At 41.3% G+C, this 144179-nt stretch overlaps 1 protein-coding gene across 6 annotated transcripts; it reads left to right on the top strand.

Annotated features, from left to right (window-relative positions):
- The first annotated feature begins 22660 nt into the window (after nt 1-22660).
- On the top strand, nt 22661-132080 carry LOC311249074 (RALY RNA binding protein like). 6 transcript variants are annotated; one of them, XM_084339800.1, is made up of 10 exons: nt 22663-22936; nt 23670-23772; nt 69601-69874; nt 114221-114296; nt 115396-115443; nt 117334-117515; nt 123217-123333; nt 124823-124992; nt 126282-126320; nt 128146-132080. In XM_084339800.1, the coding sequence occupies exons 3-9, from the start codon at nt 69619-69621 to the stop codon at nt 126312-126314; spliced, it is 882 nt and encodes a 293-aa protein (XP_084195926.1). In that variant the 5' UTR covers nt 22663-22936; nt 23670-23772; nt 69601-69618; the 3' UTR covers nt 126315-126320; nt 128146-132080. The 6 variants fall into 6 exon arrangements, with proteins under 6 accessions (XP_084195928.1, XP_084195926.1, XP_084195925.1 ...); XM_084339799.1 differs by having other exon boundaries at nt 22663-23558; XM_084339802.1 differs by having other exon boundaries at nt 22661-23772; nt 123220-123333.
- Nucleotides 132081-144179: the final 12099 nt, after the last annotated feature.

Raw genomic sequence — 144179 nt, 5'->3', positions numbered from 1 at the left:
GCTAGCACCATCCCGTCCCTGTCCAAAGCTCCTGTGCTAGTGGGTGTAAACACTCACACTCGCCTGAGCTCCCAGTTCGAACTGCTAGCTGCATGGCTAACTGAGCTTACAAGCTAAGGTTAGCAGTTAGCAGCAGTTAGCAGTTACTTTGGTGTTATGATGCCCCCTGTTTTGTTTTGGGTATGAATTGGACAGGTGGCCAATTCTTACATATTTAACTTACACGCTTTACCGATCGTTTTTGTGAATTGACATGTTTTTACTTGGACTCTTTTAGTTTTTAGTGATGTTGGGTTGATGATAAAAATATTAGCTTCTGTCATGACTAATTGGTAAACCAAGTAATGAACACTGTATTTTCCCTTCCCCTCATAATGTGAAGATTATCAAGTGTTTTAGGTATTTTTGGGGTAGGATTGACTTTACAGGCATAAAATAAGTAGCTGCTTCTCTTTGTTCAGGTGATGCTATCAGGAAAAGTCTGCAAAGGTCAGATTCTAGGATGCTTTTAAATTTTCATCACAGTTCGTCACTTGCACATCATCATTTTCTTTGTGGAAAAACAACTGCCACTGCTTGTAATAACCGGCTGTGAAGAGGAGAAGCGTGACAAAACATTCAAACATTCAAAAATGAAGTTTCATTTCTCACTGATAGACGTAGTGAATCCACTATCCTAACAGAGACCGACTAATGAGCACTTGAAGTTTCCCAAAACCTAGAATTTTTTTTTTAAAAAGGAGAAAAAAAGTCAATGGAAACGGCAGCGGGTGTACACTGAGTTCAGCATGTGCCTTTCATCGTTGCATGACAAACAACTGAGGCACAGCAGGAGGTAAAGCAAATAGTAATGTGTGTGCCAGGAGGACGTGCAGAGAGGAATACAAACTAGGATGAGAGTGAAGAGTTGTGAAAGGGAAAAAGGTCGAAAGGAAATCTGTTTCAATTATGATGAGAAAGGTCAGCTGGTGTGATGACAGATTATTAAACATGCAATGAGAGAGCACAATATTAATAATCCATACATAGATATAATGAGCAGGCATGAATACTAATTGTTGAAATAAAACACACTTTACATGGCTTCACTGAGAACACATCCCCTCATCCTTTCATGTTTTCTGGATGTTATTCCCTTGATCATTTCTGTACTATGATACTGTAAAGCCCTGTGACTCTGTCACAAGCAGATAAAGCAATTATTTTGACTCGAGTTGACATGTAGGTCACACATCCAGCCTCAAAAAAGTACTGAATGTGCTGCTGTGGAGTCATGTTGAAAGAAGGGAGTAATGGATGGCTACGTTTTGGAAATATTAGATGTGATCGCTGTATTCTAGGTTTGCCTGCGTACAGTATACATACACAGTATACATTTTTTCTAGTTAAGTTAAACGTGATGGCATCGTTTGGTTTATTTTTCAAACTTAGCTCGAAAGCACTTTAAGATATAGAGGTGACCGTGTTCCCCTTCAAATCAAATCGAATCAGTGTTATGTATATAGCCCAAAATCACAATCACATTGCCTCAATGGCCTTGTGAACGGCATCCTCTGTCCTTAGACCCTCGATTCAAGTGAGGAAAAACTTGCCATATTGAGAAAAAAAACCTTTTAACAGGGAAAAAAATAAAAATACAAATAACATTTCTGCTCTAAATGTTAAGCCATGCTGAAAAAACTGGTAAAAATCTGTCGAATACAAACAAACCCAGTGGTAGTAAGTATCACTATTAGCCTCACATTTACAGATTTCTCGAGGCAGTGGGTTGAGTTTCATGATGACGGGAAACATCATCTTCTTCTAAATTCAATTTATTAATTTCTTTTGAATCATGCTGATTTTCTTCTTGCCCACTCAACCGACTGCTTTGAATGAGAGCAAAACAAAAAAGAAAATGCCCCAAAACAAAACTAATTAACAAAAGCGGTCCCACAGCGCAGCGGTAAGATGACATACACGCCTAATTATCAGCTTATTGGGATGTGATCTCGACTGTCTGCTTCTCACATTCATCAGATGCCTTTATCTCTTCTCTAGAAGCTGTAATTAAGCAAAGCTTTGTGTGTGTGTGTGTGTGTGTTGTCTCACCGTCATGTTGATGATGGAAATGAGCTGTGATGTACATTTTAGCGTACATCATGATTTTGCACTTCATGTAAATATCATGATGTTGTTTTTTACGCTGTTGTAAATGTAAATATACGATCATAGGAATCATGTGAAGCGTGTTGATGTTTGATGGGTATGGCACCGTGAGATATCTGAGCTGAGGGTAATTGGTCTGAATCTGCCTCTAAATCACCATATTGAAAGCTGATTTTTAGATTAGCTGAAGGATCAAATGTTGGTCCATGGGTTCAGAAATTGTATAGCTCCAGCTGAAGGCTCATAAACCTTTTTGATGGTGTAAAAAAACAACAACATTTTCTTGCTGTTTTCCTTTTCTCCTTCACTTTATATTACGGAGGTGCAAGGTTTTCATAACAGCGTGGTAAACACTCGTCAGGATAGAGAAGAAGTGATGTTTTTTTCATCAGTACATGGAAAATAAATAGCCTAGCTTGAAGGCTGCGGCTAAAACTCATCTGGTAAAATGATTGAAGACATTTCTGGACAAAGCATCTGAGAGATGAATAATTGGCAGAGGAAGCGTATCAGAGCTTCAAGCAAAGAAAATCTTTGCTGTTTGTTTTCTCCTTTATCATGCAGAATAAAAGGTAATAGAAGCAGTCAAGGTGAGAGAAGAAAGTCGCTTATTGTTGATTTTGTTTTCATCCAAACATTGCAGCGCTCTTTGTTTTTGGTCATCACACATCTCCACCCTGGTTAAAAAAGCACAGAAAAGGCTCTACTTCCTATGGAAATTTAGGAAAGCAAAATCCAGGAGCAACCTCGGTCAACTTTTACAGAGGAGCAATAGAAAGCTTACTCACTGGAAACAACACAAACTGGTGTGGTTCATGCACAGCCCAGGACAGGAAGGCTCAACAGCGGGTGATTAAAACAGCCCAGAACATCTCTGGTAGCATCTACAGAGCATCAGCGACATCGGTGAAGTGAGATGTCTGCACAGGGATAGTAAAAGACCCATTGCAGCCACAGTCTGTTCACCCTGCTGCCATCTGGCAAAAGATACAGAAGTATCCACGTCCATAGCGCCATGCTACGGAGCAGCTTCATTCAGGCCGTGAGACTCTTGAACTCAACACTCCAGATGCATGTAGCAGGACTCGAGGACTTTCAAACTAAATACTGTTTAAAAAATGACAAATAAATCTACTGTGTACCTTGTTTTTGCATGTCACTTTGCCAAATGTCTGACATATGAAGGTTTTCAGCCTGAAACTGATCCTACCTTTAGCTGAGTTACACTGGTGCCCCCATGTTCGAAAAAGACGGCATGCGAGGGCCTTCTTGGATCCTGGAAACTATAAACACATCACAACTTCACACTTGTGGTGCCCTCTTTATTATTTCGCCCCCGCCCCTCAAACATCCCGACTCCCCCACTGCTCGGTTAGATAAATCATCAGCACTTCACAGGAGCTGATTTTCCAACATGTATAGAAACAAGGCTTTAAATTTAGCTCCCCCACACTTTCCTTCCTTTATCTGCTTTCATGATCAGATTTGATGTTAAAACAAATGTGAAAAAAGTGCGACTCCATCCAAGTGGCTTGAGAATTAAGCTGAAAGCGATAATGAGATGCAGGCTAAGCCTCTTGTGTGAGGCATATAGTTTGAAAGCATAATTAATATTCATGTAGTTAGCTTATAAGCTACAAATCCCTGTTGAGTAAGTGCGGCGTTCACAACCCGGGCTGTTTATGCGGAGAAAGGAGAGGAGGGATAAAAAATATCAGCCACAGTCAGCATCTTCCTCTTCATTCCAGTGCTTACAACACCAAACTCAGATTATGAGCCGTTAGTTATTTGTAAACAGAGTGAGAGTGCGTTAGAAATGATATCTCAGATGGTTTAACGGCATTGTTTTCTGATGTTGCCGATCAGCACAAAGAAAAACAAAAGGGACATTAGCGTCCTCGCTTGAAATCTGCATCGTGTTTGGTTTACATTACTTGTATTTGTCCTGAAATAAGGCTTCTACAAATATTAGTGGAAGTTTGTTATTTTTCTTTTTGAACATTTCATGCTCTTAAAAGTCTTAGATGATGATTATAAATGCAGGTAATTGAAGTAATTAATCTCTAATTTGCCCGTGTAGATGAGTCACTAAACTGTTAAAAAATAAGCAGTTTTTTTTCTCCATTAGAGACTCGTCATTAATTAAAATCACACGCTCGAATGAAATTTGTTTAAAAATTTTGTTTTGCGATATTCTAACTTGTTTCTGTTTCCTAACTACATTAATGAAAGAGCCTGAGGTAACGTTGCTATAATAATTACATTTATGATGAATAATTGCATGAATAATTCATCGTTGGGGGCTTTTTTTTTAATTGCTTGAGAGGAACTGCTCTCACAAAGTGCAACAGAAAAAAACTTTGCCCTTGAAGAAGTTTTTTATCGTTATGTAACAGTGCTCAGGTCGGTGAGGCGAACATTTGATCTTATCTCTGCAAAAGTTTCACTACTAATCCATTTGATACCTTTTCCTCAGAACGACTCAGCATGTTTTTAGTGTGATTTTACATGTTTATCCTCAAATATTCAGCTTGTTTTTCTATGTAGTAACAATCCAAGTACTTAAGCACTGAGGGTCAACATTAGCATCTCCTTTCAGCAACTAACAACAGCTCTTTGACCCGTGTGCCTAAAGTTTACTTGCTTAAATTTGAGGCAGTGGATGCCAGATTTTTCCGTTCATATGTCATGACACACTGTAGGCACTGAAATACAAAACTGCACACTAACTGCTCTTAAAATGTGGTTCAACAATGTATAAGACCTTCAGTTTCCTACGCTGCTCTGAAATGAATTTGTCCAAGGCCAGAAATCTTTTTTCGAAGCGAGTTCACCAATGTTATTTATCCTGAAAAATGCAGGTTCATCTTTAGTTCGCTAGCATATTTAAAAGTCAATGAGACGGAATAATAGTAATAAAAATGTACAAACTATCATCTTACTTTCAAAATACAAGGAGAAAACGCAAATGACGAGGCTGCCAAATGGCCGACTGTCGTTCAAGTCTGCATTGCGGCATTTGTAAGCATGATACCACAGGGTATTTTTAAGGAAAGCTGGGGACCTTTCCAACCGTCTTTGCGCTGACCTAAACCAGATATTTTTGATGGGAAGTCTGGCCACCTCCAGCCATGTTTATGGTGATAGAAGCAGGTGTTTTGAAGGAGACCTTGAGGCATTTCCAGTTGTGTTTTTGGCAAGACAATCAGATATTTTTCAGGGGAAGTAGGGCCATCTACAGCAGTATTAGTGGCGACAAACTGGATGTCTTGAAGAAGACCTCGGGACATCTCCAGCCATGTTTGTGGCAACAAAGACAGGTATTTTTGGCCAAAACATTATGTTTTCTTCACCGTCACCAACCGTTTTTTGAACCTATTTGAAAATTGAACCTAACCAAACATTAAGTTGCAACATGAAGAAAAGTAAAGCTTGAGCTTATCTGTGCTTTGGCAGAAATGTAGTTAGTAAAACATTTATTCTGGTGACTAGATTGTACTTTGTATTGCTAACATTTCCAAAATGTTCTAACAATCTAAGTAGTTTTTTTCAACAGATTATATTTAAATGTCCTCCAAATTATTGGCTTTTTTAAAGATTGCAACAACACTCCCCCTCCTCTATAGCATCAAACCTACAAACCGAAACAAGCACAAGGTATTTTTAGTACTTTATTGTTTTGGCCCTGCACATGTTTTGTCACTATCCTTCCATTTTGTCACTTGAGCCTGTTATATTGCAGCAGAATATCTTGAGAGGTCTACAGGTTGTGAAATTTAAATCATGTCAGTACAACCTGATCCTGCAAAGTCCAAGCGGCCTTGCAGCAAAACAGCAGCACTACGGGCAGTGCATTTTAAAGCCAAGAGGCTCATGGCACACAGACGAGGCTGGAAGCTAGTCAGCTAGCTGCGAGACCCATGTGCCAAAGGCGGCAGAAAAAGCCATTCACTACCATAGCGAGGTTCAATGGGAGGGAACAATTGCAGGCAAGCGTCCTTAGACTCTCTCCTGCCCTCTGCTTTCAGCAGAATGTGTTTAAGAAAGACCTGCATGGTTGCCAAAGTACTGCTGGCCTCGTTTCACTATCAGCTCCTGCAGAATCTGATTAAGAAAGATGACCATGGCTTCTGCCACAACCGCTGGGACTGGGAGCCCTCCTTCCAGACGCACCTGTGCCTGCAAATGAAACTAAAAACCCTCCAGTTTGGCTGAAGCTAGAGAGCGCGTAGCCTTGCTTGGAGAAGAGCCTGGACACACAAACACATTAACCACATTCCCCTCTTTCACGCCTCTTGTATTGGTCCACCATTTAAATGCCATTTAAGATCTTTGGGTTGCAAGTCAGAGACAAAACAGTGCAGGCTTTTTCAGCATCAAAGCCCACCTTGTATAACTGGTTTGCATAATTGATTAACTTAACCTTACATTTCACCTTGACTCAGTGAGTCAAAAGAATGATCTCATTATCACTCTCTACCTCAGGGCTTGTCTAATAAATGTACAATAGAATGAAAATAAAGGCACAGCCAGTATAATATCTATGACACACTGTGTTATGTGCAATAATATGTAAGTATAAGTGAGTACAATGTGAACTGACACGCCAATCTTTTGAGCTGAACTGGTTCGAACATAAAGACAACATCAGGAATGAGTTGGGGCGCAAAAACAAACATTCAATAGTAACCGTGTCCAGTATTGTACAGCATATAGGCACTGAGCAGGAAAGATATATTTAAAATGGATTCTTCAACATAACTGGCTTCAGTGACGCTCCACTCAGCTGTGAAATTAAGAGCAATCAGTCTAATGAAGCAGGTTTTTTATTTTCAAAATTTAAATTATGACTACAGTATAAACCACAGTGTCCTGTCTGTCTTTAAAATGTAGCCTTCGCTCATCAACTTTAACTGTGGCCGAAGAAAACTGAGCTCAATTTACCCGAACAAATCTCAAGCTATTTAATTAGCTATCAGGCTGTTGTAAATATTTTACTAGCGCTGTTACAGCGCTGTTAGCATCAACTGCAATTGCTAACTTGTGTGCTAATATGACTGCAATGATTGGAGAAGTCTTTAGCTAACAAACTGATATAAGCCACATGTAAAATTTAACATAACATTTAAAAATATTAAGGAAGAATTAACAAAGATTTTAACTGTGTTTAACAAAAGTTTTTGCATGCTAGTAAATTACCCATCAGGCTCAGTATTTTACTAGCTACTGTAACAGTGCTGCTAGCATCAATTGCACATGCTAGCTGTGCTAACTGTGATGGAGAGTAGCTGTTACTTAACAAACTCACATTAGCCATAAATAAAGTTCAGGTAAATGTATTTCCCTGTCAGAAATAGTGAATAAATTAATAAATAAATAAAACTTTTTTTAAAATGAAATGTCCAGAAGTCACAGGAGGTTTTTTTTGTCAACTCTATAGAGATGTATTACACAACATTCACACTTATGACACTTGATGTCATTTCAGATTTGTAGCAAGTAGCCTTATAAAATATAATACACCATAACTTGTACAGTTGGATACATTTCTGAGAAGGGTCTGACAGGAGCCCTGTGGCTAAAACAGCCAGTTTAGTTTCACAGTGAAATGGTGGACAGGCATTTATTTTTGCCTTTGACTCCGACTGCCGGGGCACGATTCCTAACTCCTGTTTTCAGCCGAGTTAATTTTTCATTTTCAGCGACACACAGGCAGCGAATCAGAGGTGACAAAGACTCATGCAGAGGTCTTTAATGTATCAAAATCAAAGACATCCCAGGTGTTATTTTTTCCCACACTTGCAGGCAGACAGACGTGGAAAACACACAAGTCTTGAATACCAAATAATTCTCCCTGCATTTCATAAATGGCCTTGAATATCCTGAGGACAAATTGACAATTTCAGGTGATTTTTTTTTCTCCCCCTCCTCACATCCAGGGCTGACAAATAATGACACTAGCCATTACATAATCTCACTTTGTGCAGTGTGTTCAGTCGTACCTCAGCTCCTTTGCTATTACAGTATGGGCACTCAGGAAAGAGCCAAGATGGAGAAGAGGCAGCAATCATGTCCATCAATATATGTTATTCCACCAGGTTTTTCTCATCTTAAAGTGAAATCCAATCATATTCTATTATCCTCTATTCTGTTATCAATCTGTAAATAGTGCATACTGTATACTTAACAGAAAGTTACAAACTGTGTTTGTATCTAGGTACAGATATATTTTGAAATGTGGTTTAAAATCTTTGGTATTTCTGAAGAACATTAAATAATGAAAGTTAAAAGTCAGCGTATGGCTAGTTTCCAAACAGCTAGGCAAACACCTCTATATAAGTACACAGTCATGCCATACATCACTAGAAAGCATAGATTCTCATGATTATATTCATGCAAACCAACGCCGGAGATCCTGAAAATGGCAACTACTTGACTGACAGCTAATTTGAGCAGATATGAGCTCCTATGCCCGTCCTAGAGCCTACAACAGCCAATGAGTGACCGTGCAGACATGTGACCCACTCTTTTCTCTCTCCCCTGTGTGAGCCACTGACATGCCGGCCTTTGGATGATTGATGCATCATGCAGCCAATGAGTTTTAACATCCAGCAAAATATAGTTTATCACAGTTTTAAAAGCCATAAACTTAAAAATTATGCAAGTTTATGTAGTTTTTATGCATTTTGCTCTCTGAATAGGCTATTTTTCCACTTAAGTACTTGTTTTTGACAGTTTCATATGCACAAAGTTAGTTGAAATAAAGAAATAAATAACTGTAATGAATTTTTGCCCCTGTTACTCTCAGGCAGGGATATTTCGAGGTCATAATTTTTTTATTTTTTTTTGCCTGTCCTTAGAAAAACAAGTGTTATATGTCCATTTCCAATTATAATGTTGTTAAATTTGAACTTGGACCATGTAAGTCTATATTATGTGTACCCATTGCGTTTTCCAGCAAACAGGGGCAGTTACAGGTCACCTGCGGGCTTATTTTTCATCAGAAATTGAAGGCGAGAAAAATAATTCAGTGTGTTCAAACTCCCATAGATTAATGCCAGAAGCACTTACAGAGCTTCTGACAGTTTGGGGGGAAAAATCAGCTTATAACTTTTCAAAAGAGCCCAAAACCATGCCCACACTCCAAATGGTTCAACAACAGCTTCAAATTTACTTTGGGCTGGACTGGGAGAGGCATTTTAGGATGATTTTACATACATTTCCACAAATAAGAGCAGGTTAAAAAATCCTGAAATATCTCCTGTCAAATACCCAAAACTGGCGTAACCCTTGCAGAAAATGCTCACAATAAAACACTGATCTTTTTGTTGGTTTTCAGGGCCTTTAGGACTTGAAAAACACAACACTATTCTGGGGAAATTTGAGAAAAAAACATGCACAAATGGGCATATGCAGCACGTAAGGAGATTTTTAAATAACGCATTAAAAGCCAGTTAACTGATATAGTTTTAGCCACACACAATTTAGTCCCAACACTCACAGTTGGACCAATTTCATGCTCCTGTGATCGAACAAAGTACTTAAACGGTTTAGCATCTGCAAAAAAGTGCAATTAGATGTCCATTATTGAAATCCAAAGCAATCCCGTCCCTACCTATAACCTCAGCCGCACAAATGTGCGATGGAGAAAGGGCATGGCTTGCAGGAGAAACAGCAACGCTGCATGCAAACAAATTAACTGTCATGTACTTATGTTAATTAATTATCAAAAGGGCAGTCGCAGGACGCAGAGCAATCAGCATGTCTGAGTCCTGCAATGCTCCTGGACGTGTAGTGGCCACCAGAGTCCTGCTACTTTGTGGTGTAAAGGTCATCCTGCATCGGTCTCCTCGGGCGCCTGTGGCTGTGGCACCGAAATTGAAATATCCCTTTTTTTTTGTGATGTGACAATTAATCTGACTGCTGTTAACAAGGTAAGGACATCAGATGTGTGTGCATCTGTTCAGAGGGACCTTTCTTCTTCTCCTCCTTCCCTCTGCGTCCTCCTCCTTTTTTTTTTTTTTGTCCTTCAGTTGGGATTGCACTGTTTACCTCTCTTTTCAAAGCCAATTATTTTGTTCATCAGGATGTAACGATGTGAGCTATTTTTTTTCCCAGTTCCTTGTCACCGGGTGAGCGCAATTAATTCAATGCAGAGGACAACATTTTCCTCAAGACTCCTCATTCTTTGTACTTAATTGGAAGAGTAAATGCTTTGTAAGATGACACTGTGGCGGGCTGTCAGTAAATTGGTAACTCAAGTTTCATGTGTGCGCCGTCACGTCTCTCCGGCCGGCTATTTGACTGTCTGTGCGTGTGTCTGAACCTTTGACCTGTCAATTTGTACTTTTGTTTACCTCTCTTGACAAGACGTCAAAATGAGCATTACTTTGAGGGGAAGGAAAACAGTGCGGGTGGATGCAGAATGCCTTTAATTGGGTCTTATTTCACAGCCAGACAACGCAGAGGAGAGCGTCTCGGTTTGCATGAGAATCACAGCAACCGTTCACTGTTATTTTGATGAGAACGACTTTGACTATTCAACTCCAGTACATATAAAGCCAGCACACAAAACAGACAAACAACCAAATTCAGTCCGTGGGGGTGAAAAAGAAAAAGAAAACAAAAATCTGCTCCTCTCAAAAGGAATATTAATCTGTCTCTCTCGCCTCCTGTCATGTAAGTCCAGCAGCGAAGAAGTGACGGTTCAACATGGTCCTGTCCTCATAACCGTGGTCTGCTGACTAAAAGGTAATTTTGCACTTCGACATATATAGCTGGATAGCTCAGTGGATAAGACAGCTGTGCTTAGGGACAGGAGATCGAGGGTTGAAATCCCGTTCATGGCTGTCCAGGTCCTACTTGGAGACATTCATGGACTAGCACAGACAATAGGGAACTACTGTAGTGCTACTTCACGAGTAACCCCAGTGAGAGGGTTACATGCAGAGGTTCTGGGAACTATGGATACCTGAAGTGTTTTTAAACCTTTCGTTTTACCTCTGCACTATTTGCTATTAAGTTTAGCTCGTGGTCAGTCGTGGAGAATGAACAGTATGCCCGCGCTACGCCCATGAACACGACTACGTTGCTGGCTGAAACAAGAAATCAATTTTAAATTACATTTCCTTTTTATGTATTTTCATTCATAATTTATGATAATATTTGTTTGCAAATTCACTTATTTTTGTATGTACTTTTTTCATTTTCACAATGATTCCTCTGTGGAAGAAAGTGGTGCAGCTCGTCAAGTTTGATAGGTTTAGACTTGATTGAATTAAAGTGGACTGTTGGCCCTTGGCGGAGGTATGCTCTCTACTGAGTGCCATTCTAACTGCCTGAGAAATTAACGAAGTCCATCATCAATTTAGCATTGCACTCGAACATTATCAGACAAAAGAGTAAAATGGATGCAGCAGAACCGGAGATAGCATCTTTTCTATCCTTCACATTCGTCTTCCTGGTGTCTTCATCGCTCACAAGGCAGCTCGACCGCTGACGGCTTGGTCTTGGATCCATGTGCGCTATGCTACTCGCTGCTGAGGTAGCCTCGAGCCACTCGCCTCGAGCAGAGATGAGGAGCGAGCTCCAGAGGTCTGGTGAGCTCACTCATCTTCAAACTTGTAGACTTCAGACCCAACTGACACTGAATCAAATGGCATTAGTTGTGACAAATATGAAAAAGATTAAAGGCAGAATTCAATTTCACAGAAATCAGAGTAACCAAAGTATCCTTAAGTGTGTGTATGTCAGGTAAATTCATATAGACACTGCAAGTATATTAAATATATTAAGTGTGACCTTCTGAATGTCACGTTCAATGTAGCATAAAACTTATCTTACACCTTCATAGCATAATACGAATCTTAAACCGAGAACACACGTCCCCTGAGATTCTTACTAATCAGTGGGATACAATATTACCGCTGACAAGTTCCACATAAAAGGCTTTACTCTGTTTACCTGACTCGAGGAAAAGATTATGGATCATGAGCTGGGAGCTTATGCTTCGTATCTCCAAAAGCTGATACATCTATCTCAATTTGTGACTTTGATGACACTGTTTCCCAAAGTAGCCATGAAAGTCAGAAAGACAGTTTATCTCCTTTTGAAACCTCTTCTTGTCCTGACATCTGTGTTTGTTACGATGCAGATCCCAATTCGATCGATAGATAAAGCTATAAATGTGCGGACACATCCTGTGGAGCTGCAGCACGAAATAAATAAATAAACATAGAAATAAAACCACAGTATCTTATAATAAGAATATCCTCTTGTTATAATGAGATGCCTTTTTCACAAGACTATAAGCAGTGGCTCTTACACAAGCTCCAGCTGAAGGTTAGACGGAGGAACAAAGATACTGGAACACGCTGTCCCGTAAAGAAAAGTGCAGCTCTCAAATTTCACTTCGCGTCTCTCGCTGATCGAAGTCCTTTGTAGCATCCGTACACTGATGACAATCCCATTTAATGTTATACCGCCTGGCAGGAGCACCATCCCATTGTGTCTCAGCTCTGACGGAGAGAACGAGTTGAATAGTTCATCAGAGGCCTCTTTTCTGTTTTGTGCCGTGTTGCGTATAAACTTGATGGCTGACACTGTAAAATGCAGCTCGAGGTGTCGTGGATGCTGCCGATCATCTCGCTGTTTGTCGTGATCGTTATAGCTTTCTGTGATTTTATGAGGATGTTGTAACTTTAAACGTAAAAGCTTTAAAGTAACAACCCTTAAGATTTCAGTGCAGATGGATTTGATGAAAGTTGTGTGTCACCAGTGGGGTTTGAAACACTCCTCGAGCAGCTTCCATGGTGTAATATAGAATAAAACATGGAGGTAGCCTTTGTAACGTCACACTATAGGTTTCTCGAGAGCCACTGTGAAGCTCAGACCCAATTTCAATCCAATCCACCCTCCCACGGAGTCATTCTCGTAACGGCTGCGGAGGTCCCTTAATTAAGGTGGAGGTTATGATTACACCGAAGCCTCTGAGTTTCTATTCCTCTATTATTCTTTCCATATAATTATATAGCCTATCATAAAGCACATATATATTTTTTTATTTTTCTAATCATTTCTCTATGCTGCTACTTTTCTTATGACAAAACACCTGTGACCCTGTTTCTCCCCTGGGGTCAATAAAGTGGCCTTCTTCTGATTTGAATGTCTGTTTGAGATATTAATTATCCTCAAGAAATGACCACACAGACTTCAGCCTGTGGCGTTCCCTCCATCCTGGACACAAAGAGGTGCTGCGCTCGAGGAGAGTGGATTGTGAACCTGCGTCGATGCAGACTGAGTGTTGGAGGGTTTCATAACCCGCTCCCTCTTACAGTGAACTGCACTGAAAGAAAAAGTCTTTTGGATTTATTTAACATTTCTTGTCAAACCAGAACATTACCTTCATATCATGTTGATTGAACACATTATTACTGTAACTCCAACTTGATTTCTTAATGCTAATATTACTCATTGGTATTATGTAAAGCAATTTCATTATGTCCCTGGTACCTGAGTTACATCTGTAAATCTAACTTGATTTCTTAAAGTTAACTCTATCCAAAGGTGTTGTAGACATCGGTTCCACGTTTAAGTGGTCTTTGTAAACCTTACGAGTACATTTTAATACTGTACTGTACACATTTCTTGCACAAAAAGTATTTGTATTTGGTCAAAGAATACATTAAATCCACCCAGAGCCTGAGTGCAAAACATTACAATAACAGTACAGTTCAATATAACCTAAAATCATTTTGGCGATTCCTGCTCCATCCAAAAATTGGTAAAGGCTTTGAGCATGGTGGAGCTGAGTCGGGCCGAATGCAGCCTTGTTGCCGACAGCTAGCTGGTCGGCTAGCGGTTAGCTGTCACTCAAAACAGCCATGTCTGTAATAATGCATAACTTTAAGTATTTTAAGTAATTTGTATAAAAATTCAACCCCCTTGTAGCTGAACGTGGAAATAAGCCACAGAGACCAAAACTGTGTTTTGTACCAGGCTGTAACATTTCCGAGCGCTGGAGGTTGTCGCTTGGTTGCTACTTTTTCGGAAATACAACAGCCGACACACTTGCAAATATGTTTACAGAGATGCCAGACGAGCTCCCATTGCTGTAATAAACAAGTCAGTCAATAATGCCGTGAGCAACCATGATTTGTTTTCATGCTGTGCACGCTTTGCAAGTGGATTTCCACACAACAGCGGGACACAGAGGGGTTTGTTGTAATGCTTCTTCTTCTTCTTGTTCCTTTACGCCCAGCAATATTTGAAAGATACATCGCCGAAAATTTGCTGAAATGCATTTCTGATGAACGTATACGCTCGGTTACAAATGCACTGCGTTTTCTGTGACTGCTTCACAATGAAAGCTGCCCCGTGTTTTGCCAGCTGCACGCATTAAGAAATGTGGTGGTTGTATAAGCAGTATTAGCAGTAATTTCCTCAAGTAAACCTCAGTTTCAGACAGAAGGTCTGAAAACTGGTTTCCAGAGGCGGATGGTTTTAGTCGACATATCTGTGAGACCTCTAAGAGTCGAACATGAGGACTCTCTGCAGGGTGACTGCTCTTCATGTCAGTAAGCCTGCCTCACGTCCCAACAGGCTGCTGTGGGTCAGTCAGCTCGGACACAGTGCATCCACTGACGGGGACCGAGGGAAGAATGAGAATGATGGTGCCACATAAAACGCTCAATTGAGTGTGATGCCTCGAATGGTTGGCTTGACATTTCTTTAACTGACCCAGCCCACACAAGCACATTACCAACCTTTAAAATATGCATAATGGTGATAAAAGCCTCCCCTGCAATGATTTCAATAAACCTGTATTCCTACGGTGATATTAGCAAACACAGGCCAAAAAAAAATTCTTTCAAGTATGTTTTCATTTTGAATTATGTGATATAATCCTTCCACCTCAAGCTCTAGATTTGTAAATGTAACCCATTTATTGTAATGAGCATTAAATCCCCTTACTGTTATGTGTGCACACTCCATTTATTTTTGATTAAAATATCCTGCACCATTTCTGCAGACTCCTTGACAAAATGGTAATTAAAGAATACAAATCCTCCTCCATTGGTTTAATAAAGGAAATTAATTCAGTCCATAGTGTTTTTGTGTTGCATTACCACCAGACATTAAAGTGGGCCTGAACTGTGTGGGGGGGATTAGCTTCCTTTGACTACACGTTATAGAAAGTCCGTCCAATTTAACACAAAATATCACAATATCAAGATGAATAAAGGGACATATTGTGATGTATACAGTCCAAAAGTCTTAAACCAGTAGTTAACATACTTCTATTTTGCATTTGCTCCAATGTAAAGCTGTTTTATTCTTCACAAATGACATTGTTAGCTAAGTACGTTTCTGCAAAAGCACTGTTTGCAACGTTGTGTTTGTTTAGGTTGAGTTTTCTATTTCTCTCTTGTCACAATGCTGCGTAACGGTCTGGTTAGGTTTACACACAACCCTAACCACACATAACATCGTGTTTTGGCTTAAAATACCTGTTTAAGTCGCCTTGATCACGGATAGAGATTTGGTCGACTGCCAGTGAAAAGTAGCCGCTTTTAGTCGCCACAAAAACAGCTGGAAATGCCCCCAGGACTCCTGAAAAAAAACACACAATTTTGACACCACAAAGACGACTGGATGTGTCCCTACGTCTCTTTAAAAACAACCATAAATCGTTTGGAAAAGTTTGCAGGTCTCCTTAAAAAAACACAATGAAAAATCATTATTTCCATCATTATTATGTTTTCCCCTCCATTTTCTATGTTGCTGCATGTTGCGCTTGATTCCAGCCAATAAATAATGAACTAGCACATATTGATTAATGCACCTCAAGAGGAAATACTCGTGGATGTGTGGAGAAGCCCAAAAAGCCCACACGTTTTGAGCTCTGCATCTGATTGGCTCTTTATGGCCAAAGGCAATGAGTGGTCCTTTCACCGTGCTATACTAATGGGGGTTTCATTCCAGAGTTATGAATTATGACTCTGTTTTGCTGCATGTGTTAATTAATTTGCCAAACAATCAGCGGTGAACAGATTCAGGTTAGCCCGCAAATGGAAAATGTGTGTTTTTACTGTGCATTCGCAGGGGCTGCTTACCCTGTCCAAAGAGCCCATGTCAAGAGGTTGATATGATTGATATTTCTTATTTCAGATATTCATAAAGGGCATTCCTTTAACCTTGCAAGTCTATTTCTGATGCACCAGCGTGTCTGATAAACAGCACGGACCTGAAACCAGAGTGTGTATCGCAGTAAACATGACAGCATCTCCCGAGTTTACGGTCACGTATGTATAAATCATGTCGAGCCAGATGATAAATTCTTTATTTAGCTGTAGATCTTGCACAGCATCCATTAAAAGTTACACAGCACTAAAGTGGGAGAAAGGTTGATTTTAAAGCAAATGACAGTTTGTCAATAACGACGTCATGCGTCAGTCGTAGGTATCGGATTATAAGAAATGATGCTGGCTGCCTTTTAATTGCATCATTTTCTTTGTCACCTCTGCTCTGCCCACGTGTTGGCGCCTATCTCTGTCTATTTACCACCCGAGTCTGAAGTTAGAGCTCGGCAGCTTTTCCTCATTGACAGTGAGTTAGGTCATCGACACCCCCAGGCATCGATAATTACAGCCTGACATGTCCTGCAAAGGCAAGACGCTGGCCGTCACGTTTAGTTTATAGCCACACAGACCAATGTGCTATGACACTGTTGACACAGAATACCAAATGAGACAGAAAGAAAAAAATAAAATCAGGGCAGTACAGTGTGTTGCCAAGACAGCTTAATAAGCTCTGATGGCTAAATGAAAGGAAGAGGTAAACACATTCAGTGATAACGTGCTGGATTCTGCTTCAAGGAAAGTTTGATCGCTGTTCTTGGACAACCGATGTATTCTTTCGAGACTGTAAAGTGTTTTACATTGTGCCTCCCAAAGGCTTGGATGTGATCTGGAAAGAAAATTAAATTAGACAGTGCTTAAGGTGGAAACAGTGCACCAACCGCGGCTGTGATGAATCAATGGTGACAGTTGTCTCCAGCGCCGCGTGTTACATGAACTTGTAGTGAATTTTGTCTGACAACTGCAGTCAGACGCTAATGCATCAATAACACATTATTACTTTCCTGTCTGGTGCAATCTGCAATAACCTACATTTCTCAGGTGTATTTATTTAGCAAATGAGAGGGAAAGAGAGCAGGTTCTTTACAGGAAGTCGTGTAGGTGTTATGAATTCAAAATGCCATTAAAACCTACCAGGAGAGCCACCTCGTTGGGTTCTGGGCCATACATGAATAAATTAATGCAACGTCTCTCTATGACATCTGAAAGCCTGACAGTTTTAGCAACGTGGACAGAGACGGACAACGTTCATGTTGTTTGTTTTAAGTTCCGGCAGCATTGACGGGGCTTAGGGACTCAAGAATTATACCGTTTGGCATTTGACCTACATTTACTACAATCCCTCCATTTGAGGGCTGGGTGACGATAAGATCATGATGCTAAGATTAGTTTGTTCTACATAATGCATGGTTCAGGCAGCATGGACAGGGATGAGTGGTATTAACAGCGAGCATGTCATGTCCATCAGTCAGTAGTTGCTGTATTGTTCATTTTATAGTGCGTTTGCCAGTTTGTAACATTGTGGAGGCTGGAACTGTCATCCATTAATCCCTGATCATGGACACATCGAAGGGTGTGTATGGTCACTTGTCAAAGACAAAAATGTTGTGTGATAAAAAATTCAAGTTTTTTTCACAAACAATAACTCACTTCATTCGCAACACCTGAGAGTTTGATTAATACCTGGAACAGTCATTACAATCCAATAAGGTTCTTATGCAATGAAGATATTGTTCACTACTTCAGTAAATAGGACGAACCTTAGATACGACTTAGCAACTGGGGATAAACTCGTCCGCTCAGCTCATTGAACTCTTCTGCTCAGCTGTTAGACAGAAAGCTAATGTTATGCTAGCGAGAGTCAATCAATAACATTGCATACAGTTGACAGTAAACTGCCAATAACAGAGGGCCTATTATTGATCCTTGCGGGACACCTGTCATTGGAGATGAAAAGTGTATATCTAATTTAATAACATGTTGGTTAGGGTTATAAAAATAAATATGGTTTGGCTTAAAATACCTGTTTAAGTGATGATGATCACGGATGGAGATGTGGAAATATCCCCAGGTGTCCTTGAAAAAACACCTGATGGCTGGAGATGAGACACCTTCCATCGCTTTGGAGATGAAAAGTGTAAATCTGATTTAATAGTACATGTAGCATCAAGATTTTCACAAAAGGGCCGTGTGTACCGTCAGCCGCAGCCTGACATGGTGCGTTGAACAGCGAACTGGATATAAGAGGGCTGCTTGTGTCACTTCTTGCAGCTTGTGTGTTACAGTCTCACTGATGGACAACACTCAGTATTAGTAAGATATTCATTCTTGTATTCATTCCATGTCTAACATAAGGTGTCTGCAGCCAGCTGAGGCAGACACCACTCATTTTAGCTACAGGCTGTAGCGCATTAATTTAGACAGTTTCACTGGAACCACTTGAGTTGCTCCATAGACGTCTGCATATCAGGAGTTTAATCGACTCTCTGCAGCCAATCAGAATTGAATATTTACCCAGACTACTGTATATAAAACTACAGTATATACCATATAGGGGGCTAAAAATAATCCATAACACAATGTCAGCAGTGCTACGAAGCAATTAGCATTATGCATTAAGCAGAGAGAAGAATATGCTAAATTGAATCAAATGCTGTCAGAAGCCAGTTTTTTTTACCATTTGACACATAATAACATCCTCGACACAAAAGCCTCCATGGAGTGAAGAGTGAATACATGAACAATTTCAGGCACAGTCGACTGCTGTGAGTTTATTCGTGTCAGATTCCCACATTTTTTTCAGTTGCATCGAACAGTGTAAAGAATGTGTCTGAAATCAGTCGCCATTAAATTCCACCTTCATAGTTAAGTCCACCATTTTGAAGTGGGAAGTACTGAGAGTTAATGAGTGCGACTCAGACATTTACATAATGCATGTTAAAAGCAGCTTCTCACTAACTGAGGAAACACTATGCATGCATTCAGATTATAATGTGCATTTAAATGACTGCCACATTAGATAAATTACCCCCGGAAGTTTCTGGACCTCTTTTTTCTTTTTTAAATCAGTCCGACACATTATGCAGTCCTCTACATGGGTCCCTTTGTGTTGTGAGTAACTAAATCAGTTGGCGCCGACCATAATGCCGCTGTTTGTTTGTTCCAAATTGTGCCAAACTCTCTGATTGAGGGTTTTTGAGAAGATTTTCTTTGTTGTTTCTAAACGTTTTTACTTAAATGCCCTGCACTTACTCTGTTTCAGCAGCATGGATAGAGCTGCATATTATGACAAGAAGAGCTGTGCCTCTACTCCACACTATATACTTAGTATATACAGTATGTGCTATACAAATTGTCTTATTATCATACATAGGGAGATATATATTTTGACAAAGTGTCAACCAAACTGGAACTTCACAATGTCACTGTCAGCTAAACTCCACTCAAAGAGACTTATTCGGTCATTTTCTTGTTTCTCAGTTGCTCACAACACCATTTCACCGTCATCTGCAATTCCTTTAAATGTTTTCCAGCTGAGAGCGTCTTCATTTCAGCATATCATTTTCCAGCTAAGCAGTTATATATGTGGTATTTATTCAGTTTGGGAAATCCCACGATCTCTAGAAAAACATAAACATCAGCTCAGGGCTGACTCAGCAGGGACCGGAAATCGTCTCTGTTGCTGGGTCGTTACTCGGGGTCGACCTACTCGCTGGAGTACAGCTAGGTTTACATGCACAAAGGAGTCTCCTGACGTCACCGATCGACTTCCAGTTATTACTCAGACCCCATGGACAGTATTTCCATGGAGACAGCACCGGCAAAAAGTGTTTCTTTCTCTTTGTTTTTTTATTGCCCCACAAAATGAATACATTTTGATTTCATCTGTTACTGTGTTTGGTAACAGTTGTATAATCGCAATATTACACTCGAGGGTGAGCTTTACCCTCAGTAGCGGCATGGCAGTGATGCTGTCGACACTAAAGCGCGTATGTGTAATATAAAATGCATTTGGACACGGCAAAGGATACTATTGTTTACGCTAATGTAGTGTACCTACACCTGGACTGAGTATGATACTGTTGCTTGCGGTTGCGCTGACATTATATTAGAGGTATGATCCTGTTGTTTGTCCTGACTGAGCTCCCCTGTTTCAGCACCATGGACAGAGCTGTGTATTATTAGAGGTACAGCTGCGCCTCTTTTATACACTACATACTAACTTCAGACAGTGTGTACTATACAAAATTGTCTTACTTAACTGTTTTATTGCGACAATAAACAATACTGTGAATTCCAACAATCAAACCAGGTTATTTTCTCGCTTCTGAGTTGCTCACAAAACTGTTTCACCGTCGTCTGCAGCTGCGAGCGTCTCGTCCATTTTCCTGCATCAAAAGAAGATTACAAAAGCAGCAATTATTAGCAGGCGTCCTGACTATTTTGTGTATACTTCAAATCTCCGAGCCCGCTCAGAATTAGTAAGTAGTATGCAACTGGGACACAGCAAAAGACACTATTGTTTGTTCTAATTTTAGCTGCACTTTCAGCACCATGGACGGAGCTGCGTATTATTAGAAGTACAGCTGTGCCTCTATTCAATACTTTGTGCTAATTGCATACAGTATGTACTACTGTATATAAGGTGTGACTTCAGTATGTCACTGCCAGTTTTTGTCATGTTCTCTAAATATCAGCACCAAGGACAGCGCTGGCATGATATTAGACTGTCCTGACCGAGCTACAGATCTCCAGCTTCAGCACCGTGGACAGAGTGTGTGTTATTAGTAGTATACATGCAGCTGTGTCTCTCTTCCATACAACGTAACATGTTTTATTCAGTGCTTTCTACACAACTTGTCTTATTTAACTGTTTTATAGCAACAAGAAATGACATATTCTGACAATTAAACTCCACTAATAGATATAGAAGCGTTCTGGGTTGTTTACAAAGCTGTTTTATCATCATCCAGTTCGTTTAAATGTTTTCCAGCTGTGAGCATCAGTGTTGTAGTCAAGACCTTCAGAACAGAGACCATGTCATGACCGAGACCAAGAGTCAACACTGAGACCAGTGCCAGTCCCGCAGTGCATTATACACGATGAGATGTGGGTGTTCAGTTACTCCTTCAACTGATCTGATATCAACTCAACCATCTTTATTCAAAACTCCTTTTCCATATTTTACCATCATGAAGTACATATACATCACACTGATTTTCAATATGGCGATGTCGCTGGAGGACATTAATTCCAGATTCCTCTTTGTCTGAGACCGAGACAACACCGAGAAAGAGTTGCGATCGATTCTGAGACGAGACGGAGTGTTTTGAAAAGTGGCCTTGAGACCAAGACAGATCTTTATACCAGAACACTTGTGAGCATCTCTTCCATTTTCTTGCAGCAAAACAAAATTTTTTTAGTATGCATCCTGACTGTTTTGCACATACTTCTAATCTCCGAGGCTTCTTAGGAAGAAGTGTGCAACTGGGACACAGGAGAGGATGCTATTGTTTGTTCTGATGGACCGAACTGGGTGATGTTAACAGTATCATACTTTTGTTTGCTTGTCTTCACTGCACTGTATTCTGTTTCAGCTAGGGACGCACGATATATATCGGACAGGTAGATTTCTGGCCCAATAATGGAAAATTTACATTATTGGTTATCGGCAGATAAAGAAATTATAGACGATAAATCGAGCTGATAAGGACTGGCTTAACAAGTGCAGCATCTACACACAGTAGAAGATGGTATGCACCTTATTTACAGTTGTTTTTTGAGCAGCCGACCAGCTGTCGCGCTCATAGCGCCGAACTGCTGCACCTGTGCAGAGCCACGCATGTCGTCAGTGGTGTCTTTAGTCTTTAAGTTTAACCATGAAATCTTATCACAGATGTGGAATATTGAATAAACCATATTTAAACTACATCTTACATTTTTTAAAGCTTTTTTTGTGCACAAAGTCGGTTATTTTATCGGTATCAGCCACGAGAGTCTGGGTAATTATCGGTCATCGTATCGGCTGACATAAAAAATCCATATCGTGCATCCCTTAGGTTCAGCACCACGGACAGCTCCGGCATGATACCGGAGCTGTGCTCCTGCTGTTGGTCCTGACTGACGGTCACAGCTGCGCGCTGTTCGGAGTGTGATGCAGTTATGTGTCTCTTAAATGTGCCACACGCACATACGACCACCGCCACCACCGCCACCCCCACCTCAGGAGCACGGTGCATGTGTGTGTATGTGAACTGCGAGCTCCTCCTGGATGAAATGAAGTGAAATGAAAGCATGTCCGGACGCGGCGCTGACACCGAGTGAGCTCTGCATCTTTAAAACCGAAAGGAAAAAAAAAAAAAAAGAGAGAGAAGCAGAAGGAGGCAAAACACACAAGCAGCTCAGTCATAACTGTGGGATGATAAGGACTACCTCTTTTTTACTTTTGGAGAGAGCCAAGCCGTTAGGAGAGCATTCAGCATCAGCTGTTCAACACTGGTCTCTCATTGCTGGAAGTCGGGGCTGAATGAGTCACATGACAGAGCTGGAGGCAGAGATCTAGAGAAAAAGGCACAGCATTTCGGCTTGCACCGCCATACTGTATTTTGAGCCATATCACATTTTTATTGCAACATTTTACTCCCCGCTCGGTGAGTACCTTTCCAATGGCTTTTTTGTAAGCATTTTTTGTCTTTTCAATTTGCCCCCCCTTTTTTTTTGGTTTTTCCTCCTTTTGCTGGTGTTTGAAATTTGAGCATTGACATGGTGGTTTGGGAGCGTTTTTCACATGCAGGCTTCAAGTTTTTAGCATGCAGTTGATACTGATGGAGAGTGCCAGCAGGGTGTGCGATATCGGTCTTTGAGAGAGAAAAGGAGAAGGAGAAAAAAAAAAAAAAGCAGCCGTGACTTGCTTGCAGTTTTGTTTTCGAGGGTCGAAGCAGCCAAGCAGCTTTTGTTGAGATTTGAGATTTTTTGCAAAACATTTATTGGTGGGTTTTGAAAACATTTTTTTTTAATTTTTAATTTTTTTTTGGTTTTGTGTCGACTTTTGCTGTTGCTGTGCTTTGGTTTGCATTTTGCAGTGTTGTTTGTTGCCTCTCGAGTTTTGTGATTTTGATGTGTCGGTGATCATCGCCGATCCGAGCCGACCCCCCCACACTCTCTCATTTGCTTTGACTTTGTTTCCCCCCCTCTTTTCTTTATGAGAAGGAGTCCTTTTTAAAAGCCCGGTGGCGTTTTAACGTGATACTTTTCTTGCAGCTGTGCTCACAGGTTTGTTTGTTTTTTGTGTTTCTACCCCTTTTTTTGGCGATTTCATTATACTTTTGGCTGGTGGCAGTGTCAAGTATTTTTCGGATGTTGTCATTTTTTCTTTCTGACTAGATGATGCTGGGTGGACGAGGGGAGTTTTGATTCTTGGGGGAGTTTCAATGCGTTTTTTGTTTTCTGTGTCAACGAGGATGAACAGACATTTTCCCTTTTGCAGGTATATACATATATATATATATTAAAAAAAGAATGAGTGGATGAGTGACACGTTTTATGTATTTACAATAAAGAATGAGGTATCAGAAATATGCACCTGTGGCTGACGTGTTATTTCGCACAGGGCTGAGCCAGATTGCTCATTAGAGAAGGCACTCTTTATACCAATGTTATCTGAAGGTTAACTCATCTGATCCGATCTGCTTCATTAAATAATCAAGTGACACGATCAACAAACCAACAACAAGGATTTTTGGGGGAAAAATCAGGTCGTTTGGCCCACAATGCTCTCTTTGTCTTCTCCACGCCGAGGAATAAAATGTAAGTAGCTCCACTCAGGTTCCCTCGGAAGGATGCACTGTAACGACTGTAATGATCCCCCCACAGATAAACTATCAAAACTCCAATCCATGCATCGACTCAGAGAGGCTGAGATTACAAATGCCCTCTCGCTGCTGCAGCAGGCGTCTCTTTAAACTGCACCATTCTGTGTCACCAAGTTGGGGAAAACAGGATAACCACAGTTTGCACTACAATATGTATCATGGGCGAAGTATAAGTGCCCTCCTTGTTGCTGGACAAACTCAAATCGGCTTTCGCAGGGGCCCCAGATTCATAAATAACTCTTGGATTTGTCACATCTGATTTTGCAGGAAATGAATAGAGCCACTGACGGGACTAAAGGAGGACTTAGAGTGAATTAATCCTCCACCAGGCAGGTTTAACTCCAGATTATTGCTGTGCTGCAGGACATGCAAACATGAGTAAATACATGTCGTGTAGTCTCAGCAAAGGGCATGGCTTACAACCCAGTCTGAATGATGATCCTGTGTTTTTCAGCACCTCTGTGTTGTGTTTCTGAGCTACAGTAACGTCGCTGAATCTTCCTTTCGAGTTTATTTTAATAGATGAGTCCGGAAAGTTCTCACTCAACAGCAGCTCACAAACCTTTGCTTGACTTTTTCTGGACCACTCCTGCACCAATCTGAATACTTTCTCTGGCAGGCTTTAGTGTTCGGCTTTCTATTGTAAGTAGGGATGGGACGATCAAGGATTTTATCGCAGATCAGGGTAAATTTTCATCATCAGAATCGAGATAATCGTGAATATCCTCAGATGGATGTCTTGAAAAGCTGTCTATCTCGCTGACGTACAGTCCTGTACCGGTTTCCTGATTTATTTCCTAAGCCTGTCAACGTGGCTGAAGAAAGCATGGCTATCGGCCACAAAAACAAGTTCAAACAAAATGTGTGTGAATACTTCAGAGTCCAAACTAAAATACAACCGGGAAATGAGGTTACCACCATTTATTTATCCCTTATTTCTGCAGGAAAACCTTATGATTTATTGACCTATCCAAGACTCTTTGATTGATTGTTTCTCACTAAAAAAACGATGTAAAAATGTAAGGTTAAGGTGGATGCAGCATGTTTTGGTGCTATTTTAATTTTAATTTTAAAGGAAACACATTATGCTCATTTTCAGGTTAATGATTTTATTTTAAGGTTACTAGTAGAATAAGTTTACATGCTTTATTGCTCAAAAAACACATTTGTTTTCTAATACAACAGTCTGAGACGGTCTGGTTCAGCTCCTGTCTCTTTAAGGACCCCCCCCTCTGCTCTGATTGGTCAGCTCACACACGCCTGAGCCAGCACCACTCTGCGGTCGGCTCTGTCGTGTTTTCAGCTTCCAGTTAGCTTCACTTCTACCGCGAATATTTACGTAAATTATGCGAATGTGTGACTTGGTGATGCAGTGTGATGTCACAAAGTCAAGGAATCAGAGGCGGGGCTACTGATGAGGCATTTCAGGGGCAGTGTTTTCTGTGGGAGAGAGGAGCTCCCGTTGGCGCGGACTTTGGGCTTTTGAAGAAAGTTTACATGCACTGACTAAAGGGGGGAAAAAATGAAAAAGTACGTTATGTCTCCTTTAAAGTTTTTACAATATTTTCATGATTATCAGGCTAATGTCGTGAATCGTCCCATGCCAACTTGTGAGAAAGTAGCTCAGCATGTTCATCTCACATACTCGCTCCATTTTTGCTCCATATGTATCCAGTTTAGCAGAGCACAGGTTTTGTCAGTGCAGTATTGTCGGCCTATAAAATATTTGAGAGCGGACCATTAAGTCTGAGTATAGACCGTTAAGTCCCGGTGTCATTAAACAAGCTGACATGATAGATCAGGATCACCGCAGTTTAATGTGGGGAAATGCAATATTGATAATTACTTGAACGCACAACCCGGCAGGTAAACTTACATTTTTAATAAGGCAATTAAGATAATACATTTCATGGTGTATTGAAAAGCTGTTATCGTGTATTGATTTCCCAGATGTAGATAAGGAGCCAGGGGGAGCTTTTAATGTTTTTTTAAGTTGTAAGATCATTTAGAAACAGTAGTCCAATCAGGATGGCATCTCGGTGCAGCGTTTAGGCCCCTCAGAGACGGAGCTGTCATTAAGCAGGTTCAAATGTGTGAATCTACCAAGGAGGGGTGAAACAATCCGGTAGTTTCGATTCTGCCATAATGATTAGATGTATCATAGTTTGCTCATGATTTAATCTGATTCATTCCCCAAAAAAAAAGAAGCTCTGCAAGTGTTAAAAGCTATTAAACTGATTCAGTCCTCAATAATTCATCAAATTTAAGTCGTGCACTTAGTCAGTTGCTGGAAGAATGGCTTTAATTTTGAAGGCCTTTAAACCAGAGCATCTCATTGTGATGATGCTTTCAAGAACTTCTTCAGGGCAACACTTTACTTCTATTTATGTCTGCGGACTAAATTCAATCAGAAAGGCTTTTAGGATACATTTGGAGCCGTGTCAACAGTCGTCTGTGCCTCGGCGACGTACGTTTAATTCAAATACATGAATCAGACTGATTCAGACGTTGGAAATCTCGAATCGCAGCATCACGACACATGGACAGGTCTTCAAATGTGTGAACTGAAAGGAGGGAGGAGGGCTGTATGAATTCAATCCAGTAGTTTGATTCTGCCTCGATGATTCACCGCTTCATCGAGTCTCATATTTTGGCCAGGACTCAATCCAGCAGCGCGAGAAGTCAGTCACAGTCGGGGGCGCTGAGGGGTCAGTCTTTACAATGACGTCATAGTAAATGGTGCGCGACATCCGTGTTTTCTGTATGAATCAGGATAACGTGTCTGATCGTTATGAGCAATTATTAACAACATTTTGAGGACGTTTTGCTCTACAGCTTAGTATCGACATACTATAGGTCAAAGCAGCCACAGCAACTGTAGTCAGCAACAGCAAGGAGATGACGAGGGAGAGAAATCCCCCAGACTCCCTTATAAAGTCGCTCAATTTTGTGAGTTGTTGAGTCAGGAGAAACTTTATAAGCTTTGTTCAGCGCCGTTTCTGTCATATTCTTAATTATTTGGGCCTTCTTGTAAATTCGGCATGTGTTACAGCCTCCTCTTAAGGGGTGCTGCAGCCCCCCTCGGTGTCCCTGGCCTGAATCTGATTCTCCTAAAAGAAAGACTCTAAAAAGCTTACACTAATTGAGTTGTCAATAATTAAACAAATCTAAGCCTTGCACTTCATTACTTGTTGGAGGAATGAGTTTAATTTTCGAGGCCTTTATACCACAGCGTCTCATTGTGATGGTGATGTTTTTCAATAACATCTTCAGGGCAACACTTCACTCCTATTTATCTCTGCAGACTAAATTCAATCAAAAAAGCTTTTAGCATGCATTTGGGTGTCGTCTGTGCCTCGATGACAGACCTCCAAATCAAACACAGACATCTCAAATCTTGCCCTACCAAATCTCAAATCTCAGCATCACGACACATGGACACGTCTCGACGCTCCTCTATTGGAGAGGTGTTTCTGCCACGCCGCCACAGTACGAGCTCCTGGACATCTCTCCCGCTAAGCATTATGATAGCTTCTATTACGTCCTGCGGTGTTGTGTCTCCCCTCCAGGCAGGTTTCCTGTTATCTAGGCCAAGCCAGACCTGCACAGGAGACTCGCAGAGAAATATGATAGCTCATGAATGGATATACCTCTGATACCATGAATAAAACATCCCACCAGCGCAACTTATGTACACCAAGCATGTGCTTAACTGGGATGTGTGTGTGCGTTGGTGTGAGCGTGAGTGTAACTGAAACATAATTAATATAGACGAACATGATTGATATGCTGTGCATCGCATCTTCTATACACATGTTGTGTGGTCATTATGTGATGATGGATTCAGTATCACATGGTATGAATACTGTAACCCACATAGATGAATGTTACAAGCTGATATGCACAGATGCTTCGACTTCGCCTGGCTTGTTTCGTCTCAGTCTTAGTACAGATGTACTGCAACAAGGATGGAGGAAGTACTCAGATCCTTTACTTTAATAATAGTACTCAAACTACCGTTAAAATACTCTATTACAAGTACAAGTCCTGCATTTGGTATCTTACTTATATAGTATAATCAGGAAAATGTATTCAAAGCATTAAAAGTAAAAGTATTTAATGCAGAAAAATGTCCACTATGACTGTTGTACTATTATACAACATTGTATAAAGTACCCAAAAGTAATACTTAAGTAAAAGTAATGATATTATGTTAAAAATATTTCTTTGGTAAAAGTAAAAAGTCTTAAAGTAGCTGATAGTAAATGTACTTAAGTATCAAAAGTACAGGACAGATAATCGACTTGACTTGACATGATTATTCATTTGGAATCAGAGTTTTTGTCTGATGCAGCCTGTAATCTGAAAAGTAACTAGTAACTAAAGTTACCAAATTCATGTTGTGGGGTAAAAGTACAACGTTTGCCCCCAAAATGTAGTGGAGTTAAAGTATGAAGTAGCAAAAAATGGAGGTGAAGGTGAGGTTCGCCCAGGGCGTCATGCAAGTTAGGACCACCGCTGATTATCCGCTCCATTAATCGATTTTTTAGTTTGTAAAAGTTCTGAAAATAGTGTACATGTACCTCAGAGGTACCTCAAATTTGTACATAACCCTCAAAGACAGAAAAATCTTTTTGTCACCTGTATTTATTTTGTTTTTCCTCTCTTATCTTAGCAGTCGGCACCGAGTGCCGTACATCATTTGATTCAGGAGGACCTCGAGTTTCAGTCTGGCTCATTTAAAGTCCAAATGTCTGAGAATGGATGAATTTACCAGAATTTTTTAAAATCACAAGTCAAAATTTGTTTTTTTTTTACTGTGTACCCAGACAGAACCTCTTTCATATTCACTTTTTTCAATATTTGACGTTTCACAAGTTACGGTCATTTATTATATCATTCTAGGCCTTTTTCAGTGGAAAGCAGATGTAATCCTATATTTCATACTGACTAAGAAAGGTTATTAAATCATAACAGAGGACACTGAAGCAAAAGTGACTTTTTTAGAGTGATATGTTATCCATTGAACATGAACAACAAAAGTAGCTTGACCACAAGTGTTTCTTGTCGGCTCAGAGATAATCAATGATGTGGGCTTCCTGACGTAATCAGGTTCACTAGGGAGCCTGTGAGTACCAGAGGAAGACATATACAGGACACAGAAAGCTGATAAACTCCAATTAGTAGATCAGAAGTTATTAAATATTTTTGGAACAATAGCTTATTTTAACCGCTGGTGACATCTAGCTTTTTGAGGTTTAAATACAGTACTTAAGTAAATGTACTTAGTAACATCACACCACTGACCATCAGGGCTTGATTTTTTTAGTTAGGAGTCAGAAAGAGGCTGTGAGTCATATCAGAAGCAGCAGTGGAGCTTTATTTTGAGTTTATTTGGCCTTCATGCTTCTTAAGGCACAGAAATAGTTGGAACATTTCTTTGTAAACAGTCTTTTATGGGTTAGACATCAACCGAAATGTGTGGTCCCTGAAAAGACAATCCAAAGTTAACAGTGTTGCACCCACTCCTTAATCCTTAATCCGTTGTGACTCATAAGTACGGGAGTGGGTTTGGTTTGAGAAGTAGGGGGGTACGATGGAGAGGTTTCCTCGACCAGGGAAGGAAGGAAAGACATTTTCTGCATTTATTTACAGAAAATAAAGGATGATGTGGTTGGTTATCATGCCATCATAATGGAATAACAACAAATGGATAAATAAACAAATACTATATAAATTACTGCATTATTAATGTACTATATCTTCTTAAAATCACATCTTGCTTCCTTGAATGAGACAAGCCTACTGGTAAACAATCATGTTGTGTTTGCATATTTACAACAAAGTCCACTGTCCTTATTAGAAGACGATCAATTATACATAAAGACATAGATTAATTAATAGATTTTCGTCTTTTTTCCAACCTTAAAACATTCAGATGAGGCAGATGCACTTTTCTTTAGACCTGAACGTCTCCGCCAAGTAAAATCGGCAGCCTTTATGTGGCCTGAGAGACAAAATCTAGGGCAAAAAAAAGTTACAAAGTCACTCCTCGCAGCTGGATGAACCTCAAATGAGCTTATCTACATTTTTATCAACTTAGAGCTTCTATCATGTGGAGTCTGGCAGCTGGACACCTTCGCCCATAAGCATACGACCTGGAGCGTCAAGCTAAACCTGCCGTGCACGTCGTGCCCCCGCCTTTACCAGATAAACAGCTTACCTTTGGCATCACTCATTCTACTGAAACGACTGTTAAGTATTTTACTGTCCTTTTTCTGAGCTGTTAATTTGGCAATTTGGGCAATTAAACCCATATCTGAAGAAGAGGGTCGTGGCTGAATGTCTTCCCAGTGTCTATTATGGGAACCATTTGGAGTTATAGAGCATCACAGAGGCCCAATTGTTCACTGAGAATCTTCCGACAAAAGGAAATTTTCTTTTTTAGTTAAATTTCATTAACGTCTGTTCTTGAGCGTGTCATTCTTTGTAACTTTATTGGATGGAGAAATTCAGAGAGGTTAGAAAAGCAGTCAGACAAGTATTCTAATTCAATCCTTGGTTTAGGTTTATAAAACGAGATGTATGGTGAGAGCTGATGTGTGTAAGTGTTTAAAAAAAGACCAATTAAGCCTCAATCACTTCCATGTTTTTCCTTATCAAGAGCTCACGAATTCACAGAGGAATTACTTCTTCTATTTTAAGAAGGAAATCAGGTTTGTGCAGTCTGATAAGGAGTAAAACATAAACTGGCAAAGAAAGAGTTTTTGCTCTTTTACTTCTTTGCCTGCTCGGTGTGCAGATATCGATCCAGCCAGCCTGATGTGCTTCCTGCCACATCTGTTCAGCTCGTGTTAACATATTCAATACGATTTTCTAATCACACTGTTCATCAAATTACATTCAGCGGCATCAAAACATTCAGAATTAGTTTTCAGATTACTTATAGATTGCGTTAAATAGATTCAGCACGGCCGCCCCCGTGTTATATATGCGTATTGTTTTCCCTCTCCGACAGGAATACATCAAAATTCACATCATGACATTTCCTGCAGCGGCGTCTCTCTCCTCCCCCACCAAACCCCCTGTTATTAAACTGCAATTTTAGAAAAATGGTGAGTCTCATTGTTTGTACACAAACTTGTTTCATCGCACTTAACTTTTTGGCATATTAATACATGTTTTTCACATCCGTCTGTGAAGCATCATCATTAAAGTGCAGCCCTCCGGCGGGAAGATGACCGCGCTAAAGATGATTCGCCAGTTTTCTGCTCCGGTCTGTCTTTTTCTGAGAATAATGGAAAGTCTGCGCTCGGGTATATATATACAGAGAGATTTATGGAAATGTGAGATGTTTTGGCAGAATGCAACAAAATAAACATGAATAAAATACATAAAAATAAACAAATTCACAGTTATATACATACAAATCATTAGACAAGGTAAAGGGGAATTTTGCAGGAGCTTTTACAGATTTTGGCCTTTACGATAAATTGAATTGAAGACTTTTCTCTTTTCTTTTTTATTTTAATCCCAGTGATAAAAAGCACCATCATAGTTCATTGACACCTGCTAGCATCAGATTAGTTCATGAAAATGCTTTTAAAGGTCTGGGAAATGGCAAGAGCTCACAGAGAAGTCTCCTCATGACTTTTTCTGTTTCTTCTTCCGACTCCTAAGTGGAGTGGTAGAAAGTGATGCCATATGAAAAGGCAAGTTAATATGCTACAATAGACAAACTTCTTTTTTTTAACCCTCCCACCATCTTAAAAAATGTCTTTACTGAAACAAAACAAAGAGCAGAGCAAATGATAGTAACGGAGCAAACGGGGCCATAAAACGCTAAAAGCAGCATTAAAAAGATATTAAATTCAAAAGATTAAACATAAACATAACATAGAGCGAGTCTCACAGGTCAATTTGTGGTGTAAAAATCCTTAATGCTCTTTGAATAAAAGACTAAATAAAAACCATTCCTGGTTGCCAAAGACATCATTAATTTAACATTAAGATGCAAACGCGAGCGCTTCTGGCAATTAACAAGTGACCTTGGCATGAATATAATAAGTGTAAGAACATCATGCATGGGAAACATCTAATTGGGGACATCATTTGTGTTTGCTACTGATTAAGTAGTATGGCAGAGTCTTGTTGTGCTTTATTCGTTGGTCATATTAGGACGCAGTGGCTTCAGCGAGGAGACAAAGGTTGAGACGAACACAGACGGGGACTTGACCCATATTTCTCTGCCACATACCGTCTAAGTGGCGGCGTGATGTTCACCGAGTCCGGCAGGGAAAAGTAAACAAACAAACCTGAAATAAAAAGAGGCAGAGGAGGGTTGTGAGGGCCTTCCAGAGCAGGTGGCGGAGTCCTCCAGATGCTGCAGAGAAGCAGCGAAGCAGATAATGTCCTGCCTAGATTACCTCAGGGACCCCGATTACAGTGGAGCGTCCTCATCTGGGTCAGCTCCAAGCTGGTTCTGCAGGGATCAGCTGTTCTCGCTGTCGTCCTGCTGGCCTCAGCTGTCTCTCACCTGCTCGGGACCAGTTATGGATGCATTGACACGCTGAAAACCACAGTCTCAATGGACATGATATACTGAGCTGTGTCGCATAGTGGCCGCCATTTTTGCATGCTTATTGACAATGTGGATATTTATTTTAACTACATCTACATAAAGACGCTCTTTATAAGGATGGAAGGAATACTGATCGGGCCCTAGATGCCTCAGTCCCCTCGGTTTGAGGTGACTGTTCATTTTTTCTTTCAATCAAGCAAATACAAAGAGCAAAACTGACCCCTAACAAACACAAACCACAAAAACAGACACAGAACAGACCACAAAGAGACTTCAGAGAGATCCAAACTGACTACAGGGACATGCAAAACAACTGCAAAGAGTCACTAATGCCAAAGAGATGCAGTAAGACTACAGCATCCCGGGGAGGGGAAGTAAAGAGCCCAAAACAAGTGTGAAGAGATGCAAATTGACTGCAGAGACCCCGACCAACCATCGGGAGACAGCCTAACAAGACTGACTGACAAGCAAAGCAAAATGGCTACAGAGAGGAGCCAAAGTCAGCAAAGAGATGCAAATCAGCCACAAAGAAATGAAAGTTGACCTGAAAACAAACAAAAAACGGACAACAACCGGACACAAAATGACAACAATGAGACAAAAACAGCAACAGAGACACAAACTGACCCCCAACAGACACAAATTGACAACAAACAGACACTAACTGACAACAAACAGACACTAACTGACCCCAAATAGGCACAAGCTGACTACAAACTCACTACAAAGAGATGAAAACTGACTACAAAGAGATGAAAACTGACTACAAAGAGATGCAAAATGACTACAAAGAGATGAAAACTGACTACAAAGAGATGCAAAATGACTACAAAGAGATGCAAACTGACTACAAAGAGACACACAATGACTACAAAGAGACGAAAACGGACTACAAAGAGACACAAATCAGCCACATCGTGAAGCAAGAAAACCTCGAAAGGCAACAACACAAACACAAAGTGACTGTGCCTGACCGCCCACGCTGTATTTTGATGCATTTTGCGTCTCTTTCAGCCTGGCTGCATCGTTTGTAGTTTTGCGTCTCTTTCAGTCTGGGTATCTCTTATGCAACAGGGCTGTCTGTGCCCAGGGGCCCATCATAACCTGATCGTATTCATAAGGCAGATCCAAACAGGAGTCTAAAGTTTTCAAAACTTTGAAGTTTATATTCAGAGAGAGAGAGTCACATCACGTCTGCACACAAATTATTGTTACCCAGCCTTGACAGTCTGTGATCACGCCATCCATAATGCGATAGAGAGCACAATTCACATAAGGAAAATATCCCTTATATATCTCTTATATTCTGTGTACTGCGAGAAGGTATACGTGCAGGAATACCCCAAATAGATATTTCAAGGATATGTACCCTGAAACAGAGAGGGAGAAAAAAAAAACAGATATTTCAACACAGAGGCTTCCTGACTCACATACTCACGAGGTTCATGACCTCAATTTTCAGTGTCTGCCACTGAGAAAGCACAGGTGCACTCAAGGAGAGACGGCTAGCTAGCTAGCTAGCTATTGAGTTTGTGTACCCCTGAGGGCAAAAACATGTCCACCGAGCAAACCTTTTATGTTTCTCTCAACAAACGGTTCACTCAGGGGTAGCGAGGGACTGTCGGTGATGGTGAAAATGTATTCTGCTCCACATTCAAACTTTGATTAGGCCTGACAGGGAAGCCTGAACTGACTACAGCATCTGGGGAGACTCGGGCCTTTTCGTTCGGAGAGGTTCACATAGTTCATTTTAAATGTCGTCGGCCTTTGTAGAGTCGCTTTCTTCTGCAGAAACTTTTCTAAGAGGAAATAATGCAGAAACTTGTCATATTGTATTTCATTAAACTTTATCACAGTTTTCCAGCTCTTGTGGGACTCACCCCGTGCGGGGTAATCCTAATTGTGTGCTTACACGTCCCTGCAATTATGCATCACGACCAGGACTGCATGCTCGTTGGATTGAGATTAAGAACAGCAAATGTCTGTCTGATTATGCTCAGGCTACAGAGCACCCCTGAGCTAAATCTGAGTTAAAAAAAAAATTAAAAAAAAAAGACAAAAACATCTGTCTCGCTAAAATGTAGTCCTACTCACCAGTGTGCTTATGGGTAAAAATAGAACGCCCATCATTTAATTCCCCACTTAGCCTCAAAAAGCAATCTTCTCCTGAAACATTAATAGCTTGTTGACATCTTGCAGTGAGCCACAGTCTATCAGGTGGCGTGTGTAAATAAGGCTTCATTCTTCATATTGATTTTTCCTCCAGGTTTTGACATCAGAGGAAATCAACGAGCGCGTAGCTGTGTGTTCTCGCAGATACTGCCGGCTATTACAGCCTTTACTTGGGTTTCCCATCCACTTTCTCTCATAAACATCACGAGCCGACACTCCTCGCTGTGCAAAGACATGGTTTGGGGTTTTTTTGCCTTGTTTATAGGAAGTAGAGATCTTTTATTCATCATAAAGCACCTGTATCGCTCAAGTAGCTTGTCTAGCATTATTAGAGGATATCGATTTTACTCACTTATGGATTCCCCTGCCTCTTAATAGTAATGTGTTTTTCTGAATTTTGTCCATTACTCATTTTGGTTCCCGGTTAGTGTTTACGGTGCATTGCAAGAAGAAAAGAGAGTAGCACATTTATAAAAACCTTCAAGAGTTTGCAGTTTGTGTGGCATGCAAATATTTTGCCACTGCCATAAACAACAGCACCAAAAAAAAGATCCCCTTTATGTGTTCATCAGCAGGGCAGGACAAACCAACTACAAGGGCCCTAGGTGCCCCATACAGCCCCCTTGTCTCTTAAATTAGTTTGGTTTAAGTTTATTAAATACTTTATCTATTTATTAAGGATATAGGCAGCACATTAGCAGCTAAAATATTACCAGGCATCAAGATTAGCAACAAATCCAGGAGTTACCTTTAAATTTAAGCTTTGATTAATCAATAAATCAAAGTAACTGCGACAGTTACTACATCCAAGCCCTCATTATCATGCATCAACCCTGTTGCTCTAAATTACATTTCTATACTACTTATTTGGTTTAAATTGATTATGAGTAAAATGTAATTGCTGCTGGGGGAAAAATATGTTCAGTGACATACATGCACATATTTGTACCATGAAAGTTGATGGTTTGAGTAAATAGTGGCCGTACAATCTGCAGAACACCGTATGTAGAAAATGTAGTATGGTCAACATTATGTTGTTTGCAAGTGACATCATTTCCTGGAGACGGGGATGGTTAAATCTGTTGCTATAGAGCCTGCAGCTGGTTAGCGTAGCTTAGCATCAACAAACAGCTAGCCAAACTAGCCTTGCTCTGTCCAAAAGTAACAAAATCCATCTAATAGCACCTCTAAAGATCACTAATTACCTCATGTTATCTTGTTTGTTTCATCCATTCAAACCCCCTTCATATTCCTTAACAGTCAACAACTTGCTTTAATTATCAGTCCAACAGTTTACTTTTTCAGTAAAGCAGGACTACATCAACAGTTGCAGTTACTTAATGCTAAGCTAAGCTAACCAGCTGCTAGATATACACAGCTATGAGTGTGCTATCGATGTTCCAGACTAACTCTCTGCAAGAAAGCCAATGAGTGTGTTTGGATGCGGCTCCCCTGTGGAAGAGAAAAGGCTTTCTGCACTGTGCTGCTCGTCTTACTCCTGATTCAACTTCAAAATCATGATTAGATTGAGCTCATTTTAATCCCAGAGCAGGTGAAACTGCATTACAAAAACTGGAGCGGGTATTTTCACATTTGTAAATAACATTTGAAAAAAAAAAAAAACACCACCTCAGCTTCTTAGGGAGCTTTGTTCAGAGTTCGCTGTCCTTTGACACAACAAGAGTGAAAAGTTGCGACCAGAAACGAAAGATCTGTTGTTTACATTATTTCATTCTATTTATTATAATTTTGTTGTCGTTCTTTTAGAGCCATAGGGAACTAACTGCAAGGAAAATCCATTTCTGTCAGTTTGTGACAAGTCAGTGGATGACGGTGAATGTATTTGTCAGGGGTAGATGTAAAGTCGTTGCGAGCCGCAGGAGCTCGACAGCTCTGTAATTCAGGTGGAGCCACAGATTCTGTATGCGAGTCGAATGAGCGAGGACATCTGCTCGGGTCCCTTCTTATTTCACAATTCTCTAAAAGACACCTGTCAGTGACATCATCAGGGAACACAAACATAATTAAGTAATCAAGCAGACACATTACATATGTAAATGACATTAATTGCAGACATGGGTTTGAAATATTCATTCAAATTAGTCACATCATTTAGGCGGAGATCTCTTCCCGGCGAGTGTAATCATTGGACTAATTAGGTCAGTCAATGCAAGTTGAAACAATTTGAAAAGCAATTTCAGTTTCCAATTAATTCTTGACTAAGAGAATGAAAGTAATATAGGATGCAGATGTGTGAGGGAATATCAAGAAGAGAAATACCTCCTCGGAAAATCAACACGGCACAGCGAGCGGACCGCGACCACTGCGAGGAAATTCACCTCAGAACTTGAACCTCAGCTTTCATTATTTTTCAAGATTCAAGGGTCAAAACGTGGGTTTGTCGAGCTGACACCATTCACTGCTGTAGTGCTATAGGGAAGAGTGTAGCATGAACGCCACACCATCCTGAAGAGTGTCACATGCAGCTGGAGAAGACGTACTTTGTTCAGAAACACACAAACTAAATAGATCGGATGCCCTCAGATGCACAGATTGCTTCTATTATTACGTGTCTGCAAACCACACGTTGCAACTTTATATTTCTTTATGTTACGTTTTCCAGTTCATGTTGTGACAATGCTGTGCTAATGATCGGCTTAGGTTTAGGCACAAAAATGTCCTGATTTACTTGCACCATCTATTTAAGATTAGACTAGATTAGATTATTTTAGGTACATGGCCAAAATATAATGTTAATTGTACATTTTGTCTGCAGCTAAACACATACAGTATAAGGGGTGTGAATGACAGTATAAAACAATTTAAAGGGTAATTCCAGTATTTTTAAACCTGATTCTCATATTTGCATGTTGTAAGTGATTCACACTCATAAAAAGGTTTGGAAACAGTCCAGTAGATTGCCTAAATTGGCTGCAGTGTTGAATAATAAGATCTTTTTTGTTACCAAAAACACAAGTTTTCTTCAAGGAGGAGTCTCGCTGCGTCATCTAGATGATCAAAATCAGCCACGACGTTTGAAATCAGTTTTGCTGGCAGCTCCTCTGCACGAACTCCAAACTCTCCAACTCTGACTTACGTTTCCTGCGACTACTAACCTCTCGCGAGATTTCAGAGCGAGACTTGTTCATCTGGTTACAAAAAGAATCTCATTGTTTAACAAAAAAAGTGCATCTTTGTAGGAATAACAACATCAGCCCGTCAAAAACAAGCACATTTAATGCATGTAACTTTGAACGTCACAGTCGCCCCAAAGGATTACACTGCAGCCGTTGGGGCTGCCAGCTGAGGCAAATATACTGGACCTATCCTAAAACTTTTGGTAAGTTTGACACTTTATACACCTGAACATAGAAATATAAGGCCCAAGTTTAAAAACACCAGAATTCCCCTTTAACAGAAGATGAAGTCATGCAGAGAACTTATCACAACATCCAGCAAAGGCAGATATTTTAATAGGTAGTGCTCGTCTGCTGTTTTTCTGCCCTTTGTTCCTTTAGCTTTCCCCTCACTTTATCATCATCCTCAGTTTCCACCGCCCCACAGCGCTGTCCATCTCTCCATCCTCAAAGATCCTCCAGAGAGACAGATGCTTTGTCCATTCATTCATTAATTACATCCCACTGCCAGGTCTTTGCAGGCTGATTATTTAGCTGTCTGTCTCTTCCTCTTTATCTATTGGCAACCCACTTCTTCCGTGTTAGCTCCGATTCAGGACAGCGGCACATTCACAGATAAGACTCGCGCCCGGTAACATCATCCTGACTGCATTCAACAATGGGAAGAGTTGAAAAGAGATTGACCTGCCAGATTTAGGGTTTACTTCAGCTCCCGTGGACAAATGACAAGCACATCCACAGTTTCTAACTGCGTTGGACTTAATGAATTCATTACAGAAATAAAATATGAGCAGATCTGTCTGTAACATATGGAGGATGTTTGTGTGTGTGTGCTGAAGCAATCCATCAATTTATGTAGCTTGTAATCACAACTGTGCATGTTTACTGTGAAAAACATAAAGTTGGTTCTTAGAAAAAAGGGGATAAATGCCTTTGGGCTTCATCACTCCCCTTTCTTCTCTTCTTTTCTGGTCTTTCATATCACAACATCGCCAGCTGTTATTGCAGATGGGCAAACAATTGAACTGCATTTCTATGCAGGCACACAAGAAACTGCCCGTCTCACTTACTGTCTTTGTTTCAGTCGTCTCATCAGATTTTCACGACCCAGAATAAATGTTGGCTAAAGTTTTTTTCTGCAGAACCACAGATAAGTTTAAAGTGATTTTTTTATGGTGCAACTTTATGTTTGTTAAGGTTAATGATGCTGGGCTTATGCTCCGTTTAGGTTTAGGCACAAAAACCACTTGGTTAAGGTTAGGAAAACCTTGTGGTTTGGCATTTTTGTGGTACAAAAATGCCTGGAGACGGCCTGACCTACCGTTTTTGGTTGCCAATAAAAGGGCTGGAGATTGTCTGTCTTCACGTGAAAAAAAGCAGCTTTTGGTTGCCAATAACACAGCTGGTGCACCTTTGCTTGAAAGACACCTGTTTTTTTGTCACCACAAAAAAGGCCTGGAGATCCAAAATGTCCTCAGAGACTCAAACTGCGGTTGCCTGTTTGGCAGTCTTTTAGCTTGTAATGACTCAACCTCCCTCCCCTCCACCTCACGATGTGAGAATCCTCTACTAAGCATATACTGTGAACGTGATAAGCCACGTTATGTCAACATCGGACCTATCTGTGGTATGCAGAAACGCTGGATTTTCCCCACCTTTTCCGTGGCGAACCCGCTCTTACAACGCTTTGATTTTGAGACACAGATCTGTCAACGTCACCCTTCAAGTGAGATTGTTAGCATCCAGAGAAGAGCGGTGAGGTGCTACATGAGGGGCTGAATGGGATGAGATGCTATTAAAGCAACAAGAGTTAATGACAAGGAGGGGAAGTTGATGCTGCTGTGATTCACAGATTGCCCAGATCAATGTTTACAGAACACATGGTGTAATTAGTGGGAGTCTGTTGTGCTTCTTAAATCTCTTTTGACTCTTTTCTGTATGTTCCTCCAAAGTCTGCATGGGCGGCAAACATCCTTCTCCCTAAGCAATACCTAAACAGCTTCACTGTGAGGCAGCTAGTGCATTAGCTTGTCTTATTGCTTGCTGCTGTGGTAATAATGAGAAACAGTGTGGGAACATTGGCATACAGCTGAACCTTTCAAATGCATAATCAGGTAAAGGAAAAAGGAAAAGGCAAAAACATTTTTATGAACAGTCAGGCACAATATGACCATAGTTTTATTGTTTTCCTCTCGTCAGTTCAGCCACTTGGGCTGAAGTGCAGTGTACTCGAGTGGGGGAGGGGGAGTGGAGAAGGTCAGTTTAATAATATTTGTACTGACGACACAAACCCCGACACCGACCGAGTTGTTTTTAATCAATTTCAATTCAGAGGCACTACGGGACGTCTTTATGCTGGCAGCCAATGGAAGGCCACTGCTTGTGCTTTGAATATGGAGCAGAGCGTGTGACCATGAGCAGCAGCGGACGCATCATGTTTCTTTACTATGAGGGCACCCTACACTGGACTTTATCACATTATCTTGCATGTTTGATCATCGTAGAGGGCATTGTATCATGTTTTATTTACCATGGGGCAGACGTGTGACTCAGGCAAGTCCCAAGTCATTTTATCTTGGGCATGTCAAGTCAAATTGAGTCCTTAAATACCTAGACAAACTAAATAAACGAGCCGTCTTCGTTATTGTGACTGAATAAACTGACGTCGAATGACAACACAATATCATACTGTTCAACTTTGTTTGTGTGTGGCGGACCCTGCCACCTTTCTAGATTCAAACAGTGTTCTGGGAACCTTATTTTTCCTCTGAGAACAGCTTGTTTATTCAGTCATGGAAAAGTATAATAATAAGTATATAATAAGTTTTTCTGAGTTTGTGTCATTGGCCAACTAGAGACCATCTTTTAATAGTCAGACCTTTTGAGCTCGGCCTTCGTTTTGATCTAAACTACAGACCTGTGAAGTTTCATCACTTCATCCTGCACAGTTGTGACACCATTGCGGTGACAAAACACACAACACAACGACAGACTTGCAGCATACACACATGGCAAAGCGCTCAAAACAGATTCTGTGGTAGTTTCTGCGACAATAACTGTCTCCGGCTCCACGATGACACCAAATGAAAACATTGCGACATCTCGCTGTCTGGGCTGGTAAAAATAACCTATAATAACCTGACTTAATACAGCACATGAAACACCAAGTGTCTTCTAGCTGTGACAGAAACGCAGTGTAGTTAAAAAACAGCAATGTAAATGAGACAGCAGGGGGGGGAAAGGTTGAGAAGAATTCTTCTTTTCTGAACTTCTTTTGTGACCAATTTCATTATGACGTGGTCATAAAAATCAGCTGAAAAGCCCTTAAAAACGTAGGGCTTCTGAGGCTGGAGAGCACTGTGAAGGGATGATTCAGATCAACTGGAGGGTCATTACTTTTTCTGAGTGCTGTGTGGATACTAAATAGACAGTCATTTCACCCAGAGCGGTGTTAAACAGCCGGGAGCAGGTCCGAAAATGTGCCAGAGGGGTTGCTGGGATTGGCTTTGCCTTCCAGATATATGGAGCGTTGGAACTTTTTCAGCCTAAAGCACTGAAATTAAATTAAATATGTTTTGTTTTGATTCAGTGTCAAAGTATTTTACATTTATTCATTTTTAACTAACTGAAACATAACTAAAGATGATAAATAATAGAGTTACAAGAGTATTGCATACAGTAAATATACTGGCTTTTAATGTGATTTAGTTGCCTCATTTATGTCCTGTAGATAAATAGTGTTTCTACAGTAAACACTGTCTAGAGAATCCAAGTCTGTCCCAACTGGACCTGTTCACTCTGTGTTTCTTCTGTTAATAACACAGTATATTTATCTTGAGCTAGCCTCTTTTCCAATTATGTGCCTGCTGTTCAAGCATTGTCCTGGTCAAGTATTTGGTCACACCCTGAGCTGCAGCCAGGATTTTAACAATTTGACCAGAAATCAGAGAAAAAGTTCCTTTAATTACCTAGATTTTTTAATTTTTCTGAAATTTTCTCAGCATAGCTCCCAGCTGTGCTTAGGGTAAATTTTACTTCCCGCTTAAAATTCTTAATGTTGTTTTTAAAGGGCTTTCTCGCTCTTGCAGGAATACTAACGCTTAGTCTAGGAATAGACTAGACTATATTCCTATTGAGATTCAAAATCCTCTTTTGCAAGGGAGTCCTGGTCAAAACAACAGTATACAAAATTTCACATCAACAGACTTGAGACAAAGAATTTGTGCCAGTGTTCAGTGACATGTGTATTCAGTGGTAAAATAATCCTTAATCTTATTTTTAGTCACCCAAAGGAAAAAACACTGTGTCAATGTGCAGCCAGTTGAAGTTTCTGGAGCTTCACAGCAAAACAGCGTTGTAGCATTCTCCTAAACAACTGAAGTAGATGGGGACCAGTTTTGTTAAAATACTACAGATAAGAAAACATGAAATGTCTCCATACAGCTTGCTCAGCATAATCCAAGTCTCTCAGCGAAATTACTTGAAAAAACTTTCTTTAAACCCTTTTTTCCCCGTGTGAAGTGGTGGCTCAACTGACCATCGAGGGGGTAAATAAAGTTTTTTCAAATCAGTTTGGGATCTCAGGGTCTTCCAGAGACCTGGAATAAGCAGGACGAGCTGCGTGGAGCCATTTTTGTTTTAAACATAAAAGTCCAGAAATGTTTTGTGGACTACAAAACTTCACCTGACTTTCTATCAGCGTGGGGAAGAGTAGATAATGATTCAGTTATCAGTTTTGGGTGAACTCCTCCTTTGAGGTGTCTCTGTTGCTCACACCAAGAAAGACGCTCTTTAAAGCACTTTCACCAAACACAGAGCAACTTGAAGAAACGACACACAATTTGTCCGCATGAACGAACATTGCAGCTGCTGATCGTTTCAGACTGTCTAAACCCACGCTTACATCTAGTTTCAATACCAATAATTATGCACAAACTAGAAGAATTTGAGTCGGTTGTGAATATTAATTAGGACAAAGTGTGGGACATTTTCTAACCTCTGAGCCTCGTACACTTCTTGCAGGGCAGAGCTTATAATAGCTAGTCCACAAACTGATCCAGGCTCAACTGCAGCAGCTAATAACAACCCACACTACTGTCTGTCAGGATTAACATTGTTATAAAGATGCATTAGGAGAAGGTACTGGTGAATAAAATCTTGATATAGCTTCATTGCTCAAAGCAAAGCTATGGCAGTGAGGTGACACTTTCTTTCTATACCCTATTTTAAAGTATTCGATTGTTTAAATAGGACATTCATGCCAATAAAGTTTAGTGCAGGTGAGAACACTACAGGGTCCGGTGAGAAATATATAATGAGTATGTCTTCCACGTCGTGCACCAGGCCATGATGGGAATAATAAATGTCTGAGGTTGCCCACTCAAGATCTGTGAGTCACTGCAAAACATGTTTGTGCTCCACACAAAAAGCTTTACAAACTTTTCCAAAATGACAAATTACTGTTCACAGACGTGCAGACAGACACAACAGGCATTATTTGTATATGTAGTGTATTCTTATTCTACGGCTCGAATCAGAGGACGCGATTCTGCAGCCCACATTTGCAACTCAAGCGATACCTCGTTTCCCCGACAAACTGTCTCAGCATCAAGATGCAAAACATTTGCTGGCAGTGCTGAATCACGCTGTCTCATATGGGACATCAACACATTAAAAAAGCACTAGAAATATTCCATGTACACACTCAAGATGGTTTTCCATGGCCTTGTTGTGCTTTCAAGTCTCTTTTCCCACTTTGGATCTGTGCCAGTGTCATAGTAATGTGTCAGGATGTGTCATCGTCTTATCCAGGCAACACTTTGTAGAGGAAGCTGTCCAAGCCTGCCCGTTTTTTTTTCTTCGCAGGATTGGTAGAGCGCTGCGCACACACCGTCAGGAGGACATTTATTTTTAGGCAGCCCAGCGCTGATTGTATTTTGAGTGATTTAATAAGTGTCGAGAAATGTGGAGAAACTTTGCAGGGTTTGAGACATCAGCCCCGGAAAGGTCAGCAGAAATTAGCGGAGTAGGAGGGAAACTTAACCTTTCCCTGCGATGACTGACAGAAAGACAGAAGTGGCTTGATTGCAGCCATTGTGTACTCTTGTGTTTGATGATAATTACACATCCTGTTGTTTGCAAGGCTCCATAAATATTTCATGAGCTCCTATCATGGATTTAGACAGACTAAAAGATTTTTTTTACTGTCCTGCAGCAGAAAATAACTATAATATATCAGCAAGGGGGGGTGTTGATATGGTTGTTACACAATGCTAATGACTTCTTCTGGTGCTGACATTTGTGGCTTTCTGCCCTGACTCGTGCTCGTTTTGGAAACCTTATGGCATATTTTATTTTTCATTATTTATTTACGGAGCCTGTTAAAAGTTAAACACCCTTCATATGAATTCCTTCAAATTATAGCTAATGAGAATCAAACATTCTGTCTGATCACAACACAGAGCACAACGCTGCCTTTTTCAAGTGCGTGTTGAATATATGTGATCAGACTGGATTGTCAGGGTTGTTAAAGGAATAGCTTGACATATTGAGAAATAATAAAAGCTTCTTTCCTTTCTCGTTATGAATTATATGAGAAGATCGGCACCACTCTTGGGTTTGTGTGTTAATGAGGGAGCTAGACGTGGCAGTTGATTAGCCTAGCTGAGCATCAAAAACTGGAAGCGGGGGGGCACAGCTCGCATGACTCAATCCAAATTCAACTAGAGCCCAACAGCCCAATCAAGTTGGAAGATCCATGCTTTATTTCCCGATAAATGAATTAAAATTGCCTAAAAAAGGGGCCCATCTTGCAATGCTAAAAAGAAAGTGAGGAGAAAATTCCTGACACACCAAAAGCTGATGGGGTCTATTCTGGGCTGAGACTCATCCTCCATCCAAGTTTCATGGAAATCTGTTGAGTAGTTTTTGTGTAATCCTGCCCACAAACCAACCAATATGGGACACTGGCGAAAACGTAACCTCCTCAATGAAGGTGAAATATACCTTCCTTCTCCTCTAAGCTAAGCTAATTAACTCCGCTCTTTGGCAAGAGCGTGAATAAGCATACTTTCCAAAATGTCACAGCGCTCTTTTTAAAACCACCTAAATGGTTAATATTAACTTCAGAACATTTCTGTAAGTTCTGTAACTTGAGAACCAAAGAAAAGTCTGAGGCCACCTTCTTGCATTTTTAACATCAATCAGCCTTTTAATACAAACCCCTTAAAGCAGAGGCTCCCCGTTGAAAGCCTGAAGCTTCTGAGTTGACACTGAATACCAATGTTAAATAAAAAAAGAAATTCAGAAATGAGAAGTTTTGGTTTCACGCTGAGTTCTGCACTCTAACTATATTTCATCATAATGCTAAACCAAAAAAAAAATCCCCAGAAGGAGAATGAAAGCAGTTACTCCTGTGATGGCTGATGTTTTAGCGCCGGCAAAACTGTTAACACGGCTAAACCAAGAAACAGAGTGAACGGGAAACACGGTACTGAAAATACATATTGCAAACGGCAAAAGAACAAAACTCAACTTTATGCTTCCCTGAGTGTCAGCATCGTGTTCCCTCAACATGCGCTGTGCTGCAGTAACATATAGGAGGCTATATGTGAACACAGGCCCATTGCGGTACTTACTGAAACAGTGAGCTGCAGGATGGTTGCAGCAGCATCAGCTCCTGCCCGCTCTGTGTTGTTCAAAGAGAATACTTTACGCCAGCAACTGGAGATTTGTGTCTACTCTATACACTGCATAGTAAACATGACCCAGCGGCACAAACCAGCATACTTCAGCACTCATATTGATTACTGACAGAGGGATAAGGAAGGTAGCATCTGGAGACACAGTTGGGTTTTGATGAATGCACCCCCTTTGGAGACTAACTGGCAAATTCAGCTGAACATTAAGATTCACTCCTTTGCCTGGCGCTCCGCACAGCACAATAGATGCATCTGTTCAAAACATCCAAAGGAGTGCTTATTTTACTGTCATCAATCTTAAAAACAAAACCATTAATACTAATGATAAGATAGCTCAAATGGTCACACTGAAGGAAACCTGTGATTGTGCCAACTTAAGAGAGACAAAGTCATTTTTTTGCGCATAGCTTTCAATATGCCTTATGTATAATTAAGTCGCCGTAATTGTTTGCAATGACAAAGCCCATGGTTTTCTATCTACGTCATGTCTTTGTAGGCAGCCGATCACACGGACACACGTTGCTAAAAAATCAGCAAAACCATACATAAATGACAGAATAGGTCGACTGACAGTGTGTACCGACGACCGAACTGTCGCACAGGAGCTTGGTTAGGTATAGGCAAGAAAACTACTTGGTTAGGTTAAGAAAACATTGTTGTTGCGCTTAAAATAACAACTTATGTAACTGTAGTTACGAGCTAACCTACATTATGTATGTAGCTTCAATTATGTAACATAGGATATGTCACTTTCCAATGTTAGTTGACTTTTCCTGGGTGAAAGCTGGTTTGATCCAAGCATCCATCCCCAACCTCATCACTATACAGATTTTTCGCTCTTTATACAACTTCGCCTATCTTCCTCCTTTGCAGCCGTAATAATTACTGCAGCCACTAGAGGTCGCTGCAAGAAACGTAAACTATGGGTCGCAATAAGCTGCTTTCATCGACCAATATGGTCGATTTTGGTGCCTAAGGGTAGTAAAGTAGTTTAATCTGAGGCAAATTGTGAAAAAAATAACAAAAAATACAGTTTTTCATTATTGTTTTTAGTTCAGGGAGTCAAAAACTGTAGCCTGGGAACCAGGTAAACCAGCAAGCTTATGTTTCATATCCTCTGAGAGATGCCCGGGCCAATCACAGCTGTTTATCTTACATGGGGCCGTTCTGATATGATGACTGACTGAGAAGGTCCGCCTTGATCGATGCACCAAGCTCACTTAACTCAAATCAAACTGTCAAACTAGGCAGTGCTGATCAAAAATCAATCAAGCCAAATATTTTCAGAAGCACAGTTTTAGTGTACTGTTGAGCTGCAATTTGAGAGAGTGTGTGACCAGGCCACAATTTTCACCTGCTTGAAAACAGACGTAGCATCCCCCCCAACTTGCATGTTTCGCTGCTCTAATTGGCTGTAGGTCTATCCATGTCTTATTTACTGCGACTACACTAACAAGCAATATTTTCACACTGGTTTTCACACAACTAACCATGTTTACTGATATTCATATCCATATAGCATCTTTACTGATACATGAAACTGCATGTAGTCTGTATTTCCATTGTACTGTGCATTGTGTATTCCTCGTACATCATGCATAAGTTAGACACATTCATGAGCTTCTAGGAGTGCTGTGAATTAAATGAATTATGAGTCTGTTTATAAGCCTTCTGGTACCCCCCCATTTACATGTCATCTTCTTTTTAAACATATACAGGGCCTGACGTGTACATGAAACATAGAATATTATTATTATTAATTGTGATTATTATGTTTACACAGACAGAGTTTTTGCAGCATTCTACGATGAACACATTTTGGTTTGGTTTGGATCCGCTCGAGCAAAGAAGGGAACCTTGACACCGAGGTGTTTAAAAAAAAACCCACACACACACAGACCAGCACCTCAGAGACTCTCCCCATCCTGTTGGAGCGCAAACTGGATATAATCCAAACCTCCCATTACGAGACAGCATTAACAGTCGACTCGAAAGCTGAACAACAGAGGAGCACACAGCGAGGGCTGAAAACGTACAGTTAACTCTGTGGGCTACAGGCAAGGTCGGCAGGAAAAAAAAACAGACCCAAAATACATCTGAATGTCACACAAGAGCCGAATCACATCTCCCAAATTCTTGTTTTTTTTGAGAAGTATAAGGTAAGTAAGGGGATTTAGGTGGTTTTCAAACCAGGCAACAAGCGAGGACAACAAAGGCTGCATAACCTAACACCAGCAAAACAACACCGTCTTTGCTGTGAATATTTCTACTGCAGAAAAGGAGTGAAATCTATAAGATCCAGACTCTGTGGGGCCATTTAAAGGATAAGAAACACATTTTTTAGGGATTACAATGAAAAAGAAGACAAAATGAGATCATATACTGTACTGCATGTCAGGCTGGAGGCTGAATGAGTGCTGCAACAATAGTCTGCCCCTTACAACTCTGTTACAACTCTAACAACTGCCATAAAATCAATAGCCTGGCATTCTTCCAACTCACCTACTGGCCTAGTCCAAACAGGGAACAGGTACATGAGCTGGAAAATCTGACATCTCGTATAGAAGGTGATGAATGCGAGGAGGTGTCCTCAACACAGGACACACAGAGAGACATAAAGAAAGCCTGTGATTGAGTCTCAGGGTTGTAAAAATGCAGTTATGGATAAATATTCAAAAAGCCTGAATTCATTTGCAGCAGTAGAAGGATGGCGATCTCTCTGGAATTGCAAATCATTTTGGTGATTTGTCCAATAATTTGGTTAATCACCAAATACCTGCAAATCTCATTCAATTCCCACCTGCCTCAGCTGTAGGGGAGACTGGGGACGACTGTAACAGCTTTGGTTTTAATGTCATTACTCAAAACCTCTTAAACTATCTGGATACAATTTTTAATTAGTAACTTGTTAACATTTTTCACGTTTTTTCAATGTTAGAGTCAATATTGATTAAAGCGCCACAATTAAAATGTTACACCTGCCTCCACATGCAGAAGCTATTGTAACAGCATATGGAGGCAATTGTAACAATACACGCAACACCTTTATATAAATACTCGGGGTTACAATAAACTCACAAGGATATAGATACAGTTGGTTGGTCTGAATGGTTCAATGAGATATTACAATTGCCCCCAGTCTCCCCTAAGTTAGCAAGCTGGCATGACAAACTAAGATTTGAACATGGTGAACATTATTCATGCTAAATATTAGCATTGTTATCATGAGCTTTTAGCATCCTAACATTAGCATGTAGCTTAAAGCACTGGTGTACCTTCCAGAGCCGTTAGCATAGCCGTAGAGGCCAAGCTTAGCAGATTTATGCTAATTTAACCGCTGGACCTTTTTGTGCAGTCAGTGTTTATTTACCCCAACGATTCAATGTAGCAATTATACAGATGTTAGCTGTAAGCTAGCCAGGCCTAGAATGGATAGCCATCTGTGAGTATGGGAGTCTGTGTGTGTGTTTGTGTTACCTGCGCTGACACATTAGCATCAGGTCAACGCTGCCCCGGGCAAATTCACGTGTAATCGAGTCTTTCCAGTCGTGCCGCCTCCACGAATCACTTGCGTTGTGACTGAACATTTAGTCTCAATCTATCTAACTATTGGCAGGCCTGTCATTTCAAGCTCATGCTGTGCAGCCAGAAAAACATTCAAAGCCACAGGACTTAAAATAGTCCCGTTATTTTTGAACAATGTAATCAAATGGATCTCTAGAGGAGATCCCAAAGTGAAGATACGAAAGACAGAATTCTGATGAATGAGAGTATTTAGAGTATTTCCATTGATTGAAACGGGCATCCATAAAACACACCGAGCCTTGTGTTTAATTACTTCACTCATTGTAAACATCACATAGCTCCAGTGGAGCAGTGTGGATAAGAAGATTTATAAGCTTTAAATGTTATTAAATTGAAACAAGTTGTGGTGTGAAACCACGTCACCAGTTTCACAGTGACATAATTTGGGCACAGAATAACGGGCTATGTAATTTCAAGGCACTAGACAGGGCCAACACTAGTAAATGGTGTTTTTGGTGTCTGTGCCCTGTAGGGGGAGCTCTGCTAATTTGGCATCATATCAGGTTTTCCTCAGTGTGAGAAAAAAATGACACAAGCATACAAATTCATATCTGTCAAAAACCAAAGCGGGCCAACTAAACAATTAATGAGAAAAGAAAAAAACACTTTTTTTTTGTTATGTTATTCATGTTGTTCTAAAAGTGACATTCAATTTCAGTCAAAGTGTTTTTCATCATATTCTCTTTCATCTCCCGTCTATTACACCCAAATACACTTTCATCAATAAGCTCCCGGGTGAGTCATTAGTGGGAGAAAGTCATTACATGTTTTCTGAATACCGAATGAATGAATGATGCTCGTCGTCTTTGTCATTAAAATTTTCATGAGCGAGCTGCAGCATCGCCAAGTGAATTCAGCAGGATACTTCAGACTCTCGGTGAAAACCCTTCACTCAGTGCTTCTGTTACATTCACTACATTCACGTTTCATAACCAAAACAAAGATATTTACAATGATAAAACGAGTAGCAGTGAGTTTTGCAGACTTGTTCACGTCGTCTCAGATGTAATGAATACCTGCAGTGACAGCAGTGTCAAAATGACACACCTTAACAACAATACACACTTGATTTGTATCTTCTCTCACTTATTTTGGACAATCTTATAGTGTGTTTAATCAAATTTTAACTGAACTAAAGCACTGCCTCAAGAATCACTCTTCTGTTGTTGTCCTGACGAAAACGGTGCCGGTCTCTCAGGTAAGCGAAAATAGAGATTTCCTTAGAGCCACTGTGACAAAGTCGAAAGTGTTGGACCGTGTATACATGTGGCATACATCAAAATTTGACAAAGTGCGGTCTCTACTTCCTTTTTTTTTTTCTTCTCAACAGTCACTAGAATGCATCGTATTTCTGTCAGAGGATAGGAAAAGTCTCTCAGCTTCAGCATTTCAGTTTGTGTGTGCTGTCAGTGTCTTTGGAAATAACCGCAGCGCTGCTGTCATGAGTGATAGACTTGAAAATGTATGTCATGTAGCCAAGGACTTCTGATGACTAACTTGGAAGACAGACAAGCAGAACACTTCCCAAGCCAGTGAGCAACGCAAGATGTGCTGCAGTCCTAAACTATTATTTACTATTTATACTATGTTTCTTTGTCTGGGTGGAGGCGTGGGTGTGATGAGTGGGACGTGGACACTGCGTATAAATTTATCATGCATAATACTGGAATGAACAAGTCAAGACATTCCTTATTAACTTAACTTGGCTATTTCTATTTTTATGTGAAATGATCAATTAGCGAGCCACGTAAAAACAAGAGGGCTCCCCCACCTGAAAGACACTGTCAACATCAATTATTGTGCAGCTACAGAGCATATGAGAATCCAACTCCAGCCCCAGCACAGCAACACCATTAGATGTCAGAGGGGTGTTGTAACGGACGGTCCTTTTATGTGTTTCTCTATTCAAGGTAGTTTGTCCTCGCTGCAGAAAGGCTGCTGTTACCAGAGTTTTCTGGCTTTTGACAAGTGAGAAAGAAAAATAAAGAAGCTGTTGCTGCTGGATTATGTGTATATCTTGGTTGTCAAAGCACAGGTGCTTTATTAAAAAAGTTTGTTATTATATTATATGAAATTTCCCGTTTACAAGTTTCTTACTAGCTAGACTAATTAGCTTCTAATTAGCTACGCTGACAATTTGACAATGTGCTCTCTGGCGGCAACAGAGAGCACAGGGATCACCAATCCTACTATTGATTTAGATGATTGAAATTAAAAGCTAATTTTGATCTATTTTATACTTAAAATTTAAATCATCACACCCCTAATGGATAATCATTTCTCCAGACCTCTGAGTGATGAGTTATCTGTCAAAGTTCTTTAAAATAATGTTTATGAGCAATTCTTCTGAAATAAGGAAAATATCTGAACCTTTCTAAGTGCTGAATCGTAGGTGTTTCAGTCTCTTGGAGACGTTTCACCTCTCGTCCAAGAGGCTTCTTCAGTTCTAACTAACCGGAGGGGAGTTGCAGGCTTTTAAACTCTGTGTAGGAGTGTCCTTACAGAGTTGTTAAGGACACGTGTGGGCTTTGAGTTTCAGGGATGTTAGGTCCACTTGTAGGTCGTTGACCCAACCGGGCCTTCGTGTGGGTTGCTAGGGCTAGGTGAGCCCAGGTGTGAATGGTTGTTAAGCTGTCTGGGGAGGGAGCTCAGTACTGCAGTGTAGGTGGGTGATAAGTAATGACGTAGGCCACCTCCAAGGACACACAGCTACTGTGACCTGGATGACTGAGAACCTTCATCGCCAGAAAAGACCTGAAGTTAAGATGATAAAAATACCACAATGTGCTTTTGAGTTGTTGAACACAAAATGAGTTGGGTTTTTGCCAAAAACAATATATACACTCTAGCATAATCATCTCTTATGACCCCTTACCCTCTGCAAAATGTGGGCAATGGGTGTGCAGCCCTCCAGTCGGTGAGAACACAGAGGGTGTGAGGGCTACAGGTGAAACATTGCAACTGATAAATCCCACTCATCCTGCCTTTAAAAAGATTATGTGTTCCTTAGTCAGAAAACAGGATGCAAGGAGTGCTGCTCTGTTGTAGAAAATGGTGTACACATTATGTTTTATAATAATGTGTTCCTTGTTGCGGAAAATACATTTAAAATTTAAGCTAAATATAGGATTATATGAAAAACGACTGTTACAATCAAATGTAATTTTCACCCCAGTGTTACAGATGTTTGCGCGTAAATAGCCGGGAAAATGAATTATAGATATTTATATTTAGAGAGAGAGAGACTGAAGATTTCTAAAAGTTTTCCACCATAACTTTGGGGCTTGGCTTCGTGTTGCTTTCACCTGGGCTTTTACGGTACATGAACCGAAGACTGCTGCAGTCAGATGGAGCTGATGGTATAGCTGTAATGTGGAGGCGGGGTGGGGGGAGGGGTACGGTGGTAACAGTAGGTAACAGTAGTGATTTAGCCCGAGAAGGAGCAGAGGTGATGGAGAGAAAAACATCAGGCCTGTCTGCAGTACGTCCGAGCTCCTCGGAGAGATGTGAGGCTGTAAACACTAAGCCGCCTGCAGCTCTGTCATACATATTATTGGGTTCGCTATGAAGAGAGCCGAGGCTTAATCCTCCTCGACTCTGCGAGGCAAAGCAGGGAGTCAGAGCGCAGTGATTATCACACGACTGTTTATAGTTTTATTGTAGTGAAATCCATAACTTTCCAACCGGGCACATATCGGGAATGTGATGAGCGGGAATTAGATTTTTTAGGTGATTCATTTTCGCGGTGATAACAGGATTGTAAAACAGTGCGTCAAGTGGCAAACAAGAGAAGCCACAAGGGAGGCTTATTATTGTGTAATTCTTGTTATTACTTCACCAGCACAGCAAATTAACAGGATTCACTCCTCCATGAAAAAGCTGTTTATCTCCGTATTTTAAACTCCCCGGGGGTCGGTGTGGCGAGGCACAAACGCCCCCGTCTGTCATCCACTCCCTCGTGATTCTTTGATCATTTGGTGACCTCTCCGCACTCCTCCTCCTCCGCCCTCCTCCACCGCGGCGGTTTATTCACATGACGAATCATCCGGCACTCTATCAGCATTAATAATGCAATCTGACAGATATTGTATGAGGCTGAGTACGAGGTGTCACTCACAGCCACAAAACAAGCGAGGAAATTGATGATGTGATAAGGCTTGAGAGGGAGACAGAGGGAAGGAGGATCAGAGGTTTTAGCAGTTCACTTCACCTTAACTTATTTTAGTGTTTGACAGATATGGAGCCCCTAATCCTCGAGGATAAGATTTCATGTGTCACCGTTTCTCACCAGCAGGCAAACCGATTTTTTTTCATTGTTTACAGATATTTTTTCGGGGACGAGTCATTCGAGGTAATCTTTATTCAGGAAGTGGGACGTGAAGATGGATTTCACTTTGGGAAGGAGAAATAGTTGTCACGCCGATGGATGACAGCTGACTTGGCACAGCTGAGAGGCGGCCCAGATGGGGGTTTTTTTTTTTTTCATTTTAAAAAAGGTGCATCCTCGACACTCCCCTCGTAAGAACACATGTCATTCGAGTGTTTGACTTCGTGTCCTGCTCTTAAGAGGGTCGCTCACCCGCAGCTAGTGTGTCACAGTGCTTTAAAGGTGCAGTCAGCTGTTTTAACCCAGTAGTTTGTAGTCCAGTTTAGCGAAAATCTCCTCACGGTTCAGACTGAGACACACAGCACAGTCTCACTCTAACCTCTTCCTCTTCCTCTGCTCTCCTTCGATGCTCATGGGGAACAGAGCTGCAGCAGTCCCATTATGTAGCACTTGCTATCCTTTTATTTAGCTGAATTTCAAAATCCCTCTGGATTGATTGCAGTGGATTCAGATCAGCTGTGCACAGGGTGTGCCGACCTTATTAATGAGTTAAAGCAGCTTGGGGCTGGCACCCAGGTCAGTCTGATTTCTTTTCCTAGACACAACAGGCATTTTTTCATCATTAGTGAAGTATTTGTGACCTTTGGCAATCCCCATAAATATGCACTTTTGTTTATATTTTTAGGTTTCGGGCTGGTTTTCATCGGAGATATTACTTTTGGAAGTTAATTTTCTTTCTGCTCGGGCAGACCTCACATTCTCCCCATTACATGATAATTATTGAGGCTTACCTGATGATGAAGTGAGCACATGTTATACTCAAAAGGTCAAAGGTCAACTTCATTGTGGCATTAAAATGTTCAGCAAAAACTTTTATGGCTGTTATTCAACGCCATAACTCAGGAACAGCGACTTGACTGGTGGCTGGTGGAGGCGTACAAGAGCAAGCTGGTAATTCTAGTTAGTTATTATTTCTAAAACAGATGTGAGTCTTTGCTCAGATATAAATAAAATCTTCTTTGTTTTTTTAGCAACGTCTGAGCCTGATTTTTGTGACAGCAGTCATTCTGAGAGAGTAGCTGTCACTTTTTTTTTGTTTCCAAATGATTGATGTTTTATTTTGAAAGGAAACTCTTCAAACACACATGATAATGTTGTTTTCTGAACCTCTCCTCTGAGCTGGTAGTTTTCTCATGTCTATTTTTAAAATATTGTTTGTTATGCCTCATGCAAGTGATGCCTCTCAAGTTTGTGTAGTGTTATTCATAAAGCCATATGGTGCATTTTATTAAGAGGAAGAAGAAGGAGTGTCGAGGGCAGCAGACAGACTCCATAAGCCTCTTCTGCTACACAAAAGACAGCATGTGCTGTCAAACTGTCAAAACTTATACTTCAAGGATTGTGATCGGTCCGCCGCGTGAGGTTCTCCATCGCTTTCATGTCTGCCGTGTTTGTGTACAAGCGCGTGTGTTCCGTGAATGAGCACGATGTGTGCGTGTGTTTTGACATCTGTGTACGCACATGTCCCCGTGTCTGCGTATTTCACAAGTGCGTTTATGCCTCTTTGTGCGTGTGTATTCAGAGCGTCTGCTTCTTTTTGACACATCTTCGACTCTGATCCGTTTTACTGAAGTCTTATACGGCACGTCAGTAGACCTGATGAATGGAAAATACACCAGGGCAGGAAGGGGAAAAAAAACTGCTACACTCCATGAAGCACAATGACGGCTTCATTGCCCAGGGAGGCCCTTCAGAGTTCCCCTGGGCTCTAACTAGCAAACGTTTTCAAAAATCCGAAACTGTGTCCTGCAATTACCGGTTGGAGTAAGTGAGCTGTGGTTTGTCTGGTTGAGAATAGGTAGAATTAGCAGCAATTACCACCTGCTGCAACTGTGTTGTCACTGAAAATTTGTAAGAGACAGGGGGAAAAAAAGAAGAGAGTAAGCGAGGTATCAGCCCCTTCATCAAGCTGATCTTATTTTCGCTGAAGTTCCTAAGTCTGAATTAATTAGACTCTTTAAAGAGTATGGTTGTCAGCAAATACTGAGCGTGTTTTAATCTGTCTTTACTCTTATACCACAAAAACACAGTTAAGAAGGAATTAAGAGGAAAAGAAGTGAGGAGGCGTGATGAAATGTCTATGCACAGATGAAGAGGGAGGGAGGTGTTTTTAATGACATGCAGCCAGACAATTAAATAAAGCTGTTGAGCATTCAATTTCCACCTCTCCATGTTCTCCTGCATGACACCGCTGATACTGCCTTTGTGTTTTAATTCATGACATGCCTTGGTGAGTATATGAGATGTGTCACACCCTCAGTAGTAGCAGCGCCGCGGCTCTTCTGGGACTCGCGGGTTATTGAGATTCAGCCCTTAAATGCAGGGCCCGCTAAGTCTCCTTTGATTTTTGGGAACTATGCCCTTCACTACAAGAGGCCCTCCGCTACAAGAGGCTACTTTGATATGCACATTTTGAATTGCGAGAAATCAATTGAATCGAACACCTGGCGAGCTCTGCTTTTGTCTTGACTTCATTAATGCATGATTTCACACATAAGCAGATATGAAGGGCATATCTGCGTATTTCTCAGACCTATGAAACTAAAGAGGTTGTTAAGCAACTGCACTGATTAGTTTTGGGGTTATGGGAAGCTTACAACACAGAAGTTACCGTTGTATGACCTTCTGTACTTATTATCAACATGCGGACTGACGGAGTGACTCATTTATTATCTCTGTCTGTTTGGAACGGAGCAGAGGATGTTACCTTTAATGAAAGTTGCATTAACCTTTAAGGCCAGAGAAAAACAGCATTAATGTCTCGGTTCCTGAGCACATATTGCTCTGATGTGGAGCCACTTCACCACAGCTCACTGCTCAGCCACAAATTGCATCAAAAGTATAACCCTCAAGACTGTCTTTCTATAAAAGCCCTCCTTTACACTATTCATGAACAGTATTTTTCAGCAATAGCCATTCAATGTTTCTTCCATTTAGTATATAACTCTCTGTGCAGTAAATGGCCTGCACTGTGTTTTTATATACAGTGCACGCAGAGTACGTTTCGCTCTGACAAGTGGAATCTCATTTTCGCGCGGGAAAATGCATGGCCACTTACATTCACGGGATCCACACAACACTATACATGCAGATACTGAACATGTTCACATAATGCAGAACAGAGTGGGACCACTTGTACCGACAGATGTGTTGCTGTATTGATCGAGGAGGATGTGTGACCTGTCTGATGTTCAACACGGCTTGTGAGGTTTCACATGTCTGTTTTTGGCCATCCTTATACCTAAACCCCTGAATAGTTCGATCAATCACAGGTTAGTCACGTGAAATGCAAAGTGTTCACTTAGCTTAGCTGTATTTGTAGACAACCGAACAATTTTAAATGTGTCGGAGAGTAGTTTTATTCAGTCTGTGGGAGTATTAAACAAGAATGAGCCATTAGATGAAGGGCTGCAGGCTGCACACCTCCAACTTCTCATTGAAGTAACCAACTCCTTTTCCCTCATTAATGTTATCGGGTACAGTACTTACATTTGGTTTAAATCCGAAACAAATGCTCCGCCATTGTCTTGTCAGTCAACTGTCCTTATTCTTGTCCAATACAAGCACAATGCCTGTTCATGGGTTTTAGGATTCATTCCTGTGGCGCTGGTCGTTTCTCTAATGAGGACAGTCTGCTGAAATTCCAGTAAGCCACCATCCAGTATCATTATGAAGCAGACATTAAGTACACAATTTAATGGCTGTAGACTAATGATGTTATCCTTTCACTGTGTAAGTTTGTCTGCCACCAGACACAACATTTCTTGGGAAAAATTAAGGCTGACTGGCATCATCTGATCCAGTCAGGCTGGCAGCCTGGCACCATTTCCATCTGCTTTCACATCTCAATTTAAGACTAAATTCAAGAATAACCTCACATTCTGCTCCGTTTTGGCAGTAGTTGCTACTATAAAAAAAGCAATCCAGGGCTCTTTGGCACCAACAATAACACCAGTTGGAAACATTAAGAGGGGGGAAAAGTTGTCTGTTTCAACTTTAACACAGACGGTCACAGAGAATATTTAATTTGCTGTACTGCTCCACTACAGCAGAGCTAAAATACGCAGCCATTAAAAGTCCTAACAACAACTTAAGTAATTGGGTGATGACTATTTAGGTCAAAAGATACATCCATTGTCGATTAGTGGAGGATATCGATTGAACAGGTGCAGAATAAGAAAGTCCACAACTTATTAAATCTGCATTAAGTATTCCTCTCGAGGCGAAACATCCAAGGCCATTTTTCTTCAGATGATTTCTTGAGATTACTGCAATGCACTGGGCAGCAAAGAGGTAAGATAGATCTACTGTTGGCGCCACAATGACTGGAATAAACCTCCAGGATCACCAATAATTCTCCAATTTACCTTAATGCCTGGCTTCAACCACTAATGACGTATTCATTCGACTGGTGGCAGTTGTAATTACCAAACGTCTCAGCCAGGGGCTTTGTATTTCACACAGCCGAGGGACAGACTTTGTCTCAATTAGCTCTCGGTTTTATCTCCTCTTCCTTTTCTCTACACCTCACACCTCAGTGGCGCTGACAAGGATGTTAGTACCTGCTACACACAGCGGCACTATCAGTTCAATCCTTGGCATGACTTTGAAGATTAGTCACCGAACCATGAAGAAGCTTTTGAAGTGTTCGGGTTTCTTTGAAGTTTTGCGATCCGAGTTTCTTTTTTTTTTTTTTCTTGTCAATGTGTTACACAAAGTTTCTGCTACCTTTGAACATTTAGCCCGGCAATAAGAGGAGAGAGCAGTCACAGGCATAAACATAACATGATGGAGATTTGTATCATTAAAGTCCATCTGAGGGCTGGTTCTTACTGATGTCTTCGGCATATGTATCCTACAGGTCGCCTCGGATACAACTATCAGTGCTGCTTGCTGTGATAAGCAATCTCTTGTGGATAATTTCACATTTAATATTTACTCATGTCCACCAGTTGTACTTTTCGCTGCCCTGTTTGACCAGCGAGCTCTTTGAGAAACTCTCAATTGTATAAAATGACTTCCCCTTGGCCCTGAACACCAAAGGTTCAGAGATGTTTATTCCTGTCATGTGGAGAGCGATGAATAACTCAAATAAACTTTGCACTTGGCAGGCAAAATCATTATGAATAAAAGTGAAACTGACATTGGAGACAGCAAAGCAGGGAAACCTGCTCATCAAAGCCTGATGGCCATATAAAGGAGAGCCACAGCCAACATTTCTTGGCCAACTCTGCATGTGTAGGCAGAGTTTTCCTGGCTGCTTACCTCAATTTGAAATTAATGAATTTCCGGTGACTTGATTGATTGTGCTCCCTGCTGTGTGAACGTGCGGTCAGGCCAGCTGCACTCTGTCTGAGAGCAAGCCTTTGGCTCTCTGTGTGTCCGAGCCGCCACGCCAGCCCCGCTACGCCACCAGCAGAAACATGTCCACAACCCGAGGAGGTTGAAGCACCTTCTTACGAAAACGGTTTCAGCACCAGGCAGGGTGCTACAGGCAAGGGCAGCTGCTGCTGGACGAGGCCTCCGCTGACACACAGGTCATGGCACGGCTGCAGATGGCCGACCAGCTCCGCTGTGCAGCACCACCAGAGAAGAGGCGATGCCAGACATATTTTTTGCTACAACCTTTTGGAATTCGTCTCAAAAGCAGAACACATTCAACTACATTTATATGCATAAAGCACACCACGAACAAAGCGCATATAATTTGAAAAATTAGCTTATTTTGATGACAATATACTGATAATATTCCTGCTTTTCCGCATAGTAATTCCATAAACGGAACCTGTGAAATTTAAGGTCATTTAAATTCCACTGAGCCGTTGCCAAGCCTTTGAAGCCAAAAAATTGCCTGTCACCCTCTTACAATACAGGCTATTGAGCGCAGCGCGGCTCACAGGGGTGCCCATAAATAAGAAATATCCTTCTGCAAACTGTTAATTGTGGGGAGCCAAGAACAAGATTAAATGAAATGTCCCCCTACTCTGACAAAATATGCTGCTGTTTGGCTACACGACTCTTGTAGATACTGAAGCCCGGGCTGCAGTTTGCGTTTTTCAGCACACTTTTTAAAGAGTAGATTAATGCCCCTAATGAAGAGTTGGGACTTTGTTTTTACCTCTCCTGCAGTGTAGATGTTAACAAATGCTAATTTGCCCCCATTAAAAATTTGTCCCGGCTGCAGCTTCAACTTGGAGCGCTAATGATGACACATCCAGATTTAATTAGAAGAGCAGAACGGTCAACGACCAAATACATTACACCCACCAAAGGCATACCTCTACAACGCTCCAGCATGTTTAAACACTTTGGTTTCAGTTATGTCACCTGGTTTTGAGCGTCTCTCTATGGATTTTAATGTGGTTTGCTGATCATTATTGGCTACATTTTGAAAATGCACCAGATAAGATATTCATTCACCCAATAGCCACAGTAAGTGATAGGCAACAACTGACAACAGTCGGAGCAGCAGTGTCCCGCCTGTCTAATTTGTTGTTAACTTTTAATTAAAAAGCTTGTGTGGTGTTTCTGCCCAAAGGCACGAATACAAAGTGCAATTGAAATACAGTCTTTCCTGAACTGCTTGGTTTGCAATCCTTGCAGTATTTTTTGATTAAATGCGACTATAATCAGCACACACCTTGAATGTGAAGGAGGTCTTCCTATAGTCATGACCCCTCAGAGTATCATCGCCTGACTCTGCAGCTCCCATCAGCTCTACGGAGCTTTATATTCACTGTATACTGTCTGCCCAGGACCAAAACACAGACAATGTGTTAGTGTTGTTAGTGATAACAATATGAAAATGTTGTGTTTATGTTACCCCACAAGGCAGCTTGATTCACAAGATGTGTTCTTTTGTATCCATCGTTTCAGGCTTCTAACTATGCTCTTGTCGCCGAACACAAAGGTATTAAACCAACCAGGTGAAGGTGACCACCAGCAAGAGAGCCGACTGTTTGTCTGAAAACAACAATAACTGCTCCTCGAGAGGTTAGCGTGGCGGCTGCTATAGCATCAGGTATATCAGAACTGGAGAGTATGTTTCATTTAAAGGAGACCAAAGAATGGCACTGAAGGGATTTCACGATAGAAGAGTTTCTTCTGTTGACTGGTTTCGGAGTTTGATTTACCAACAGCTGGTGACGGTGCTCTCCTACTGTTGATCTAACGGCTGTGATTGACGGTGATTGACAGCTGATGCATCTAATCACCTGCCAAGTATTTTTTGAAAGTGCCTGCCCTTTCCCAAACAGTTTCAGGCAGCACCTTTCCAGATGGTTATATGTAATTAACCATCTGGTGCATCAGGTTAGTGTTCACAGCTTGTTCGGCCAAAAATCAGTTTTGCAAGTTATTCCATTTAAAATGAACGAACACAGACCATTCAGGCTGGTTTACAGCTGGTTGATAGTGTGCTGTATTTAGCTTGATTCAGTGAATTTGTCTAAGATTGTCATTTTAACCTTCCAACAGAGTTTTAGAGTAATAACATGTATTGCAGTGATGGTTTTAGTTACTTCAGTGGTGATACTGGCCTATAAACTGCCCTATACAACTGTATCTTAAAGCTAGGGTTGGTAACAACATCTCTTAACATCCTGACAGCAATAAATGAATCAAATGCTCTAATGATTAAAGCAAAAAGATTATTTTACAAAACTAGGTTAATGTATTGCTAAAGCTATTAGCAAGCTAGTCACACAAGAATGACAAAAAATGCAGACACAATTTCACAAAGAACACAGCCTCTGAGGCAAAGAACAGACCCGCTGTGGCAGCAACAAACTTGTTCAGCAGCTAACGTTAGCACAAAGCACACAGCCCCTGAGCCAAGCTAACCCGGTTAGCACAAAGTACACAACTACAGCAGTAAGGAGTAACTGTCACGTTGGGTGGCCTTTTTCGACTGAAGTCCATTCATGACGGCTAATTGCTTGTGTTTATATGATTTTGGCATCAAAGTTGTTTATTTATATATTTAATAGACCAAATAAGCTAGGGGGCTTGTTGAACGTAGCCAACTAGCAGCTAACACACCTCGCTGATAGAGCTGCCAGGCAGTTGGTATTGGTGTAGTCAGGCAGTGATTAAATACTTTGAACATTTAGCTTGCTCTTGCTGGTTGCTACAATCTACACCAGTTTTTAAATCTGTATATAATATATGGAACTGCGATGCAGTAGATTAACATAATAATGTACTCGTCTTCGGAAGTAGTCACGGCTGCAGCCCCGCAAGTAAGAAATAACTGTAGTACAGCAAATTAGTTTCTGTTTTTGAAAAGCTGTGGTAAGCGAATGCAATAGCCATGAAACTTTGAGAAAATCAAGTCTGAGAGTGGAAGCAGTTTGCATGAAAACATAGGGAGGTGAAAAGTTCAAAGTTTATTTACAGTTTATTCCCATGGGAGTGTAAAGTACACTTTTCCATTTCCATTTTGTGATGCTTCATTTACACTCCACCACGTCTCAGAGATAATCATTTCATCAAAACATCTGATGTGCATAAAACATGATCCATTGCTATAGTAACCAGCGGTATATGAAGTAGTTAGACTCTGACCTTTAGTGTGTTTCATGCGTTGTTTTGCCACTTGTACTTAACTGAAGGATTGCAACACTTTTCCACCAATGCCCAAGTGTCTTTATGTTGATTTTTTCCTAAAGAGCCATATGCCTGATGTGCTCATAAACACCCCGATCGTGTTGCTCAAGAACAGATGCTGATGCCTGTCTGCCGGCCCATTTTGAGAAGAGGGGAAATATCTCACTGCACTGTGGAGAAAAAGCTTTTAAATATCCTTTGGAGCTATGTTCCATTGCGGAGAGGAAGCTTTCAAAACAATCATGCAGAGTGGGTTTAAGTCGTAAAACTCCCCAGTGCTAACCTTACCAATCAAATTGGATTAAGAACAGACAGAGATTGATCTATTCTGCGCTCGACAGTTCACTGTGTTTGACCGGATTAGTTTCAACTCTGTGCAGCTGTATATGACCATTGAAAGAAATGAAATCTTGTCATTGCAGCTGAAGTGTCTCCCTGTCCATCACAAACAGTGGGCTCCCCCTGGACAATAACAAATTCCACTCGTATATCATCCAACGTCTGCCATGCCCCGGCACACAGGAGTCTCTCCCACCTCATTTTAACAATTTCCCGACTGCAGGTGACTGAGGGCCGGAGGAGAAATGGCTCCATTTGCATCTTAGCTAATTGTATCATTGCTCTGGGCTTTCTAATAGTTAATGAATTTTCTGAGAACGGAGGAGTTTGGGAGGACGAAAAAAAAAAGGTTGGAGCCGCAGAGCATATAGCTGCCATTTGTAGTGAAATGAGATTTGTTGCAGGTAAGAGGAAAAGGCCCTGCAGAGAAAGGCCGTGGTATTGAAGTTAGATAAAATGAATGAGGTTTATACGGTTTAATCTTTCTCCCAAGACCGTAAATGTTTTGTAAACCCCCAAGTAAGTAAAGAAGGTAAAATCCTGGATTCTTATTCCTTCAGTGGAAAGCTCAATTTACAATCCAGAACCAGCAACTGCAAGCAAAGGGAAACATGATGAGTGACTAAAGCTTAGCATTCAAACCTTATTGCCAGAATCATTGTTGGCAAAATTTTGCATTTGCAGATAGTACAACTTTACATTTCTTTAGGGTCAGTTTTCAATTTTATGTAGTGACGACATTGTGCTTATGCTCTGGTTAGGTTTACAGTATATAAACCTTTACTATAACAGTAAAAGATCATGTTTTAGCTTAGAGAACCTGTTTTGGTCACCACAAACATGACTGGAGATGTTCTGAGGTATGTTTTACCAAACCACGGATATGTTAAAACTTTGCATTTCTTCAGATTGCAACTTTACACTTGTTTAGGTTCAGTTTTCAATTTTATAACAGCTTGGTTAGGGTTAGGCAAAGATCACATTTTGGCTTGACTGGCTCTGTCGCCGCACACACAGTAGAAATTGTCACAGTCTCACGCCTCACGTTTCGTTGCCACTAACATAGGCTGGATAATGTCCAGAAATCTTATTAAAATATATGATATTCCACTTTATATGACACATAATGTAGAATTGTTGATATGACACGTAAAACATGTACAAATTTGAGTGTATCCGTGGTGTGCAGAAACGTAAAATGCATTTTATTCTGGCTTCTGGGCCATAAATTCTTGTGAATCGAAAATCATTCTTGGTTACATGACGGATTATCATGATTTATCAAAGATTTGTCCAATCATACTGAGGGCTAGTGGAAACGCAGTGTCCTGACATCAACATTCTGAGTACCCTAGAAAATCTGAAAATCTGTTTTCATCTCACAGCGTTGTATCCAGTGTGTTATCTCTTACCACCTGATGGCCTCTTCCTACAAAACAAACCGACAACAGATCTACACACACTACACTTTGATATCTGATTCAATGTCCTTCTAAATCGAGCATGGAGGATGATTCTCCAAGACGTTTGAGACACTGAAATAGCCTGAATTTCATGGTTGAGGTTAGCAGAAAGGAGTTTGCACCCCTTGATGTCCCGTCACACCATTATAGGTAAAAAAAAATCCACTAAACTCAAAAAGACTCTGCTGTTTTTCTCTGTAAGCACTATTCAGAGAAAAAAAATCACCCTCAGTCTCACAGTTATGACTTGTGATGGTCATAAATAGTGATGTTGTGTAAATGTCCCATTCACAGTAATTCATTTATGTTTTTACAATGCTTCAAGCACCCTTGGCGGACGAAATTAGAGTTGTACCTCTTCCTTTTATAGACCCTCTTTGCCGTAGCTGTCTGCTTACTGAGTTGAATTCCAGCCCAACACTTTGTGCCTTGACTCATAAAGCCAAAGGGCAGCGACTGATTGGAAATGTGGGGAGAATAAGGTTTATCTCGCTCTCACTTGAAGACTAAACACATTTCAAGAGGCAGGGAGAAATGTGGAATGTCCCATATGGCATTTAATTGGGTTTAAGGCCTATTATCCTGTTCGTATTAAATTACATTTTCTTCTTTTACCATCATATCGGGCTAAATTTTGTGACAGCGCTGCCTTTGTAGGTTCGCCCTCGGACTTCAGAAAGGTGCACAAATGTATGTCTGGTTGCAGGAATGCTCTGCAGTCCACAATACAAATAGCAGCATTGATTTACAAATAGAGGGAATTTATTTCTCGGTTGTTGCCATTGCTTTCACAGGCGGAGGGACACATTTTCAGACAAGATATAAATGGAAGGAATCCATGAAGCAATTATTCCACCTCTGCAGTACATGGCAGCAACACCAATGGAAAAGGTGTATCGGGCTACCTGTGTCTGTTCTTGTTCACTGAGCAGCTTCTCCAGCCTTTTCCTCAGCCCGTCAAGCTGCCTTGGCAACAATCAGAGCAGAGTGGCTGAGGCATGGCGAAGAGAAATGTACAGTGGTGGAGTGGTAGGAAATTACAAAAGGAATCAATTCAATGAGTTCCCTCCCTCCATGGAAAAATGTCTATAAATCAGGCATGTGGCCAGACCCAAACAACAACCTTTTAAGAGCCTGTCTACCGAGGCACAATGCAGCGGAGAGCAAGGTACAACTCAGTAATATGGCTGCTTTTGTGTTTAATCTTTTTCTTTCACTCAACCATTTTCAGTGCCGACGACCACACGACCTTGGTGGTTTTTTTCAGCCGACCTTATCGTCATTTCTTTATCATTCTCATGACATTGTGATGCTTTTTCATACCTTATCAGAGGTAAGGCACGCCAGGAGTTTTCTGTCATGCCAGAGGAGCAGTGTTTCATTTCGAAAAATGAGACATCCACCTTTTGAAAAATGTGACAGCTATTCTGACACGAGCACGCCGGCATGAAAGTGAAAACGAAGATCTGTCTTTGGCTCTTTACTGACAAAAAAAGGCAGCACTGTAGACGCTGTAATCATTTTTAAAGAGCGTGCTTTGAACAGCAGGTCATCATTTTTCCTCTAAAAGCAGTTTTGTAGACTGCAAATGAAGCCCTTCTTTTGATAACAAATGTCAGGTCGTCTGAACAATTATTTTGCCAATTACACTCCTGGCGCGTATCACTTCATGTGCTGTCTTCCCATGTTTCTGCTCCTGACGCCATCACCTCATAGGATGAGACGCTTAATGGAGGTTGTAAATAAACCAAATGGCAAGGTCAGCAGGAAAACCACTGATGGAATAAATTAGTGTCCTGCCCTAAAGAAAACAACAGAGAAGACAACATGAAATATAACAGTAAGGAGTGGTAAAAGGTCTCCGTGACCGTTACCCACCCCTGATTTATCTGACGAGAGAGGCAATCTAACGTTTCTCCTCTGATTTGTCATGTTCCCCGTGACCTGTCCATGAGCATCAATATGGGCTGGGTGTCAGATTGTGGGTTTAAACCACAGTTAGGTGGTCATTGTGGAGCTCATTTGAGTTAGCACGTGTGTGTGTGTTTGTGTGTGTGTGTGTGTGTGTGTGTGCGCACGCCTGCACCACATTAATTTTCAGTGTCTGCTGCTGATAAATGTCAAGGCCACTTGAGAGATGGCGAGCAGCAGTTTGTTCCTACACACACCCACATGCGGGGACGACACACGCCGATGCAGCACTGTAAACAGCGGACACACAGGAGCGGTGAAACGTCGGTGGGTGTCGAATAGTCATGGGAAGGCGAGCGGCATTATGCTGCAGGTGATGTAATGCTAAAAACATGTGCTGCCGAGTGAAATAATATGCGTTTATCCATGAATGAGCAGCCGAATGTCTAGCATGATCTCTGTCTCAGGTGTAATGGATGCCTGACAGAGAATCTCTCCTCCGTAAATCACATGGTTGCCTCCCGTATTTCCTGGATGACTGGACACTTTCCTCCTCCATCTACTGTAGGTGCAGAGCAACCGTCCCTACGATGGAATTCAACCATCACTAAGTTTGTGAATTACATCCCTCTCGCTGTATTTTTCGACATAATCTCACGGCCATGCTATAATTACCTGAGCAAACCCATTATACGTAGTGGAGCACTTCACAGTAAAACTACATCATGTAATTGTGCGGATACTGAGGCCGCACCACACGGTGTCAGATCAGGGAGGCTGAGCTGTGGAAAATTAAGTTGGATGGAGGAAAAAAAAAAAAAGACTGCTGGTGACAAAAATGTGTGTGCATGCGTGTATCCACATGATATTCCAACAGCATCAGTGTTTCCTTGGTTACTAATCCTATTTACGGAGGATTGGATCCATTATTCAGGTTCTTCGTCTCAAAGCTGAATAGTTGTTATCACCGTGTGTCAGGGACAGAGACTCAGAGGAGACAAATATTGAATATTCAGTGTTTTCTTCACAATATTTCACAGTATTTAATGTACTAAGTGTAATCCTTTTCGGAAAATAAACAGTAATGAAAACCTGGATTTCTCCAGCCACAAAAAGGGAATGATGTGTGCGGATAAAAAGGAAAATCAATGGGAACAGCAAAGAGACACATGCAGGATCTATCTACTGTACATACATAAGTGCGAACTGTAATTAAATACTGTACAAAACTCAAATTGTTCAAGAGTGCATCCTTTCCGTGGGAGAAATGAGTTCCCCTGATCATGTAAGCCCGTCATCTTTCATAAAAAACTAACATTCAGGTTATGAAAAGGTCACTCAGAAATAATTGCAGGGGAGGCCTACAAAAGCTGAGGCTAATGTACGCTGATAACTTGACAGCACAAAAAAGTCTGAATAAAACTGTAACATGAATTACAGCCTACGCGTTCTGTGATCAGTGAAACGGCGCACAAAGCATTAGGGATGCAACAATATGGGTATTGAGATAGCAAAGCTTTCCCACTGACAGCTACTGTATTTGGTTTCTCACAAAGCAGAGCAAACTGCTGCGACATTCACATATTGTTGCTCCCCCTTTAATTCTCCGACTCAGCCATCCAGTGGTGGCGTTTCAGCCATGCAAAAAATGTGGCTTAGATAAGCAGTTGACTGGCCAATGACCTTGTACGTGAACTAAATACGGTAAACAAAAAGCCTTCGAAAATGTGTCACTGATGTTGATTCCAACAGCAAATTTTAAGAAAAAAAGCTTGTGTGTCATGGCGCCCTAAGGTGATCAGTATTAATTAAGACATTAAGGCATCAAGAATCATCAAGGTAAATGGAATAAAATGTAGTCAAGAAATAAGCTGAATTATTATGAAATGTTGTTTAATCATTGTTATTCATGTGAACACAGTTTGTATATTTAATTAGTTAATTTTGTTTTTCAAAATGCCCTTTCAAGTCTGTTTTTATTTAATAATGGCATTTTCCACAGAGTGACATTATTATTTCAAAATGTCACTTCTCATGACAGTGACTTATAGCTCATATTCACACGGCGGCCATTTTCCTCTGAGGTCGCGCTCAAGGTAGGAAGCTCAAATGTCGTGCTGCTGTGTGCCGGTTTCAAGTCATGTAAACACAGGTAATCTGAGAAATTGTTGTGATTTTACTTCCTAAATGCCCAGCAACTGTAAAGACAAAATGGATAGTGAAAACCCGGAGGACGTCGGGCCATATTTCAAGGTAAAACAACACAACCCGTTAGCTACCGTTAGACGACAGCAAACGTTTGCTTCCAGCCACTTCCGAGCTAACGTTACTGTGTCATAGTGTTGCATGATATAATAGAAAAGGGGGAAAATCTAAAATACCAATACAAATCTTGGACACATTTATTTAAGCATAGAAGTGCAATGCTTGTAATCAAACAGTAATGTTAGCTAGGAAGTGGTTGAATGCTAACCTTAGCTAATCAAATATGTTGTTCTACCTTAAAACATGGCTTGATGTCCCTCCAGATGTTCACTATACATCATCTTTTCAGTTGCTGATCAATCAGGAAGTGATGAAAAGAGGACATTTTATCAGATTCCCTGTTTATGGTCTGTTACAACTTGCAAAGTGGAACTCAGCAGCAGAGGAAAATGGCTGCTGTGTTAATATTGCTGCCCCCTCATTTTGAAGCCAGTCACTTGCCCCAGGCTCTCAGCAGGCCAGGTAGCTAACTAGCCATCTCCTGTTGACTTGAGAAACCACAGAAGAAAAACTGTAAGTCTTTGCTCATCAGAGTTATGTTTTTTCTTTTACAAACTTCTTTGAAATCACAATGCTGCCGAGGTAACTCTGAATAAACCGGCTAGTGAAAGCTCAAGAACCAGTCTAGCTAGGTAGCTGACAAGGTAAGTAGCATGTGAGGTCTTGCAAATGTAGCTTAATAAAGGAGAGAGTTAAGTTTAGTTGTAAGTGTGCTGTGTTAACTTAGCTAATGGGAGTTAACATGCTAAATACAGCCACAGAGGCAGTTGTTGCTTTCTGCACAGGATACCTGCTTCCCCCGGCTAACGAGCTAATTATCTTAAAATGAGGCTTGATTAAAAGTGAAGAGCAAGTGTTAACTGGCTCATTTAAAGTTATCTTGGCAGTGTTGTGATTCTCAACATGTTAACCAGTCTTTTTCTGTGGTTTCTTTAGCCAACAGAAGCTAGCTAAAATGAAAGAAAATGAAGAAAATGAAGATATATTTCATAATAATGAGGTTTTTTGTATTATTTCCTTTAATTATTTGATGGTTTGTTTAAGTATGTTACTGTATGAAATATGTATTGATTGATTTAAAGGTAGGCAAGGTGATTTTGGAAAATACAAAGTCAGTACTTGATGACCTGGGAATGAAACTTAACAATCAACTATCTATCTCCATAATCACCTTCCCTGTCTTTAATAATGTAGACCTCGGGCTCACATGGTGTTTAGCAGAATTAGCTGGAGTTTCCCCGTCCAAAGCCTCTAAAGCCATGTCGTATCCTCCCCCCCACTCTGTCTGTGTCCCAGGAGGGCAACTGGAGGAGAATGACTGGTAAAACCCAGACCAGCAACGTGACCAACAAGAATGACCCACGCTCCCTCAACTCCAGAGTCTTTATCGGCAACCTCAACACAGCCATTGTCAAGAAGACTGACATAGAAGTCATCTTCGCCAAGTACGGAAAGATAGTGGGTTGCTCTGTGCACAAGGGTTACGCCTTCGTACAGTACTTGAACGAGAGGAACGCCCGAGCAGCCGTGGCGGGGGAAAATGCCCGTATCATCGCTGGACAGCCTCTCGGTGAGTCTTTCTTTTATTTGTCTTTTGTGAGAAATTTCTGCTGCGCTTGCATTATAGATGCTATTAGGAACTCATGAAGGGCCAGCGAGATAGTCTACACAGCTCTTCACAAAAACTTTCCCCTTGAAATACAGAATGTTTCGTTAAAGCCATTTCTTTGCTAGAAGAATGGATTGTCTCTCTTAGGAACACAAAACGCCTCAGGCATCTTTCAGACTTTTAGTTCAGATCTTCCCTTGGCTCCTAAATGCTGAAGTGTCTGTGTTTGTTGTCACACTGTTTTGGAGAAATATCCCTGCTGAATCCGTTAACTGATCCACTGCTGAATGTAAGCACAGTTTGATTTTAACATTTACCAGGCAGCAACTTGCAACAAACTATGTCAAAGTTCTCGAGATGCACTACTCGAGCAGAGCAGAATATGTTAAGTTCCCAGGGACGCAGCTACAATATGCTGTGCAAGCATTGATTTTATACTGTGCATGCATTTCGCAGTGGGTTGTTTCTGGGGAAGTTGTCTGTGAAATGTTTTGTATTCACATTCGCTTTGCTCAATCAGAATACTTTTGTCTGCGAGGCGGATTGTCTTGGGCCTTTGTGAAGCCCGTCGGGATGAATTGCAAAGATACAGCAGAGCACACTCAGAGACACTGCTGCTTTAACAAAACATAATGTTGCATTGATCATGACTGGATCATACCACATACGGGCTAGAGACCTTTTGATTTAAGTCTTTGTAATGTGTTTGGTGTTTCAACTAGGGATCCTGGGGTCCAGAGTGTGCTGAGTGCAAATATCACTGGGTGTCTGTATGCTAACAGTTAAAAACATCAGCATGAGATGATCAAAGAGAGCAGTGCATGATGGAAGTTAAATGCAGAATAGGAATGGATTTTTGTTTGTGAATGTAGAATATGTGCAGAGTTGATATTTGGCATTTTGGCTCTGTTGTTGTGGTCACTCCCCACAGTGATACACTAAGCTCACCCAGCAGAGACTGGGGGGTGACAATAATGACTTCCCCATCTCAACATGTGCCTCTGACTCATTCCCTACAGAGAGTACCAGGGGTAGAGGCGCAAGGAGAGTGGAGTGCAACATGCGTGGGGTTTCAAACAGGAAACACTGGAGCTAGGGAGTAAAAAAGTGCAATTATCACTGGTTTTCAGTAAAGAAACAAATACAATATGAGAATGTGAATGTAGAATATGTACACAGTTGATATTTGGCATCTACACTCTGATCTGGTCACTCCTCACAAGGAAACACCAAGCTCTACACAGCAGGGATTGGGGAGTGACGATAGTAATTGAACTTCAAAAGCATACTATGTGGGATTTGTTGGTTGCTGTTTGGCGAGCATCCAACCCAAAGAGGCTCAGCAGTGAACCATCTTTCATCAGAAACCTCGAACACTTCCTCAAACCTAAACAACTGCGTAGCTCGATCGCCAGTCACTCCCAAAACAACACATTACAGTTCCCAAATCAACGTGACTGTTGGAGCATACTGCCAACAGGCCTATGGGACTTTTATCGTACGCTCGAAGTTTGGTAAGTTCAGGCAAGAAAACTACTTGGTTAGGTTAAGGAAAAATCATGGTTTAGGTTAAAGTAACCATGATACTCACGTGCCTCATGGACCTAGTTACTTAAGTAGCCGCAGTCATGTACGTGACCCACTTTCATAGTAATAACCACAGCCACAGGAGGTCACTGCCTAACAAGAAATGTCAATATGGGTCGTAATAAGCTGCTTGGGGTTGAGATGTGGGTGCAGCTGACTTGTGTTGACAGAACTAGCTTGCAGGCTTCACTTCATTATAATGTGTTAATTAACGGCTCGAAATGGTGTCTGTGAAGTCTCGGGGAAAATGTTGGTTCAGCCGTGGTTTTGGTTTAAAGATAGATGCGTTGTGGACATTGCAGCGGTATACATGTTTTTCAACTCTTTTCCTCCGGCTTGAAGATGATCTTTCTAAGTGCTCCTACAGTTTACCACTTCATTATATAGTATCCTCGGGTGTTTAGGGTAAGTAGTGAAAGAAAGTTATACATAAGATAATGAACACGACTGAGGTAAACAAGCCCAGTTCAAGGGCATTACCCAGTGAAAATAGTATTCCCCAGACTCTGGTGTTAATGAACATTAGCTGTGTCTAACATAATTTATGAGCAGAATAAAAATTTAAAGTTTAAAAAAAGAACACGCAGAGCTGATTTAGAGGTTACTATGTGTCCTATGAGTCTGCATTACATTTATCAACCCAAACGTCAAACCAATGAGCTTTCTCGACTGCTGCAGCCTCTTCTGTCTTCCATTCAATCCATCTGGCTGCTGGGGGATGCTAAGTGGTTTCTTCATTTGCTTGAGATGATGTTGTCTGTTTATGAAGGCATGTCAATTTGGATAGGAGTCTAATACCTCTTTAAGCTTGACATTGAGATGATTTTCTGATCTGACAGCACAGCAACAATGGTTAATGAAACACTTTGTGCATCTTGTTGCATGATAGTAAAGACAAAAATCAGCCGCAAGTGATGATGAGCTCTCTTCGCCTGATTGATAGCAGCTAATGTGTTAAGCCGTTCATTAGTTTGATATTTGGCGTTATGGATGTTGTAATCAGAAGCAGAAAAACACATCAGTTATGAAAACCTAGTCACAGCCAGGACTATTGCCATTCACAGCCAAAACCATCACTGAGCAATCTACCATATCTCTAGTAATAGTGTTAGAGATTTATTTGTTACTTCTCTGCAAATAATTTCACTCTCTTCATGTGTGATTGCTTGTGTTTGGTTGAGAAAGCAAATATAATCGAAAGTATTCTCATTACTCCAGAGTTCAATTTAAACCGACCTTGCAGCAAGGCAACCCTGCCCACATTCTTATCACTCAATCTACGAGTCATGTGGTGGGAGTATGACTGGGAGATACATCCTTAATTGACAATTAAGGACACCCTCAGTCTCATGCTCCCAAGCCGATGCTTTTTATATTAACATGGCGGAGAAATGAATCAGCCGCATAATGATGTGAAGTTGAGGAATGACCTCCGCAAGAGGATCTGTCTTCCTGTTCGAAAACGTTTCATTAAAGTGTTATTACCTGCGAGTTGATTGCACCTCAGTTTCAGAGATCACTCCTGCAGGTAAGCTAATATTGCTGCGTTACTGGAGGAATTCAAATATGTTGGTGTTTCAACAGTCACTGGCTATGTTTACTGAGATCATGCACCCCCACCCCTTCAAAAGAAGAAGCAGAACATGTTGTTGTGGAGGGTTTGAGAAGCATGGCTTTCTGCTGGCTGTGGACACTGGAAAAGAGGTCAGTGGAATAATCACATCATTCTGCGACTGCACAGATCTACCTCAGCAGCACAGACTCACTGGTGATGACTAATCTGTGCACTCGATGATACACAAATGTCAAAGGTCTTAGCCTGCCGCCACCACAGAAGATGAGACTGTCACTCTGTGTGTGCATACGGATGAAAAACAGCTGATGAAAGAATGCAAAAAAATTCTCAAATAACACAGCTGGAAGCACCTTTCTCCCCCCCGCCGCTGAGTGAAAGAATGAATGCGCCATTACCCTATCAAATATGAATAGGAGTTCATGAGATCACATCTAGGATTGTGGGCACAGCAATCATTACTTAATAGCAGTGCATGAAATGCTATTCTGAATGGCATAAGTGCAGTGTCTCTATGCAATTCAAAGAGCATGAAGATATTGCTCTTCAAGTGCTTCACATGAACGCAGATGTTGAAGTCTTGCAGAGCAGACGTTAAGAATCTTTCCTCTTTTGTCCCTTTCTCCATAGTGCTGAAACATTGAAACTCAGACAGTGTCCCGATTAATACTATAAAGTATACAAATCCGCATAGTGTACCATTTGGCAGAGAATAAATCAAATATGACACACTTTACAGGAGATAATACCATTCATAAAACATTAATCCATGGATGTTCGAATGCATCAATGCCAATGTAAAATTTAGAAAGCGAAAGCAAAATAGTATTTTTTCTGAAACAGAATTGCATTTATTGGCAAGTGCATCTACACATTTTCTTGGGTGTGTCGGTGCATACCAACAGACATTGTACTAGAAAAAGAAATAAACAAAGATAAAAACAATTCTTTAAAGCAACTGATGGTAATTTATTCTATAATATTTGAATAAAATCTCTTACATTCCTACAGCAATAAATAAATCAAATTCTCTGACAAATACAAGAAAACAAACCATATCTGTGGCTGTTGCAGGTCACAAATAAGTCCATCCAGTCACCTTATATAGCCTGTATTAAAAGATTGGACAGACCTACCCACTGTGGCAGCAACAGTCTTGTTCAGCTGCTAACGTTAGCACAAAGCACACAGCTCCTGAGCCAAGCTAACCCAGTTAGCACAAAGCACACAGTTAGCAGTAAAGAGTATGTGTCGCACTGGGTAGCTTTTTCGGACTGGTGTGCTTTTGTGATGGCTATTTTACTTATGATAGCGGCTATTAACAGATGTGTTTTTGTTTGTGTATTTACCAGACATAAAAAAAAAGAGCTTGTTGAACATAACAAGCTAGTGACTAACTCATCTGGGCCGGTGTCGGAGTGGAGTGGGATTTTTCAGTTGTATACTTTTAAAATTTTGCTTGCTCTTGCTGGTTGCTCCAGTCGAGCCAAACCTAGCTTTAAGTCAAGCAGCATTAATATAATGTTTTTATTGAAAATAAAGCATGAAAATCCTTATGATACTAACAGAAAGAAAATCCTAATGACAACAAAACAGTATTTACAACGTGACTATTTGAAGAGAGAGTTGTGCACTATGTGCAAAAATGTTGTCACAGTATTAAAAAGAAAATTGCATGTGCAAGACAGAGTCTGAAAGGGGAGTGTGGATGTATCACATTAATACAGTGCTGCATCTACATTTTCTGTGTGAAGGTAGGATGTAGGTAGTCATTTAAAAGCAAAACATGAAAATGGATTCAGTGTGCCGTTATGTCCCTCTCTCTCACCATGGTGCTGAAACATTTTAACACATGCCATAATGTGTTTGAATATGTGTGGTATGTACCTTTCCTATGTAAATAAAGGTAATTTAGTATGCATACTGACTTCAATTAAGTTATGTTAGCATCTTTGAAAACTTCAAAATCAGGCTCTGTTTCAGTTAAAGTTCTAATGTATACAAATAGCGCACTGTCGTGGGAGTCTGTGTAGCAGAAGTAAATACATTTTAATGCAAATTATACCCGACATGCAGTCATCAATCAAACAATAACGGAGCACTCCTACCAATGTAATGTCAGGAAAACGTTTGTACCAAGATTTAATACTTGTTGTTTTCTGAGACGTTCCAGGAGATGTCTCACCATGATCCAAAATTAGATTTAAATGTGCTGCAGTCCCGCGTGGGTGTTTCTTGGCTGGACTCCATGTACTACTACTAATAATAAAGGTATAAGTTGTTAGGTCCCAACAGGTGAAACAAAGCTAACAAAAGAGTGAGAGGAATGTCACAGGCTGTGCTCCATTTAGCCGTGACGGTGCACAAAGAGGAAGGCTAAGGTCTAATTATCCAAAAATAATTAAAATGTGATCAGTACATATAGCGTGCATGCTGACACACCGGTCTCTCTTCATTTCAGCCTCCAAACTAGTTTTTAAATTTCATTACAGTCACAATAAAATCACGTACTTTAACATTAATATAACAGCACTATGGGGTCGGTAGCTCTGTTACATAGCGACATAAGGCACGTTACACACAAATATCTCTACATCTCACTTGTGTTGTTATGTGCTTCCTTCCCTCTGGCTAAAAAGCTGACTGGGGGGAATTCCTTGTGACACAGTGACATGATGATTGCTGGCATGCATGAACCTCAAATGCAATCGAGCAGTTTTCCGTCTTCACCCACTGAGCTACATCTGCTGCATCTTGATGGCCTCGCTCTATACTGGACTCAGTGGGCTGCCATAGAGACAAACAGTGACAGATTTTTTGCCCTCAGCAGTCCCAGCATGCAATAATACTTAACATGCTACTGTGGAGTCTCCAAATCTACATCTATACAATGCACTGACAGTGTATAGCAGATATGCTACCTGAATGTCCAGTGCTATATATTGTATCTAGCTAAAATCATCATGAATAATCATGAGTGTAAAAGCTTGGTACATTTATTCACTGTAAACTTGCTGTTAAATCAAACGCTTCATAGAATATGCATGCATCCTACTATGCACACACTGTAATGAACCAGCAATTGTCAATCATACTACATGTACTTGCAGACTCTGTGGGATCTGCTACGAAAGACATAATAAAAAGTACGCATTTTCTACTTAATTAGGCTGCATGAAATGGAAGGCGGAGTGTTATTTGCTCCTGCGTATTCTTGTATTTCCCATTAAAACAATCATGGAGGGATATCATTGGCCTTTATGGTAGCCCATAGCGTTAATGTATAATGTTACAGCACCAGCCATACAGCTACACATCAAATTAGCCGATGTAGACAGTAACCCGGGGCCTAAAATTAACTGTCTAACAGCAGCTTTACTCCGTGAACCACCTCCGTACCAGATTCCCTGTTGACGGAGCACAGTTCAGTACAGTTAGCCACTTTTAGGGGTTACTTTAGCAATGAGTAAAGACATCTGTTCACCAGGAAACTTAAATCACCGTGGGTTCAGGCAGAGCAGCTTGAGGACACTAGAGGGAGAAACAGAAAACACTGTCACCATTAATATGATCCAGTTTCACCCAAATCAGTTCAAGCTCATGTAAGCACACGAGAGAAAGAAGACATGACTGGATCTGCTATAAAAATCTTTTGGCATACATTGTTAAATAGGTGCACAACATGACCATGGGTGTGGTACGAAATGGTAATTTTTCATTTCAGCTGTAATTAAGGAGTAACAGGATCAACAGAAAAAAAAATAAGGCATAAAGACTGAAAGAAGAAGTAAAACTCAACAAGTAAACTTGTTCTGTTGTCACATTAAACTGCCGTCGACTGTATAACACTTCATGTTCCTCTGAACTAAAGCGCTCAGTCCTGCCGTGTGTTTAGCATTGAATGTAAAAAAAAAAAAAAAGGCATTTAGCTCAGTCAGCTGTTAGATTCGTTAGCCAAACACACCACAGGAGTCTGCTGTCCATTGGCAGCCAACATCTAACTTCATCTGCCAACTTCAACACTGATTTACGTCTTTTCTGATTTTAACATGAAGTGGTAAACTGCAGTTCAGCAGCAAAAACTAGGCGTTTCACTCCATTAGCTGTGAACAACGTTAACCAAACACACTGCAGGACTTTGCTGGCCCCCGTCTACTTACAGCTAACCAGCACTCCTCCTGCCAACTTCAACCCATTTGTTGTTCACAGTGTAGCATTACCGGGGAAAAAATATGTTGCATCCCCTGCCGATATATAGAGTTCACTTCGTTTTTTTCGGGTTTGAATGTGAAACGTTTATCTTAGGTCTTGCTCTAAGTCTGCCAGCAACTGTAACTAGCGCTGACACAGCGCTTTAGAGAGAAATAACCATTGTAGCAGCATGAGGAGATGCATTCCAGTGCAGTCAGCATTCATTTCAGTTTGTCATTTGCTAAGCAATAGTCATACATATTGTAAACTTACAATAACCCCATCATCTCAGAGGTGTCCTGAGGAAGATCTCTGTTAGGCCCAAACACACCGTTAGTCTGGAGCCCTGCCTTTAATGCATTTCCACCGACTTCTCTGTGATGCATATGACTCTGGCCGTTTATGTGGTCAGATGAGTGTCTCCTTTTTCTTGTTTTTCTCATCTTCAGAAGTGCTTGTTTCAACTGCGTCCTGATGTGGCACCGTGTGCTTATGTGTTTCTGCCTGTAGGCAGCAGATGTGATTGGCAGGTGGTGATTGAAGCCCTGACGGTAAAGGACAATGAAAGAGTAACATCCCCTATTTTTCTAAGAGAGGCCATGTATGAAGATACAAGCTGCTGTGCAACCTGGGAGCAGAGAGGAGGAGAACAACAGAGGGAGGGAGGTTAATGGCAGAGAGAGGGCAAACTAACAACATCTCTGGAGAGTCTGTCTGCTAGCGAGCACACCTGATAATCTCCCCTCTGCTGACTCCTGTTTTGAGTAGCTTGACCCTCCCAGAGGAGATCTGCATTCCCTTCCACCTGGAAGTTTCATGGTGAAGGTCCGTCCCATTACAATATTAATGACCACAGTGAAGGATAATGTGTGATGGATCACCAATCATACTGCCTCCAAATGGCATTGGCAAGAGTTAGGCACATAAATAATAAAGTGATTTAGATGCAAAATCCATCCTAAGCGGATTACAAAGGCAGTGGCACTGCAATCAATCGTCATTTTGGGCCAACATGATGCATAGCAAGGAGCACAGGACACACAGACTGAACTATAGCGGGATGAAGGAGAAGACTGAGCAGGGACAGGTAGAAGGAGGTGGCAGTATAAGTGTTGCAGGAGGGATGTGTTGCATCCGTGGATACATTTTTGTTTCCTGATTTTAATTATCTTCTATTCTTGTTAATAACTAGCTGAATACAGTTGATGCAATGTTAGGTTGGACCAATGTTGACAATTGTAATTGTTGAGATACAGTATGTGGTTAGCACTCTTGTCATCAATCCAAAATGGTGGGCTTAGATCTTGGCACGGCAGCGAACGGTGTTTGTTTCATTGTTGTATTGTTTTCCATCTGCTTGCGTGGTATGACACAATATATGCTGTATTGGTTGTCTGCCATGTGTCGACTGGTCCTTTGATTGTTTTTGTCGAGCATATTGTTGTCGTATATGTTTGATTTCTAAACCACACTTACAACAATCGACTCCATCTTTTTCTGTCTTCCATTTCCATTTTTTAAGTTTTGGCTATGATTCGCCAGGCAATCCTTACATCGCCTGAAATGTCTCAAAATTGATATTATTCAGTCTGAAACAGTTTGTGATAAAGCCTTTATTAGATCCATCTCATGCATTTCAGTATGGGTGGTTATAAGTGCAGAGGCTTCTTGCTACTCACCCTTTTGTCATCAGATACCGCTGCATTCTGGAAACAAGAATGAAATATGTAACTCATATAGACGAGACTGTAAAATAAATTGCAACACTTCCTCAGAAAGTACACCCAACTCTTTAAATTCTCTCAATATCACAGGCTTAACATTATAAGTGAATACCCAAGGGGGATTTTCTCTTTAATGTCTAGCCAAACCAATCCTCCTGCATCTTCTCCACCTGGCTGCTGTAATTCTCTCTATCACTCACCATTAGTATTCACAGGCTCACTTTCACTTCCAAATTTGCATAGATAATTCCAACTATGTCTACAATAACTGCACAGCTCAGTGACTTTATTTTGAGAGCCAGGTTCAGAGGCATGAACAGCCATGAGTGAGAGGCCTTATGGGTATTGCAGTATGCAACTAGATGGGCCAATTCTTCCTGATCCACTGGACTGAGCCTTGCCAAAGCGAACCCCATAAGGCCCCCTCTGTGTCTTTCATGTCCCCGTGTTTGCTTCTGAGGCTGTGAGAGTATTCAGTGTGTCTGAGCATGTGTGCGGAGTCTATGTGTGCTTGCAGATGGGAGGCGTTGGAGAATTCACATTTGTGCCACGGGAAGGGATTTTAACCGGAGCGCAGTATCATATAACACAAACTGCAATATCAATACATAATCTCGTTCTCTCGCTTTCTTTCTGTTTGCTCTCGTATTCCCTCCCTTTCCTTCCCCTTCCATATCTCTTCTTGTCCTTGTGGGTGATTAGAATGCACCGTGGTTGTCCGTCTCCTCCCTCATTAATCACGCTCCGAGAGAGTCGGCCGGACGTTGAATGCACAGTTGGCCTGACCCAGCACTCAACAAAAGCATCCATAACACACACACACAGGTACAGAGCAGCGCGTAGGCTCGCAGTCGTACAATAACATCAACGGTATAGCCAAGCCGGGGATTTATCTGAGCTGTAATGTATTCAGGATATAAGAACATGTTCCTTTTGTGGAAACAATACTGGAGAAATTTAAAGATTGCCATTGTGCACTTAATAGGCTTTAATAAAGCCACCCAGGAAACCAGGAAAGCACATTTCCCCGGCTGCCAGGATCTCTTTCTGTCTCTCTGGCTGTCTCCTTCTCTCTTTCAGTATCCCTCTCCCTCTCTCTTTCATGCATTCTGACAAATGCTTTAGCGGGGCATGAGCCACAGTGTGGACAAAGTGAGATGGATTACTGTGTGGATTTTGGCAGGGGGAAACTGCAGCTAATTCTCTGATTAGAAACCTGGGTTCAGAAGGTAGAGAAACACTGAGCTGTGAATCAGAGTCGGAGCACCGGGCTCACTGGGCTCAGCAGAAAGCTGGGCATGTGTGTGTGGGGGCGGGCGGGTGCTCATAGAATTAAGGAAACAAGATTTGTTTTAGTTTATGTTCATGTTTTTTTCTGTCTGAGTATAATTATTAAAAAGGTGCACCGAGTAGTTTTGGGGAAGAAGAAGAGATGCCTAAACAAACAAACTCTCTTTGTTTTCAAGACTGAATAAATTGAATAAACACACTGAGCTTCAAGGACAGCACAATTTCATGCTGTTTTACTATGTTTATATGTGGCGGACCCTGCCACCTTTCTAGCCTCAAACAGTGTTCTGGGGACCTTGTTTTCCTCTGAGAACAGCTTGTTTACTCAGTTACGGAAAAGATACATATTTCAGAGTTTGTATTATTCCCTGATTAATATTGTAAATACTCCAAAACTACATAGTGCCCCTTTAAATAGGAGCACAATAATACATTTTTCGCACCTCTGCAGCAGAGCATCAGGACAGTTAATAAAACATAATATATAAAAATCACTATTGTGGTGCAGGTCGATGTGCCGGCCTCCTCTAGCAGGTCACAATATAGATTCTCATATAAACGTTAGAAAGCAAACCCGCCTCCTCAGCACAACAAAGATGCCCAAAATGAATAATCTAATATGCACTCCACAGCCACCAGATACTCCAGTAGGTCACATAATACACAATGATAGAAAGACAACAAAGCTAACACTACATAGCAATTGTAGTTTTTATTGTTTGTGGCTGAAAAATATGTGTTAAAGAGGCAATATGTAAGAGTTTTAGTTTGAAACATTCAAAATCTAACAAAAATAATCAACAGAATGTGATGACATAACAGTAGACGCTATGTATTGCCTTGCAGAGATATCTACTGAAGTTAGCATGCTAACCAGCCAGCTCCGGATCGAAAAACATCTTGTTTTTGCTAGTGTTGTAAGCACCAACACTTCCACATGTAGGCTAGCTGCATGGCTAACTGAGCTAACAACAGCTACAGTTATGGATGGATAAACATAATACAACTGGCAGCAGTTAGTGGTTACTCTGGTGATATGCTGCCACTATTTGTTTGTTAATTCTTACAGACTGCACCTTTAATAATGCAAGTAAAACACAGCAGACAACAAACTCTCATTTTGACCTTAACTATGATCAAGTGAGGAAAATAAAAGTCAACGATACTTATGTCTCTTTTAATAGTCCCTGATACTATTTTCCTGAATGAAAAATCAATTAGTGTCTGTTCTTTGCAATCCATGTCTGTACTCGGATTACATATTAGCTCATCAAACATCATTGACTCTAATTCGATTTGTCTATTTCAATTAAAGCGGCCTTTAGAAGTTCCTCCACAGCACATCTGTTTGCATAAATGAACTAAATACAGCAGCCAGAAACAGAAAAATCTTAAGTAATCTCGCACAGATGAAAGGCTGCTAATTAGAAACACAATTAGAGTCTGCTTGATTCAAACAAAACTGTTATTCTTTTTGAAAGCTAAGCTGCAGCCTAACATCACATTATATACATAAAAAAAAAACGATTGACAAGCCAGATGGAGAAAATTTAATTTTTGACAACAACAACACATTTATTTAAACTCCAATTTTCTCTTTGAGAGCTCATAAAACACTTAATATTGTTTTATCAGCATGATACCTCATGACTTTTACTAATTTATGATAATTGGCTATAAACATGATTGTTGAACTGATGGCATGTTTCAGAAGTTTGCAGCAGCAAGAAGTGTTTACACTTCTTAAAGTGACAGCTCACCACCAAAATCAAAAATACATATTTTTATTCTTGCCTGCTACATGATCCCATATCTCCATGTGGCTGTTGCTCCGGGGGACATCATAATTAATGTTGCTCATCACTGACACTGACCACTCACATTTTTGTAATGTCAAAGTGTAGCGACTCAGCAAAAAGAGTGGGAAAATCTGCACTTTGGAGGCGTTACTCTTTCAAACTAAGTAAGTAAGTTGAAAAGATGCTCATGGAAAAACATTTATGCTTCATTCATGTGCTGCTCAGATTGTTCCACTTCCCAAGTTCGGATGTCCGACTTTGTGTTCATGTTGCTTCAAGTCGGGATGTGGGAGCAACATGGACAATATTTTGCATTTTACAACACACTGACAGCTGTTTCCGGTAATTGAGTGACAAGAGCAAAGGAAACGGATCATGTAAGCCATGAAATACATTTCACAATATGCATGTTACCATCAACCCAATGTTCACTTTCATCTGCCATGTTTCAGTGTCAGATGACAGCAGCTCGTACACCAACATTTTCTCTGACTTTCTGAGTTGTTGCTTCAATTTGAGGGAGAGTTTTCCCAGTCAGACATACGTTTTTCCGATTATACCAACGTCACATGAATGCACTTTAAGTGTGATATTCCAGTGACAACACCAACATCAAACACATAGCTATTTTATCTAACAGCATGATTGGTCGGTTTCGACTGGATCCTGTAACAACATTAATCATGATGTTGTAGGAACATCACTTACATGGCGACATCAACCTAGATGGATCTATTGCACGACAGGTGAGAGGAAAAATATATATTTTTGATTCTGGGGTGACCCTTTAATACATCCCCTCCTTATCCCCAGATACAGTAAGTCTATTTGGACTTCACGTATATGACTTGGATCATTTGAAGAGCTCTGACAGGAAATTCAACCTCTAACGTCACTTTAAAGGACCTGAACATTTCTTTGCAGGTGAATGACTTTTTAACAAACAAACTTATTTCTGTATATCATTTCTGTATTTTGAGACCTGTTGTGGCAAAGAGAACGGTTATTAGTTCACTATTTGTCTACAAATAAGGTTTTAATAAGGTCAGAAGTGCAGTTTGTATTATTTTTACACATAATGGCAGTGAGGTCTGTGAGAAATTAAAGCCAGTGAACAAAACACAGAAGAAACCTTCCCTGAAATACAACATCAGTGCTGCCACAAGTAAGAAGAGGACACATCTGTCTTCACTCCTCAGTTCGTATCTTCCATCTGACCAACCAGCCGTCTCAGAGTCTCAGGCCACATTTGTTATTCTTTAACTGACCGAGGACCCCTGAAGCTTCTGTCCCTTCCTCTACAGCAGTTAGTAAATGATCTGATGGAGGCCTGGTCTGAGATGAGCAGTTGGGGACAGTGTGGCTTCAGACTAACAGGATTAGCTTGAAGCCTAACAAGCATCCTGGCTAAGATGTCTTCATTAATATTACATCCATCTACAGAGAAAGAGCGGGAGAGGCAGCGAGGGGAAGTGGCTTTGGACCAGTGAAGAAGAACAGAGTTGGATAATTGTTCCCCATGCATAATCACAGACTCATGTTTACTGCTGAGAGCTGAGGTTCACATTCAGGGCATGCTGATGCAGACGGGGTGGGGTCGAATGAGTGGATCGCTGGTTGAAATTTCACATCTAGACTGCAGAAAGTACAACTTTACACTAGATATGCATGACTGCACACTGCCTGTTAACGTTAGGAGACGTATTTGGAATAAACACATTAACTGAAGAATTAAAGAGACTCGTCTCCACTTTGACTTTATCTCTCGACATGTATCAAGAGTAATGAGCCTTTTGTGTAGGATTAGTGTTCTCGCAGATGCTCTACTTGCGCATGCTGTGAGATAATACTTCCAACAAGAAAACTGTTTCTCATACTTTTCACATGTGGAAATAACAATTTGACACGTGAGTTGAATATTTTCACATGAGAATTAAAATTTTGATCAGTGAGAAAAAACAGTGAGATGCTTTTTTTCTTCCACTCACTTTATTTGTGACACATAAGATTGCACTAAATTTGCATATTTACATTTGAAATCCATATTTTCAAACATTTCCACATGCAGTTATCTATTTTTACATGTGAACTAGCACGTGAAAATAGATTTATGTCACATGTGGACAGGACTTTATACATAATTGGCTTTTTCAGATGTGAATGAAAATGTCCACATGTGAATAATGGCCCTTTTTTTTACATGTATACTAGAATTTGTTGAAACAGACTCACATGGCACATGAAATCATATGAAATTACCTTTTTGTAACGTATGAATTCCACATCTTCACACTTGATTTGTTATTTTCACATGTGAACCACATACAGAAGACAAATTCCACATGTAGGATTCACGTTTTCGCATGTGAATAACATGTAATTAGCTTTTATTCACATGTGTATAGCATTTGTTGAAAACAGAACATTGCACATTGAAATCATTTGCTTATTTACATATAAATCCCTTGACTTTTACTTCATTTTCACATCTGAACCAACATTTGACAGGTGAAAATAAAATACTGTTCCACGTAAACAGGACTTTATCGCAGATGATCGGCTCTGCTCACATATTAAAGTTGCTGTAAGCATTGTTGTCGTCGTTTTAGCTAACTTCCTGTCCGTTTTGCAGTTACTGTAGCAATCCCCTCCCTCCTCTTCACGTCACCACAGGAACATGCAGCTGTAATTGCCAGATTGTTTGTCACAGCAGCAAACAAGAGGATCCTGCTCTCTGCGGGTCAACAAGCAGACAGCACCTCCTACTTACGGACTTCCCTGTCATGATTGGATAAAGTGGGCAGGGATACCAGAAAATGTCTTTTACTGCATGAGAAGGGGGAGGAGATATATGGGTTACTGACCAAACACATATGACTGTGGTCACTGTTGGAATATAGAGAAATTTTGCACTTATTACACTAAAAATATATCACTTACAGCAGCATTTTTAAAGAAAATGTTTGCATGTGAATTACATATGTTAATATGCGATCGGCTTTTTTGTTCCACATTCAGAAGCAAAACATGGCGCATGAAGTCATGTGAAAATTGCTTTACCACACATTTTCACATATGTTCTTATGCGATTGGCTTCTTCCCCACATGTGGATTAGATTTTCCAGGTGTGCAGTCTCGCTGTGGCGGAGGCCACCGCAGTGCGACCTTTTACAGAGTATCAACCAAGCAGACCGACACTCATAACAGACCTGACAGCGACCCCTGGAATGGAAAAGCTGCCCTTTAACACTCCATAATAATTGATCCAGTCAGTCATGTCTGCCTCTTAATTCACGCCGTAATTGTCGATATGCACCTCGGGCTGAGCGACAAAAAAGACAAAGCCGGGCGTTAAAAGGTGACGCATTGTGTGAGTAATGGTTTGTGACTCGTGATTACACATGCAGCGATAATTACTGCGACCCTGGAGGGTTTCTGCGGACCCTCGCTCGCAGGGCTCTTCAGCGTAACCCTTTCTGCCTCCCCCTCCCCCTGCTTAGTGTGCAAATTAAGAATCACTGTGACAGACTCGCTGGGGAGCTCCCCCCCCCCCCCTCCGAATGAAGATGGACAGTATAAACAGAATAACATTAAAAACAGCCTTTAACCTCGCCCGGAGCGATCTCTTGCTCTCTCATGTGTTTACTTTTTCCTCTCACATTTCCTTATTTGACTCCACATTTATTCTCCCTCCATCTCCCCGCTCTCTCACGCCACTTTGCCTCCACCCTCTTCTTCATTCCTTCCTCCGTCCTCATTCTCACAAGGCCTCCTCGCCAATTACGCGGCAAAGCTCAAAGCTCGTGAATCACTGCATCCAGTTGTTAGTGTGGAATAGTGACTCACAGCTGGGGGACGGGACCCAGCCTTGGGCCCCACTGTCCGGTAAAGGTCACGCCGAGCATGATGGCGGTTAACCACCTCAACTTTATTGCAGTCAACACTTTGTATTAGCCGCCGACATGAAGTAACCTCTCTGACACCATCTAGACACAGTTTACAGTCAGGCCATAACCATCCCAAGGTACTCAGAGCGCTGTTTAGAGCACTGGTGCATGGCAAAACTGCCCACTTGGCCTTCTCAGACCGTAAGCCATGTGTGCTATTTTGGGGAGCAGTTAGACGGATTATTCCAGCACTGAGAGGGCACAGATTTGTTCCTGTCAAAAGATCTGCACGCAAACATACGTCTAATTGAATATGCAGTGATTAAACCAAACATCTGGTGCACAGTCCTGATATTTCAGTCTTTTTTCTTTTTTCTTTTTTGCACAATCTGACTTATCTCAAGGCTTTAAAACTCTTTTTACTCAAACTCAGCTTCTTCTTCCTTTATCTGTGCCACCTCCTTTGTGACCGGTATGGATTTAATTAGGGGAATCGGTAAGGGATAATGACTTCTACCTGAGTTGACCCCTTTATAAAAAAGTGTCCAGAATATTTTACATATTAAGTGAAGATTTGATCCAAACACTGAACCTGCCCGCTCGCTCGTCGGAGCTCACGTTCAGGAGACGCTCGATAAAAAGGCGCACAACTGTACTCGCTGACAGGATGGCCGAGCGTCTATTGCAGCTGTTGAGGGAGAGGAGGCACAACACGCAGCTGTCTGCGCCGTGTCTCCGAGGAAAAATTGACAAACTAGCGAGCTTTATGCACGCAGGGAGGGGTCGTCTTCAGTAGATAGCAGCTGGTTTGAAGCGCATTCCTGACCTTGGCAGCTCCTTGTGGCTTGTTCACACATCCTTATTAGCCTATAGCCTTGGTGGACAAGTAAGAAGGGTAAACAAGCTGCCAAAGAGGAATCATTTGTTGTCAATTTCATACAGAATGTTCTCACAAGATGACTCAAATGAAAACAGTGCATGAAAGATTTAAAAAATCATTACCAAGGTCTTAAGCATCTTAGTTTTCAAGGCATACCGTGCGAAAAAACCTAAGTGGGCCTCTGCAGCTGATGAGTTCTGGGACTTCGGGTGCTCGAGCTCCAAAGTGTGTCACCGGTTTCTCCATAGCCTACCTGTGTGACAGAATTATTAATGAGCTGTGTCTGTATTTATGCACCTCATCTAACAGGGGAAGATGTGCAGCCGTCATTACTTTGAGTTGTGGGAGCCGTCCTGTCAGATGAGATTTGAGCCTCGGCCGAGACGAGCGCTTGTTATAACAAAAGGGGGGAAATTCATTCAAGTGTTAATTCGGTTTGAAATGATGGGTCAAGACAGTGTCAGTCTCCTCTGCTCATACATGGAGGAAGAGGAGATCATGTGTGTGTATGAGAGGAGACTTTTTCACTCTGTGGTCACTGAGCTCCACACTGTGGCACACAGCAGTTATTACCACTTGCGGGTGTCAGAACCAAAACAGTGTCCATTAAGTTAAGCACAATTATTTCAGCTGTCACAGTTTTTCCCTAAAATAACTTTTTTTCTGAATGAAATAATTTTTGATTGGTTTCAGTTACAGTAGTTAATGTGCTCATGAATAGCCTTCTATAAAACTGTGGGCGAGTCTGGATTTGTTGCAACTGGATTGCAATATTACATTATACTTATTACTTACATATACTTCATTAGTTAAAATGTACATTATAATGTCCTAATATGTCTTAAAGAGGTTTATTTCCTCTTGCATGTTTGTTCTCTCATTTGAAAAAGCTGGAAAGCTAGAAAGTGAAGTGCCACGGGGCCTACGACATGCTCAAATAATTTATTTTTCCCGCTTTGTTTATTAGTTTTCACAGTTGAAAGATAATTGTTATGTGCTGTACAAAAGTGCACACGCATCTTTTTAATCTCAGCAGTAGGTTGACTCTCTGACTCTCCTTAATTCCCTCTGCTTTATCAGCCTGAGCTAAAACTTTTTAATGAAATAAGAGTCTTTCTGTGCTGGGCCAATTATCCCGCAAACAAAATGATCAAAGGGCCAGAATGAGGTTGTTAGAGGGTTGTATTCGTCCCACGGGCCGCCAGACGAATAGGTCTGATTTACAGAGTAAACTATGTGTGTAGAGGGATGTTAGAGAGGCTTTAATGCAAAACAAAGAATAACACTGGAACCATTATTATGTGTACTTTATTATTACATCATTACAGTAAATGTCGCAGTCATAAGTTACTTTATAATAATGATGAATGTATAGTTCATTAAACTTCAGGTAATAGTTATTTGACTGCAAACAAACAATGAAATGTTTTATAAACCATTTATTAAGCAATTAAAAAACATCAGGGGCATCTTTATAACGGCCATTCAGATAATGTTTATAGATGAACTGCACGTTATTTATTAAACATTGGCAAAGTATTATAAAGATCAGTTCAAACTTAATGATAATCACTTGTTTAATACAAGATTTCTAAAACATTTCATTGTTTCACAGTGAAATAACTATTAACTCAAGTTTCATTAACAAAACATTGACCATTTATAAGTGATGGTTATAATAATTTGTCACCCAACTCACTTTTTACGATTTAAATACAATTATGTTAAATAAAACGATCTTATTTTGGCTGTGTTTGCTCACTTAACACTGGAAGTTTCTGTGTAAGTGACATTATTGAGTCACTTTCCTTATGCAACCATAACACGACTTTTCAGCATTTGTCATATTCATAACTGTCACTTGCGGGCACAGTTACATAGTCTCACTTTAAGGTCAGGATACAGACATTTTAAAGCTGTATATTCACATTTTCAAAGCTCCTCGTGGCCAGCACTGAACCATAAATCATTTCTCCAGTCCCCTGACAAAAATACAGGTATACATTGTTCCCACAAGTTTTAACGCTCCCAAAACAAATGTTTTTCTGCAGAATCATTTCTACTTTGCAATTGTTTGTGTACTAATGAACAGAAGTATGATAGCATATTTGATTCTCTACTGGAGAGCTCTGCAGGTGTTGAAGCACTTTGGGAATCTGAGGAAGGAGTTTGTACAACAGTGACCTCTTCAGGTGACAGGAGGCGATAGCTTGTATATCATAGAAATCATTTCCCTCCACAGAACATACTCTTCAGTAGGTGTTGACAGTGATGTGAGTTAATCGTGTTGACTATGAAAGAAAAAGCATGTTCAATGTTGTTGTATTTCAGTATTGTTTGTGACCTTTTATGTGTTCCTGTTGGTGCTTTTATTTGCAAAATTGTACTTTATAGGAAAATAATTATTCCTGATGTTTTAGTGGAAAAATGTGCTTTTAATACTGTGGTGGCCATTTGTCGGATAATCTAAATCAAACTTCAAAATACAAATCAAGGAGCCACTCCTGCACCATGGGCTTGTAATGTACGCAGGCAAAAGAAGGTCAATGTCCATTCAATGTTCCTTTGGTTTTCATGATTTATTTTCCAAAACAAGCAAGCAAACAAAGAACAAAGTAAGAATGTCAGAAGTTATTCTGTTTTTACACTATAGATCTTTCTCACAGACACGCTTTCTTAAATGTTTGGGAGAATTTAAACACAAACCATGAAAAAAGCAAAATAAAACATACAAACAAACTGTTATGGATATCAAAAAGTGATCCAAAGGCGAGACACGCTGAAGAAGCGGGCAGGTAACAAAACAAAAAGTGAGCTTTAATAAAGTAAGCTGTGATCCAAAGTCAAGAGACAAAACTGACAAAAACAGGCTGGGGCGAAACACAAAAAGAGCCAAAGAGAAATCTAAAAACCAAAAGAAGAACAAACCAGAAGCTTGAGGGGGACCACAGGCAGGAATCCAAAAACACGAGGGCATTAAACACGAGGAGCAGCGTGGAGACGACGGGAACAAAACAGACGAACTGACAAAGAGAGGGAAAGACTCAAACACACAGGGGAGGGAAGACTAATGAGAGGCTGGTGAAACTAAAAGGTCAATAAGGAAAGGTGAGGAAGGACACAAAGACAGGAAGTGGGAAGTCAGACATGATACAAGACGAGAAATTTACCAAAATAGAACAGGAAACAACTGAAAACCAAAACCATGACACAACAGAAAAACACAGGAGAGGAGAATTTGGGAACGGACTGGGATAGCAACAACTTGTTAGCACAAAAAGCATTAAGTTAATTCCTTTAGATGACGATATAGGGGAAATTAATGTGTCCTTTATTTCCACCCTAAAAAATATATTATAAAATGAAATAGGTTCATTGTTGCTTAAATTTAACCAAAGACTGAAATCTGGTCAACTTCTCCATTATGCAAATATCCTCTTCAAAATTTAGGTCAGCAAAAGTCTGTGGTGTTCGCTTCTGTCTCCTCGTTGGGATTTGACTCTTTTCATGCGTGCTGTGTGTTCAGGCGGACGGGAAATTTGAAAAAGTGGATCTGATTTGAAGATTTTCTGTTGGATTTCGTAAAAAAACTGGTCTGTGAGTCAGATATAAAGGACACAAACACTGGAACAAGTGATCACAGAAGTTAAGAAGACTCTTACTGAGAGCAGAGTGCGTTAATCACTGTATTCTTTCAGAGTGTCACTTTCCAATTCGTGGGCGAAGAAATCACAGCGTTGTTAATCTCAGGTGCAGCAGGTAGAATCAAAAATGAATGCTTCCTCTTTACTTTTCTTGAAATCGCTCTACAGTATTTGTGGCCCCATTACATCCAGGAGGCATTCTTGTCTGTGTATAGGCTTTATCTAACCCCCCCTCCTCCTTGTGTGGTTGGTATTATCTCCGCCTGCTGGGTGAACTGCCGTGGCACCGATAGCGTCTGAGCTGAATTAAATTTGGCAGCCTGTAATGCCTGTATGAATAGCAATCGCGACTAGTTCAACATTTGAATACTTCTTAATGTGATTCTTTGCACTCTGCTGACCCTGACAGATGGAGGGAGCGAGCGAGGGTAGAGAAAACAGAGTGAGCGAGAGAAGGAGGAAGGAGGGAACGTAAGGGGAAGGAAGTAAGCAGGAGGGAGGGATGATGCAGATTAGAGCCTAAATAAAAGCTAAATGAGGTCTTACTTGAGAGGACGTGGGCTGGATGAATGTGACTCGTGCAAAGATGGATGATTAAGTGAAGGTACATTATAGGAGAGGTTGTTTCTGCTCAGCCTTTAAAAAAATAATCCTTTAATTCAGTGAAATAACAATGAATGTGTTTAAATGTGTTCACTTAAGGATTGTTTTAGAGACGAGGTCAAGTTTTAGCTCCTGCCTAAATAGGAACAGGTTTGATTCAGCCGTCGAAACGCGAAACGCTCAGTCGTTCACAAGCAAGGACAGGGCGAGGTTCAGCACTTAAAGGATGTTATGGAGTAACACATTTTTGTCAGTAAACACATTTTGTTTGCAAATGATTTTACACAGCTTCCCTTTCTTTCTGGAGTCAAGGTTGTACTTAATCTCTCGCAAAAACACACATCTTAACCAGAGAATCCAACTTCCCCACAGATGTGATTTTCTTTTTCTTTTTGTGTTTTGTTTTGTTTGTTTTCTGTCTGTATTTTTTTGCTCTGCACCATAATTGCAGCCAGGTGGCTCTCTCCCTTTGGCACAAGGCATGCTGCTTTCCCCATATGGTCCAAAATAGGACAGAAGATAAACCGATGAATGATCACGATTCATGCACTCCAGTAAAGACAGCTCGGCAATTTCTGTTTAAAGCCTAACCCAGCCTTGAACAGAAATCATATTGTACTGTTCCCGTGATTTTATACAGATGGAGCAGAACATCAGGTGATGTCAATATGGTCCAGTGCATGCTGGGAGAGACTCCAGCAGTGGTGGAGGAAGTATTCTGATCCTTTACTTATGTAAAAGCAGGACTTTACTGTTGTATTTAGTTAGTTTTTAATTATTTTCAGGGCTCCAGACTTATGTTTTACACTGGTTCTACACTAGTGCACTTAGATGCACCCAGCACATTTTAGTGTAGTGCTAATAATGTTTCTCTTCAGTCAAACCACAGCACACACAACAAGACAGTGCAATAACCTTGAAAATATTTTTACTACATTTTGTCACCCCTGACAGATAATGTAGGAACTATTCACCAGTCTAAAATATGTTGATTTTTTCCTCCACAACCATCTGGTGCCCCCTACAAGATGAATTGCCGATCCCCTTGGGGTTGAGGACCAGTGGTTTAGAGTCCAAAAAGTCTGCAAATGGTGGGAAATGTGAGAAAAAGGCTGCCTGCATCAGAATTAACATTGCTCTGTTCTGTTCTTGTTGACTTCCGATAATAAAGTCATCTTGTACAAACACAGGAAATTATCTTCTTCAACTACGAATTAGAGCAAAACATCAGGTGACAAATTTCTAAAGTCGGTCCACTGACACTGATTACTGACAGACACAGTATCAGAGGGAGGTTCATTTAAATGTAGGGCTTAATCAGCCAAGGGAAGTGCATCCATGCATAGAAAATCACCAGGGCTGTTTTTCATCATATCTGTTTTCACTGTCTGTGGAGCAGCTGCAGGAGTCTCCTGTGTGAAACCAGCACTACAGTCTGTCTCTGCCGGCAATACAGAAATAACAAATTAAGGATATCTTTAGCGTAGATGTTGTTTTCTTTAAATCTCACAGTCGGAAGCAGCCATCCCATCGCTGTCATGCTGCTTGTTCTCCACTAGAGTGTGCAATTTTCCTTCCCAGGTTTGGGTTGCAATCAGCTCTTGAACCAGAGGGATGCTCTTGATGAAAACCTGTCGAGAGGTTTCCCGCAGTCTTTCCTTTCAGAGGAGATACTCAGCAATTTGAAGCAACGTGCGTGTTGGATTTGGATGCCTGCTTTCTCCTTAATAAAGTTTTGTTTCACTTTCACCCCGGGGATCGTTGTTCCTCCATATACTCCGGTATAAGGTTCCCTTTGAGCACAGTGCTCCTTTGACTAATTGATTTTTATCTGTATGCACAAACTTGGAGGAGTAAATTGAGAATACAATGTCATACAATGTGGCACAGGTTTATATCAGAGACCGTACATCTGATGAGTTTTCACTGTGAATGCAGAGAATTTCAATGAACACAATGTTCAGTTCATCATAGAAGAAAAAGCCTTGGAGCCTGAGAGACCTCCTTTTTCTTTATCTCCTCCGTGTTTTTAATGTTTCGACACCTTGAGCCTGACAACGCTCCGTCGAGTTGGACCGAATCCAAACAAATGAGTGTAAGCACAGTGATAGAAAAGGGAGGCGATTTGCAGTCACAGACCGCTAAGCAGTCGCAGCAGTTGACACACTGGATACGTTTGCAATTACTCAGTGCCAAAAGCAGCGCCTGTCTAATGAGCTAAGAGAGGCTGTAAGTCATAGGCCAATGAGATGTGATGGCTTGAGCAGATTTATATCCATCATGTAGAAAATCTTCCCCGTGGGCATCTGCAGCATCCCTCCGTCTCGGCTATAAATGAGGGTCATTTGTTAGCGGGGAGTGTGTTTCAAATGCCAGCAGAAAATGCTGAGCACTTTAGATTAGGTTGATGCATTTAGATCTTCTAGGAGGCTCTTGGTATCTTAAAAAGGGTAATGACGTGCTCGGTGCTTTGAGGGCTTTATGAGGTTCCTAGAAACAGGGTAGATTCTTCTCAAGGAAATCCGAGTTGATACCAGTCCAAACCCAGGAAAATTCACCACCTGGCTCGTTATATGATATCAGTTTAACTGGATTTAAGTAGCCCCGTGATGCCGAATAGCAAGGGAAATAACAGTGGCTGCTTCAGAGAGGCTGCAATATATTACTAGCAGTGACGGATGTGTCACTGTGGAAATTTGACAGCACTGTGGTCCTGTGGGTAGATGTCTATATTTACCTTTGCTCCCACATGAACATGGAGGATTTAGATAATACAATATGTGAAACGGAGCTAAGAGCGTAAACCAGCAGTAACAGATTTTATGGTAACACTTTATCATAACCTTACCTCCTTTTAATTATCAAATGGTAAATGTATAGTTAATCAAACATCAGTTAACACTTTAAGTAAATAGTGCAGTGCCTGTTCAAAACTTACTGTTTGGCACAGATTATCTGGTAATGTGAGGGGTTTACAGATCGAGTCTTCAGCCTCCAGAACTGCTCACAGACTCATCAATCATATGATTTAAAATCTGGATAATTACATCTGAGCTGGACCACAACAACCAATGAGAGAAGCATCCCGGCAGCTTGCGGGGCTGCCAAGCAAGGCTAAACATTCCAGCCCCTGAGGCTAATGTTAGCTGGCATGCTACTGTAGACAGAAACATAAAATGTCACCTCCAGTTCTTAGTGAAGAAGCTAAATCGTTAGAGTGTCGACCAAGTTTCCCCACTCGTTTGGACTCAAATAACCTTGTTCTCCCTGTCCAACATGTTGCTACAGCAAGTTGTTGCACCATGCTAATCTCCAATTTGTTTACGTCTACTTCCCCATAAGATTACGTGAGAGGGACCACATGTGAGGCCAGCTTCAGTCTTCAGAGCCGTGAAGCCAGAGCGCCAAAATCGCCAAAAGCCAAATTGCCAAATTCACCACTGCACTCCCTCTGGTCCTCAGCAACAAACCTGCAACGTGTGAAGTAGATCAGATGAAGGGTTCCCAAGATATGAAAATAACAAACTGACAGATACAGGGGTCGCCAGGGAAATTTAGGTCCAACATATTTTTGGTCCCCACCAACTCCTGTGAAAAGTGTCTGGCCCTTGAGCTGCTAAATACTCCACTATGTTAAGCTGCTAGCTGCTAACATTGCTATTTTTGGTAACTGGCAGGTAGTCTACAGTGAGTTTTAGAACATTTATATTATAACAAGCTGCCTCCATTAGCTGAAAATGACTCGATAAGGATGTCAAGAGTGAACAAAAACATTAAAGTTGTGGGTCAGAAAATCAACAATCAGCTGAGTGATGCTTAACAGCTCTGAAGGACCCCTTTGACATTACACATAGTCATTTAGTTTGTCCTTAGTTGATTTAAATCCATTTTTCATAGCTGCTCTGAAAGCCTCATCAAAGCCAATATCTCTGAAAACATCTGCCTTGCTGTTGTGGTCCTGACTGACAAGGTTAGAGGTTAGATTTGAGATGAAAACTTAAGAATTGTATTCTTCCTCAAACATGAATACAGCGCTTTTGAATTTCACATCTGACTGAAAACATTATGACTATTCTGAGAAAAGGAGTACAGCCGTTCCCACTTACCACAAGGCTGTTGAACTAAACCTTACTTTAAAAAGGAACATTTAATTAAAAACTCCTCATATTTCTTAAAATGAAAATATGAAAAAATTCAAGTGAGGAGAGTCTGGCTTGCTTTGCTTTGAGATTTATTCTGTCTGATGCTTATTAAAAAAGGGTCTGGCGTCACCTGGGAGTATGGAACATAGCAGGCCTGGTCTCAAGTAGTTCTTTCATTTCTCTCTTTTGCAAACAAAGATGAGGGATTCAGATTTTCCTAATTTTATGCCGTATTGACGTTGTGCTTCCTGTTGCTTTCTTGATGCTGTTTGTTGCATTAATCCATCACGGACAGCAGATGTCTCTACTTTCAAACACAAATGTTTCTCTTTGCTGTTTGCAGATGTAAAAATGTGTACACCTTTTTCCTCATCCAAAGAAATATCTTTTTTTTAAGTTTAACAGCCCTAAAAAGCCATTTTTACAACAACTGATTTTGACCTATAGCCTAGTGCATGAACCAGTAATCATATCCGCTGTATTGATTTATTCGCCTATCGCAATATTCACTTTGAGGGGGTTTCATCAGTTAAAAGTTTCAAAGTAAAAGCAAATAGAAGACCATTTGTCATTTTTTGGAGAGTGTGCGAGCTGCAGCAGTTTCAGAGGAGAGCGATATTGATTGAATTGCTGCTACTTGTGCTGCAACCAGAGTCGTTTGTTTCCACTGCACAATTCATCTTGGGCCAAAAAAAGGTGTTGTCATTTAACCTACGTGATAACAATGTGATAAGGTTGGTTTCTGATTTGTTAATTTTGTTTTTTTCACAAGGGAGATGACACAATAAGATACCTTCCCTCTCATCCTATTATCATTATCTTTTTAACAAGGTGCGAGTGCGACCTGTAGCCCCCTTGTTGCGTGTCGTCCCCCCTTTCTCTTATCCCACTTCCTGTCATCTCTAAACTGTCATATCAAAATAAAACCATAAAAAAACACTTCAACAAAAAAGTAATAGTATAGATCTTTGATCCTCTCGCTGGTCCGCAACTAAACGTTGCAACTTGTCCTGACTTCCTTCTTTGCTGCTGCAATAATTACTACAGCCACTAGAGGTTGCAACTGAACAAAAAAATGTGAATATGGGTCGTTATAAACTGCTTTCACAGTCGACCTTTACTGTCATTTTTCTGATGACGAGTATACAGGATACAAAACGGTATAGAATTTAGTCCACTGGTTTCAGAAAGGAGTCCAACTGTATGTAAGCTTATGAGAAAATGACCCTACTTCTCCCTTGATTTATTACCTCAGTAAACAGTTTCCTCATGAGTTTATGTTCTCAATTGCTGGTTACAAGTTTTCATCAATACAGCATGATGTTGTGAATCATGGTCCCATTAAGAGTAAAACAGACGACAAAGCAGGGTGTGCATTGGGGTGTGGCTACGTTGTGTTTGATCCGATCAGGATATCCTCCCCAGTTCCACCATCTTGTCCAAACGTGGTCACTTCTGGCTTCAAAAAACAAAGATGGCGACAACCACAATGGTGGTTTGGTGGTCGATGGGGTTCTTTATCAATCATTAACAGAAGGGGAAGCTATTAAAATGAAGAATCCAAGTTGAATATCAGTGAAATAAAGGTCAGCAAACACTTATTTGCCTATTTTTCCTACATACATCATAATATTTCAACTTAGTCTCACTCCATATTGTTGGATATCGGTTCTTCTTCGTAGTAGTTGCTCTACGCCCCCCTCATTTTTTTGGCAAGGGAGGTGGCACCCCCCTCTTGTCCCCCCTCAAATCACCTACTGAATATAGTAGAATGAATCACACAAAATCAACATCCAGGCCGCTTCCTTATCCTTGTCTCCTTAGCAACACAATCCCCTTTGCAAGTAAGATGAGATGCACCTTTTCTCCATCTTGCCCAGAGGTTTCTGGAATATGATTTTTGTGCCAGTGTCCCAGTATGCTCATACGGAGTAAGATAATAATCAGAGCGAGTTTTATAATGAAGAGACTGCTGCCGAATGCCACATCCTCCTTGTTATAATACAGAAAAGGATCTATCACTGCTTTGTAGTGCGAAACTAAGAAGCGACTGTGCCATGTTGAAGGTCACAGACAGTATTTGATGTCAGGTTTTGGTCTTTTTTCAAAGGTTAGACTGGCAGAAATTCTGAAGTAAAAAGTGTGTACCATGGATGAATCTTCACTGAATTATTCCCAGGGTAAAGTCTGAATAAATCTGAAGCCTTTTGAAGAGTAGTAGAGTCGCAAAAAATGCACTTTGTGCCAACACATTTTGCATTTTTAGCCACGCTAGCAGACTGAAATATCTCATCAACTAACGGATGCATTGCTGTGAACATTTTTGTCCCCAGAAGAGATTGTAAAAACATGAATTGTCCCCGAGGCTGAATCCTATTGACTTTGGTGATCTAGTTTTCTTGTAGTGACACAATGAGGTCAACATTTTGGCTTTACGTGACTATCTGATGGACTGACATGAAAGTCAGCACAGACTCATGTTGGCTCATGATGAATTGGAATAACTTCTGACCTTTAACTGAGCAGCACCATCATCAGCAGAAAATATTTATCAGATATTTTTTGGTTTTTGACCAAAGACAGCGGCAGGGATGACATATTTCTGCAGGTTAACCTTGGAAGTTAGCATCGCCATGGTTCCTTTGACAAAATGCCTGTTTACGAGTTTATAATACTTCCATGTTTTTTTGGCAAGATAACAACAGACTCGCATGACTTTACAACATGCTATTCACACTAGCAACTAGAGCTGTGGACACCTCCTGCAGAGAATTAGCATGAAATTGAAACTTGCTCAAGAATTTTACATATTTTTAAAAATCTTTTATACATTAAAGATTCTGGATTCTCATTCCCAAGTCGTCAAATACTGACGCTTCGGGTTTCCCAACTCGTCAGGTCGTGTGGCCCCGGGCACCTCTTGGCGATGCCTCGGCCCGCTCGGTCGTCCTCCTGGATCCACACACTTTACATATGTTATATAATTTGTATCAGATATCAGATATAGCAATTTGTAAATTGTGATTTTGTTGTTCTGTTCTGTGTGTGCCGCATCTATTGCATGTCAGTCCGTCCTGGGAGAGGGATCCCTCCTCTGTGGCTCTCCTCAGAGGATGACGTTCACCGGACATGTTGTACAGCCCGACCGAGGCAATGTGATCATGATTTTGGGCTACATAAATAAAACTGATTTGATTGAATTGACTTTAGGATGGTGGCCAGCCTGTCACACAATCCCAGTGCGTCAGCATTTGGAAAGGGGGGGGGCCATGACCTCAGTATTTCTAAAATCCTGGCTCCGGCCCTGAGTGTGATCAAAATGAACCCTGACAGAGTTGTTTTGCTACATTATGTATATTTCTTTTCCTTGCCGTCTGATTTTTTTTGCTTCCTAATCTCCATGATTTATAATTTCCCTTCCGCTGTGTGTGTGTGTGTGTGTGTGTGTGTGTGTGTGTGTGTGTGTGTGTGTGTGTGTGTGGATGAGATGCACTGTACTCCCCCCCCCTCTCCCGTCTCTGAGCATGGTATGATCCTCGCTTCAGCAGCGCCTCCGTCTGAAGGGCTAATTTATATCCAGTCACAAAGTATCGCAGCAAGACCAAGTCCCCGCTGTTCCCTCTCCGTCGCTGTCTCGTGGTAACCGAACGCGGATCTTGAACGAGCGCAAAGCTGGACCCGTACATAATGACCATGTACAAGGGGAAGCGTCGCAACCACCGATGTAAGTTCACACACAGCGTCTTTTCACCGCGGGCTGCATCTTTATGCTGATGTCGACAGATACAAGTTGCCTTTTGTTGATTGCATCCCGGATCCGCAGGCCCGGTTAAGTTGCCGTATTGTGCGTGGAAATGTGGTTTTTACGCGCAGCTGCGAGGTGCCAAAGTTAAACGCAGAAGCGCCACTGGCTCATGCTGCGCGAAAAAGCTCTCGTCTGCATGTATTTTTCTTAATATGTCAGTGCTTCCTTGACTAATAGGAAGTCAAGCCACCTGCTGCTGCTGCTGCTGCTGCACGATTAGTGTTTGCGCCGAGCTGTTAGTTTGGAGAGCCATCCCCGCACCTGCTCTGTTGTGATGCTCATTCAAACTGCTGAAGTAAGCGCACAGTATCATGAAATAATATGTGTCGACTCATCAGGGCTGAAGAGGGAGCTCATTATAATGTAAACAGTCGTTTTAGGTTTTAATTCGCGTTCATCCATCTCATGGCCACAGTTCCAGTGCGCACACGTATCTTCCTTTGGTGGATACACAGTTTGGAAGCAGAAATATCAGCAATTCAGCTTCTTAACTGTGAGGATTTGCTACTTTTCTTTGCCTAATGTGGCTGCAAACTGTCTTTGTCAGACAGAAGAGGCAATGTCGAGGTCTAGGGGCATGGCCAGTGTGATTTCTAAGAATTTTATGATGTTTATGGATCCAGCTGTGATGTGATTAATCAGTTCACTTAGAAAATAGGACGCAGATTGGTTGCTATGGTGCAGACCTATAACTGTATAATATGGGCGCTATTATACAGCCATACTGCAAGCCTGGGCCAGTGCATATGGACGATGCTGGCACACCAGGGCCACCAAGAATCTGTCGAGTGCGACTAAACATTTTGAGGTTTCTTTTTGAAACAGTTTAGATTATCGCAATATCTTAGTTGCATGTGATTTAATTGAAGAAAACATGTGTTTACACCTTTTACCCAATGTAAAATCAATTATGAGGCGTGCCTACATTATGTGCTGGTGCGCCTAAATGGAAAAAACAGTCGTTTTACAGTCACGCATACCCACGACTGTCCTGCCTGCAGAGTGTGATGCAGCTGCTGTTTAAGAAAAACAGATTTTTTCTTCTCCTCAGCAGAGGAAATGCAGAACTATATTGTGCACTGTGTAGGCTACAAATAGCACTGCGTGACTTTCTGCATGTAAAGCCTTGTAAGGTGAGAAGAAAAGCCAAAGTTGGAAGTCATGCACAGAGGAGTCAGTGTGCAGAGAAAGGGTAGGCGAAGAAATCCAGGAGCTCCAACGAGCAGGGAGAATGTAAAATAAAATAAAAATCTGTGCTCAAATTGCTGAAGATGTTGAGCTTATTTTACAGGCTGTTCTGGACTTTAACCTTCAGGTGGCTGGTCCGAGCCCCTTCTGTGTATTTTTTAGATAGGGGACGAACTCGCCGATGCTTGAAATGGGTTCAGGATGTGATACGTCTGAGTTTGATGGATAACGGACAGTAAACCTGTTGATATTAAGATGTCTGTTCTTATTATGTTCTGATCAAAAATGAGAAAACCAATGTTGGCTTTGTTGTCATTAGATGCACTTTCAACCAGCTGGATCCAGGTCAGAGCTGCAGCGATTAATCGATTAATCGGTTAGTTGTCAACTGATGAATTGATTGCCAACTATTTTGATAATCGATTAATTGGTTTGAGTCATTCTTTAAGGTACAAAGCCAAAAATTCTCAGATTCCAGCTTCTTAAATGTGAATATTTTCTACATTGTATTGGCCTTGATTGACATTTTCACCATTTTCTTACATCTTATAGATCAAACAGTTAATCAATTATCTGAGAAAGTTATCAACAGATTGATCGACAATGAAAATAATCAGCCTTGGTCCAGATGCAATTCAACACCTATCTTATCTGAAGCACCTTGGTCAGCTCCTCAGAATGTGTTGAAAAATGTAGGACTGTGACTTCTACCTACTCGTTGCCATCGTCTTCATCAGGCATTTCTGCAATCAGCTCCCTGACTGCAAATTCAGAGGCTGAGTGCGTTGAAGCGCGAGCAGTGTCAAGCACTGGTGGCTGGAAGAGGTGGCCAGGAGAAAATAGTGAAGGACTCCCTCGCTGTTGAAACCTCACACCTCGTGCTTCTTTTTTTGCCTTCAGTTCGTGTGGCTTTTCAGCAGCATATACTGTGGTATGATGGATGTTTGAGTGACATATAATATGGCAAATATACGTTATATATATATCTCGAGAGAGAGAGACTTGTGTAGGTGTAACATTTGCAATCGGCTTGTTTGAGACTGCAGCAATTTATTATTTATTTCTTGGCCCCGGCTGCTCTTACTTTGAAATGTGCTCTGCAACAGTGCTGCATGGACATGATGAAAATGTAAGCTTTTGCAAATAGTGATTGTTTATTAATTAGAGAGTAATAATCTGCTACACATCTCTGCTTTGTTGCCATGATTGTGCTGTGTTAAAGAAATCCCCATCCCCGTTCAGCTAATACCTCCCGGGGGGAGGATGGGGGGATTTATCTTTGTAGCTTTGTTCTTTTTTCAAAAGGTGAACTCTGCTGCCCGCGAGCGTGTTTATGCCGTCGCCTTTTGTGATTAATTTAATTAGAGGAAGGAGAAAAAAAAAAGTCGCTCTCGGCCCTTTTTTTTTTTCTTTTTTCTGACGAGTCTGTGAGCACGAGTATTTGAGTTGAAGTCCATAAATATTTAAGATTTTGCAGCTCAGGAATCTTTGGAGATCAAATGGGGTTTCAGCCCTCTGCACCACTGGGACACACACTGTGCACATGTGTGTGTGTGTGTGCGTCTGTGTACTGTGTGTCATTCTTCAGGCGAAGGGAGGCTTTGATACATGCTAATGAAAACTTCCCCTGGACACAAGCTCCTGAGACTCGACTCCCGCACCTTTTCTTTCTTTCTTTTTCCCTGCACATGCTCGTCCTGCGTTCTCCTTGTTTCTTGCAATTTGTGTGTGATTGAAGGCTGCAGCGCATGACGATTGAGTGTGTGTGTGTCTGTGCTGCAGATGTTAGGTTGTGTGTGGAGGAGTGGTTTCGGGGGTTGGGGTGTTACATCTTCTGTCAGATGTCCTCCATGTATCTGAAGATCTCAAGCCACGTGTCAAGGGCATCTGTGGTTGGTGCGTGCACGAGCGGGAAGATTGCGTGCGTGTATACTGCCTCCTAGACCAGACCTCTTTTCAGCTCAGCTCCATTTTGCCCTAAAATTTCAGTTTGGATGTCCGTGCATGGGAAGGAATACAAATCACGCGCATCACAATCTGCGGCTCGTCCTCTCTTGAATAAATCACAAGCAATTAGAGAATATAATCCATTCCAGATACTCTAGTTGCCACCTACGATGCAGTTGCTACAGTTTCAGTTTCACCAGCTGTGCCCCCACACTTTTATTATTTTATTTTTTTTGTGTTGTTTTTTTCAACTTGTCCAAGCGCCCGCGTCACGCTCTGCTCCGCTCCGTCCTGAGAATTTGATTTTTATCTGTCAGAAAAGGACCCTAATGAGAGTCCTCGGTGGATGATGAAATAATGTGACAGAGTTGTCACAAGATGTCGCTCCCCCAGAGTCCTTGTCTCTCACACTGGCGGCTCCACTCGCGTTTAGTGGAGCAAAGGCAGTTTGGACTGTTGCCAGGAGAAGCACCAATCAGTGTGAAATAAAGACAAGCATTCAGTGACACACACACACAAACACACAAACACACAAACACGTCCGAGCACCGATGCACAGAGAAAACACAGGCACTCACAGCTAAAATGACGCCTTATTATCCACGTCCCTATGTGCAATAAGCTTTTTGTGAAATGATGCAAAATGGCAAAAGAAGCAGAATATTTTAGCACAACATGCTCCGGTGAATGGCGTGTGTTAATATTGGATCTAATGTGCACAGTCGACAGATAATGCGACTGCAGCAGTGTACCAGTCTAAAGAACGGTACAATGAATGTCTGTCAAGTGTCAGGGCGAGCACATGGAAATAATTAGGGAACTTGTAACGCCTCGCTCTGTCTCTCTTCCCATCGCGGCGCCCGTCTCTCACATGCACGCCAGCACACCTATTCTGGGACGTGCAACATCGTATCTGAAGGGCAAGAACACAATCTCTACATGTAGGCCAGCAGTATGCCTGTGAAATTTCCCCTCTATCAGTAATTCTCTTTATTTCCTGGTTTAAATGAAATATAAATGCATAAGTGGGAATCGTAGAGCAGAACGATGTCAGCTCAAATATTTCTGTTGTAGGTTCAACGCTAAAGAGCCTGAAAAGGGGCCTATTTTTAGCAGGGAGGCAAGTCTGTGTTGATAACCTGATTATCAACGGTTGCCATCATTGTTTCTCAGAGATTGTTCGTACGCGTTTGTTTTTCCTGCCTCGTGCCCCGCCGCTAAGCTCCCTCGCCGCGCCACGTTCATCCGTCCAGCCGCCCGAATCGTCCGCTCTTTGAAGTGCATCATTGTTGACTTGCGCGAGACAGCTCGCTGGGTTTTACAGGTCACACAGAAGGGTGTGATCTCAAACCGATGCCACGCTTTTATCTGTTCCGCCGGTGCCTGAAGGGGCCGAGGATTACGAGCTGATCCCCTCGGACTCTGGTCCACGCGACCTCAGAGAGGCGCCGAGGCAGGGCAGCAGACTAGAAGTCACACTTGAGTGTTTACAGAGGGAGAGATGCTCCAGTTTTATAATAGGATGTTCACTGAGATGTTGTAGTCTTATAATAAAATGGCTTTTTAGGGGAACTCTGTGGCACAGAGTGGATTGATGGAAGGGGGATGTGAAGAGGGAAGAGGATGAGCTAGGAGTATGCCAACGACATAGAAGTAGAATGAAAACAGACATCAGTTATTAATTAATGTCATTTTCTTGAGCAAACTTACAAAATATGCTCCGGTCACAGCCTCTTAAATGGTAGCACTTGCTGGCTTTCCATGATATTGAACCACCCAACCCACCAGCCACCCCGACTCAGACTGTTCTCACTCTTCATGCTACTGCACTAGAGGGGCGCTAATATGTTACTGAAAATTGAACCTTATCTTTTAGTTTGGGACAAAACCATCCGTTTTTGACAGCCTGTTTTTCATCAGGAAATCGACCGTAAATGTTGACCGTGTGAACAGCCAAATTCTCGTTTTTCGTCCAAGGTGGCGACCTCTAGTGGTCATAGTAATTATTACGGCAGCAAAGGAGGAAGTTAGGTGAAGTAAAGAGTTATTTTAACTCACTAACGTAGTTACGTCACATACGAAACATAACTTGGTTCGCTTTGTGACCAAATTTACATAGTAATGTAGTTATTTTAAGCCGAACCACAATGTTTTCTTGTCTTGTCTTGTGTCTTGTGGTTGGCAAAGACTTCACCTTGGACTTTGGGATTCTGTGATTTGTATATGTCTTTGTTTTTGCCTTGCCTGCCTTGCCTTGCCTAATCATATTTTGCAAAATAAGAAATAAGGAAAATAATAATTGTGACATCTTATATAGGTTGCAATGAAGTAAACGGTGTATTCTCTTCATTTATCGAAGCGATCCACTGTGAAATAAGCATTGCAAATTTAAGATTATCCAAATAACGATAGGTATCTCCTGAGGACAGCCTTGTTTTCTCAGGACACCTTAAAAGGATGTTTGGAGCTCAACAGAAACGCACCAGTGTGTTGAAGCCCGTGTCACCTTGAAAGTTGTGAGGCAGCAGGTTTTCTATGAGCAGGAATGAATGGCTTGGAATCTCAATTTTGTTCTTCATTCACACTTCGCCGAGTGTAAATCATGACGCACAGAATTAACCAACAAAGTAATAACGTGATTGTAATAATGTGAAGTCGCTCTGCCTTTGATGGCACAGTAATACGAGTTATTGAACACGGGTTTGGTAAAATCCTCACATCACAGTATATTACCTTTATTGAATGATCTGTTGACCATTCTCTTGATTAATCAATGAATTGCTTTGCCGATCAAATGTCAGATTATAGTGAAAAACACCCATGTTTATTTACAAGGGCCCAATGTGAAACTTAACTTGACCAATATCCCCAAACTACATACTCACATTTGAGAAGCTGGAACCAGAAAAAGTTAGGTATTTTTGCATTATTGAAGCAGTTAATCGATTATTGCCTCACATTTTATATCATCATATCGTCCACTTGACGCGGAAGAATACGGTTTGCAAACTAAAATTTCAGATCCAAACAGAAAAATGTGGAGAGCCACCTGACCTCACCTTGAATAGCCCTGTTTGATGTTTGATCTTCAAAGGTTCCAGGTACACCACCTTTGATATGCAGATATCCACGCTGTCTCCTCGCCGCTTGTTTTTCCATATAATTAAACACCAGCCGTCCACGACGCCAGCCTGCAACTGTTTTCGGAGAAGCGTCGGTAAACAAGCTGTCTTTTTTTTTTTTTTGCTGGTGCTGAGAGGGAACAGCAAACCGCTTATTTCAGTTTTTGAATGGACCGAATTGCCTGGTGACCTTGATTGAGGGGCTCGCCGGGCACAGAGAGCAGAGAACAAGGCTAATGTCTCACAGTGGAGTGATTGAAATGTGAGGGATGATTCAGCACGGAGCTGAAAGGCTTCTGTGAAAATCAGAAGCGGTCAGGGCACAGCGAGGATCCACTGTGAAAGGCAGATTTGATTGTAATTCACTCTGAGATTTCGAGGAAATCTGTCATTTTAACTTGTCAGTCCATACCTGCGATACGGCCGGCCCGTATCAGCCCTCGGAAATATATCACAGGAGCAAAGATGAAAGGCGTATCTGGAGTTTTTATGATGCCCACACCAGTCAGGGCCTTGCCTGCAGGTCATGATGTACAGCGTTTGGTATTAGATGTGGCAGTTCCTTCATCTCAGACCTCCTGCCTTCCTCACAGACCGGCCCAGCCTCACAATTGAGAGACGAATTTCCTACATCCCTACCTGTCCCTTCTGCACGTCCATCACCTGCTCGATCCAGCTCCTTCGCCACGTTCTCGACTCTCAGCTTTACGTCCCTCCCGCCGAGGAACAATTTGCATGATTACTTACTTTGTTCAATTAATTAAGACATTGGGGAGATTGGCGCCGGAGTTTCTCGTTCCGTGAGGAGATGATCGGCAGCTCCCTCCGTGTCCCCGCTCTCTCACTCTTTCTAGCTCTCCGTCTTTGCCTTTTAATGTTTTATCTCATCAAACAGACAGTTGACGTTTGCGAGGAGAGGGGACTGAAATGAAAGAGCGAGCAAAGGGAGGAAGTGACAAATGCGTTGTAGAGCCATCAGCTCTGGTCCGTGGGGAATTTTCCTCTCTTTTTGTAAAAGAAAAGAAGACATTTTTCATTCTCTCAAGGTCCCCGTTGATTCGTTTAAAGGGAGTTTATTGCAGTCAATCACCTGTTCGCTGTGCTGCACGTCTGCGATATGACTCAAAAGGCAACACCAAAGCTTTTTAGGTAATCAGGAGGGGAGAAGATAGAGGGTGTTTCTAGGTTAGCAAGTCTGCCCTATAAATTAAATATCACAGGTTTAATCCGTTGGACATATTTGTATGAAGAGGCTTTAATTGAACTTCTTGTTCCAAAATGTTCTTTTAATGAAATCATCAAAGTTTCTAACCGCAGATACATGAAGGGCCTCGGGATGATTTGATGATACCACACTGTAGGTTTATGTCTTCGCTACCAGTTTTATATTTCATCGAAATCAGAGTTTTTTTCACTTGTGTGGCCTGGCAGGTGGTTTTTAATACTTCAGTGCCCCTTAGCTTCAGCCGCTGCCAGTTGAAATCTCCCCCTTTGAATTGGGAAAACACATCAGGGGTCAGGGGTGCGAAGGGGTTGGACCTTGGTGATGCTTCGCCGAAGTACAGCCTCAAAGAGTGGCGACCTCGCTGTAGATCTGTTCACAAAAGTGGAAAGCACAGGAGGTGTTGGGTTTTTCTCAACAAATACAACTGGCTAGTTGTAGTTTACTTCTTTACTTGCACTCAACCCAGATGTTAAAGCAAGTGGTCACAAAGGCTTGCTGCAGTCCATCCTCATCCAAAAATAACCATACAGGTCGACTGTGAAAGCAGCTTATTATGACTCATATTGACCTTTTCTGTTTGCCGGCGACCTCTGTTGGCTGTAGTTATTATTACAGCAGCAGAGGAGGAAGTCAGGCAAAGTGTAGTCTGACTTGCCGGATGTAGACTGATGTAACAACAACATCCAAGCTAGCAACCTGCACACTGAAACTGGCAATTTTCTAACCCGTTACCTTTTCATTTGTAGGGATTTAGTCATTTTATTGCCAGGGCTCGCCTCCCCACATGCAGACCAAGTTTCCCCCGACACTATGTTGCAGGTAAACTGTATCCCGAGTTAAGTGGCGCCCAAGGAGACTGTGGTTGCATTTAAGAAACGAGAACTGGTGCTATCAGACACTTCTCCAGCGCTGACACAGTGCGAGACGAGGCAAAGAAGTTTCATGAGTATGGAGGAGTTCAGGGATGGAAGCTCAGGGTAAAACAAGCACATGACTTTCACCAAGGAGGCCGGAAGTCAACAGTGAGTTATTTAAGGTAGTAACTTCACATACAGTACATGATGTGACTGAAGTTACATAAGTAATGTAGCTATTTTGACCCAAACCCCAATGTTTTCCTAAACTTAACTAAGTTGTTTTCTCGCCTAAACCCAGCGATACTTTGAGCGTGCGCTGCAATGGTCATGTCGTTGCGATAGTCACTGGCAATCAACCTATTCAGTCGTTTGGGTGAGGATGTGTTGTCCAACTACCAGTCACCTGACATTGTCCATTCTGAAATACAACTCTATTCCATGTTGATACAGTAATATCTTAAAATGTTCTTGCAGGTAAAAAGACACGATCGTCACTCCTAAAATACTGACTTATCATCCATGTATTCTCTTAAACACATCATACCTTGATATTATATCTTTTGCAACAGCTAGTAAATAGGCTGTTTGTGAGGAGCCGTGTGTCCTCAAAGAGAAGACAGTATCCTGCTTGTTTATTTTCAGTCTCTGTGGGAGGGTTCAGACATATTTAGGGTGATAACTGGCTCACATCACTTGTTGTTTTGTCTGTTATAGCTTCTGCGCCACACCGCAGCAGGAGTCCAAACAGGTCATTTGCAGCAGCAGAAACCAACAGAAATCAGCTGTGTGTTGGTTGCCGGGTTGTTTCTGTATCTGCTGAGGAAAATCTGAGTTAAAAGCAGGGGGAGTTTGGCATGCTAATTACCGCTGGTGTCTTTTCAGGCACAGCTGGTGTGACGCCAAGCGAGGGCATCAGTCACTTTAAGTGGGCTTTGGTCGAGAGAGCTTGCACCAAATTTCTGCTCTAGATGTAAATGGTATCGAGCCTGTGTTTATTAATGATTAACACAGTTTGTTTATCCTGATTATGACCGACTACACTGACGGATGTGGCTCGCCGTGTGTTTAGACAACAGTCTTTATCACGGCATTTGAAGGAAAAGCCAGAGCAAAACGAGCTATTGAAGGCTGAGCGATTGAGTTGTCATTATTCCAATAGCGCAGAGTTATGGCTAACGAGAGCGCCGTCGTGCAGAATAAATTGATTTTTCAGGAATCTAAGCTTCTGTCCATCTTCCAGCACTCTGCCCTCACTAATACAAAGAGGTTCTTTGGCTCTCGTGATGCGATCTATTCATCTCTTGCTTCGTCTGACCTTGCGGTAACCCCTGCTGCCCGTTGCCTGTTAGCTTTCCTCTGAAGCCATGGGCTATTAGCGAGGAGAGTGGAAAAAGTCAAAGGTAGAGAGAGAGAACAAGACAGACAGATTACAGTCTGATTTGTCGTGGCCGAGCGGGTTTTGTCCCTGCTCCGGTAGTTCATTCATATTCCTTCTCTGAATATAACGGTGTCCTCCAGTTCCCCGCGTTCTCACAGGACCCACCCTCTCCGTATGTTTTTGGGCCCTGTTGATTTTCACAGGAGTACTTTCCTCATCCCAGTCATTCCCCTGCAATATGTTGCCATATGGCTCAGTTTATAGCCCTGATTTATTCAAAGCCCCGACTTCTCTGTGTTATTCATCCCCTGCTAATGAAAGGAGGGGAGAAATAAGACTTGCAAAACCTTTCGTTGGCGGCGCAGGTGTCGAAAAAGAAAAGGGCCCACAGGTGATGCTCGGCGCCGAAAATGTCTCATAATGAGCTTCACTCGGCTCGCGCAGAGACACAGGATGTGAGAGAGAGTGACGGATGGCAAGGTGGGGTTATATAGCGTCTTGTGCGCGGGAGGGGAAGGTGGAGGGGGGTGGAGGTAGAGAAAGAGATGTTGAGGTATAGGCTGAGGCCGAGGGCAGAACGGGAAGCATGAGCAAGAGTAGTCTGAGGGAGACAGAGACGTAAAGCAACAAATGAGAGCAATAAAACACACGGGCAGGTTCCTTCAGGGAGTCACGGATCCTTGTTTTCTTGACAGAGGAACACCGGTCTGTCCTCAGTGATTACTTATGCTCTGTGCTTTTGTCTTTCCATTGCAATTTAGCTCCAGAACCTTTTCCCCCGCCAGGTTCCTGTGCCAATAGCAGCATTACCTTAAATATTTATACATAGCTGAGTTGTGTTTGTTTTGTTATCTATAGGCAGACAGACACCCCCTTTCTCTGAGCGATAGACGGTAGGAGTCGAGCTCAAGTGTAACTATAAATAATTTCAGGGCTGCCAAATTCAAATTGCATCATGCTCGTGTTCGCGCAGCTGCAAGGTCGAGCCCTTTTGTTTTATCCGCTGCCCGGACCGAGCAGTGCAACAGACCTTAACAAACCCTCGTTCAGCACCACAGACAGCTCCGCCCCGTCCGGCCCGGTCTCACTAAGCTGCAGATTGAGTAGGCATGGTACAAACCGATGGTACAAACCGATGGGATAGAGGACAATAACTGATAAACACTACATAAAGTGCAAAGTTTTGAGCAAAGTGTTATGCTAAAAGCTGCTTCTAAGGTGATCCTTAACAGCAAGTGTTACAAATTAGTTCCTCAAAGATTCTTTGAGAATTGAGGCAGAATTGAGGCTTTCATGAAAACATGTGGGTGCACCACCGATTCACCCAAGCCTATTCAAAGTAGGGCTCAACAGTTGATGGAGGGCTGTAAAAAGTGCCTTTGTACCAAAGCGGCTGGCAGCCTTTGCCTTTAACAATCCCAACAAATCAAAAATATAAGAAGTACTCAGTATTTCAGTACTACCTCTCCCCTTGAGATGAGTCACTGACAATTCAATACCTTTAGATTTTGGCCTGTGCGTCAGGAAAAAAAAGCAATTTGAAGACCATGTTGGGCATTTTTCACTATTTTCTGACATGATATTGGCTAAAGATTGATTATTGTGACTGATTAACTATGAAAATAATCTCTAGTTGCAGTCACGAAGTCCAAACTGATTTTAATTACTGTAGGGGCAGCTGTTGTCAGTAAGACAAACTGCAGTGTTTTCAGCATTTTTTAGAGGCTGAAATACACCAAGATCATAAAAAAAGTAATTACATTTTTATGGAATAAGATATTAACTTTCAGGGAAAGAGGAGCAGAGGCACTTTTTCACATAGCTAATGTATTAAGTTGGACTATTATTTCGGCTCACATCCACAAACTCAGTTGATCAGCAGACAAGATGGAGAAACCTGCAGAGCCCGGCTGTCACATGTGTACACAGCTGCAACTAACAGTTATTTTCATTATCGATGAAACGATGTTTTGTTTATGAAACGTCAGAAAAATCTGTTCTGTTAAATCTGTTCGTCCCACAGTCCAAAACCAACCCACTCGCCAGAATTAGTGTTTTTGCAAACCAGGGATATTTTTAAAACTTGTGGGATTAGGAAAAATCATTTCTTGGCCTTAAAATACTTGCTCTGATCACCACAAACATGGCAGGAGATGTCCTGACTTCTCGTTAAAAACACCCTGTTTCGATTGTTTCGAAATTGTTGAAGCGACATCGTCCCTCGTCAAAAAATATCCAGCAGTTCCTCACGTAGAAATGTTGGAATAAAAGCTGGCTTGGCAGCCTTATTACCTACATGTGTCTGTGGTTTGCAGAAACATTAACTGCCAACATTTTATTCTGTCCGCTGGGCTGCCAACACACGAAGATATTCAATTTACAAAAACAGAGAAAAGTGAGGAGAACAGGGAAATAGTCAACTAATAATTAAAATAGTTTCCGATTCCTTTTCTGTCGGTTGAATAAACCTTCGAATCATTTCGGCTCCAAACCCGTTCCCATCTGATAGCGTGGTATTGATCGAGCTCCAGTAGATTGAACTCTCACACCAGACTCTTCCAGTCAGTCTTCATCAAAGTGTGCAGAAGCTCTCCTCTCCTCGCAGATGCAACACTCGCCCGGTTTAGCTTGACTGGCAGGACAGAATAGTGGGGATTTGTCTGAACAGAGCGCCGTATACGAACCATACGGCAACACCGCAGTCGAGACGGAGATACGGCTTTTAGGCTGCTTGAGGTTTTTGGATGCTAATTATCATTTAGTGGGATTTTTGTGGGCTAATTAAAGGTTTAGTCTCCATATGTGTCCAAGTAAACCTTCAGGTTAATGAGAAAAATCATAATCATCCTAAAACGGCTTCATGGTCGGCCCCAAACATGCTCCGACGAGTCTGCAGACGCACATCCACGCACGCACACACTTGTTCGCTCATTTGGTCATGCAGCGCTGCATAAAAAGTCGGTGTTTTAGCACGTCTAAGTAGGTGGTATACAAACAGCCCGGGGTTTAATCCTATTTCTCGTGAGAGCAGCCACTGGGAGAAGGAGGCGAGAGTTTGCCAGAAGCTTATTTTCACCCCAGTGCAATTCCACTCCCAGGGATTGGGGTGCTTCCACTTGTTTAGTGCTTAGAGGAGAAGAGGATGGAGGAGGGGGGGCAGGGCATAAATAATTTAAGCAAATGTGTATGGCTGGAGGGGACGAAATGATAGTGAGAACACGGCCGCATGCAGAAAACAACAATTTGTCAGAGAGTGCCTTACAGGTACATAGATCACTTAAAAGGCACTTATCCAGAGTGAGTTTCGCAGCACAGTCGAGTCTTCGGTCTCTCAAGGGCACCTTGTTGATTGTGATATTGTTTCTTGGTCTTAAACTTTTTATCCCGCCAGTTATGAAGTGGTCTGTCTGAGTACCTCGCTGCGACAATCGCGCAGACGTTCGCAAAAGGTTGTTTGATATCAAAGACGGCATAAAAGAGCAGATGATTAGATTCTGCCGCCCTCAGTCAAACTACGCAGAGCGCATTCAAGTTTTTCACTCCGTTTGCCTCAAGAGATCCGTATTCTTCAGAGTCCTCTCTGTCTTTTATTCGTCTTTGTTGAGGCTAACGTTTGAATGGCTCATATACCTGACCTCAGATAGAAAGGCCCCTTTTAATACTAAAGTGAAAGTGTTATTCTCATTCAGCACTATTCTCTGCCTCGTGTCAGGGTTATAGACTCATGTCTGCACGCATAAAGTCCCTGGACTGTTTTCAGTGTGTTACTTTGGACCGGGTGCTTGTTTTGACCCACTGGCTCGTCTCCCGAAAGCCACTCAGACTGTGCACGAAATACGAGGACCTTGCAACAACCTTGGCAATGCACAGATAGCGATTTTGAAAAATTCTGCATCGCTGACTGGCTTGGTCACAAAACTTTGCACCTGACGGCAACATATTTTTATACAAAAGCACAAAGAGCCAGCGATAAATCAAAGCTGCCCTAAAATCCAGCTCTTGGTTGAGTTTTTCCTTCTATGCGTATTGTTTTTCATTGTTTTTATGTTTTCAAGGATTCTCTTCTACCTCGCATCAAGAATTTCATTTTGTAATCCTTCCAGTGCACCGTAGCAAGGTCTCCGGTCTTGCCTTAGAAAATTGGCTTCCACAATGCACCTCGACATCAGTGAATGTGCTCTATAGACCTCCCAGCTTTGTGTGTTTCTTATTGTGTTTCTTATTTAAATGTCACATGAAAGGTTGAGCGTTACAGTAAAGTGCAGAGCTTTACTCTTATTTAAAGATGTTCTGATACCATATTTTCCTTCTGATTCTGATACCTCGGCTTTGGGTGTTTAAAAAAAACAGCTGTATATACTGCTAACCCTGTGTGGATGTGATATGATTGCGATCATTGTTGTATAGCCTGGCTCAGATAAAACCTTGCAGAGGATGATTTCCGTACAACATTCTTGTATTATCTGTTTTGACAGTGAGTTTTAACCGAAAAAGAACAAATAAAGAAATCTAGGAATAAATAACAATCCCTTTAAAACTTACTCACAGAAGCTTCTGGCTTGCAGCACCGCACACTGAAGGGCAAAGATATTGACGGTGATACTGTGTCCACCCAGTGTGCAGACTCAGCAGAGACATGGGGCGCACGTTAGAGGTCCAAATGTCAGTAAGTAAAGCTGAACGTGTTCCCTCACTGTCTCACAAAGTTTGGGGAGAGCAGGTTCGTCGTGCTCTGTCGCGTGATGCGTCTTCAAATGCTCTATAAAGTTTGCTGTTGGGGTTGTCCAGAGTCGAATACATGTTGCTCGCTCCGTCTGACTCCTCTTCACCGTAATGTAGAAACGGGACCCCGCTACTTCTCAGTTAGCTCCGTTAGCTCTGCTTAACGTTACAAACCGGCAATCAACTTCTTCTACTACCGCTCTGAAAACAGTAGTTGCAACGGGCTGCACAGCGCAACTTCCTGTGTTGACTGTTAGAGCAAGGAAGAAGAATTGATTTCTGGTGTGTATCATTAAGCAGAGCTAACGGAGCTAGCTGGGAAGTAGCAGGGTCCCATTACTAAATTACGTGGTATCGGTTCGGTGCGTAGACTCACATACTCGCCGATACAGTGACGGCGGTATCGGTTGCATTTCTGATACTGGTATTGGAATCGAAACAACTCCTATGTCAAAAGACGACAGCCTTTCCTCGCTTCCATAATTTTATAATGCAAACATAAGACATTAAGGATGCTTCACAGGAGTTTCCACCCATACTTTAATCATCACAGATGTCGAAATGCCTTACAAGTACAATACACAGCGTCAGCGCACAATGTTGTACGAATTGTTTATTTATTGCTCATGAATGCTCAAGTGTTACGGCTAAATCATTACGTATGCATCATTCATGTAAAGGCTGTTCACAGACGTGCAGGGATGACTGACATGCGGTTCGTCTCTCTGTTTGTGTTTCCGCAGACATAAACATGGCAGGCGAGCCCAAGCCATACAGGCCCAAAGCAGGCTCCAAACGGCCGCTCTCAGCCGTCTACAGGTAAGACAAAAAACTCCTCCGCATGCAGCTCTCCGGCATTAATACCCACCATCTTTCACATCCCGCTGCTCCAGCTCTGATGTAAATGTGGAGTAATATTTGGAATATGAGGATTCCTATTATGTCCATTTTTTTCTTCTTTTGAACCTTGAATCTCTAATTGAGTTTTTAATGCTCTCCACATCCCCCCCCCCCCCGACTGTGACTGGAGTTTGTTTCGGCATGGGTCCGTAAAGCTCAAAGGAGATGCTGTTGTATAAGCTTCATTAGGCATGACCCTGATTTTCTGCCCCGCACGCAACTCCTGGTCACAAACAGATCAAAGCGGGGCTTGTTTACTGCAGTCTAATGTGAAAGAGGGGCAGACATGTTGTTTTCTATTCACCGGGACACTTTTCTTGTGCTCTCTGATACTCGATTCCACTAACAGAGCTTACATTCCCACTAATTACTCCCTCTGAATAGCTGGTTTGTTGCATTGCACGTCTTATTTTTACTAATTTATTAGTGTGTGCATTGTGTTAATATAAGACCCCTCATTTGCATGTTATAGCTGCGGCTGAAAACAGGCAGGGTGTTGTATGGTAATTATGGAAACGGGAACAGGAGAGGCAAAAACCAACACTACTCTAAATTGAAATAGTAATACATTAATCCTAATTAAAATTCCTGTGTGAGTAGCAGCGTTTCATAAACAGCTCCTTCTCTGCACCTCTTCTCTTTATTTTTTCTCCGTCTGAATACTGAATTAGCAGCCATCCTGAGCGTGTACTTAACATTGATTTTCCTCCACAGGGTCTAAGAAAAGATTTTTCTTCTCCTTCCGACTGTACTTCCCCGTCTGAAACTTTGTATTTCTTTGTTGATCTGTGGGTCTGTGCATGCCAGCGTGGCTCAGGCTCGCCGCGTAACCTGCAGTGAGCTTTAGGCGCAAACTAGAGCGTGTCCGCTCGAATCGAAACGGCTCGAGTTTGATCTGCTTACTTTTGACAGATCCAGAATGGCTCCTCTAAATACAGCCCATCCCTCTCCTTATCTCTTTCTCCCCGTCTCCGATCCCTCCTCCCCCCTTCTGTCTCTCTGTTTGTCTCTCTCACAGTGGTTATGAATTTGATTACGAGTACTACAGGGATGATTTCTACAGCAGGTATGTATCGTTTGCATTACGTTATCAAGTTCAATCGAGAAGCGGTTCGCTGTTTGTCAAGCCCCGTCTGCCTTAGTTGCTGTTGCTATGCCTGTCAAGCTTTCTGCCAGGGTAAAATCATAACAGCTGCAGATTTACCACTCGAAATTCTGACTGTTTTTTTAACATGAGGTCCCTGATGTGTGAAAGTAGAGAAAAGCAGGCTTTTCATATCGAACTGGCTGAAATGACAGCAGGTTGTGTCAGCTGCAGCTAGCTAACTTATTAAGCTATCGTAACCGACTTGATTGCCGAGTTGGTTGATGACGCTGGTTCCTGCTGACTTTCGAATACTTTCAGCTGAGAATCTTTGAGAAACCTTGAAATGTAGGTTTCACTAAATATGATTGCTAGATTCAGGTCAAAAGTTTGCAGTATTTATACTCTCTCTTCCTTTCGACAGCGTATTGACTCGCGCACATCATTTTCTAAGGTCGAACCAAAAGAAAAAACTGAATATTTCTTCTGTCATTCTGCTGTTCTCTGCTATTAGTCGTATCTCGTCATGTTATAGCCTTGTATTGTTGTATTTATCTCTAGGCCTAATGAAAATCTTTTACAATGATCTTTTTTCAAATCTTCCCCATTTTATGGGAAATGATATTGAATAATGATATTTTTCTAGGTATTGTGTCGAAGTTAGAATTTCCAGTATCTTGAAAATATTACTCACCAGTTGGTCATCCATGTTGAGGACACGGAAATAAAGAAAAAGCCTTATTTTGCAGTGCTAAGTAAGTAAGTAAGCAAACTAGCTAACGGCAGCTTCAGTTAGCAGCAGTTATGTTACGTTGAGATTTAAGTATGAATTTGAAAGGTGGCCATTTCTTACATCTTCCACCGTTAACATTACAAAAGAAAAGGCATTCAGGATGAAGACTGAGCTAACCTCTGGTAATACTACAAAGTGGATGTGAAAGGAAACTTACCTTTCAACCCCAGAAACTAATGTAGTTAGTCAACAATGTTCTCCTTGGCCTTCAAAGTAACAGTTGCTACTACTTACTAATCGTTACTAGTTTAGTGAGCTAGTTAGCCGGACATGCTAACGACATGCAGGTAAACACGCTGTTTAATCCATTCTTTACACTTTCTTTCTTCTGCTTTAAGTTTTGGTAAAGGCCAAAAGAAATGCTGAATAATGCGCTGAATGTGTTATTACCTGGAGACATCCTGGCGCTGCTAGTTATGATTGCTAAGCTATTGTCGGACAATCTCGGTACAGGGCAGCGAACAGTCGGTATGACGTCTCTCTTTCTCATTAAGAGTCCCCCGTTAGATGTATTTCAGCACCCTTCCCGCAGAGGCACCTTCAAATAGTCAACTTGTCAAAATGGCTGAACAGATCAAGCATGCAACTCAAACACGCTGATGAAGGGAGCACTTGTTTTCTCTCTCATTTATCCGCCAGTGATCAGAGTGCTTATCTGCGGAGAGACATTTTCCTAAATGTCAGACTTGTTGAGAGCCGTGACAGACGTCTGCTGTCACGACGAACATTCAAAGCTGACACCTTCATCTGACATTTAGCGCCCTCTCCTTTTCATCCTCTTCACTTTCTCGAGATACGTGAAAGGATTATTTGCATGCGAGGCCTCGACAGTTGCAAAGAAAAGTCAGTCTTTGGTTTTGTGTGCGCCGAGAAATCCATAGAAAATCTCTCTTGAAGTACAATACGGGGAGCAGATAAAAGGCTGTGGAAGGAAGTGGTGGTGAAATAAACTGGAGAATATTTTAGCGCTCATCAATAGACACTCTCTGAGTCCTATAGGGCCTTTTAGAAAAGAAAGTTACTTCTATAAAAAGTGTAAAAGGTGAAGTGTAACATTCTTGTTTCTTTCTTTCCTCAAGGCTTTTTGACTACCACGGCAGAGTGGCCCCCCCACCCAGAGCCGTGATCCCTCTCAAACGCTCCAGGGTGCTCGCTCCCTCTTCCCGCCGGGGGAAGACCTCCTTCCCCATCAAAACATCCTCCTCCTCCTCCTCTTCATCCTCCAGACCTCCCACATCATCCTCCTCCTCCGGGCTCAAACGTACGTACCATATAAGGTGCTTTTTCACTTGCCTTTGTGTTAACGCTGGACTGAAGTCACATTTTTGCTTTCATTTCATTTGTATTTTTCAAAAGAACACCGCCTAATTACGCTAATGGCATTCTGTCCTTTTCAAGGCTTAATGCAAATCTCGACAAACAACAGCTCAGAGAGAGAGAAAGTGGTGGCATGATTCAGCTCTCGCCGCTACAAAAAAAAAAAAAGCTATTTAATTCACTCTCGCAGCTCAGAACATGCCACGCCGCAATGTAGAGCAAAAAAACACTAAATCGCAAACACAAATATAATCCGAGCTTTGCGAGCGGCGCCCGTTCTGCGGCGCTCTTGCTTGTCATCTAGGATCCATCTGGATCTCATTTGCTCCTCTTGATTAACTGTAGATGCATTCTGACGACCTAAATGTAATTAATGTGAGATTGGAGGCCGTCCCTGCGGAGCTGTGGTCAGCTGTGTTTTCCTAAACCTAAGTCTCTATCCGTCTATGTGTAATTGGCTACAGTGTTTGTTTCATTGTTGCCTGTCAAGGCCGGTGTTATCAGCCCGAGCAGCTTGGTAAGGTCTGCAGCTGCAGCTGGTGTTATATATATATATATATATATATATATATAGATATATATAGATATAAAATAGCCCATCTCCCATCCTCTTTGTGGACAGAGTCAATGAATTCTCTCCCCTGTCTAAGCAGTGCTGCTGTATGTTTGGGAGACTAATTTGCCCCAGCCAGTGCTGTGAAAAATCACTGTTTGTATTGACTTTGGCCTAGATAGATTGGACAGCAAAATAAGGTTAGCTTGTCCAAACAACGGGGTGGGTTAGCGTGGGCAGTCTGAACCACTTGGGCTTTACGAGCAATAATTCAGTCGAGAGGGGAAAAAAACAAACATCCGTCAGATGAATGGATCGTGAGGACGGATAGATTTGTGTTTTCCACATTAAACCCTCTTTGATGCACAGTGCTGACTGTCAGTTTTTGAAGACAGGATTCAGGTTTTTGGCGTATTTCGTCTTTGACGGAGAGACGGTAAATAAGAAATGTCGCTTTAAGTTGCTGTCTCTTCGGTGAAGTCGCAGGCTGCTTTGAGAACGGGACACAGTTGTATTAAACAGTCTGAGTAGTGTTCAGTTTGTTTTTTCTGTCGTCCTTCTCTCACTAATGTTCCCTTTCTTTCTCTTTCTCAGCTGTCAACATATTAAATAAACGGAAAATAAATTGATTAACCCTCAAACAGACACCCTCCCACAGGTCTAAAAATGAAAAACTCAAAATAAAGTTGTTTTTGTTCTTGGATCTTTTTTAATTGAGGTCACTATTATGTTCCCTCCTGAGAGATAACTTTTTGGAGTTGACATTTAAAAAGTTAGAGAAGGTCTTAAGTGATACTAAACAATACAGTGATGAGCAACCTTTTAATTAACTTCAGTCAAGGTCAGTCAAACGTGAATGTTTTCTAGTTTTTCTCGCTCTTCTTTGTGACCAATCCAAATACGATGCAATTCAAACATTCAACAAAGTATCACAGCAGTGATAGTAAGGAGTTTCTGTCGTCTTGGTCACTGTTTTGGGATCTGAAAAACCTCCATTTTCTCCCACTTTTCTTCTAACTGTGGTTCTCGTGATCTCAGATGTCAATTTTCCATATTTCCTCTACAGTCTCCATCCATTATTCCTACAAGGAGGGTCCACTTTACCCACTTTCCTTGTGTGATTGCTTCCCTACTAGCTATCAACAATATTGTGATCAAATACCTTTCCTTTATCTGTGCCATCTCTTTAATAAAGTTCAAATTGCAATGATAAAGTATGTAGCTCACAGGAATGTCATAACCCTGTATCTACATACATTTCACATTTTAAGCTTCTGCACGAAGTCATGAAAAAATGGACAATTGGTGCCCATGTGCACAATTCAAATAGATTTTGTCACTATTTTGCAAACTGACATGAAGAAAACACCATCTAACAACATCTATTATCCAGATCTGCACTAAAAGTTAATGGGGTCTCTTCTGGGCCGGGACCCGTCCTCCATCCAAGTTTTGTGGAAATCCGTTCAGTAGTTTTTGTGTAATCCTGCTGACAAACCAACCAGCAAACAAACAAATGGACACATAAATATTAATTTGTGACATCCCTATACACATTTACAGAGGCACAAAAAGGTTTCCTCTCACTTTTTGTCCCATTTTGCATGCACTCCTGCTGCAAAATAAGCACATTTTGTTGCTGTTTTAGGATCTCAAAGTGGGTCACACTGGCAGGATCATGAGGTGTTTTGCCACAGATAAATACATACACTCTCTGTGCATTTTGCTTTCAAATGATGTGAAGTTAGAGTGGAAATTCACCGGGATGCCATCGTAAATCACACAACAAACCGCTCTACTGTTCAGGATTTTAATATAAAAACAAAACGCATCATTTGCAGGTGTGTTTTGTTTAGTAGGTTCACATCAGTGCATAAAAAGTAATAAAAATGGCTCTAAAATCAGGTTTCCTTTCATTATGTCCTTTAAATCTGACTCACAGATATTCACATGTCCAATCCGGTAACTTTCCAACAACTATTTAGAGTCTCGGGTTACATCAGCAGCCCGAAAACTCTTTGTCCGGTTTAATCTTCATAGACCAGTGATTCAAGAGACCCTCACTATCCCCGAGATAATAATTTTTGCGGTTCATCAAGAGGTCCTAAAATTAGATCCATTACTCATCCCCCTAAATCTCTCCTGCTGCCTATTAAATAACAATGTGCTTTTTTCCCTCCATTCTTTTCCTTTAACCCGAGCTATTTAAAGATGCTGCGTTGATGATGTTGGATTAGGATGTGTATGTTTTCTCTCTTTCGGCTTATGTGACTGATAGCACAAAAGGAGGGGGAAAAAACAGGGCCTGGAGGCGCTGATAAATTAAAAACTGTTCCGGACTTTCTTATCATCAAAAGCTGCCCAGCGCGAGCTGAGATAATGTCGGAATAAGGAAGTGAGCGTATATATGTGTGTGCATTCATGTACAAATGGAAGCAGGTGATACTGAGAAGGAGATAGAGACACTCCAGTGTGTTTCACCACCGAGATATCATTGTAAATCCCCTGGTTTCTCTCCTTTTTGCCCCTCGGGAAAGGTCGATTTTCTGCCTCTCTGGAGCCTTAGGGTTGATGGCTGCTTTACTAAACAACATGAGACTCATGCTTCTGATTCCTACACTCATGTGTTACCGTTACTGTGGCATTATCTACCCTTTCTCCCTCTTTCCTCATGCACATTAATCATCCCGCTCTGTTTTAAAGATGACGAATGCCATACGGAGCGCACTGGGTCTCACCTGGGCTGCGTTCACCAGCATGACTTCTGGTGAAAGATTAAAAAACACCCTTTTCAGGGAATCTAGTTCAAAAGCCAGCTAATGTGTGAGCATTTTCTATCACACGTCCACATCTTCTCTAACCATTTGTCTTTTATGTACGTGCGCTTTATGCTCATGCATGCATAATCGTGCACAGACGTACGACGGGGCTCCGCATTGTGATGTGGTGTGGGTGTAAATACACATCAGATACACTATCTTAAAGCGCCGCATGCAGGCATTATTCCAGACAAGTAATGTTTTGATTCGGCGCGAGTCTCCAGCCTCTGATTTACAGAAACTCGTGGGTTTGTTTACCGAGCGCACATCCATCCTCTTTGCAGGGCTGACAGAATCTGATAGGTGTCAAAGAGAATTTTATGTTTTCTCCTCAACTTCTGATGTCTGTTTTTCCCTTCCTCTCAAAATATGACACATTTCAGCCGCCGAGGGTTAGGGAATGAGATTATCTCATTACTTTATGGTCTAAATGTTTTTAATCTGCTCAGTTCAAGCTGCTGAGGAGGAACACCCTCGTTCGAGCAACCGTGAGACGGGGCCAGATTGAATTAATGGTGACGCCATGAATATATTTTTTATTTTCATGTTTCCTGCACATGACATATCAAGGTTAAGACTCAGACATCGACACGATACGGTCACGCTTCATTTAGCCAAAGCTCAGAATACGTATTGTAACACCCAAAGCGTCCTGCGTTGGCGAGAGCAATTATTCATAAGGTAGTAAACAGAAACTGTGGGAAGGCAAATTCTGCCCCCTGTTTCTCGTGCGGCACCGTTAGTGAGGCAATGATCAGGTGAAGTTGCAGTGTATGAAATGTAAAAATGCAATTGAAAAACACTTTGACGCAAGGTTGTTTTTTTTTAATGCAGTTTAGTGGATGCTGTACTGTTTTGCATCCTGTTACAATACTTGCCACTTGTTATTCTCTCTTTGGCTGCAAAATAACCTTCAGCAAGGTTTGTGCAAACAAGTTTATGTGGATTTTTTTTTTTTTTTAAGTAAATGAGCTGGTTCTCCTCTCTGATTTAATTACTCGGTCACTGGACTGAAATTCATGTTTTCAAATTCACTGTTTGGATTTCAGTTGTGTTGTCAGTTTTGAGTCAGTTTGGTAACGCCTTGTTTCTTGGGTCCAATAATGTTCCCAGAATTTCTTGGACATAATGTGATTTCATAAGACAAAGAACATATTCTGAGACAGAAGTTGTTTTGTTTGAGTGTTTAAAGCAGCTGTCTACGATCTGACTGACTGGAAGAAAAATGCATTCATAGTTGGAAACCACATTTTCCATTTTGTTTTTTATTCGCCGTCAGAAAAAAACAAACCTTTTTTTATATGTTCGGCTGACTTGCTGTGCACTAAATGAGTGACTAATTAAGAAGATGAATTATTAATTGCTTAAAGAAGTGTGCAAATTGACCACTCAGTTTACCCTGTAATTAGTTAGGGATCTAACTTTAAAGCCCCGCTCTCCACAGCGTATTTTTATGCTATTTCATTTCCAGACAATGTTGATGAGCCACACTGCTCGCCAACATTTTCTTTTTTCTTTTACAAAATAACTCTTCTTGGTGCTCAAACTGTTAAGCTGTCGCTAAAATATGAACAATGACGTATGATTATAGTCAAATCTGCAAGTCATGCATCCTCTAAGCTTGTGCAGGTGCACTGAAAAGGCAGTTGAGGCAGCTTCCCCCAAAATGTGAGCCTTTTGGTGCAAGTGTATCGCTTTAAGAGTAGCGTGGCTGTGCGTAGTGAGTGTGTGGTCGAGCGACAGAGAGCTTTTGCTATCCATTTTAATGATGTTGACCTCGCAAGAGCGGCAGTCTGGCTGCGATGGTATGGGCTAATAACCACGCCCTTTTCTGTTTGAAACAGACCGTTGACCGTGAAAGAGGAAGTAACAGATTCCTTTCAGTCTCCGTGGTTTATATAATCCATCTAATGCCGACTGAAAGATAGCATACAGTCTCTGTCAGATATTGGCACTCTCGAGCAAAACTTGAGCAACACTGCCCAGCATGGTGGGCGTAAGCTGTGCACTAATCTTCAAATTGAAAGCAGCAGGTCCACAGTTTCAGCTGGGTAACTTTGCAGTTGGCCAGATTTAGATGTTCTTCCCCGAGGAAAGTGTGACTCAGTGCGATGATATGATATCCACAACTTTAAGTATTAACCGCTGACAGCGCGCGGTCTCCGATGAGCTGTACGAAGCAGCATCGTTAAAGTGTGTTTACGAATGAAACGAGGACAAACTGAAGTCAAAGTCGCTATAAATGTCCCTGTTTCTGTGTTTCTGTGCCTCAGCAGTGAAGACAGACCAGCTGCAGACTATCAAACGGGAGCTGACTCAGATCAAGATGAAGATCGACTCTTTGCTGGGACGCCTGGAGAAGATCGAGAAGCAGCAGAGAGTTGATTCTGGTGAGAACGGGGGAGAGGGAAGGGGAAAAGGACAGCGAACGCAGAGGGAGGGGAAATTAAGAGCACACACAGGCCATACGTCTTAGTGACATCGGGGGAGATAAGAGCAGTAGAGCTCTCTGTCATAACAGCAGACAGGTGTCAACGCCACGCTGACTCAGTTTATATGAGAGGTCTTTATAGATGCCCTGCAATACAGGACGGCCTCAGAGAGAAGCTCGCTGTGGAGGTCATTCAGACTTCACGCCATTTGATGTTTGTGCATGTCGCAGTTCTTCAACAGTGCCATGGTTTATTCAAACTCTCTTTTAACTCCGTGACAGTCGAACACCAAAAGATTTTCAGTGGCGGTCGTCCTCCAGGCAAACTGTTCTGTAATTTATTTGAAGTGACATTGAAAACTAAAGTAGCTGCCAGAGCTGACAATGAGAAATCCAAGGTTTTTTCTGGTGGTTTCATATAGTATGAAACAGCTAGCAGTGAGTGGCATTCAGAAGCATTTTAAGTTTAAAGGCAATTTGCTAAAAGGGCCAGTTGACAGGGTCATTTGCAAAAAAAAAATATGTAACCACCTCAGGCTTTGAATTTTAAACAAATCTTAATTGCTTTATTGGTCTCTCCCATCAGTGTTTGATCCCTCTGGGCTTTAAAAGTAATCAGAAATGTTTTGTAATCAATTTAGGAAAAAATAGGAGCCAAGGCAGGGGTGCCAGGGCTGCTGAAATCTGGTCTTCTTTCCTTGGTTCAGTTAAAACCCACCCAGGTGGCTGAGGTTTGATTTTGCTGTCAACACATATTGCAGAAATGTTTTTCAGAGAGAGAGCAGAGAGCTGCAGTGGTCCTCGTCCAAAAATGATGAAGGTGTGAATAACAGTTTCCAGTTTCTTGGAGAGAAATGTTTCTAAGAAGCAGAAAACGTGTTTCAACCTAAGATTTGATTTGTTTTTTTGAAACGTAGGCTGCAAAGATGACCCCAAGAGAGATCATTTCTTTGTCTAATTAGAAAAATACATTATGGACTGTTCAACAACATTATGTGGTTTCTAAAAAATGAAGTATAAAATGAAATGAGTGCAGAGAAAAGTAGTTTTTGGCACTGTAGTGTCAAGTGGAGACAGATGAGAATTTACTAATTGACACCAAGACGCAAAAAGATCAGTTGTGTCCTGGAGGTTGATGAATCTCAGATGAACAAAAGAGACTGGACGATAATAACTGAAGGAACGGCTTTTAGCGATATTTGAGAAATTTTAGCCCCACTTAGCATACAGTGCTAATACCTCTAAGTCCTCCTAAACTCGCTTCTTGGGTGGAGTGGAAAGCTAATAATAGATGCTTCGCGTTGAAGTCGTGCTCATAAAGCTCGAGTGAAATTCAAGAATTTGGGAGCCGGTGTAGACGCGTCACCAGAAAAAGGCAGCCGAACTTTTCCTTTGACTGTGATCGCACTCCGAATTGAATCTGCGTGCCCTCTTTTTCTCTCTCTCAGAGGCTCAGAGAAAGTACGAGGACAACTGTGACTCCCTGCATGAGGAGTCTGTGTCAGAGACGGCAGAAAACTCCGGGGAAGAGGCCGGCGAGGGGGCACTGGACGTGGAGGCGGGAGAGATGACCGATGGAGGCGAGGACGACTACGACGAGGAGGGCAGCCACCATCTGGTAAGAGAAACGGCTGACGGGGCTGACAGGGAGGGAAAGAGCAAGGCACTTTGGGAGATCTCAAGTGGGCAGACAGTCTTCGCCTTCTGAAAGTTAATTTTCCAGAATTATTCATGGCCACAGATCTGAGAGAGCGAGGCTTCACATGAGTGAATGGCGAGGGCGCCTGGACTGACAGTTTTTCCCTGTCGACCCCGGCTCAAACAGTGGAAGTAGGGCTCTTCACCGCCCGCACACAGACACCAGCTCGCACACATGCACATACTCACAGGCTATAATTAAAGCAGCGAGCTCGAGACACGTCGGAGAGCGTTTCAGACCCGTGTGGACCGGTGTGAGTCCGACCGTGAAGTGGTGGCTGCAGAGTCGTGTGAAGGGGATGAGCCAACAGAAATCAAATTGTTGCAAAGATTTAGATATTCTTTATTTATTATATATATATATAATGTATAAACTAAAATATTCCCATTGCTAATTCTTGGTAATCTATAGAATTGCGTGTTTTGTCCAACCGACCGTCTAAAACTCAAAGATGTTCCCGTTTAAAATGATTTCACACATCGAGCTGACACCCAAACATGTTTGGTATTTTTGCTTGAAGGTGAATAAAAATGCAGAAGACTACTGCGATCTATTCATCAACTAATCGTTCCCATCTGTGGAATGTTTCTCGTCACATTGATTTAACTTTCCGTCGACTTGGGTTTTGAGTCGACATTGTTTTTGTTCATTGAAAAAAAATGGAGGTTTTCTTTTGTTGAAGCGTTTTAAACTAAAATATTTAATTACTGTCATTTTACACTGTGTTCAAATGTCCTCTCTGCTCTGAGGGGCTTTAAAAACACCCACAGTGCTCGGTACTAGTGTATAGTCAAACATTATTCCCCATATTTTCTCAGAAGCGTGAGCCGTATGCCTTCTCCTTACAATCCCTTCAAGTTCAAGCTTTCATGTGGGTTCATCTGGGCAGCGTGGCCGTGGTTTCGACCGTGCTTTCATTCTATGCTACATTTATTTGCCATGAACCAGGTGAGCATGGGCAAGCTTCTGTATCCCTGATGAAAGATCGGAGGCCTCGCTAATAGAGGGCATTATTTTTCAGAGACATTGTGGAAGAGATGTATTTGTTTCCCGAAGGTCACATTGACCACAGATGGTGATAATGTAACACAAAGTCTGTTATATTGTGTATTTGCAGTGACCTTTAGAGGAAGAATAAAGACCTGAGTGCTCTGTTTGGAAACTGTTTATTGTACCCGCGATCTTAACCTCCTTTCTCTCCTTCGCAGATAGAGAACCATGTATCGGATATCGACAACTGAGATCAGGTAAGAGCTTTGGGTTTACGGTTAATCCAAGTGTGCATTACAGCAGCTGTGAGGTTGTTACAAGATGGCGAAGAGTCCTGCAGCCTCTCACAGCCAGACCTCATTAACGGCCTTTACATCCGGTCCTCGTTAACGGCCGTAACCGCTGAACCGTGTCGTGAGCATCCCTAAACATTCGTTAATCATCTCCTAAGTCATAAGCTCCATGACATTTGGAAGACCAGCTCCACTGAAGGGCAGCTAATGCCGAATTCAACAGAGGGAGCAATAATGGCATTGCAATGGGCCAGAACTGCCCATAAACAGCATTCATCTAATTGAATTGTGTGGAAGGGGGTATGAACGGCGAGGCCCAAGGTAAAGAGTTTCCTGCCTCTCGCCTCTCAGGGTGTGGGTAATGATGCAGCCACATCATCAGTTGGCTCGGTGCTGGCTGGCTCCTCATAGCGGGGGTGCTTAGCTGTGTTTATCAGTCGCAGACTGTTGATGAAACGCCGAGTTAATCTCTGCTACGGTTCCCCTTTTGCTTCTGGGTGAGCAAAGGAAATCCAAAAAAAGTGGCTCAGTTCATTGGAGACTGTAAAAAGCAATCAAGCTGGCACCTGATTTTGATTTAGTTTTTTTTCTTTGAACAAAATATATATATTAGTTTTCGTCTGCTTTTAGTCAGCAAAACCAAAAAACATTTTCGTCTAGTTTTCACCAGCGAAATGTCGTTTTTATTCATGCATTTTTAATGCTTTAGCCTTTAAAAGGTTTTTTTAGGCCGTCGCCACCTTTAATGTGTGCAGTTACCAGGGTTATAGCTGGTGTTTTTTTCTGAGTCTTTCACAAGGTTGGCTGAAAAGGCACCGTTTCTCCGTTTATACCAGACTGAAAGAGTTCACATACCATCTATCTCTGCCATTCCCCGTGGTAATAGAGTCATTCTCCCAAACGCCCCGTTCATTCATAAACTCTGGCAGTCGGTGTTATTGGCAGTACTGCGGCTACCTGCAGCATGATTATTCAGACGCTGCATTTACTTCGTTGTTCACTCATACGAGGAATAATGCCCCGCAAGGTGTCTGTTATCTATTAAGGCCATCTTGGACACCTTGAAAGGCAAAAATCAAAATATAAAGTCTTTCACAAGCATTAACTCTGTTTCCCTGGCAACACCAAAGGGTTTGACTAATACCTGGAACAATAATTATGGGAATCCTGAGGACGGTCTCTGTCTGAGATCGCAATGATCATAGTGAGTTTAATTTAGCTAAAAAGTCACCAACAAATACTTTTCTCACAGTTTTTGTTAACACCGCTCCAAAGTCTTCTTTTATGTAAGCACAGGCAAAAATGTTTCAGAGCTGACACCACAATCTGCCTGTGAAGATGTCTGGTGTACCACTTCCAACCGCCTCTCAAGGAACCATGTTACACTTTAGTTTTCCATTTCCTTTCCCATATATCCGCCTTTTAAAAATCAGCAGCCAATTCACAAAACCTCCTCACAGCACATACATTTAAAAAACGCTGAAAATCCCACTCGAGGTCGCGGAGAATATATGAATGTTTTGCTCGCAGGCCTACCAAGGATAGAAAATCAGTGTGAGAAGAACCTCAATAAGTCGTGTCCGGAAGGATTAGGGAGGCAGTTCCAGCTACCAGCAAATATTTCTGCACTTCCCGAGATATTTCTGAGGCCATTCAAAAAACGGACAAGCTTTAAAAATTCAGGCTAATCCTCATCAGATTTACAGCATTATAAATAGCTAGCATTTTTTGAGGAGGAAACACAGTCCTATAATGTGTTTTCATCAGTTTTTCTCCTTTATCACTTCAGGATGAGGCGGCGGACACCACCCGGTCGGTGGTATTAGAATACATCATCACCTTCAAGAGACAGAAAAAAAGGATCTCTGAGGGATCAAGCCACCCATTCTGGACTGTAAGTTGTGTTAAAGAGACGCCAAATCACATTTAGATGCCAAACTGTGCAGCAGAAAACAGAAATGTGATGTGCTCTCTAAAGAAAATGTGTGCAAGACCCATTTTATAGCATTGGCCTGAGTTTGCCTCACGGATATTTCTGTGCAATTTATGTTTGAGAAGCCGACAGTTTAATGCGCTAATCCTGTTCCCGAAAAAAATAAAACGAGAAGGGAGGAAAATGAGTTTTATTTGGGTTTATAAATTGAATTGCGTCAAAAGAAGGGAACATGTTGATCAATTGTTGCTGCTTTTATGAAATGTGTTTTTGCGCTGTAATTTCACAAACCGATTTTTTCAATTAATTTCTGTTGTTGCTCAAAAAAAATCGAATGAATAAATGACAGTCGGAACAATCTGCGACCAGTGTGGTATTCAGAAATTGAATGAAACATCGTTTGCCGTCTGGTTTCGGATTTGCCTCGTACATTAAGCCAATAGCTGCGAGCGTAACTTTATCCAGCTTTATCCATTTATCACACAAATGCCCTGTGGGGCTGTTCCATCATATATTCCTTCTCCTGCCAAGTTTAGGAAGCAGAAAGAGCTTCCTGTGGTAGAGAGCCAACACTGGCACAGGCCTCCTGCCAGGGAGCAGTGCCCCAATGTCTCAATGCACTGCTCCCCGCTCAGCCTGCGCATCCCAACATGGACTGCTGCTGTTCGGGAGCCAACGCCCTTTTTTCTTTCTCCTCTACAATCTCCCTCTGCATCCTGCATTGATTCTGTCCTATGGAGGCGAGGGAGCTCGGACAGTTTTTTTGAAAACTGTGGAGTCTAAATCACTCTAAATTATAAATTAAGAGGCTTTGATGTCGTCAAAGTACGTGATCCGTGATTCAGATCATCCACATTTCCGAATAAATGTAATAATGCAACAGATGTAATGGCTAATGCTGCCTTTAAACAACCTGAATAAGTGATAGGACGAACCAAAACAGCATCCAGCGATACTCTTTAAATAAAACACCTGTAAAAGTCGATATTAAGGTGAAGTACAAACAGTGGTCAGATACTGACAGAATTATGATTTCTACCAGTTCAGATGGTTATTTTCCTGCCATGTGGAGCTGCTAACACACAAACATCTCAAATTGCGGCTTGAGCTTCAGCTGAGCAATTATAATTAACCTGATTTTAAATAAATTGCCACAAACCCAATTATGTCACCAGTCACTAGATGTCAGCATGTTCTACTGTTAATTATTCACATCGTGTTTTTCTAATACGTTACAGATTAAATTTACTCCAAACAATGACAAAGGCATGTTTGTTGTCTCCAGCTTTCAGTTTCTCTTCAGGGCCTAACTCAGGAGGAGGGAACTAATTTGCACCAGGTGTTCCAGCTGACACGCTGTTAGCATCAATTAGGCTGATAATGTAGTCCTGTAAAAGCTTGTAGGCCACTATTCAGAAGAGATTAATAGTGCTAATTATGTGACTGTTAAAGCCTAATTCATGTCTCTGAACAATTAGCCGGCAACGCCAGGCAAATTCTGGCAGGTGACACAGGAAATAGCTTAGACACTGTTGGGTTGTAAGCATAAACTGCGGGAGCTAGCATGGCTAACGGTTAACCAAACAATTTAGCAAGTTTATAATGTACACGGCTTCTTATCAATTACTGTATAATCATTAATCTCTGTCACTGTCCAGGGCTTGAGACCGTCCTCGGGATGCCCAAGGACCTAAAGCATGTGTAGCTAGGCTATCACTTAGCAAATGTCTTCTCATGCTGTTACTATAGTTAACGTCACTGGATGACTACTCAGCATGAGACCTCTGAAAAATGGCCGTACGCCGTAATGCCCTGAAAACGTTAACGGCAATAAATCCATAATGAAATCGGCAGGAGGAGAGCTAGTTAGCTCTTAGCAGCTGGTAGGCAGCAGAGTCCTGCAGTGTGCTGAGCCATTAGCTTACAGCTAAGAAAGCTAATAGACCAAACAGAGCTAATAGAGCAAACAGCGAACAGAGCTAAATGCACAGCGGGACTGAGGGTTTCTGTTAAGCGGAAAATGAAGCGCCGATCGTTAAACGACCATTTAAAGTGACAACATAACATATTTACAGTGAATAAATACACTGAAGTACTTCAGCTAAGAAGAGTTTGAGTGTGTTGAATGCAGTTACTTATGACAACGACAGTAGATGATGAGTTAAAGCTGTCCACGGCTTATCCAGCAAAGTAACATGCTGCTTCTCTACTGCATATGTCAAGTCCACCACCTCTTTTAAACTAGCTGCACCTTAGAGAGCCTCGAAGTGTCAGTGTCAAAGTTCAATCCAGCTGAGCTTTTCCTCCTTCAATTCTCGCTCGGACGCATGAATCTCCAGTGTGACGCAGCAGAGCTCCTCCTGAGGGTGTTTTTTTAGAGTAGAAGTGAAAGCATGACAGCAAACAGACGCCGCGTCGCTGAGATGACTTTTATTCTTACTGGATATCAGGAGAGGTCCTGCATTTATGTAAATGTCGAATCATTGGATTTAGTGCTGTTGGTAGATTAATGAGTTGTTTTACTGAAATTATTTTTAAAAAATGTCCCACTTTAAGGTTCAGTGTGTAAGATTCAGCGACATCCAGCAGAATATAGAAAAATACGAAAGGTACGCTTCAGAGTCGGTGTTTGGTTTAAATCCTACACAGCGGACGTTTAAAGCCTTAGCTGCGTCTAGTCAAGCAGATAATTGTCGTTTTATTTGCACATCATTGAGATATGTTGTAGCCTGCCCGGTGCGACCTAATTTGATTTAGTTTAATTTGCAAAATTATCTGCATTTTAAAAATTCAGCAGCTGTTTTTTTTTTTGTTTGTTTGATGGTTTGTTTGTTTTTTCCAGAAAAGAAATGCCCTAATTACTTTGGGGAATCCACACACGCCTCTGAAATTTCTCACTCTTTTATTTGACCTTGGGTAGAACGTGGTGCCCATGAAAACTGTGGATTACAAACCTGAATAACGGTGTTTTTATATAGATAAACACCATAGATGGATTTTTATTCACCTCTTATTAACCCAAAAATTGAAAAAAGAACATATTGTTTTGTGAACGGACCCTTTAAAACAGAGAAGTCATTATTTTGCACAATGTGACGAACACAACGGCGAACCCTGGCAGTGCTGCCTGAAAAAAATACATGAAATAAAAATGTCTGTCCTGCAGCTCTTTCAAAATTAAGTGTCTGGTGAATGATGATAATGTGTAATATTTAGCACTATTTTTGTATCCAAAAAAAACATGTCTAAAGGGAAATGGCTCTGCTACATGTTTATCTTTTTTGCTGGTAGCCTGTTATTTAATGAACAGTATGGTGATGTGTCAAATCTTTTGCAAAAATACAAAAAAATAAAATAAAAGGGAAAACCTCATTGCTTTTAACTGTTGTAATTTATCTGGGTCACTTTAAAAACATTTCTGGCTCAACGCTCACTTTTTAGTTTGCCCTGTAAATAGTCCTTTATCATGTTTATTTCAAATATCAATAGACTGAAAGAAGAATTTTACTAAGTTTAAAATAATACTGAAATGATATACTGACAGTTTGTTGGGATCGTTGGGATCATGGGGCTTGTAGAGACGTGTAACTGACAACTGTTGTATAGAAATGTACATTTTTTTGTAAAGATATTTTTATCAAAAGGCATGTTTACTGTAACTTTGTATTTTCAGTTCATGTATAAAAAAAAAGAAGTATATTCAAACTGTTGTAAGGCTAAAAAAAAAAAAAACTCATGGTCATTGTAGATAACTTTGTGTTCTTCTCAGTCAATAAAATGTTTGTGTCATATTTAACTAGTCAAATGTTTCAATGATCAACACTTTATTTTACAAATAAATATGAACTGAAGGACAAAGAAACCTTTTGGCTTTATTGTACATAAATACAGACGGCGTGATTACCACTTAGAGTTTACAGACGTGGGTAAATATTTGGTGCAACGTCAAGGCGCGCCACTTAAAAATACATTCTCCCCGTCTTCCTTCAGCGCAGACTGCTCATTTAATCATGATTTATATAGTTAATTATGCAGCCCGTGTGCCACAGCCGCCGTCAAAATGACACTTTAACAAGTGGCGCAGCTTTAGTGTTTGAATACTTGTCAAATTAACGTCAGTCAACAGAAAACTGGACACCATAACGGCAGCTTGTCATCTCGTGTTTCACTAATGGCACCAGTCTCGCTTTGCTGCCAGCTGATATCTCTGTGCACCTAATACAATCTGACCGCAGCAGAACATCCACCTGTGGCAGGTCGTTTTACACCTGACTTGTAACCGTAGGTGATAATAAAGAACGTACCCACCCAATCGTAACAGTCATTTCTAATCTGAAATGTATGCGTCCGAAGTTTACAGTAGAAGCGGATGGGAACAGGGTTAGCTTTAATATCTTGCCTATTAAATTCGACATCGCCGGCCTGTCGGCAGACTGCAGTTGGCCTTCTGAATCGTTCTGACACATTGATTATTGTGCTGATTTCAATTAATGTGTGTTGTCCCTGATATTTAAACGAATAAAGTAAATGAAGGATCCAGGAAAACAGAACCGTATGCTCAAACTGTCACAGTATTGACAGGCTACTAACATTTGCTCAAAACACAGCTTTGACATTACTCAAAAAATATGTTAAAAGGCACAGTATGTAATTTCTGCCATTCAATCAAAACAAAAAACATAAGTAGCGTGCGATCATGGGAGTCTTTATTATTAAACAACCACCTAACTGATAAAAATCTGTCCGGTGTTACTCACAGAATATTCACAGAAGTTTTATTCGCTGACTTCCTTCGTCGCTCTCTGACTCTCAGGGAAGTTATAACGACAGGCAACCGAATGAAACGCACCTTTAACCTTGAGTAAACGTACGCATGCATCTGGGCTCCTTCTTGTTGGAAACGTTTGGGATAAAATTGGACAGTTTAATGCGGAAATGTTACATTTTGTCTTTAAGTATATGATGAACTACAGCGAAGAATACATGAAATAATGTGAGGAAAACAGCCTGTTCACAAAGGAGGATTCTTCATGTCAGAGATCTTTTTTCTCACTTAAATTTAAAGTTAATGAGACTCGCTGTCTGCTGCAAACTATGCATTATTTATGATAAACTGACAGATTAAGTGCTCCTTTATGGGTTGAGAAATGCGTCTGATTTCATAAAGGCCCTGAAATTGTACATTGGTATTCAGCTCCTTACTGTGAGTGATGGGATCCAACATAAACACACTATTTATCACCGTTTAATTGTTTCACATGGTTTTTTTTCTCGGTTGTTAGAAGTGGGTGTGGCTCTGTTGGAAAAGGCAATGTCACACACTTCTTTGCACCAATCAGGATTAAGCAACGTTAGGATCAGACTCTGATGGCAGTTGGTGGGTTATTTGGTTGTTGCCAATCAAATCTGATCAAACCACGCCCACACTGTGCTAATAAAACAGATTAATTCAGTTTTTTGAGCATTAAAATCTATATAATCGTTCAAATCCTAACTAAATTATGTCTAAATAAAATGTATTATAAGCTCATTTAGTTCCCTCCATGTTCTTGTGCATCTAAAAGATCTTGAATGTTAAAAAGCCCAAACAGAAGCTCCTCTCTCCCACAGAAAACACTGCTCCACGAACGCCTCGTCAGGCAACGTTACACTACGTCATCGTGTCACACATTTGCATAACTTATGCATAGCGGCTAGTTTGGCACATAAGAATTGAGTTAGCGCAGCTGATCTGGTGTTAGCGATGCTGGGTCAGGCATGCGTGAGCTGACCAATCAGAGGAGGCTGGGCATTCAGGAGGGAGGGGCCTTAAAGAGACAGGAGCCAAAACAGAGCGTTTACAAGGGTTTTAATTGAAATTAACCAATTTAAAATGCAGTAGCATAGTTTTACACATACACATTTTGCAAACCTTTCACTGTTGCAGTTGTGTGTCTCTCTTTACAGTCAGTTTGAGAGATATGCCTGAAAACTGACTGCTTCTTAACACATATCCATTCCCACGTTTTTGACAGTTCAACCAACACGAGGAAAAACTTCTCCTTGACAGAGGTAATGAAAATAAGGTGAGAGTCCTATTGATCTGTGCGAGGAAATATTGTTTTTGGACAGCGCCTTTACACGAAGGTCAGAGCTCAGGATCAGCTCCAACGCAGAGGCGCTGAGTAATCGCTGTCATACTCAAGGACACTTAGGCAGGACGTATGGGAATTGTACTTGCGTCCTCTGGTCGAGCAGTAGTCTCCAAACTCATTACACTTAGCCTCGGTAAGATTAAGAAACAAGTCCAGTTCTCGTTCTTCTCTTGGGGACGCGCAACGTGATTTCAAGACCGATTATGACCCCAGCTTGACCTTGTTTATGTGGCGAAGTCTGAACTTGACCGTGCAAAACTCAGCAGAGCAGCATCAATCTGCCAACATTGTCCCGTCCTTCATTTCCCAAATGAGTCGCAGAGCTGTGGATGTGAACATTTTTTCCGTGGTCTGAGCTGGTAAACAGCAGCGTCCATTGAAATCTCTGCTCTGCAAGTCCAGGCCAAAGTGTGATTCAAAGCCTTTTCACAGTTGGATAGGTTTTTCTTTTTTAGGCTGCATGGAAAATTTTGTTTTGATGGCGACTACTCCCGAAAATCATTGCTGGGCTGCTTGTCGCTGAAATCAATGTTCAGGCCATGTTCCTCTGATCTCAAGGGCGTGCTACACACACACACAATTAATAAAGAAATCTCGATTTATGCTGGACTTTCAAAACATAAGGTGTTTTTGCAGCGGATCTAAAACAGCTGCTGCAATAAAAGCAAGGTAAATTACAAGACAGGAAGCCAAAAGTAACAAAAAAACTGCTGACATTAAAACAAATCCCTTCATAAAAGGACTTACAAGGCAGTGAGGGTTCAAATAATCTGAGCTCTGCAGGGTTTTTGTGTGTTATTAGCGGATGTCTTCATTGTTAGACTACGACATTAATGTCCTTGAAAGGTTTTGGGATGTCACTTCCACTGTGTTAGCGACTCTGTTAAGGTAGCCGGGCAGCAACAGATGGAAGATTTAGAGCCACCCATTTATCCGCGGTAAAAGGTAACGCAGTGAGGTTAATTAGGGCCAACTTCAGTGCCACACACAATTAGCCCGCTCTATCGACTCGACAACATCAGTGGACGGCATGATTGCACACAGCTGTTCCTGTTTAACCTATATGTGGGGAAACGTATCACCCCTGGTTAATGCACTGGAGTTTATTCATTTATACAGAAATGAGTGAAGCTTCTGAAGTGAAGGCAAAAACTTTCAGCCATGACGGCGGTAAAAATAGCTGCAAGATTGAAATTCCACTGGAGCTGTTAAGCTTTTGCAATATTGTTTTTTTCTTCCAGGTGTGCCAATAAAAATGTGAATTATTGGTGTGTATTTAATTTTTTTTTTTAATTTTCTTTTTTTTTGAACAAACAAGTGCAGTGCCCATTTAAAAACATGCTGTTCGGCACAGATTACCTGGTAATGTGAGGGGATTACAGATCCGGTCTTAAGCCTTCTCAACTATTCATGATTCATCAGCCGCCCCGATGATATCAAACATGTTTGATGTTTACAATTTAAAATATGGATGAACTAACTGGTACTTTCCAGCTGTGCCAATACAACAAAATAGAGCGAGCCATCCCGTAACAACAGTAAACATTCTATCCCCCTTGAGGCTAACGTTAGCTAGCTTAATGTTAGCCAATGTAATGTTAGCTAGCATACTACTGTTGACAAGAATAGAAAAACTGTGTTGACCGTGTCTCCCTACTCATCCAGACTTGTTTAACCTTCTGCTTTCGCTTTTTTCTCACAGCAACGCTTTACTATAGGAAGTTGTTGCACCACGCTAATCTGCATTTGTTAACATCTGCACTTAAACCATGCCCAGCTGCTATAGAGTGATGTTCGCTGTTTAGTCAAAATGTATTAAAATTGAATGTGTCATATATCCAAATTACACCAAATTCGATACTGCACTTCCTTGGGTCCGCAGCAACAAACCTGCAAAGTGTGAGGTAGGTTGAATGAATGGTTCTCGAGATAGCTGAACCACAGACAGACAGACAGACGTCTGAGAGTCCTTGCTTTAGAGTTAGATATATTACTCAGCCTTGCCTACAACCATCAACTCATGTGTGTGTACAGCAGCTGACTGCTTCAATTCTCTCATTTCTGCTCGTCTTTTTCCATTTGGGTAATAAATCCTTGCATATAGATTTGCGTCCTGGTTTTGCACAAGGTTTACTGTGATGAAAATGAGCGTCATTTGGAGGCGGGCCAAACACATTAAGAAGCAGCTTTAACTCTTGTTCCATCTTAAATGTATATTTTTTCAAACAGATATGGCAGCCCTTCCTTGATTATATCACAGTACTGAGGGGGCCCTCATTACACCTCACTGTCTTTTACCTACAGTTTAATATTTACTCCTTTGTGTTTTTCCAAACACAATGTAATGTTATTTGCAGATGAGCATAGAAACCTTTGTTGTTGTCGTTTTTGTTTGTTTGTTCGCTTTTTCTACCCTGTTTTTGCGGAGAGGGGTGGGAAGAAAGGGATAACGTTTCTGTTTAGTAATCGTCTTATTGTCTTCATTAAATCAATAAATAAAATATTAAAAACAAAAAACAGTTTTACATTTTCTCTCTACATTTATATGTATTTGAGTTAAAGCCGAAATAATAAATATATAGTATAAAACCAGCTAAATACTGTATTCCGTTTCAGAAGTTGGAAGGCTTTTTGCCTTATTGCAAATATTCATTTCCCCAGCTCGCTGCACAAATCTTAATTAACATTTATATTATATTAGCTCAGGGGTGCATGATGAGCATATTTTTCTCGTCTGATTTGAGGAATATTTAAATGAATCTGCGTGTGTTGCCAATAAACTGGGTGTCAAGCTGCAAAAAGCGAATGAAGAGACCCAATTTTCATATCCGCAGAGACTTCAATGAAACCAGTGGAAGTGATGACAGCAGTGAAGGATTAGGTATTGCAAAGTCATTAAGATCAGTTAGAGGCTGGCAATTTAGCATAAGCCTTTAGCTTTTCATGGTGGATCAAATCAGTTAATCTTAGTTGATTAATCAGTGTCAGATTAAAATTTTGGGGGGTGATTTAAGTCAAATAGTTCTGTCAATTCTTCTTGCTTTACATTAACAGACATTTACAGTATGTACACACGGCGCCTTGGTGAGGAATGAAAGCCTTTGAATGCTACAGTACATCTTCCACAAATTGTTTTATTGCCAGTGCAATTTTATGTCTTTTGGCCGATATTACATTGATTTAGGAGAGGGTAAGAACAATCACTCCTCCTGTCCCCGAGCTGCGAAAGTCATCAGGTTCTTCAGATGACATCCATCATGGGGTAATTTAAGATTGAAAACATGTCACGGTGATGTATAGCGAAGGTAGAGAGGAGAGCAGGTTGCGTCGCAAAGGTTAATCCAGTTGAATCTAAGTCAGAAACAGACAGTCGTGCTGTACGCGTGATTTGGATTTGCAGCTTCAGCAGAAATAAAATGTCACATAAGTGAAAATCAAAAAAGACAAGATGGAAAGCTGTAAGTGTATTGATCTGAAACTGGGAGAGGGAAAGCAGCACGACTGAGAAACTTTAAGAAAATAGGATATAATGACATGAGCAGAATATTAAGTGGTAGCAAAAGCAAGAAGAGTTCAGTAAGCACAGCAGGAAATACTACAGTAAGGCTTAGTCAGAAATAGTCATATTACTTTTACATGGTAAGCAAATAGTACTATATATAGATGTCGCATGTACAGAACAGAACAAAATCACAGTTTACAGATTGCATTGACAGAATATCTGATACAAATACAAGTTTCTCTTTGCTAATGCAGGTTTTCAGCATTTTATTTTAAGACTTTTATTATCAGACACGAACTAAAGCTGCTAATTGGTAGTCGTCCTAATATGACTCACTTGGATCTTTTCAGCCTTGTAATTTATTCATTTTCAGCCGCTGTCTGCCTTGTGCAAGATTATGTGGCATTGAGAACATGCACAATGAACATTGCAAAAAAAATAAATAAAGTTAAACCTCACCAAAACTGAAATATGTTCAGGGATATCTGCTTGTCATAAACTCAGACATAAGCAAAGAACGTCATGTTGAATGTACTGCATTGTTTTGTATTGTATTGTCTGGTATTTATTGTTTATTTTGTTAACCCATGTACATGTATGTAGCTGTGTATTTTCAGCCCATTCTACCAACAGACCCAATACAGCAGCTTGGTCAGTGGCCCATTGCATCATACTGTGACGTTGTCGGTACCCCTCTGGCAAAGTAGGATGAAGAGGCAAGAAAAGACCACAATGGAGGTGGTCACGGTGTGATATTGTGGTTCCCACTGCTTTTCTTGCAAGGCCTTCCCTACTCCGCCTCTGACTGGTTGCCTTCATTGGTTACCTTCTGCTTGCCTGACTCAAGTTGTTAACTCATGGTGTAGCTGTGGTTACATCTTTGAGCTGTAGTTTCCCCAGTAAACACACCAACCTATCCAGCCTCCTTCCCAGTCTACTGACCTCCCTCCCTCCCTCCCTCTAGTTGTCCAGTGGACTAACTGGGCCACCGAAAACCGTCAGATTTCTTTGTTTCTTTGATGAGAAGAAGGCGCCTATCATGAACTTTACAGGATGGTAGAAGGTGAAGGATGTATTTAGTACAGATGACCAGGACTACGATGTCATCAAGGCTTTCTTCACAGAAAATGATCCAATCATAGGCAGAGTAGGGCGGGTCCATTGCAATCCATAATGGCGAGGTCAGGATGGTTGGAGGAGGTCAAACGCAAGACTTCCACTCAGGAGACCCGACTCTGAGTCTGAACTTTTATACTTATTTTAACCCAGATTAAAGATATATTAAGTCAAAACTAAAAATGGAGATACTAAAACAACCAGGACAAAAAGTGGAAGGACGATGAAACATATCTCCCCATGCAGGTGAATATCTGACTGCTTGAAATAATCGTCATTACCTATGCAGCTGTATCACTCACATTCAGTGCATCCTGACCTTGGAAACCCTTACGTGGGTGCGATGAGATGCATTTATCTGTTTTATGCTTCCCAGAGGAACACATCAGGAACTTGAGGAAGGGAAAGGGAGTGAGACGGGCAGGCAGACAGAGGGAGATAAAGGGCTAGGATACATTTTCAGTGATCTCTTTTAAAGCAGCGTGCTTTTGCTACATGCCTCGAGGTGTCACTTCATAATTGAATCCCTTCCTTTGTACTGCAGTGAGGCCAAGGAGGCTCGAGGAGAGCCCGAGGATGGTGACACAAACACCTCCAGCGCCCACAGGCTATGGCTTCCCCCGCTGATAACACTGTACGAGCCGTATTCTTCACCTGATAACTCTCCATGGAGACAGACTCCTAATGGAAAAAAAAAAAGGTTATTATGCATCTCAATGGAGAAATGATAACATAGTACAGAGAATTGTCACATTATAATTATGAGGAGAGAGTGGGCAGAAAAGGAGCTCTTTAGGTTTCGTGACTCAAACCGCTCCTGCTGCAATTAAGTTCTTGAGAGGCCACTGACCATTCATGCATAGCCACAAATTATTGTCATTTTAGTCTCAACTGTCATAATTATCATTCACATTTTGACAAAACCTGAAAATACAACCCAATAGGACAGAATACATGGTGGCAATGTACATGTCTGCAAACCACAGATATGCAATGTGAACATCAACTCGTATACATGTAATGTGAATGTAACACATTGTAGGAATGTTGATTTTTGGTACATATGATGTACAAATTTGAACGTATCTGTAGATTGAAGAAGCTTTAATGCCAGCATTTCATTCTAACCAGTGGGCTGTAAAATGAGTCAGAAAAGGCGATATGGTGTTAGAAAAAGGGACGAATTACTGTGAAATCAGCGCTTAGTCATCGTGTGAAATCAGACACCTTTCTTAACTAGTGTTTCCCTCTGGTATTACTGTTGGCTGTAGCAACATGGATACCCGGGCTACTGTCCAAAACAAAAAACAATCGTAAGAATCCCAATTTGACCTCAATAACTCTTGTTTTACTTCGGTTTCTATCACCCTCCGCTCTCTCAGCTCCACGAGACAAATCTGAGAAAGAGCATTATTAAGGCACCTGTGTCTTCATCCCAACAGCTTTAAGGATGGTTGAACAGCTTCAATACTCAAGTGAAAGTAGAAGTGCCTCAGTTCTTGAGAAAATGCTCTTAGCTACTTCCCACCACTAGATTTTCCTCTCTATGAGGGGAAAATGAGCAACTCTGGAGCTGGAACCGAAGCCTAAAGAAGTTTGGTGAAACAAACATGTGTGTGGCTTTTTCTCAGCACGTTATGCATGTCTTACCTTCTCTGCCAAGGTTAGTCGTATACAGCCGATGAATGATTCACTTCTTTACTGTACTAGTCGTGAATGTTCATCATACTTTTCCTGGATTCTCCGGGCACAGAAGAGGAGAATAAAATGAATTTTCCTTGATCCATTCTAGCCTCATTCCAAGGCCAAATTGGCTATTGATCTCCGTCTCTTTGTCTATTAAGGGAGAGTCTTGCATGCCAAAATCGGTCACTGCCGTGACGGCTGCCCATATCTCAAAGCTGATTGATTCTGTGCAAGCTGTGGCCGGCCGGGCCAAACCAAGGTTGATGGGAGAGGGGATGAGGATGATTGTCTGAGTCTGCTGTCAGCCAGGCAGTCGGTGCACATGATCAGTAGAGCAGGGATCCACATAGGCCGATCCTTTTGCCTCATTTCTTTGGCTCAACGTCACCCACACCCTCTGTGTTTCTGCCATCAGTTGAAAAGGAAATGGAGACAGAGAGGAACGTTACTCCATTCATCTGTTTGGAGCGACTTGATTTAATCAATACTGGCAGAGTGGAAAGATGGAGCAGTGGCTAAGGCAGTGCAAAGACTTAGACTGTGGTATTGTATAAGGAAGCAGAAGAAAGGAAAATCCCCCTACTGTGACCCAGTGAGAGAACAACAGTCGCTTTGATTGCTCTTTTCTCTGAAGGAGTTTTCAACTGCGCCTTGTGGCTTTCACTGGTTTGAATGAGAGTTGATTGATTTTAAAAAAAAAATCCCTCTGAACTTGAAGCTATTTTTTTCTCGTTCGAATCCAACTATCGCACAAGTTTTATGCAACGCATGACTCTTTGAAAGTTGCCCGGCTCGTGTCATTTGAGGTGAGGCTGCAGACTTAGCCGCCAAATTACAGCAACACAAATCTAAATAATGGTAATTAGAAGAAATCGTATCTAGATATATGGTCGGTATTTTATTAATTTCCCAGGTACAGAGCCATGAAATGGAATTAGCTCGTGTTTATTTGATGTACCTAATGATATTGGATGATAACATCAAACTTCAATTTCATCTCACCATTAAAATGAGACGCGTTTCCAACTGGCTGCTTAGTGCAACATTACTCACCCAGTGTAGCTAAATAAATTACCTCAATGTGAGAACAATGTTAAACTTCTCTGCATTTTGCTTGCACCCAGAGCCCCCCACTCTTTTGTGAGCATGAATCCCCCCAATGACATAAAACATGTCACCTGGTGGTTTCTACAGATTGTTGTTCTGCAATTTCTATGCATGCATCCACCGACACAAAGAGTGTAGTCGGGGTCACAGTGGAGACAGCAGGAGTTTATTATACCACAATAAGCATCAGGAACAAGTAACTGGACAGAACAGGCAAAGAAAAGAAGACCGAGCTAAAGACTGGATTTAAATACAAACTAAAACAACGAGGGGTTGAGGTGCAGGTGGGGTGAAGCAGAGAAACACAGGTCAGGGAAATGATTGGAAGAGCAAAGATGGCAGGGAAGGAGCTGACGAAGGTGATGCAGTGCAGGTGTGGAGGAGCGCAGATCAAACTGTCTAAATTACACGGCCTGTCTCTGCCTAAACTGTTTTCAGAAACCTATTTTTGCATTAGGGGGAAAAGATTGTGGCTGCCATATTGTTTCTGTATTGTAAAAACTTCATACCGGAAAACAAGACATCGCCGATCAAAAAAGGACCACGATCCAGTTCAGTGTCTCACTTAAAATGTTTCCAGAAACATGATTTAGTGTTCTGTTTATACGACATTGCTGGCTTCCTGTTTCAAAACGGGCTCTGAGCCAAAACCAAGCGCTGCCCAGCTCGCAGTATGTCACTCATCAGAGAGAGTGTGTACTGGTCCAGTTCGGTGTGATGCATTCTGATTTTTGTGAACAAGTGGGTGTAACACAGCACATTTTCTCTGTTTTCTCTGGTCATGTAGCACCAGTTTAACTTTCTACTGCATAGACATGCAAGTTTCATGCAAGGTCATCTTTTCCAGTAGTGGAATACGTCTTTAAGGTAAAATTTTGACTTACGTTTACGTTGTTGTAAGTTGTATGGTGACCTGATTGCAAACCAGCCAATCCTTATTAGAAAAACGTCCATATATTAACTGTGAAAGCAGCTTATTACGACCCATATTGACTTTTTCTGTTAGGTGACAACCTCTGCCACTAGCTCTACAACCTGCATGACAAACACACACAACTCAGGAAAAGTAGAAATAAATAGAATAAACAATTGGTAATCTGTAGAGTGCAAATGAACCCTGAGAAATGCAATTAAATATTTTCTGTAAGGCTGTCATTGGGAATAAGTTCAAGGCAGCCGAGCTCCCAAACACACAGCAGGTGGGATTCTTCTTAATGAGTATTGAGGGGAAAATAAACATGTTCAGATTCAGATCAATATCACTTCAGTTCCTGGCTGCTACAACATCCAGTAAATTCTTGAACTTTGATATTTCATCATTAAAGGACATTAATCACCAGAAAATACTAGAGAGAAGTGCTTTGAAAAGCTTTGCCTGCCGACAAAATGTTTCTCTTGTTCCAGGTTTCGCGTCAGAGGAAGCGAGTCACTCGGCGATGCCTGTCGAAGCAAATGGGCTGTTTCTAAAATGTCAAATGAAATGGTGCAACCTTTCCAAAGGTTAGGCGTAACAAGGGAAGCCCTCCTGTACAAACCCCAGAGCCTGACAATCAGCGTGGCCCCAATGCGAGATTAACCTCCCTGCAAAGTGACGGAAAGATAATAAAGACATCAGAATGGAGGCTGGTCGTAAATTAAGTCAGATGAGTCTTCATCATAACGACAATATTAATGTCTGCTCCCAAGTATCAATAAATCATGAGTTACACAGAGGGTGGCTGCTGAATTTAAATTTTATCTCCATGCATAATTTGATTTTCCCAAACAGCTGCTCCGGGTAATATGGAGGACTTTATGGGAAGGTGATGGAGCTCTGGAGAATCCAACGACGGGGGAGGGATCCAAGAGCTCGATGAGAAACTCTCGAATACTGGTGTGATTTAATGACTTTTTTTAATTAAAGGATGTGGCGCGATCGATCCGAGGCTGTCTACGTGTGAAGTGGCTGTTGTTTTAAATGAGATGGGATTAAACTGGAGGAGCTGGAATTACCGAATGCTGCAGGTCAAAGTCTCGCATTACCCCCTTCCAATTGCAAAACAAACACACCTGCAATCGCCGCGCGGCGTCATGGGGGATAATGAGGTTTGTTTTTCAGCTTCCAACAATGTGCTGCCGTGTTTGCAAAACACCTAGTGGAGAAATCAATCGACATGTTTGGTTTGAGATGAGATGTGAACACATGCTGCTCAAATGAGAAAACAGGCTAAAACTTATTTCTGAAGGATTTTTTCTTACTTAAAAACTACTTAAAAGCTGAAGTAAGAAATATTTCTACTTTAACATTTGGTCAAATGAATTATTTTTTGGCTTTATGCCCAATACTGCACCGTTTTAACCTTGTT

The sequence above is a fragment of the Pagrus pagrus genome, assembly GCF_965226575.1.
Source record: "Pagrus pagrus genome assembly, chromosome: 20".
Taxonomy (NCBI): domain Eukaryota; kingdom Metazoa; phylum Chordata; class Actinopteri; order Spariformes; family Sparidae; genus Pagrus; species Pagrus pagrus.
The sequence above is the reverse complement of the archived record's forward strand: the minus strand, read 5'-3'. Positions and strand labels throughout refer to the sequence as shown.

Bases quoted from the DNA above. Each gene is read 5' to 3' on its own strand.
- LOC311249074 (XM_084339801.1), top strand. From the start codon at position 69,619: ATGACTGGTAAAACCCAGACCAGCAACGTGACCAACAAGAATGACCCA. The intron at 123,334-124,822 runs GTGAGAACGGGG...TCTCTCTCTCAG, and splicing joins GCAGCAGAGAGTTGATTCTG to AGGCTCAGAGAAAGTACGAG. The intron at 124,993-126,281 runs GTAAGAGAAACG...TCTCCTTCGCAG, and splicing joins AGGAGGGCAGCCACCATCTG to ATAGAGAACCATGTATCGGA.